Source organism: Ostrinia nubilalis, chromosome 15 (genome assembly GCF_963855985.1).
Source record: "Ostrinia nubilalis chromosome 15, ilOstNubi1.1, whole genome shotgun sequence".
Classification (NCBI taxonomy): domain Eukaryota; kingdom Metazoa; phylum Arthropoda; class Insecta; order Lepidoptera; family Crambidae; genus Ostrinia; species Ostrinia nubilalis.
Genome location: NC_087102.1, coordinates 12096150 through 12218045, shown reverse-complemented (window position 1 = coordinate 12218045; position 121896 = coordinate 12096150). Strand labels below are relative to the sequence as shown.

Sequence of the window (121896 nt, the reverse complement as noted above, 5' to 3'; positions counted from 1 at the left end):
CGTAGCAATGCAACGTGACTTCTTTATGCGTCCACTACACATAAAATAAAATTCGAACTATCGCACATTTTTTCTTTTTAATTCTAATTCAGTAAAAAATGTTTTTGAAACCTTCATTCAAAATTCAAAAGTTATTATCATATGACAGAACTTATGACCAGACTATGTACATTGAATAAAATATTTTTCTTTTTATCATCAAGCTTAGCAGTCTAATAAGTTACTATGACACTCGAGTTAATCCACATTCAGCACCATAGCCTCCCCTTCTACAAGACCCTCTACAAATGTCAAAACGCCACTTAACCCTTTTAGCACCAGTTCTTTTGTTTTTGAGAAGATGTGCCCAAATTTTTATATCAATTTAATTATAGTCCAGTCGTTTGGTACAAATTAACGTGGTTACCTGGAAAGTGTTCCGTGAGTTTTGAAAATTGGTGATTAAAATAGATTTCGCTATGCTCTCTGTTAGTCTGTTAGTTAAGTGTGATTGCCGCGCTCGTTGCGAAATTGGAAAAATGCTGCCTTAGAGAAGATTTTTGATAGTTACATTCTTTCCTATTTCGTCGTTCCAAATGACGTTCACTGCTGGACAAAGGCGAGAGGCCTTTGGGTTTTCCATAGGTTTTTCATAATGAACAGTCCTGCGTTGCCCGCATTCAGGTTCTTCCCGCGACCTTTACCAGATCGTCGGTCCACCTAGTAGGAGGCCTGCCCACGCTACGTCTTCCAGCCCGTGGTCGCCACTCAAGAAATGTTCTGCCCCAATGGCCATCGTCTCTACGAGCTATGTGTCCCGCCCACTGCCACTTGATTTTAGCAATTCTGCGTGCTATGTCGGTCACTTTGGTTCTCCTGTGGATCTCCTCATTTCTGATTCGATCACGCAGGGAAACCCCGAGCATAGCCCGCTCCATTACCCTTTGGGTGACCTTGAGCCTTCTTATGAGGCCCATAGTAAGCGACCACGTTTCAGAACCTTAAACTTTCCTATTTATTTCACGACTAGCTTTTGCCTGCGGCTTCACCCGCGTGAAATTTAGTGTCACAGATCGGCATAAATTATAGCCTATATGTTAATCTGGGTTACAAACAATAATATTGTACAGTTTCAACAAAATCCGTTGAGTACTTTTTGCGTGAAAGAGTAACAAACCTGAGACACAGGAATCTTCCTAGTTCAGGTATCAACCCACCAACATTCTTACTTTTTGTTTTTCCTGATTGTTTGTTATCATAATATTATCTGTTATGTTGGTGAGAAATAAACATTACTTTACTTTTTTTTAAACTTCCAGACATCCAAACTTTCGCATTTATAATAATAGTAGGATACAATTATGTAATGTAGAAACAAACAAGTCAAAAAAAGTGTATACTTCAGCAACGCGAATTTTTTTATACTTCAGCATATTTAGGACTCCCGGCAGCGTGTCCTGCCATGATCAAAGAAAAAAGAACTCGCAATTTAGCAGGTACATTAATTTGACTGTTTCACAACTCTAAATCTATTTAACTTACATTACATGAAATTTATCACATTTATCAAAGCTTCTTAGCTTGTCTATGTCCCAAAAATTATAAAATAAAAAAGGAGTTGTCAAAAACCTTTTTTAAGGCGGATTTTTTTCAATAAGGCGGGCGCGCGCGCGGCTATAAACGAGGTCACAAAATTCGGAAAGAACATAGCGAAATCTATTTATTCACCAATTTTCAAAAATTCCGGAAAACTTTTCAAGTAAAATTAACAAATAACTGGACTATTTACTCGTTATTGCACACTCGTTATTGACACAAACTTGGTTATTTTTCCAGAAAATTTATATTTAAGTGCATAAATGTAAAAATGGCTTCATAGTGCACAAAATTGGCAATAGGTGGCATAATAATGGTTACTTTTATAGCGCCTAGTTTGAAATGTGATTGAACGATGACAACTAACAACAGTTGTCAGTTAGGTAAAATTTTATTTTAGTTGGAAAAAGACAAAAAGTGGTAAATGGGTTAACGTGCGGGGGCTACAAAATCATGTTGTGACGTCACGCGCGAAAATTGGAAATTTTTGAAAATTTTAAAAAGTCCGTAAACTTCTCGAGGCTCTATCTTCGGTAATACTGGATGGATTGAGGTGAAATAAAAACTAGTGTAATGTGTGTGATCTAAACTTTAAATTAAGTCATAATTTAACTTAATATTACAACTTATGCGTGTTGTCCATTGTTTTAATAACATAACCTTAGCGAACCTAACAATATTAATAAACGAAATCAACGAAATGCAAATTACACAACATTCGACTTAATCGACGGGGGGCTCTAGAAAGGAAAAAAATGATCTTCGATTTTCCTAGTTTTTATAGTTTTCCCTTTATGTGGCTATTAAACCCTAACTCTGTACCAAATTTCAGCTTTCCGAGTTTATGGGAAGTACTAGTTCTATTTTGATGATCATCAGTGAGTGAGTGAGTGTCGTAAATGCGAAACTTTGCTTTCGCTTAACTTCAGAACTAAATGACCTACAGACTTGAAATTTTTGATTTTAAGTATGTGATTATAGCTTACTAGATGATAAAAATTTCTGCGTTCTGGTCTTATCCAGAGGTTCTCAAATAGGGGCCTGAAAATGCGGCGAAATGATTCCAGTAAAGGATGGTACGGCAGTGTTTGCTTCGCGCTCGACTTGGCGGGGGCACTGCCGTGCCCCCAGATTATTGTGACGACTGTCGTATCGTTTTGAAGAAGAGAATCGTGAGACCGGAAATAAACTCAATTAATAAACTTCAAATCAGAATAATAACGTTTTGAAATGTTGAAAATTAATCCGAGCTGGTTTCAGAATTAGTTTAGAATCCTCAATTAAGTTATGAAAGCGTGAATAATAGTGAAAGACGGATGTGTTCAAGCTGTTTCCGACTGTACCTACCTATCTAAAGATGTAATCATTTTTAACCGACTTCAAAAAAAGAGAAGGTAGGCGCATAGGCCAGCTTTCATACGTTTCATAATCTTGGCAGACTCCAAAATTATCAATCATGATATACTTATATTAATTCGTTCTAACAAATAAGTAAGTACTTAATTACTTACATAGGTAATGAGTTATTCTTTTTCTACTTTCTAGTGCATATTTATTGGAGTCGGTTTTATTTTTTTGTTAAAATTAATTTACCTATCTACCTACTTAAAGAGCCAACGCAAAATACTTTATTTCACTCAATATTAACTTTTATTACAGTCTCGTTAACAATGTTATTAATTTGCTGTTTTACTAAATGTTTTAAAAGCTTTTAAACGTACACGCTAAATTAATACACCACTTACTCTGGGATTTCAAACAGTTTCACGGTCAGCGAATTTCGTAGAAAGTTTGCTAAAAATTTAATTTTCGGGCTTTTCAAAAGATTTGCAACACAACTAATAACATTATGTGGGTAGGTATAGCCTTTAGTCTAACTCAACGTGACCGAAGTTTATGTTTACATTCTCGACTTGGAGGTTCTGGGGTTCAATTCCCATGTGGTGTTGCAATTTCTTACAAAACTTGCGCGCAGAAAGCAAATCTAGTATGTAAAATCATCAAACTTTTAATGCACGTAACTCAGTTCAGACTGAGTTTAGAGGTATACATGTCATAGTAAGTTTGGTTTATTACACTATTTTGTAATCAAAAAACAAGGTTTGGTCGATGGCCGCGCGAAAATAAAAAGACGCCACCTTCCATACAAAATCTGGCATTGCCATTTCATCAAAATCGGTTCAGTCATGAAAGCTGTCCGTCCGTCTTGACAGACAGAGTTACTTTCGCATTTATTAGAAGTAGATATAGATAGTATAGATTGAATGTTGTTCTAGGTACGCACTTAAATCTGAAAGGGTACTATAGACTCATTTTATCAGTTACCTACTCAATCAAAACCTCCTCCATGACAAAACGAAGTTAGGTATCTATCCGTGATGTGGTTATTTACTAAGCTTTGTAACTTGTGGTTGTTTAGGTAAATAAAGGCCCGTATTAGGAAACGACGTCCAAAACTCTACCCTAGTTTCTAGTGTGCAAGTCGTTTCCCTGTCGGATAAGTCGCTGACATATCGTTTCACATTGCGGATTTTTGACGAAAGACAATGATCCATGCGGCGAATCTCAGTTCTCTTTCTATGATCTGAGCGGCGAATGCACTGACATGTACTACAAGGTTTTCCGCTCTACGGTGTAAGCAATCGGTGTAAAGTACTAAGGTTATGTCGTTTATTGATTTGAAACTGGGAACAAACTGATGCAAAGTGATGATCAGCAGTCCGAGAGAAACCAAGCTTCACCCGGAATTCTCAGTCACAGAGGAACTTTATCTTACCTTTAACTGCCGAAACAGGACAATGCTGTTCGTAGGTCAGCAAATGATAATCTAGAGCTAAGTAAACTTGAGTTTTTTAATTAAAGCTTTTGGTTTTCGGTTAATTAAGAGCTTCGTTTCGTAATACCTACGGAACTTGTCGATTATAGCTCTTAAATCTCTTCTTGAGTTTAGATCCCTAATGGAGTATCGTTTGATAATACGGGTGCTAGATCTATTTTGTGGTAAGGTAGCTATTTACACAAAGCCGCCGGAGCTGATTGTGCCGGATATAACCCAAGAGCGATAAGTGAGGAAATTGCTCTGTTGCTAACATATTACTACAAATGCTGCGGGTAGGTACACACGACAGCACATTAGGCTACCCATTTTTGTTGCAAACTCTCCCCTATTACAATTGCACAAGAACCACAGTGGTTACGTGGACGTGCCGTCGTATGTACGTAGGAATTTTTTTAACTTTTTCAACAATTGCCTATTTAATCAACACTGGGGCTTAGGTAGGTAATTTAAACATTACGAATGAAAAATGAATTAATTTTTGTGCCTATTCTTTTTTTATATTTAGGTATTAAGCCTACGTATTGATCTTACTCACTCCTAAAGACTGGAAGACCCGTAAAAATAATGTCGGTCTGAATTTTGTCAGTGATTTTCTAGATCTTAAAACTTTATTGTCTTTTTAGTACCTACCCTTGGCTTTACATTTGCGTTTTATAGTTTCGGTAGTAAAATTTCAAAAAGTGCTAACTCTGATATTACTTCTAATACTTAGCAAGTATTTAAGTAGGTAGGTACCTACCTGCCCTATTGCTAAAGGTACCTAATTCATGAAGGCAATTTCAGTAGCTTAATTGGATTATTTTTGGTGCAAAAGTATAACTTACTCAATATTCTATTAAAATTGATTACATTACAGGGTTGGTTGAACATAAAATGCATACCTAAGTATGTAATAAGAATTTATTGCCATAGGTCCAATCCAACCTACGCACCGAACGCCTGATCTTTTTTTAGCGATAGAATTTCTGTGAAATAATTTATTGCTCAAAGTATCGTTCAGGCGATACGTGATCTCCGCCTACTTCCTACCTTTGTAGATGACCTACATCGAAATATTTGATTTTCTAGTCCTTTTTGGGTTTTTGTGTAGGCTCGTCTGTGTATTAAAAGAAACTATCAATTTCGTTACTCATTGAAGTCTTGGGTACCGTCAAGGAACTATGTTTAGCATAAAAAGGTGGAATAAGAAAAGGATAATTCAAAGCACTGTCAACGAAGATTTACGTTAAAAGATTACTAAAAAGATCAAACAAAGAAGACAAACGTTGACTTAAAGTTATCTCAATGTAGACCTACCTACCTACAAATAGCTACACAAATTTATTGATACAAATACGTGATCTCCGCCTACTTCCTACCTTTGTAGATAACCTACATCGAAATGTTTGATTTTCTAGTCCTTTTTGGGTTTTTGTGTAGGCTCGTCTGTGTATTAAAAGAAACTATCAATTTCGTTACTCATTGAAGTCTTGGTAGGTACCGTCAAGGAACTATGTTTAGCATAAAAAGGTGGAATAAGAAAAGGATAATTCAAAGCACTGTCAACGAAGATTTACGTTAAAAGATTACTAAAAAGATCAAACAAAGAAGACAAACGTTGACTTAAAGTTATCTCAATGTAGACCTACCTACCTACAAATAGCTACACAAATTTATTGATACAAATTGTAGTTTATTGATGGTACAGTCGACATCAAAGATACAAATACTCGAATTGAGAACCTCCTCCTTTTTTTGAAGTTGGTTAAAAACTAAGAACCTTTGTTGTTAAGATTTTTGTATTAACTCAAATAATATCTTGCTAAAAATATGATTTAAACAAGTGCAAGCAACTTGTGTGCAGCTCGAAATTTTTCGAGGTCCTACTTAGTCTTTTCTGAGGCAAAATAAAACAAACTATTAAGTGGATCACATTATGGATATTTATTATAGCTTTTTATGTTCGATTATAGTTTATTATGGTGAGTATAGATATAATTTTACTACTGTTACATTTAAATAGGTCTCATGATTATATTATTTATTGCACATTTTATTCAAAACTAGCTGACCCGGCGAACTTTGTTCCGCCTTAATGGCAATAAATAAGCAGACTTTTTTTTATTTCGAACGGGATAAAAAGTATCCTATGTCCTTCTCCTGGCTCTAAAGTACCTCCCTGACAATTTTCAGCTAAATCGGTTCAGCCGTTCTTGAGTTATAAGTGGAGTAACTAACACGACTTTCTTTTATATATATAGATTTCATCAGTTCCAATTTTTACAATTTTATTGACAAATCATAAAAACATTGTAAAAAAATATTTAAATGTATTTTTAGCTAGACAAACTATAACTAATATTAAGTAACACCCATTGGATTTCATAAACATGAAGTTAGACGTCATAATGTTATACATAATATTGATGGCAAACTGCAACTGCAGACAAAATAAAAGAACATAAGCATAAAAATGGAGTGATGTTTTCCAATAAGTACTTGAAAATTCATATTACAGTTTGAAATAAAAATATACATTTTCAAAATCATGGGAAGTAGGTATTTACTATTGCTTTGCCACAACCTTATTTATAAAGAGTATAATGCAGCCATTTTATTTACTAATATTTAATCATCCAATACAGCTAAAGCCATTTCCTTAGATATATTATCGGACAAACTGTTGCTCCGTTCAATTTCCTGTTCGTCGCTTGACCACCAACTCTCATCATCGTCTTGGATGAAACATAAGAACAAATCATCCTCATACGTAGGAAAGTAATATTCAGGCTGGTCCCATTTTTCCTTACTCAAAACATGATGACTAGTTTCCTTGATATGTTTCTCTAAATTTTTCAAATCGTCAAACTTTGTGTCACACGACAAACACTGTTTCAAGTGTATTTGACGACGGATGTAGTTTACTATCTTGACTTTGTGATAAAAATTTTGTCCCGCTGTGACGTTTGTGAAAGAAAACTCGTGTTGCCTTTCCATGTGGTCCAAAATATTTTCGTACTCCATTTCAGTGTGCTTGCATAACAAACATGTGATCTGAGGTCCGTTCTCTTCGGTCCAATCGGACCAATCTGGATCACTGTCAACGTTAGAATCATGTTCATAATCAGCTGAACGATGAGGCTGAGATTTGTAATATTGCTTATAAATGCTTTTGGGTTTTGTTTTGTCATCCAAATAGTTCACTAAGAAGAACTTATCGTATTCCTTGTTGTCTGGATTTATTCGTTTATGGCCTTTCTTACGCATGTGTTCTTTCAGTATAGTTCGGTCTTTGAAGTGTCCTTCGCAGTAAATGCATTGCAAGCTTTCAAGTTTAGACGCAACTAGGTTTACTAAATCGTCTATGAATATTAGATTTTCAGGTTTAGCAATATGAAAATTGTGTTTCTCATACAAATGGTTCAAATAGTGAGTTCTAGTGGTTTTTGAGACATACCTGCAAAATAGGCATTCTCTTTCATAGTTTTTGTCTTCTCGTTCAAACTGGTGTCTTTCTAGTAACTTCTCCAGTTTTGTTTGCTTCAAATTGGCTCGTAACTCCTTGTCTTCAGGCAAAACGTCGCTCAGTAGGAAATACTCTTCGTCCTTTGATTTTGTTCCATCAGGCTTGCTGTCTAGCAACATAGTTGTACAAAAATATTGAAGATTTTGATCTGTAACAAAATGAAAATATGTTATTGACATTTTTCAGTCTTCTTTCTTCACGGATATTTAAACAAAATTAATTTATTACAATAGTTAAATAAGAACCTTCCTTAATTTTTCAGGAATATTAAAATGATGAGAGTAAAAGATTGTCGGTACATCAAAATTCTAACCTTTAAATCGCAACCTCCAGTATTTGATGTAGGCGCCCAAATCCGCTATTTTGTTAACATCAGACACAACTAGGCGATGCTTCATGAACAAATGAGTTAATAACTGCTTCTCAGCAGTGGGCAAACTGTATTTTTCGTCGCACAAAACACATAAACATTCCTCTGGCTCTTCACTCCTAAATAATGTCGGAGTCTCGGTTTTCTCGTGCAAGGTCAACGGACCGAAAAACTCTTTCTCACTGGTCGACATCTCTGCCATGTTTTAGAGTTAAAAACAGGATCTTTTCAATTATTTTTACACAAATAAACTGTTTTTTATAATTCCACAAAAATGTTTTTGGTACACACCGTCTTTTTAAATGACAGTAATGACAGCTCAGACATCAAATTGACGTTGTCAAACTGTACGTTTTTTTTTTTTTTTTTTCGAAAGGCAAAAATCGTGTAGCACTTACTGCATAAATTCGACGTTGTATATTTTTTTATAGTTTAGTCGAGTCTGTGATTAGAGATGGGTTTCCACCCGGGTAAAAACCCACATGAGGGTAAAAACCCAATAAAAACCCGTTTCATTCCAACCGTGGGTGTTTACACCGGGTGAAAACAAATAGTTTTATAATTATTTCAATTGGTATCTTTTCTTTATTTTTATTGAATTTTTCTCATTTAAGTTTATTGATTAACTAGCTTTCCGCCCGCGGCTTCGCCCGCGTGGAATTTTGTCTGTCACAGAAAAACTTTATCGCGCGCGTCCCTGTTTCAAAAACCGGGATAAAAACTATCCTATGTTCTTTCCCGGGACTCAAACTATCTCTATGCCAAATTTCATCAAAATCGGTTGCGAGGTTTAAGCGGGAAAGCGTAACAGACAGACAGACAGACAGACAGACAGACAGACAGAGTTACTTTCGCATTTATAATATTAGTTGGGATAAGTAATGAGTCAAATTTAACACTAATTATGCATTTATATCGTGGCCAAATCGTAAAACTGATCACGTTATGATGATGTAACCAATTATTTTATAAAATGGTGTTATTTCAAGAATCGTTGAACCGATTTAGAAGAAATTTAGTAGGAACACAATAATTTGTGATCATGCCAAGGACATGGAGGGGGGGGGGGGGGGGGGGGAGATGCCAAAGATGCCAAACTCTCTCTTTGATGACATTACGGTATAAAGTTACAAATAACAACACCAACTACAAAGTACTTCTGCTTAAAAACTTGAAATCGAACCGCCCTTCCGCCAATGTAACGCATTGTAACTTTTTGTAACGTTTTTCAAGACCTCCTCTCCCCCCAGATTGCATTACGTAACACTAGAACGCCCCCTTAGCAACAAATACCACTTCTCACTTAAAAAAAACGCTATTTTTGTTTTCACCCACCAGAATGGGTGATAATGGGTAAAAACCGGGTTTTTACCCAAATCACCCAGTTTTAACCCAATCGGGTGAAATGGGTTTTTACCCACTACCCATCTCTATCTGTGATTGAGTTGAGCACTTTTGGCGGGAATAAATGGTCTAATAGGAAAGCGGAGCACTCAGTTGCGTGCGATGACTTACTTTGACTTATGGTCCTATGTCCCCTAGATGGGGCAGAGGGCGTCCACAACAGTCCTCCATCTCGTTCGGTCTTGAGCTTCTCGCTTGATCTCGCTCCAGGTTTTGCCGATCTTCTTCGCCTCGTCCGCTACAGTGCGCCGCCAAGTTTGCCTGGGTCGACCACGTTTGCGTTTTCCTTGGGGATTCCAATCCAGAGCCTGCTTAGGGATGTGATCGGGGTCCCTTCGGAGAGTGTGGCCAATCCAGTTCCACTTGCGGCGCTTGATCTGCTGGGAGTTGCGTGCGATATTTGTCACAAAAGATTTATACTGCTTCTTTCTTTTCAAACCAATAATAATAAATAATCTAAATTACTAAAATAGAAATAGTGGTTTTTGTTGATAATAAGAATTTTTATTATTTAAATACGTCCTATACTATACTATAATATTATAAATACGAAAGTTTGGATGTCAGGATGTCTGGATGTTTGTTACTTTTTCACGCAAAAACTACTGAACGGATTTTGATGAAACTTTACAGTATTATTGTTTATAACCCAGAATAACATATAGGCTATAATTTATGACACACGAAATTTCACGCGGTGAAGCCGCGGGCAAAAGCTAATATAATAATAAATAAAACACCAGCCAAGTATTATTCTTTAAAAAATCGTTATATTTTATTTATCAAAATCTATTTACAGTCATTATTTACAACAAACTGATAGGAACATAGGTACGACAGACAACACAAACTTAATTATTTTTTTGTTACACAATCATTAAAATCAAGGTATTACAATAAAATCTAGTTTTAAATGCCTTTTAAATTAGTAGAAATAATTTATTGTTTAAGTACTAATGCTTCCAATTCTACAACAGGATTACTTATACACATACATGGAAAAATTTAACCTAGCTTCCATCAGGTGAAGTAGTCAATTGTAAATAATCAAATCGAAAAAAATTGGATGAGTCAATTACCTACGGCATTATGACTCTAGATTTGATGTTTTATCCAACAGAAGAAAGGAGGGAAATGTCGTCCGAATTATTTTTGAAAAGTCTAATAAAGTTTACCAGAACTAATCAATAGATATTAATAATGCGCCCATAGTGATAGAGGTACAGTACAGGCCGGACATAAAAGAATACAATTTTATCATTGATTTTGAACATCTTAGAAGTAGCGTAACATTTTCCCACTTTAGAAGAAATAGGTATTTATTTTACAGTGTGCCCGAAAATAACTGGTAGTTACCTACCTACATTCTTTTATGATTTACCTACTGCATGACCTTACACAATGAGGACTATCGTTATAGGTTTTAGCGCTTACGTTGGCGCCACTGTAGAGTAATAAGGTACTGTCACTTGCTAGTGGCTAAGACAGTGGCGCCAATTGGTGAGTGCTAAAGCGATAGCACTATCGCATTGCACTCACTAGGATAGCGCCACTGTAGAGTAAGGTACTGTCACTCGCCAGTGGTGCCTACTGTTACAACCCGCCCCCCTAGACAAGTTGCACTTTTTGATCAAATCGAATCCGTCACAACTCCATACAAAAAACACATTTTTCGACTGGTTTTCGGTGTGAAAGTGAGTGCGAGACTCTCTCTCGCACTCACTTGCACACCTCCCCGCGTTCGCACTTCGCCCTGTCTATACTAGAGCGTCGAAGTGACGTCACACGGCAGCCAGGTGAGCAGTTAACTTGGTCGGGTTGTAAGTATAAACTAACTAGCTTTCCGCCCGCGGCTTCGCCCGCGTGGAATTTTGTCTGTCACAGAAAAACTTTATCGCGCGCGTCCCTGTTTCAAAAACCGGGATAAAAACTATCCTATGTTCTTTCCCGGGACTCAAACTATCTCTATGCCAAATTTCATCAAAATCGGTTGCGAGGTTTAAGCGGGAAAGCGTAACAGACAGACAGACAGACAGACAGACAGAGTTACTTTCGCATTTATAATATTAGTTAGGATAGTCCTCATTGCCTAGCTTCAGGGCAAGACCGTCTCTAGGATCACGCCCGCTAAAAGGCAATTCCAAATAAGACTTCCTACTTAGTTACAATCAAAATTTTCTAATTCTACTAATACTGGGTCTACACGTCGTCCTTGCAAGATATATTTGTGTCGACGTAAAGCATTTTGTAAGGCACAGAGCTGCCTTTAGTTGAGGCGGTGACTTGCAACGCGTACTTCCTCCCTGGCTTGAGACCGCCGATCTTCTGGACTATCACCCTGGTTCTGAAATTAATGAAAACATAACCATTTAGAATTAATTACTTGATCAATAAATAGTTAAGTTGCTAGTCATCATCATCATCATCTCAGTCATAGGACGTCCACTGCTGAACATAGGCCTCCCCCAATGCTTTCCATGTTGCCCGGTTGGTAGCGGCCTGCGTCCAGCGTCTTCCTGCCTGCTACCTTTATGATGACGTCGGTCCACCTTGTGGGTGGACGTCCCACGCTAGTAATAATGTAAAAAAGTTGTTAAGGCTTTTCAAAGCCAAAGAGCCATGCTAGTAAAGGTTAGGTGGTACCATGAGTAATATGTGGTGGGTCTGAATTGCTTCTTTAGTGGGACATGACGTATTTTCTTTCTTGAATCGAATCTCTGAATATTTTTGTCTTTATTTATCTCCTTGGGTAGGTACACCCAGAAAAAGACAGAAGATTAGAGTGCTTGGTTCGTACAACAAACTAGAAAAAAGCTTGTACCTACTAAGACTATACTTAACCTCCCAGAAAGACTTGTGAATTCGCTATCCTACTTTATACTTAGTTCGCGGTGAGGAAACTCCCATTAGATATTTATCATACTTACGGTGGTCTTTGTATGTTGTTGAAGCACTGGTTTCTAGCTGCGTATTTTCTCGTAAAAGAACAAGCATTAAAGTCTCCATTCGGGCTCTCACGGACCATGATGCAATATCTAGAAAAAAGAAAAACTTGTATTAATATCTACGCTACATTTTGACTTACAAATAGGGCATAAAGGACATCATCCATTTTGGTCCAAAATCAAAAGTGCCGGCCAAAAAATAAAAGTGCTGTATTCTGATAGAATACGTCCGCCTTAGCATTTTTTACTATGGCACCAAAGCTGTAGCACCACTGTGCATCGTAGTATTTAAGTTCTAAAAATATATGAAACGACTGACTTTGATCTCAAATACTACGACGCACAGTGGTGATACAGCTTCGGTGTCATAGTAAGAAATGCTAAGGCGGACGTATTCTGTCAGAATACAGCACTTTTTTTTTATTGGCCGACATTTTTGATTTTGAACAAAAAATGTATGAATCGTCGATGAATTTTAGATCTCAAATACTCGACGCACAGTGGTGCTACAGCTTTGGTGCCATAGTAACAAATGCTAAGGCGGACGTATTCTGTCAGAAGACAGCACTTTTTTTTATTGGCCGACACTTTTGATTTTGAACAAAAAATGTATGAATCGTCGATGAATTTTAGATCTCAAATACTCGACGCATAGTGGTGCTACAGCTTTGGTGCCATAGTAACAAATGCTAAGGCGGACGTATTCTGTCAGAATACAGCACTTTTTTTTTATTGGCCGACACTTTTGATTTTGAACAAAAAATGTATGAATAGTCGATGACTTTTAGATCTCAAATACTCGACGCACAGTGGAGCTACGGCTTTGGTGCCATAGTAACAAATGCTAAGGCAGACGTATTCTGTCAGAATACAGCACTTTTTTTTGTTGGCCGGCACTTTTGATTTTGGACCAAAAATATATGAAACGTGGATGATGTCCTTTATAATCATAGGTAGTGACTTAATTATAGTGACAGTCATTAAATAATTTCGTTCGTTTCAGCCAAATGACTTCTACTGCTGGACAAAGGCCTCCCCCAAGGATACATTGCCGATGGCCGTCGGGGCAAAAAAGTACTCGAGTGGCAACCACGGGCTGGAAGTCATAGTGTGGGCAGACCTCTCATTAGATGGACCGACAATCTGGTGAAGGTCGGGCGAAGAGTACCTGGATACGGGCAGCGCAGGACTGGTGGTAAATCATTTATTTTTTTGCAATTGGACCTTCAAAAAAATCTTTTACACAGAGGTTCTTTCTCTTATTCTACGCTAGAGGGTGCAAAGTTCTTTTTCCATTTCCATACTTAATTTACCTATTGTTATGGCTTATTATAAACTTCATAGATACTACCTAATAACATCGGTGGCGTTATGCGTCGCTGGCAAGAAGGCGATGTCGATAGATCTGCAGGACCTCTTCGGTCTAAGCTCGCGGACTATGGCGCCATCTTCAGACAGTTCTGGCGTGTTGACACCCCATCTAGATGTGGAGGCTGCTATCTGCAACATAAAGGGGAACAATTAGCAAGAGTCAAGAGGTTTTTTTTACATTATGAAGTTATGAAGCTGTTGATTTACTATAGTGGGTAGTTAGGAAGCTAGAATGTAAAGAGAAGCGGTTGGGTCTGACGTTTTAGTGGACGATAGACTTTAGGAGTAGCAAATTGGATAATGATGCCATCTTGAGTTAAGTCCTATTTCTTTGGCCTATAACTTCACTTGTTTCCCAACTCAATTGACTAGGTATTTTTTTATTTCAGAGCTAATGTCTAAATGGATTTTTAGGATCTTATGTAGTTTTAAGAAAACGTGTTTTGGAGTGTTCAGTAATCTACTATAGGTACCCAATTTCAGCAGCATGTAAACAACACTAACCCTTAATTCCTCATGCCTTCAGGCTACTTAGAACTGATCTAAAGAAACCCAAGTTTGAATCTTACCTCCACATTGACAGTGCCGTCCCGATCCCACCTGCTGGGCGCGACCTTGATCACGTACCGCATCCTGGCTTCTTCCGAACTGGAGTCGAACTGTACGGAGCCCTCGTCACTAGTCTCCTGAATCGAGGAGTTCGGTATTGGGGTCGGCACGAAGAATTTGGAATGGGAATCTGTAACAAATCCTTAATGCTGTAGCTGCTATAACCTTACAGACAATACCTAAATAATCCTACTAAAACCTTGCCACATTTTGACAAAGCTAAGTTTATAAACTGCCTAAATAAAAAAAGACCTTTAGCGGATCGTAAAATCTAATACAATTCATTAAGGATTTTTTTTCCCATGATAGAAGTATGTAGAAAAAGAAAAGTGAAATTTAAACTACTAGATGTTCCCTTAACTTCGAACTCCTCCTATGTTCTGATTAATTTCGTTGCAGGTCCAATGACAGTATCTTTCCCCCGGGACAAACTTGACCTTCACTGGTTGGGTTTTTATTGGCAGTCAAGCTGTAGATCCTGGCCACAAAGAAGTTGCAGTGGTGGGAACGATAGGTGGAAATAGTCCCGTACTAGATGTTCTCTGGTACGGGACTATTTCCACCTCTTATCGATATTGTATTGTATTGTAGTGCCAAACTATTGTTCTAAAAATTTTACGTAATTTGTAAGCTACACCTTGTTAAAAAAGTCAAACATTTTTACGCTTTGTTCAAAAAAACTTACCAATGTTCTTCGCCATGTAGAGGCGTTTGCCTCTCACTGTCACCTCGATGTCCACAGCTCCTCCGCAGGTAGTGACAGTTAGCCAGAGACCTCCTCCCATTCCCACTGTCGCCTGTCAATTTGAACGCTTTTATTAGAAGCTGCTAACTCATTTCTTACCTATCATCCTACCTAGATATTCAATTTTGAACATGAAATGCTATTGCTATGCGATTGTTACTCTACATTGCTATGAAGAGGAGAGGTGGGAAATAATAATCCTTTTTTGTTTAGAGCTAAAGTTGCCTCCTATGTAGCCCTTCATGTACCAGCGATTCGAGAATCAATTGTTTAGACTCTAAACTTTAGAGTGCCTACACACGATCTATGACTAAATTTAACCGCAAATACGGTACATTATTTTTTTTTAAGATTTAGAGGGCACGTTTTACCTCTTAAAGAAATTCATCATCGTCATTATACACAAATCTGCTTTAATAAGTTTCTCCACTGACATTAGTGTACAAACCTTGAAGTAATACACGACTTTGCTCCTAATGTCAGCTCTGTAGGGCTGGTTTTCGCGCAGCCTTTTCGCTGTGGAAGTGCGCGGGCGCACGCTGCTAGTAGCTAGCAGAGACCCCGCTTGGCGATCAGTGGCTAGACCAAAAACGCTTACGTAGTACATCTGAAACAAATAAGCAACGAAATAAAAACACATACAGTCTTACATTTATCTAATGCAAAAATCTTTTCTAATAAGAAGATGTCATATCATATTATGTAATTTCTTAATAATGTTTAGTGTCAGAGCGAAGAATAGTCGCCCGGCAAGCGAAAAGTAGTGGGTTCGATTTTTTCAAGTTATTTATAATGTTTAGTTCTCTTTAGTAAGTCATTCGATCTATGTATATTACAAGTAGAATCAAACCCACAATCTCTACCGTTTATAGCTCGGCATAAACTACCGGGCCAGGCCTACATATAAAAATTATTTTTAATATGAATATACCTTGCTAGGATCCAAGTTTTCGAAAAGATGATGAGTTCTATCACCAACACACGCTATCACTGGGTCTTCATCGCTTACTTTTGTGCTTCGTCCTGTTACAAAAGATTTATAATTATGAAGTCAAAAACATTCAGAAGAAAGTTAATTAAAATACAATTTTTTTTTACACTAAACTCTATGTCGAATAACAAATTCCTAGCGCTCGGAAATCGAGTCAAATCTTTTAATTTTTTATTCCTTACGAGCGAATGTTCCTCAGCAGAACAATGCTTGTAGCCCTCGGGTTCTCTATTGTTTTTGCTGAATAGGAAGCTAATTAAAAAGCTCAAAAGCCTAGAATGTATTTTTTTCGTGCTAAATTGACGCAATACTTATAAAGATTTGTTTTTGTACTATGGCTATAGTAACAAGGAAGAAATTCATTCATCATTCACTTCAGCCACTTGGCATCTGACTGCACATAGGCTTCCCACAATGTTTTCCAAAATGGCTGGTTAGCAACGGCCTGCATCCAGCGCCATCCTACATTATTACATTCCTTCTTAAAATGTAGGTACAAGGAGAAATACAGGAAACGATTCCCAATTCAAGCATTGTTTTCAAAACTCTAAAACTCACCGAACTTTTTTCTCCTGTAAACGCTTTTGAAGTTACCCTCAAAAATCCCGAAAGGATCCACCTCCACTTTGTTGTCGATTTGAGCGCTCGCGCAATCGATTTGACGGGAATCTTCTCGATTCTCAATCGAGTCCCGATCGTACTGTTCGAATGATTTGTTTTCTAATCGGTTCGCTTTCGAGTCGCATTGCGCTGCGCATAGAGACGTGTAGTTTTTCAAGTGGGACGCCACGACGCAGTAAGTGGTGGCTTGCGGATCTATAGGGCTGGAACAAAAGGGTACAGTTAATTTAATCTATACAAATTAATCATAAAGTCTGTTTATAATATTAAAATAAAAGCTTCATACTGTAAATCATCATCATCATCATCATCTCAGTCATAGGACGTCCACTGCTGAACAATTAAATAGACCTCCCCCAATGTTTTCCATGTTACCCGGTTGGTAGCGGCCTGCGCCCAATGCCTTCCTACTACCTTTATGATGTCGTCGTGTCGTGTCGTCATACTATACAATAAATGCGAAAGCATAAATGATCCCACCAAAACATTTTCATGTAAAATGTTGCTAAGACGAGACCATAATACCTCGCATTGGGAATAGTTGTCAGATTTCATGTAGAGCCAAGTCTCTAACCTTACCTACATGCCCTCCTAACTCTACAAGCCCTGTAAAAAAAACTCTACACCTTAGTACGTGGCACGGCCGTTTTACTGAAACGTTTTTAACTGACTATTTTTACCACATCTTCAAAACGAACTGGATAGATTTTCTCTGTAAATGATTTACTACTTTTCAGTTTGGTTCTGTGAAAAAAATGTACTACACATGAAATTGTGAACAAAATCTGAGATCCTACACAGTTATCCACGCGGGCTAAGCTAGGCAGAAGCATGTATATTTTTGCTGTCAACCCTATAAAAATCCTGTTATATAATGGTAAAGTTATCACTACTAGACCCGTGCTATGCGTTGGAATTCCTATAATTGTTCCACAATAAAAACCTATAAAGCTGCCGCATCTATATTAGTATGCTAGATCCGTCTTTAGTCCCTTTAATCATTACAAAATTAATTTAATACCGACTTTTTAAGCCTCATTGTATTTTAATAAAGGACTTATAGTCGCGAAAAAGTAAATTGCGAAGGCTAGATTATGTAGGCATCTTCTGGGTAAGGGAGAAGTATGTCAATTGAAATCTATATTAAGAAATGCAAAGTGAAGTTGTGATGATTAGTTATTACTATGTTAGGTTGGATGCAAGAAGAAAAGAACAGCCGATGGTTTTTCTAGAAAAACGCTGTGGATATCTTAAAATGTTTGCTTCAAAAGAGCTACGAAACCCGTAGTCAAAAATCTACGTTACAATCAAAACTCACAATCGTTCAAAACTAATTTTGATAGCAAAAATCAGGCAAAAGTGATTTTGACCGACGCCTTTATGAGTTTTGAATAATAACAAAGAATATTCTAAAAGTCATACTACGTACTTAGTTTTAAAGTAGATTAAATTTATACTTTGGAAAATATTAAACCGACTGAAAATACATGAAAAGCTTTAGATAATATTTTATAATCCTTAAATGTTCTATACTGGCATTAAGTCATTAACTTAATCCCTAAGTAAATATTATGCTTGATGGAGATGTAAGTTTATTAGGCGCGTGTTTGAAGTAAATTGACAATGTATTTAAAATCTTGAGTGCCATTTTGTCTAGCAAAAGATACTAAATTATTTAGTATCTTTGAGCAGGTTTGACTGAAATCTTTGCCTGCAGCTTCGTTTGTTTGAATTTAACTTGCTTAAAATTTTAATTGCCTGTCGTAATTTTAGTTTATTTTAGGCTGAAATAGCTAAAGATTATTTTGACGTTAATAGAGAGAGAGTTTATTTTGCTACTTTTGATTGGATAATCTCGTCACTTTTGCGTTTCCGCTCCTTTTATGCTGAGTTTTATTTTTTGTCAGATGTTTTAAAAAAAATGAGTTCATAAACCCGGTGATTATGGACCCGGAGCCCCACATAACATAGTTTACATAGTCTCTTGCGATATAGGTATGGTAATGGGCATCGTGATACTTTCATCTGCGAAAATAAGGATATGTTTGTATTAAAAATCCTACTAGTAACTTAATTTTATTGTATAAGTATGTGTCTATCATGTGAGAATCTATGTATACCACAATTTTAATTTTAATTTAATTGCATTACCAAATTTTTGGTAAGTCCCTACCTAGATTTCTGCCATCGTATCCCTCATACTCCATATTTACGTAGTTTTACTTCAATATTGGCTCTGCGAATGCGCTCCACATTCTTGCAATCCTTTCGTACAAAAAACAAGCGCCACTTCTTTGAAGTATAATTGATAGCCTTATAACCGACCGTTACTCTATGATCTTCTTTTTTACTGAACTAACGGGATTATTATATAGGAATGCGGTGTCCACCATTGATCTCCGTAATGAAAGCATCGGAATGCTCTACTATGTTGCACGTTTCATGGTTATCGCAAATCGCGATGGTGTTTGCTAGATAATTAACTGTAATGGCTTGTGATGGTCATTAAATTATTAATATGTTGGTAGGATTTAATCTATGTCTTTAAGCTGTGCCCACCCCTCTAGATAGAGTTATATTCGTGATCGCAAAACAGAATTTCGTGACAAATGATTTCGCTATAAACGGAGCGAAGTTGGCCTAATTACGATCAAAAAAGTCGGAGTGATCTCGGAAATTTTGATTTTTCTGATTAATTTGGGGCCTTTTTTGGTATTACAGGGTCTGTATTAGCTGGCTACTCGGTCTTTATACAGCTGGTTAGCAGCCTTAAGTTTCGATATTATCTTTAGTCCAGCTCTTGTACTGCTAACCTTTGTTTGTCACCTCTCATCCGCTTTGAGATGGAGGGAAGTCGAACCTTAACTTCGAAGTCCTCCTATGTTCTTCTGATTAATTTCGTTGCGAGTCCAATGACAGTTTAACTTTCCCCCGGGACAAACTTGACCTTCATTGGCTGGGTTTTTATCGGCAGTCAAGCTGTAGATCGTGGCTACACAGGAGTTGTAGCGGTGGGAACAAGAGGTGGGAATAATCCTGTTTTTGTACTGCTGACATCTGTTGCTTTTCTGGGCCGAGCTAGCTACACAGGAGAGTAGTGGCGGGAACAAGAAGTGGGAAATGAGTCGCTATCATAATACTCGTAAAACTTCCCACAAAATAAAGAATACACTTGAGAAATTCATAATACAACAACTAAGAACTAATGAAGTAATAAATATTAAATCGCGCCGAAATTCATCGTTCATTCCTCGAAGGGCAGACTTTACCAACAAACATTATAATCAAACAGATTCATAACTAATAATTTTAGCAGTTGCTAACCACTAATAAGATAAATCGATGTTTAAAGTTTTATATTTTGATACTGAACGAACCGAAACCTTTCAATCGTCCTTTTTTTTTTTAAATGCAAAGCAAGGCAGGTATCATCCATTCACACTTGATGTGAAGTGAGACGCAATCTTAGATGGTACATACCTACCCTGTAAGTGTCTATTCACTCTCGCCTTGAATAGACAACAGCAGCGAATTCCAGTCCCTTTGTTCAGAATTATCCCTGGTAAAATTGGACAGGCACGTGATCGATCTTATAGTGGTGGTTAGATGACCTAGATGTTAAACCTTAACCTACTTTTATCGGTTTAATTATTTGCTCAGAATAGCTTACAAACACCAGTCAGTGTACATTGAAACGGCTGTCAAAAATCACAAGCGTTATTGAAATATTGTGACGGTTATCACCTTACAATGTAATAAGTACTTGTAACATAAATAAAGGGTTGTGCATTAAATCAACTCGTACGCGGATGCTACAAGGCGTTGAGAAATGTAGCCGATATCTGAAAGTTGTCGTGCGACGTATCGCGTGCTCTATCTCTAAGGGGGTAGACACACAAGTTCTTGAACAATATCTTAAATTATTTTCTCCTGGTAGGGTCCAAAATCCGGAGACATGTAATTGTAAAGTGCCCCTTAAGCCTAGGCGCAGACCATCGATTTTTCGTCGTCCGATAGTTTAGTCGGGCAGTTGATCAGTATGAGCATGTATGGAAGTGCGCACATTACGCCGATTTGATTTGGCCATTTCCATAAACAAATTAAAATCAGGCACACAACTATCGGCCAACTAAAAATCGGTGGTCTGCGCCTAGTCTAAGGGCTACCTTTTTTATTTTGGTTTGATGTTCATAGGTGCCAAAATATTGGTGTTAACTGATATTTTATTCAGTTAACACCAATATTGATGGGATTGATAATTTTTTTTAACTGTCCGGCGGCGAAGGGGTCCAATCCCGAGTTCCTCGGATCTCGATTTGGCTAGTCTGACACTGCCACCATTGGGCTATATTTTGTCGCTTATAATTTCGCTGTTACTTCTTATGAGGTGTCAGAACGCGACTTCTACAGGTTCGTGCAATTAGAACCTATTACGCCACAAACTTAAATGACTAAATATTCCCTAATTTTAAAGCTATTAAAATTTGTTTTCTCAGTAAATTGAAAGCTAACTAAAAAAACTAGAATGAAGAGGCGTTTTAAAGAAATGACAGTCTTGGCAAATTATTTTAATATTGACAATGTATACAAGATAAGTAATTTCTAATCTGATTGAAATCCTTTTGAATCTAATTGGTATTTGGTTTTTTTCTCGGAGAATATTCATAAATCCTAAAAGATAATAATTCCAGTTCAATCCGTTTGTTCACGCGAGCGGAACAATAGCGGAGAAATATTCACTTTACGAAATGAAGTTGATTCATTTCAATCCCGGAAAGCGATCCCGGGAAAAATCTTGAAGGCGCAGAGCAGACATGCTACTTTTTCATCAACTATCGGCGACTGTATCGATGCAGCGTCGCGATTTTACGAATTGGTGGTAGGGCTTGTTCTAAGTCCGCCTGGCTAGCTACCACCATCTTACCATAACAACAATGTTAACAGCATTGTTGTGCTCCGTCAGTTAGAGGTAAGAAAGCCAGTTCCTCCGTGGTTGAGGATTCCGGGTGAAGCTCGCTTCCACCTTCGGCCTGATCGTCACTTACCATCAGGTGAGATACGGGCCAAGAGCTTCCTCGTTGTGGATAAAAAAAAACTTCATGCGTTCGGACACGGTATCGGAATCACGCGTTTTAGTGACGCTATCGATGAAGCATCGCGATTTGGCGACTTTATGCTTTTGGATGCTCTGTTTACTGCTGTTGCTGCGTCCAGCTTCCCAAAAGCGACTCAACCGCCACGTTTGGCGTTTTTAAGTGTGCGGTGTGAAATGTCTGGATTCAGCTTCTAAAAATCGCTGATGCTAAAAGAAGCATGTCTGCAGTGGCTCTAAGCCCTGCGATCTGTTAAGTGGTTTTCCACGGCGACCTCGCTATAATCCCAGGATTTTCATTAGAGACGCCGGGTTAATCTTTAGAGCTGGGTTTATTAAACTGAAAACCTGGTTTTCTTTATGGTCATGGCCGGTCTGGTCTCGATATATTATATGATGAAAAAGATGTTCATTGAGAGTACAAAAATAAATACCGAAAAATAACGTCGTAGAGTCGTCGACTGAACAGGACACTAATGGGTAACAAGAGACCCCTTTTCCTTCTAGTATTTTATGCAAACCTGAAGAGAGATTCGCCCAATCCCCAACCACAGGTGAATTGGGTATCTTACCTCTAACTACCGGAATGCAACTATGCTGCTAACATTATTGTTAGGGCAAAAAGTTATGTACTGACGTAGTGGAATTTTATAACCATGATGTCCTAAGTCTGCACTCAACCTTACAGGCAATATCTAGCTTTAGGCACATCATAAATTCATTTATACCTTGTGACGATGTGTGACAGACAGGCTAGATTTATGTGCAGGACGCTATGGATAACTGTGCCGGCTCGACGGGTTTTTATATAGATATCTCTGCTCAATATAACTCGGTTTCTTTAATATCTTGTTTAGAAATTATGACGCAAAAAAGTGTGATGATGTGGTTAGAAAGAAGCTGGTGTGTGGTGATTTTAATTTCATACTGTTGCAGTAAAATTCTAGCTACAGTTATTATAAAATTTCCCTAAGAATGAAAAATAAATGTTGCTACTTCCTACCGCCGTTTGCATAATTGGAGGTCTATCTATCATCATCCTTGCTCATGCTGGCATCTCGCTTTGCATGAGAGTGACAGAAGCATTAGAAACTTTGGATAATGTTGTTGGGAGTAGCCCCTCAGATTCCGAAGACAGAGAAGTGTTTTCCATGTGTGCAATGGAATCGAATTCCTTCTGTTTGAACAATTTTGTGTGGAGTGTTGTAAACAAAATCCCCCATTTGTCTCTGATAAATTAAACAATCGTGTTCATGTGAAGACTAATAATTGACCTGACGATGAACATTATTTTCATATTGAGTTAGTATTAATTGGTCTCTTAATTTTGTAATTTTTATTGGGTTGCATGGCAGCTAACAAATACCTATAATAAATCCAAAAAAGCCAGCTAAATAGATGTAGGAATTGAAATGCAGTTCTAATTCCCACGTATTTATTTGCCCGAGATAGAAAATAATAAAAATAGTAATTCAAAACAATCGTCGTTCGTCTACACGTCGTCGTACGTCACACTCACACACTCTTCCTTCTCTTTCACACATCTTTACGTTCCCCTTCTCATTCATATCCTACATAGATTACAAAGGTCTTACCTAGGATCCCAGTTGGCGACAAGCCTTCTTCGAGACCTGGTCCGTAGGCGTAGTCGCACAAGCCTGGTGGACTCCCCTCGCACGCTGACTGCGCACGCCCCGCCTCTTATTGTAGACAACTGGGAAGTAAATTGACATTGTGGTAAAGGAAAGGTTTAAAAATTTTGCTGCTTTAGCAAATTCTGTTCATTTTGTCTGTCTATCTACGAGTATGAAGTAGAATTACAGTCTATTGAATATACACAAAAAGCCACCGTAAAAGTTAGGCTTACGCTTAACACCATGAAAGCTGATTTTTATGCTATAAAATATTAGGGTAATAAATTAGAAGTAGTTTCCTCATCAGCCAGACAGTTTTGACAGTTCCAACTCCTTGGCAGACAGTTTTTTTAGGATAGCTGCCAAAGCCACGATGACCCAAACTTCATGATTCACGACCATTCTATCCCATATTGGGAGCATACGCTGACAAACTTTCAGCTTTTATAAAATGACGTAGGTCCGGCGTTCACTAGCTCTTAGTCTATCAGGAATTGTATAGAATTTTTTTTATCTCGGTTTTTGAAAGGGGAACCCGTGCACTAATATAACTTTCAGTGAAAAGTAAACTGCCGCTGTAAAAGCTATTACTGGTATATTATAATGGGTAACATCATATTTTAAGTAACTTTACCTGCAAAATATATCTGTCTTGGGGTGCTATAAATATAGAAAACGTCTTCATCTCAACGCCATTATGTTCTTTTAGTAGAGTCAGGGAGCCTGGAACAATAAAACTTAATTAATTCGATGTCACTTTCAGTTGAAGTACTAATTTCTTTGGAGCTCGGATACAATTCGTTCCAGATAATATAGTTTACCCAAGTCTGTAATTTCTTAACCTTTGAAACTACAACCATCTATACATATTTATAAAAGCGAAAGGTTACTGACTGACTCACTCACTCATCACGAAATCTCAGAACTACAATAGGAGTCTCAAATTTTGCATGGGGGTTTCTTTTAGAACGTGGTGCTCACTAAGAACGGATTTTACAAAACTCAACCCCTAAGGGGGTTAAACGGGATCCACGCGTACAAAGCGGGCGGCCGCTAGTAAATAAAAAAGTGATGTTACTCAACGAGTTTCCCAAATTCTTTTATTCTAAAGTCCATCTCTAAACAGTCAGTGAACCATTAGTGTGTAACTGTATAAGATGGTTGTATCAAATTACAATTTGCAACATATTCATATTCCTTTATGGTCAATTCACACCGATAATCATGGACGTATCACTGAAGCTCCGTCAACTGAGTATTGACTTGAATTGAGTCATTGAAGCACTGATACAGAACTGAGCAATCTGAGCATACACGTTGACGTAACTGTAAGTAGCTTCACTGATGTTTGTGAAACGTCTTTTATTCACATGCATCGCAACCACAGTCGCAACTGAGATGTGAACCGCACATGGCATTATGAGCTTTACATGTGTGGTGGCTCGCTACTGTTCGTTTTTCAAAAGTTTTCATAGATTTAGGCTGAGTTGTACCACCTTAATTTGACCGTAACTATGACAATAACCGGTGCTTATTTGTATGAAGTTTGACAAATTTTTGACGATTGTCAAAGTTAAAGTAAGATTGTGCAACTCAGCTTAACTATCGTCATGTGAATGTGCATGTACACGTACACACACAAGTAAAGCTCAGTCGCCTTCGTGAGTTGCAAGAACTACACATACATTGTGTCATCTATAGTTCTTGCAACTCACGAAGAGAGAGACACACACACATGATTATGATTACATTGTGGTGTTACTGAAACAAAATAAATGGATGATTCGTACTTACCTTGACTATGAGTCTTGCCGTGATACAAGGCCCAGTGGAAGTCCCTCGAGCACGGGCTTATGTTGATGAACACCGGAGTTTCAGGGATCGACGTGATATTCAGCTCCAAGCTGTAAGAAAACAAAATAAAAACATTTTGTTAAAATTACCAATTATTCATCATCAGCGTACAAGAGGTTTCACGGTATGGGTTTTTGTAGTTAGATAGTTCTGAAAAATAACGAGCTCAGTGCTCTACCATGATGTAGTCTCACTTATGTTGAAAAAAAGATTTAGCTAAATCGCGATATTGTATTATTTGATTGATAGTTTTTTTCTGTTTGGGTAAGACAGGCAATAAGTGATTGTGGATAGGAAAACTTTTCATACTTTGCAGTAAAGATATTTTCTTCCTCGTTCTGTAAGTTACTACACTAATAATTATGAGTATAATATACGTAGATTAATAATATTCGATCTGTTGAATTGAAATGTTATTATCACCCACTCCTTTTACCATAATAGAAAGAAATAGAGGTGTAATCTCTACTCATAAGTAAGTCTTTATTGTGATTATTTCCCTTATCTATTTAAAAAATCCAGCTCACAACAAATCATCACAAAAATAACGACTTTTAGAAAAGATGGACGCACAACCCACTTCTATTGTTAAACTTTACGTCACGCAGATCTAGATTTATGATATCAAATGAAAGAACCGGGCCACTGGCATCGGCGATAGACAATAAATCGCGCTGACAGAAGAGTGAGTATCGCAAGTGCTATTCCTTCCTTGATCTGGGCAATTGGCACAAGGACCCGAATATGAAATGGATTGAATCAAACATTAACCCAGATACTCCTGAAACATTTTACTATCTCCAAACTTAATGATCTTTGTATATGAGGCTTAAAAACTGACAAATAACATGGGAAAAATAAGAAAAAAAATATTTCCCTCGTGGAAATTCGGAAAAGCGGTGTCGTTTATAAACAACAGTAGTAAAATGCACTACTATGAGTTATGCATTGCATAAAGAAAACCATCCTTTATTTTATTTGGCTTTTGTGACAAAACTGAGTAATATTACTTTTGGTATTATCTTTTGTTTCTTTAATTGTAAAAATGCATAACTGAAGATAGGTACCACGGTAATTCCCTGCATTTCACGCACCCTTTTGAGGGATAGCAAACTCGAGTCGATGTCTCTTCGACAGGATGTGCGATGCCAAAAGCAAGAGCGTCCGAGGAAGACCAGCTTCTCGACATGCCCTTACGAGAATGTCAGGATAAATGCTGAGCGGGGAGCCTATTGGGGGGTCATTCCACTTTGTTCACCTGGGTGAAGAAAGTGAAATAGAAATAGAAATATTTATTTGTCTTTTTAATGTCCTCATCTCACCTCGGAACCATTCATTTCACCTAGCTTCATTTTACAGGTGGATTGCGTCGACTAAAACGATCACCTAGAACCTTTTGTTCACCTAGAAATTAATTCACCCTGGTAAACAAATGCGAAAACCTGGGTGAATTCATCCCTAAAATAGATGAACAAAAGCGACTGCTTTAGTCAAATAAAGTCATATGGATAATATCATCTGGGTGAAATGGTTCTGATGTGAAATGAGGACACGAAAAATAACACTTTCTTCACCCAGGTGATATCACCGAGGTGAGCATAGTGGAATAATCCTATTGGGGCCACTGGACCACTGAGCCACTGCTCAGTAATTGTTTTTATTCTAGTTGTGTTGTTATTGTTTATAGGCATAGCTGGGCATTAACTCGTTAATCCGTTAATCGTTAATTAACGAAGTTAACATTTCTATTAACGGATTAACTTTTAAGTTAACTTTTAAAAATGTTAACGGACTCGTTAACTTCCGTTAAATTATCCTAAGTCCGTTAATCGTTAATCCGGTACCTACTATTTACCAAAAAGATACAGCAGGCACGCTGAAAAACACTAGAAAAACGTGTTCTGACAAGTACGTTCGGGCTTCCAGAACCCAAAACAACAGTTTTTGTAACCAGAACGAAACGATATAAAATATGCTATTTTATTTATTTACAAGCTTTATATAGGGTGTTAGGTAAATGGGTATATGAGCCGACACTAGACCATGTTAACATGGGCATATAAATGGTATGGTGAGGTCAGAAATTTCATATCATCATTTTTTTTTTTATTTACATAAAAAATAAATTTTATAAAGTCCGATTTGTATAAAAAATAAATGACTTCACTTGTTAGTATGTGTGGGACAAATCTTGCAACTGAATTTAAGAACAGTTCTCAACCGATTGAGCTGAAATTTGGTATACTTATGTAAGTACGGTGAAAATGCAATGTTACGGTACCATTAAGCTGGTCTGATGATGGAGTCAGGAGGTGGTCATAGGAACTCCTAAATGAAACGGCGGCATCGCATCGAATTTGGGTTCGTTGGATTTGTCTTTTCGAGCACTTTAGTACTAGATGATGTCCAGGGTCCTGATGATGGAGTCAGGAGGTGGCCATAGGAATTCCTAAACGAAACGGTGGAATCTTATCGAGTTTGGGTTTGTTGGATTTGTCTTTTCGAGCACTTTGGTGCTAAATTGTATTGTAATTGAACTAAGGCTCTGAGATTGACATACTATAGACTAAGAGCTGGTGAACGCCAGACCTACGTCATTTAAGCCGAAAGTTTGTCAGCGTATGCTCCCAATATAGGTTAGAATGTTGGTGGATTATGAAGTTTGGGTCATCGTTGCTTTGGCAGCTATCCTAAAAAAACTGTCTGGCAAGGAGTTGGAACTGTCAAAACTGTTTGGCTGATCTCAAAACAACTTCTAATCATTGCCCAAATATTAACATAAAAATCTGATTTTATGGTATAAGTATAACGTAAGTAGAATTACAGTCTATTGAATATACAGAAAAAGCCACCGTAAAAGTTAGGCTTACGTTATTCTACCATAAAAGCAGATTTTTATATAAAATATTAGGGCAATAATTACAAGTAGTTTCCTCATCAGCCAGACAATTTTGACAGTTCTAACTCCTTGCCAGACAGTTTTTTTAGGATAGCCACGATGACCCAAACTTCATGATTCACCAACATTCTATCCTATATTGGGAGCATACGCTGACAAAGTTTCAGCTTTTATAAAATGACGTACCTAGGTCTGGCGTTCACTAGCTCTTAGTCTACTACTAAAAAGTGTAAAATAAAATTATAATAATAAAATACTTTTTTAAAAACAAGCTTTTATTCTAATTTTGAAAACTTGTAGCTCAAACATAAAAGAGGAATAAATTCCGTGCGCGATACAAGCTTTTGAAATTATTTGAACCTTGCATACCTACAATTACTTTTTTCGTTTTATTATCGTGTGTTAACGGATTAACGATTAACGTTAACTTGCGTTAAATCTTGCTAAATGTAACGTTTTAACGTTTAACGAAGTTAATTTTTTTATTAACGGTTTAACGATTAACGAAGTTAACTATTTGATTAACGGTGCCCAGCTATGTTTATAGGTATCTATGTATTAACTACTGTATCAATAATCATCAGACAATCTAGTACTGGAAAATTATCGTCATTTTCTAGCTCCTCGACGAAATCATGAAGCTCCAGAGCCTGATAATGTGTCCTACAGTAAAAAATAAAATAATAATGTCTTGATAGATAAAGTAGTACATTTTACTGCTGGCGTTTATAAACAACACCAGTTATTTTTCGTTATAACTTCTTACCAAAGGTTCTGAATCAGTGTGATTTGATGTTTATATGTAGTTTATGATACTAACATCACGTTTTATATAAACTATCTCAATAAAGTGTGCAACTTATTATTATTACTTATCTTGAAAACTCATCGTTGAAAATGGCTAAATAAACTTGTAAATATTATGGAAAACCTAATGAATTATTAAGATTTGCCACATAGACTATGTCGACAAAGCCTTCACCTGTCAAGTAACATAAATAAATAAAAACAAAAGTACCTACATATTCTCCAAAATTTTTTGTTTCTATGTGTTGTTTTAAAACGACGGTAGTATAAAGTGGGTTAATGATAGATAAGAAATGGGAAAATATTCTTTTGTTTTCCTGTCTCATGGAAAATTAAATCAGTAGTTGAGTCCCTAATATTGCCCTACCTAAACCTGCTTTTAAAGAAAATTTTCATTGTTCTGCATGAATTGTAAGACCTAAATGCTAATGTGGTGAAACAATAAAGTATTGAGTATTGAAGATATTGATAGTTTTTTTTTAGTTTCTTTCGTGAAAAATTGGGTCTTTACACTTGCATCTTGTTTTTCAATTATTCAATCAAGAGCCTAGTCGTCGAATTGTTTATTATTTCTTGGTTTTAATACTTGTCAGGATTTACGTCCGCAAATAGGCCAAGAAATGAATAATTGGTAGCGCGTAGCGGTATTTCATTAACTCCATTATCTCGGCTGTCCTATTATGAGGCCCTTGTTCGCAATAATTTCGAGCCCGTGTAAATGTAAACTAAAATAAGACAAAATAAAGGCCATCATTTGTATTCAAACGGACTCTATTACTAAATCATACACACAAAACTCTACTCACTAAATCCTCGTCTCAAATGTTTGAGTTCCAATATTCAGAACCATAAAAATCCCTACACTTCTTTTATATCTGATTTTACGAAGTTTTCAGTAATCTCACCTCCTGGTCAGAACTGACGGCCAACGGGGCAGCAAGGTTCTTCAGAGGAGGCCACGTACCGGAAAACGCACCGTATTTTCACTCGCAAAGTAGACCAACGATCTCTTGAAGGTAGCAGGAAGGCGCTGGACGCAGGCCACTACCAACCGGGCGATATGGAAATCATTGTGGGAGGCCTATGTTCAGCAGTGGACGTCCTGTGGCTGAAATGATGATGATGAAGAATCTCACCTTCTGGTCTCTTCCTCCCTCAGCTTGTACACGGTCTGGTTGTCGGTCGGCAGCCAGTCCAGCTGCACCCTGGCCGGCGGGCGGGAGACCAGCACAGTGGGCGACGCCAGGCCGGCGCCGGCGGCGTGCAGCACCAGCAACGAGGCCAGTCTTGCCGTGAAGATGCTCAGGTTAAGTGAGATGCAGTCTAGGATGGTACGTACCTGTCCTGTGTCTTTTCACACTCTCTTTGAGAGGCCCCGATTATAATGTTCAGGAAAAACAGTAGCAGGCAGTGAATGCTTAGGGCGGGCTGGTGGAATATCAACAATGTAGGGATGGTACGCTAACCTGCTTTTAGTATCTCGGCGATGGAAGGGGGCTGGTGCCATTAGACAGTGTAATTCCTTCGCACATTCTCCGAAGGGTAGGTAACCTGTAGAAAACCTATAGAGATTCTACAGCTACCTTCGGTGGTCAAGTTCCTGGAGCGAAGCTTCAAGGAGGCTGGGACTGTCGATGAGCCTTCTGGCAATTCTTTGCTCAGGTTACTGCGTAAGACCTTTACTAATCTCACCTCCTCGTCTCTCCCTCCCTCAGCTTGTACACGGTCTGGTTGTCGGTCGGCAGCCAGTCCACCTGCACCCTGGCCGGCGGGCGGGAGACCAGCACAGTGGGCGACGCCAGGCCGGCGCCGGCGGCGTGCAGCACCAGCAACGAGGCTAGTCTTGCCGTGAAGATGCTCAGGTTACTGCAACAAAGAGGTACGGCGTTAAATGATTATGAGGTATAGTTCTTGCAACTCAAAATCGAGTGAGTTTTACTTGTGTGTGTACGTGTACATGCACATAACAAGTTTAATGTCTATCAAAACTTTTGAAAAACGAACAGTAGCGAGCCACTACACAAGCACGACACAAGTAAAGCTTACTCGCCTTCTTGGAACAACTATACTATACTGCATTAAAAGATTACTGCGTTATTAGATTATAAGGAACTGCTTTAAAAGATCTTGAGATGATACTGCGACATAAAATAATATCATGAGTATACTGTACAGCATTGAAAGATAATTCAAGGCGCATTTAAACTCTTTAATTTAATTAATATTCCGAATGCTTTTTTTTAACAAAAAGCACCACTTAAATAGGTAGGTACCTATCTACTAAAAACATAATTCGATTTACGTTTTTTTGTATTTTTTAATAACTCATTATGCGTTGTTTTTCACTCAAAAACCAAACCTGATAATTATTTTCAAAACAAACCCTAATTAGCCGTAAACGCCATTGATCCCAAACGAAAACAATAACATTTATTTTTGGAGTTTTCCGCGTAATTAAAAAATTAAAATGCGGCTCGGAAAAATTTAGGGAAAATTTTCCGCACAAACCGTAACGTCCGCAAGTAAAATGTGACTTTAATTCCAAATCTTTCTAATTTCCTTTTGTTTGAGTTATAACTGAGAATAAAATTACAGGATTTTTAAAAAGATTTCTTTATTTTGGAACAATCCGTCACAGCACTTCAAGCTTACACGTGGCATCTTATCAGATGAGGTTTTTATGGTGGTAAGAAGTTGGCCGGTTCAGTGTAATTAGTTTAGGTAGTGATTATTGGTCAATAAGTCTAGCCATGTAGATTCAAGCAGAGTAGTTGCTGCAAGTGGTGAAATAATTATCCTACTAATATTATAAATGCGAAAATTTGTGTGGATGTTTGTTACTCTTTCACGCAAAAACTACTGAACGAACTTTGATGAAACTTTACAGTATTATTATTTATAACCCAGAATAACATATAGGCTGTAATTTATGACGATATGTGACAAAATAAATTTCACGCGGGTGAAGCAGCAGGCAAAAGCTAGTGCGAATATAAAATTAAGTGATGACTAGGAAGAAAGTATAGGTCGTTTCATCCACGAAGACGCACCCCACCATTTTTCCGCTAATGTTTGAGTGCTATTAGTACACGCTAAGTTATCCATGAGTGCATAAAAAAACAAATACTCTGATAAGTGTGCACACACACTACAATAATGACACTCGGATTGCTCGGATCAAACTTCCCGCACCCCGCGCTTCTAAAATCGCGCCCCACCAGTGCGTTTTCGTGAATGAATCGATCTATATGCGAATAATAAGTATAAGAGTAATAACTAATGACCTGATGATGTTGAATCTAATAATTTATAACAACAACTAGGTGCAAATTACAAATATATATATCACTAGTGTGAACATAGCCTTAACCAAGTAATCAAGTTCACGCACCACGACCTGCCATATTTCTCTTACCGCCAGTTAGGTCATATTTTACCGTATTTAATGTAAAAACCACCTCGGAGGTTCAATAAGCTCGGTAACCACGATTGGTCATTGTTCTTAACCTCTTGGCGACACTCAATAAATCTTTGTGCTTTGTAAAGTACAAAAAAATTTACCCTTGCTTAGGGCAAGTACTAACGACGACTAACGAAGGCGACTAACAAATAGTTTTTTGCACGTAGGTGTTAGGGCTTGTTCCCACGGAAACATCCTGCTCTCTTTGCAGGAACTGTTTTTAGGAGGATAACGTGTTTTAATATTAACGTTCACATGAACAACCCGTTTGCAGTGTCCCGCAAAAACCGATCCGTAATTCTAATTTCAAACACATAAATATGTGTTCATGACAGTCCAGTTTTGCGGGATACTGCATTACTGGATTCCATAAAACCAGATTGTCGTGGAAACGAGGCTTTAGTGTTTTTGAAGAATTAGATGTGTTCTGAACGTATTAGCGTTTTTAGCATTTCATGAACAGAAAACCGTTTTTCTCATCCATTTTCAGACAAAATGTTTATACAGTTTGTACAGTTTTTCTAGAATCTTGATGTACCCCATAAGCTGATTATACGATAGGCAACCAACAAATTTAGAGTTTGACGTATTAAGTGGACGTAGGTATGTTTTTTTTTTCACCAGCCGGGCTAGAATGAGCGCCATGATAAAATCTTATAATTTTTTTTGCACGATAACCCCATAGGGTTATCGTGCAAAATCGATTAAAATGCATCGACAAAAGTTTGTCGTTGCGCTCATCATAATCCTACTGATCTTGATTATTATTCTACTAGCTTTCCGCCCGCGGCTTCGCCCGCGTGGAATTTTGTTTTTCACAGAATCACGCGCGTTCCTGTTTCAAAAACCGGGATAAAATCTATCCTATGTCCTTACCCGGGACTCAAGCTATCTCTATGCCAAATTTTATCAAAATCCGTTCTGTGGTTTTGGCGTGAAAGAGAGACAGACAGAGTTACTTTCGCATTTATAATATTATTATAGATAGATTGTTCACTCTGGAACTCTATCACTTTCTTACTTTTTTGACATAACTCTGCTAACACAAGCGCAACCACGGGCAAATGCTAGTGAAAAATAAGTACCTCTAAGTAGATTTCCAGTGGCGGTCAATCAAATCGCTCTCACGTAAAGGTAACATAAACAACTGGACGTAAATCAAGTGTAAGAACAAAGGTTCTGGGGTCCATAGCCACCGGAAAATACTGCCGATAATTTTGTTTTTTAACGAGCGAGCAGTAATGGGGTTAAGACGTGGCTACACTGGTGCTTCGTAGAAGAAAGACCAACTTATTAATTTTTTTCCAATTTTTTAATAGACTATTCTAAAGTTTCTATCAATTCACTTTGGCTTGATTATCAAATTAAATAAAAATGAATGACTCCTCAAACCCACCTAATCCTTCCCAAAATATGACATCTAACTAACGTTTGCTTCGTCTAGGACACATTATAATGTGCGTTTATATTTTGCCGTAATTATGCCGATATTGCGACCAACATTTTAGTTTTTATTATAATTAAAAAATCGCATCTATATTCTCAATGTGACGTGATCCTTACAACAAAATCGCTTTTTTCCTGGAAATCTTTGTTTGCACCATTCGTTTTGCCATTAAAAGTTAACGTAATAACATAGCTAATAGGAGAACTTTCACCATAAATTATAACTAAATAAGGGATTTTGAATACTAACTACGAAATAAATAAAGGAAAAGAGTCTAAACAAAAAAAATACAGATTTATACCGACTGAATTCTTAGAGAGCCATCCAGAGATAACGGGCAGTGAATGGTTAAAGGAAATTTGTATGACCAAGCCGCTGTCAATTTATTAACAAACCACCTTAAACCATTTCAATTACAATGTAAATTCATTTACGTCTGGTGCTAAAATGTGTGTGAAATACAAATGTCACTGTCACTCGGTGATAAATCTTGGAAGGGTGGCCGCGTGTCAAACGGTTGATAAACGCTCCTGTATCATTGTGCTAAAAGTATAAAAACAAAGAGGGACAAAAATACTTGTTGCATGGTGCATTTGGAACGAAAATTGCAATGTCTACACTGGATATCCCAATTTTCAGACTTTTCAGTTTAGTATTTAGACGTTAATTAAATAAATAGATTATTTCAAAGATAAAAATGACAAAACCGTAAGTTAAAAAACTTTACAGTAAGTGACGACAATCGTTTAAATATCGACCTCATTTTTTACTCGACTTTGCCAGAAGAAGGGTTTTTCTCTATCTTTATCAACCAGTAGGTACCTATACTATTTTCCTGAAATTATAATTCCTACCTATTGAAAAATTATTTAGGTATCTACCTATTAATTTTTTAAACTGTCCTTATCTTTTAATTAACATGTACAATCAGCATCAAAAGTTTTCAAAGCCTTGGATACCTTGAAAAGTTACTAATAAAAGTACATAACTTTGAAACATAAAATCGCAACATTATACTTTAAGAGGTTAATGAATTACAAAAGTACACTTTGAACCCTAAAATCATCAGCGTGTACACGAGACTTGCCTTTGTCAGTAGACGGTCGCCATTCAGAGAAACGATCCTTGGGTTATTAATACATGCGCACGCGTCTAAAACGCGCGCATAAAGTAAAATACATCAAATCAACAGACAGAAACAAAACAGTGCAGACGGCCCGCCAGACTGTCGTATTATTAGAGGAATTTTGCTGGCCCTACACGGACAATTGCGTTTTTGTTTTATTCGGGTAAGGGCGATGTTACACCTGTGAGTTCAGACAATGTGACGCTCGCTATAGATTCGAACTCGATGTTATCGACTTTTATGCCCTACTCGGAAAAATTGGTTTTTGTCTTTTTCGGGAGTAAGTTTGATTTTACGCCTGGATTGTTTAGTGTGACAATGTGACATTCGTTACAGATTAGACTATCGAAAATTATCGAATATCTTCATTACTTATCTTATTTTGTTCCTCCTTCGTTCCTTATAAAACCTTAGCAGCACTATACCATAAGTACTATAATGTTTAGCGAGTTTAGACAATGTGACATTATTCATATTCGGTTTTTTTTTTCGGAAAAAATAAAAACAGTTCAAGTTTAATTCAACTTAAAATATTTTAAGAGTAAAAAAAAATCGTTTTCGCTTCAGCTAATTAAATCCCATAAACTAATAAACTCTTACAGTGTTTTTTCATCTGAAACATACAATTAAAAATCCGGCCCGAGCAGGCTTACTTTAATCCTCAAAGTCTAAAATACAAGACTTTTAAAGCTTAATTTTGTCCCTAGATTTATGGTAGGGTTGGATTCACGTGTGCTAAAAAAAACTAACAGGTCTTGCACGCTAGGCTTCCTCATGTAATTTACTTAATATTTTAATTTAAGGGATAGGTATTGTTTTAATAAAGATTAATAATAAGCTTAAATGTAAATTCATAACTCTTGAGTTAACATTTAGGTTTGGACCTAATGCTAAAGTCTGAATTGAGTCATTTGAGAATAAAACATTATTTTGAACTTAAACGCACATGAGCCTTAATTAAAATAAAATATTTTATTGACGTACCGCTATTTGTATAAGTTACAATTTTAAAAAAAACCCCTTTAAAAGGAACAAAATGTAAAAAACGCGGCAAGACGTGTCAAACGTATACGGTGTCAAAGTATATCGATATTTTTTTGTTAATATGACAAAAGCGGCTATTTTAAGCCCAAACTAATTGTTTACAGTGAAACCCTGCTTTGTTTTAGGTAGCGAGCTTGGGACGTGCTCGGAGCACTTTGTCCGACCTCCCGTTAACGTTTGTTACTAATTTTGTGTGTTACGGAATATTAACATGTACTGATTTTAGGCCACATGGTAGGTAAGTGTTGCGAAAGACGCTAAAAAATTCACGTAATTAATTACCTATAATTTTTGATATATATTTAGATAAATGAACGATAAGAGGCAAATTATTACATAGGAAAACTATTTCGAGTGCAAAAATTTTTAATTTTAATTTCTGGCCTACCGGTATTTTTATTCGTAACACCATACTAGACTTAGTAATTAAGGTTAACCCTAGAGTTACATTAATAAGCACCAATTTAGATTTTATGATATCGCTGTCAACTTCTTTTTTTACCATCTTTTAGTAATCTTGCAGTTTTAGGTGTAAAAATCACGCGTTCTTTTTTAATGCGTTGTTTTCTTGAGATGGGATTCATTATGAAAGCTCCGCGTCATAATATAAGTCGATTCACAAGTCATAGTCAAAAATGAAAATTGTTTAAAATAGATTAGTCACTAATCTTGGCTTGTCACGCTACCATGCCCACAGGTGTCAATATCATGACACGAATATGACAATAAACGTAGGGCTTCCATCATCATGTTACCAGGGATAAGTGTTGCATGTCAATTGATTATGTTATCCTTTAGCTATTACTGAAGCATAAACTTACTGCCTAGAAACTAAGGAAAAAGGAAAGCTCTAGCTTTCTAGCTTTAAAAAAAGAGCATTGTTGAGGCTAGAATTATGTTATTATTTCAATTGAAAATAGATTTAATTGAATTGGTATTAAGACATAAAACATTAAGAAATAATATTGAGAATCCATGATAGAGAAGACTTAAAGCATTTAGGTCTCATAAGAGTGTAAATGTTTACAGATACGTAAATTAAAAGCATCAAGAGATTGTAACTGGCCAGAATATTAATCATTAATAATACCAATTTGAGTTTAAGAAAAAAAACTCCGTATTCACAAACATTTACAAGGATACCTTCACGGTGCGCGTGGAACACACAGGGTCCCAAAAACCTATTCATAGACAATTTGAGTGGTAGAGCGACACACACGAACTATTCACATAGCTTTATTCAACGCTGTGCGTTAGACTTCGCATAGCGTATAAGCAAGCATCGTATGGTGTTAGTTTCTATAATTCACAGATTCAAAAATGTTTTTCAATAATTCTAGGAAACTTGGATGACGTCATGTTACCCACCTGCGCTCTACCGTTACGTGATATCAATATTTCTGTGATTGACCTATCACGCGGACCTGCATTTAGTGCGTCTACCCTACTCGTATAGATCATCACTATCACTACATAAAAAAGTCTCTTTGCTGTCTGTCTGTCCCTATGTATCTTTAAAACTACGCAATGGATTTTGATGCGGTTTTTTTTAATAGATAGTTTTTCAAGAGGAAGGTACGAGTATTTAAGTACTAATATGAATGCGAAGTCATTCTGTTTTTGTCACGTTTTCACACCTGCACCAATGTTGATGAACTTTGATTGGACCTCGTAGAAGGCTAGATATTGGTCTAAAAAGGTGTGAACTAGAGAAATAAATTAGTTTTTTTGTAAGATATTTTTTTTTCGGAAAACTTACAAACTACTTTCTGTGACAGAATAAAATCAACGCGAGCAAAGCCGCGGCGAAAAGCCAGTTTAAGAAGCCCAAGCTCAGCTTAAATCACTTAAAACAATCGATATAAACAAATTAATATGATTAATAATAGTCCTAAAGCAGTAAGATAAAACTTTCCTACACTAAAACCAGTTTAAAATAATGGAAGAGTTCCCAGAATCCTGTAGAATCTTGGATACTTGAAATCATTAAAAAGCTATGTAAAAGTATATTCAAGTGGCCATTACCATAACCATATACAATGCGACTACATTACAAGGTCCTTTTATAATAATGTGCCTACTTTAAATAATTCGAAGGCGCTGTATATTTAATTTATCTATGCACTATGGTGTAGTGTTTTCTTTTTATTTTGCAGGATGCCAGCATTTACTTAAAATTATGAATTGAACACTTTTTCAGTTTTTAATTTTCACTTCTATTCTGCAATTTGATACGCTTATTTTTTTATTACTATGTAGCAACTTGATACTGGCTAGAAAGAAATAGTGGTGTCGTTCTAAATTTCAAAATGTAAAAAAATATAGAGCACGAAATAGAAATTAAAAAATATGTGAAAAAAATATTGTACAAAAAAATTATGCCCAAAAATTAGGAAAATAATGTATTTAATTTTAATTAGCTTACTGTAAACTTATGTTATGATAAAGCGAGGGACAAGAATAACATTTCGGGATACCATAAAATTTTACTTTTAGCTCTACATTTCTCAGCTACTAAGAAATGTCTAAAATTTATTTTATAAAGAATCTAATTAATCGAAAAACGTTGCTTGACGACCAGAACTTAATGATAGGCGTCTATTAAAAGCTTCGACGCAAACTTTTATATTGATAAACTGGACATTGGGAATTTTTATACCTTTGCAAAAAAATATAAAGTTCGAGAAAAAAACTTTAAAAATCCTTACCCCATAGTAATCCTCTGGTCTCTTAGCGACAACAGAACACACAAAGCACCTCCTCCGGCACCCACCAGGAAATAGTCATAAAAATACAAACATCAACGCTTTTAAACCCATATTTGAAATTCAATGTGATTGTGAAAAATGGGATCGAATTTGAAACCGAAATCGGGAACGTGTAGAATTATTCACTCGGGCAAGTGGAAGGCATTATTGAATAGAAAAATCGCTTTTCAAATCGAACGCCAATGCTCGTGCGTTAAACTCTACGTCATTGTCTTGAAATATTACGCAATATGTCTATCACATTTTAGTTGCAGCGAAATATCTTTTCGCGGTGTGAAAGTAAAGCTTAGTTCAGACCGTCCGCGCTCGGACCGAAGCCGAAATTGAGCGATTCGCCCGCTTTTACCCGTTGCAATGTGCGTGTCGCACGCGCCACGAGGCGACTGGATCATGCGTGTGCAGTGGGATTCTAGCGATGCACCGCCGCTATCAAATAAACAAAAACCGCGCGAGGGTGTGCTCAAGCTTCGGTGCGGATGAACGCACGAAATGTTAATTTTATTGCCGATTTCGCGAGCGATAGCCGGCCGAACGGTCACCGCCGCGGATCCGGAAATGCGATTGTTACTTTTACGTCATTTTTAATTGCGTCCACGATTTATGCAGCTCGCCTCGCTTTTTATTAAAGGTTATCGCTTTATTGAGCGGATCAGTTAAGAGTAATATATTATGCTGCATTTTGAGATAGCGATATTCTTTAATAGGGACGGATGGCTGCGTTTACAGACGTCGGTATCTGAAATATTTATTGCTAGATGTTACAGCCCTAGCTACTTAGTGTTATCAGTTTTGGAATCGTCCTCTTTATGTGCCATTTAATTAATCGAGCCTTACGAGAGAAAATAAAATGTTGTGCGCACACGCACAATCCGCGCAGCGCGTTCTGTTTTAAATATAACCACGTGACAATGGACAAGTCCGTCACTGCGATCTAAATCAAGGATAGTATCTTTGACTTATGCATTATGCCTACAAGTGTATAGGGCTATATAATAGGCGATTACTTGAAACAAATATTAGCTTTAAAGCGTATATGGTATTATATTGCCGCCATAAGTAAGTGCGCCATTAAAAGTGCGTGAATCAGTTTACGATAATAGCATCTCTCATACGATGCCATGTTAGTGTTTCTATAAATAAGGGATTCATATTTTAGGACCACTCTTAGTCTTAGGACTATAAGATTCGGAGTTAAACTATGAGAAATTAAATAAAAGTTTTATGGGTGTTAATGTTTCCTTGTTATTTCGTTAGTACTTATGAAACAAAAGTTTCTTTCTTTCTCTTGTAAAGAAAACGAAGTTCTATACTTAAAACTAATAGATATAAAAATCTGGATTTAAATGCATCCAAAATCTAAATTAATACCCAGTTTTTAAAAACCAGAAATAGGAAAATGTGTCACGTCCAGTCTACAACACATACTTTTAAATCCTGAAAAATAATCTTGACAATAAAAGCATTGTCATAATACGAATAGCGATATTTTTTACAAGCTTTATAGGCCACTCTAATACATTGTAACAATGATCACAAGCCTTTAAAAAGTTTATTTTTAATTAAGTAGGAAGTTATCAATTTAGTCTTCAGTCAATTCCAAAAAAAGTGTTTTTTTATTCATTCTCGAAATTGTAAGACTTAAGAAGATCTAAGAAACGAATTAGCTATGATAAAACAAGAGAAAGGAGACCTATTTATTAAAGTCCTAGTAATAATATTATGAATGCGAAAATGGATGGAATATTTCTTACTATTTCGCACAAAAAATACTGAACGGATTTTGATGAAACTTAACAGTATATTGTTTATACATCAGAATAACATATTATAGGTAGGCTATAATTTATAACGACATGTGACACACTGAAGCCGCGGGCTAGTAGAAACTAGTTTTTGATAATACGCATTCCTTTGGCATTTAAAACTAGCATAAAAATCAGTTCAAGACGTTTAATTAATGTAATATGAGAGACCGTGGCAGCTCACTGACAATAAATTCCAGGACGGACGTTAATTCCTTCCTATTTTATTCTTCATTATTTATTGTTATGCCTATTTAACTACCTTTGGTTAGGCGTGGTCCACATTGGTGACGTACAAAAAAATATTTCTTTATCGTTTTTAATTAAATTCTGTACCTACTGTCGTTTTTTGATTAAATGACTATTGTGAGATGGTGTTTACTTTCGATGTTTTAGAACAATTAAGTACAATGTAACGAAATAAGTCAGTCATTCAATTGTTGTCGTCTGAAAAAGTAAAATTTCTGGCATTACTGCAGAGATAATGAATGTTACCCTGGCACAAATAATATATCAGTCACTGAAAATAACATTTAAAAAAATCATTTATTTATGCAAGTAGGCTTTTCAAAAGCACTTCTACACGTCTCAGTATTAACCCTACCACTGATTCAGGATAATAAATGGGCTAGTGCTGAGAAGAAGCTGCGCAAGAAACTCAGTAAGTAATCACAGGCAGTAAAAATCAAAAGCTAACAATCTTCGCATGGAAGCGCCTCAAAAATCCAGAAGCTCCAAAACGGCACTAAAGATATCGGAATCAATAATGCACCGAGCCCAACCATAATTTATTTCACGGTTCAAACAAAACAACTCAACGATCCGTTTACCTCACCGCGGTCACTTATCGTCTTCCAAAGAAACGATTAATTTATTATTTCAAACCCCTTTTCGCGCATCCAATTTAAATTTTGACGTCTTAAACAGTCTTAAATTACATATGAAATTATTTTATTAGCTGAAGCACCCGTTGTGGCGTTGATACCATCGGCCCAAGATTCGGGCTTCAAAGATGTAATCAACACGTCAGTGTGGCCACGCCCTAACCTTTTCGCGTTAATAGGTAGATCCCGATATCGGCTCATTCTGCAAATCGTCCGTGTGCACTCTGCCTTATGCAGTGCAGCCTTCGCTTGATTTTAGACTTTTATTCCTTTGGAATAAAGTCTATTATTTTCTAAAATTCTGGACTATAAGTTGGTCAGAAGTTTAAAAGTAAGTATTTATGTGTTGTTTACGTTTTGTTTGTATACATTGCGGTTTAGCTACGGAATGCGTAATGCTTTATGTGGTAAACATTAATATCTCCATTACTGAATTGCTTATATCTTTTTTATTTGTAGGTAGCAGCTTCAGATGAATGTTCAAGCGAGGATGCTGTGGATCCAAGGGAGATGGAACATGTTACATGGGTCTAGCTATGATAAATGATAAAGCAAAACTACTAGTAGGTATTTAATAGATAATCTTAGCTTTTTCTTGAATTTAAATGGAAAATGACCCTTTCAACTCTACTAATATTATAAATGCGAATTTCACGCTTAAACCACTGAACCGATTTTGATGAAATTTGGGATAGAGACAGTTTGAGTCTTAGTAAAGGACATAGGATAGATTGTGAAACAGGGACACGCGCAATAAAGTTTTTCTGTAACAGACAAAATTTCAAGAGGGCGAAGCCGCGGGCAAAAGCTAGTACCTAGTCGATTAGTCTCGGTTTACTACTGGATAAGTAAAGGAGAGAAAATAATAAGCTGATGATGATCGATTAAATTTGGATCAATGACATAAGATCTAAATAGAACTGAGATAAAATTTATAGGTATCACCCTTATCATCATGAAAAAATCTAAGGCTGAGTTTGCACCACCAAACTTTGAGCGTTACTTTAACGATAACCAGTGGTTTTTGTATGGAGTTTGACAGAGTTTTGACGTTTGTTACAGTCGACCCAGCCTAAGAGTGAAAGTTACTAGTTATTCTCTATTAAAATTCTTTGGTTAGAAGGATAAAAACCTCTCGATCTTAAACATAAGAATAAACTATGCTTCGACTAAAGGTTATATCCGTATGACTGACACAAGTTAGTAATATTATAAAGCCAGCACTCCACTGTATCATCGTAACATTAGAACGAACCTTCTTTCGGCTAACAAGGTTTGTAGCAAATTTTTTACGTAAAAGGACTTCATTGGCTTATTTTATTAAAGATCAGCGACCTCTTCTCGAAGATTAAATCAATTAAGGTCTTTAAAAGGCACTTTTCTAAAGGTTATCCAAAATCCTTTTATGCAAAAAATATAATAATAGTAGGAAATGATAAAATAATTTTGCAGTGAGGGCACTGCGGCGCAGATTTTTTTTTTATTTGTTACATAATAATTAGATTTTTCTCGCGGCTTCGCCTGCATGAAGTTCGATTTGTAACAGAAAGAATTTTTTTTTAAAAAACCGGGATATAAAAAACTGTTCTACCTACCTGTATTTTTTTCAATTTCATCTATCTATCCGTCCTCATAAACTGTTACATTTATATTTAAAAAGGAATAGTAGGATTAAAGTGTTCCATATTTTGCAGATTGTACAGCGCCCCTAGCAGCTACTTTCAAGAACCAAAATCTTCATAGATTTCTTTGACGCATTCGCTAGCGAGCACACCTAACGTAAACTTAAAATATAAGCACTAGAGCGAAGTCAAAACCAATGGTACCAGTGGCTGGGTTGGCACCCGGGGCGATAGCACAGCACAGCACACAGCAAAATATCCGTAACTGTAACCGTAACCGATTCAAATGTTTCGGATAGTTTCGGATATAGGCAGTTTAAATTGTTTTTTGAATAGCATTATTCTAAAGGCATTGTTGGCGCTTCTCGGGTCCTCGGGCTTCTTCGACATCGATCGGCCATCATCGTCTCCGCGCGAGGCGCCGGCACACTCCGTACGTGCCCGACGCCCACTCAGCCTCACGACCGCCACCGGTGTCAGACGCGGCCCTCCCACGTAGGCGCGAACTAGCGATATATTTAATCATTATACCTATGAAATACAGTCCGCTTTTAATTTATATATCTTAAGTCTAGTCAGACCCTAACATTGGTCCTTATCTCGCCGTCTACTCGTCTGGTTCCTGAGTGATCGCTGTACAACTGCGTGTCACCGTTCGTCGTGGACTTTGACCGGAACAACGTGGAACCGTCGTCACCTTAGCCGCGTGGAAGAGGATCCTGGAGCTGATGTCACCTATTGTTGGGGAGTATACAGTTCATGCGTGAGTCGTTCCAATTAGTCGCTTCCCTAATTGTCTATTTTTTTTCAACTTTGCCGAAAATCGTTCCTATTTGCCAACTTAATTCATATTTTCTCATTCATCGTCTTGCTTCTCACTTTATCAGCCCGCAAACCTACCATCTGTCTCTTTCTTTGCGTATTTTTTTGCAAGCTCGTGTTTACGTACACGCGGTCAATAACCCTAACGGGACCCGCCTTCCTTACGTAATCGCACTAAACTGCATTGACTGCATCAATCAGCTGTTTGCGCGCTATTCATTCATTTTATTACGCATAATTTCCCTTTCTTTCATTAAACTTTACACGTGCTTGCTCAAATCAAAATGGCTGACATAAAATCTTTACTTAAAAAACGAAGCACGTATAAATGTAAGCTTACAATCTTTACCAATTATTTAAATTTATTAAACACTGGATCCACAATTTCAGAATTGCAACGTTTAGACCTCGAGGAACGCTTTAGTAGATTCAATGTTATGTACACTGAATTCGATGCATTGCAGAGCGAGATCGAGATGCTCGAGGAGGACCCCGAGGACCTGCTCGAGGAGCGCGAGGACTTCGAGCGCCAGTACTTCAGCCAGGTGGCCCTCGCACGCTCTCTGCTTGGGGTTTCTTCCAAAGGTTCCGTATCAGACTCCAAACATGATAACACTAATGCACAATTCAATAACAACTTTGTTCGATTACCCAAAATCAATCTACCTAGCTTCGATGGGAACTATCAATACTGGCTCGAGTTTAGAGACACATTTATTTCATTAATTCATGATAATAGTAGCATAGACAGTATTAACAAATTTCATTATTTGCGAGCTTCACTCCAAGGAAATGCAGCCTTAATTATAAAAAATATTGATTTTACCGGCGATAACTACAATGTGGCATGGGACTTATTATGCGAACGTTTTAATAACAATCGCCTTCTGATAGATAATCATTTGCAGGCAATATTTGATGTTGAGCCCGTATTGAGGGAGTCCAGTACTTCTCTTAGAAACTTAGTTGATGTAATCAATAAAAACATTAGAGCTCTTACAACATTAAAACAACCTACTGAACATTGGCATACTCTTCTTATTTTTATATTGGCTAAAAAGTTGGACATAACAACAAGTCGCCACTGGGAAGAGTATCGCAATGAGTTGTCTCTTGAACCCACTTTACATCAATTTTGTACTTTTATAGGAAGGAAAGCGGACTTATTGGAATCAATTGAAACAAATCATAACTCGTCTAATAATAATATATTGGTTGCCTTAAATAATAATCATACAAACTTAAATAAACAAACACAACAAAATAAAAAATCAAATAATAATAACAGTTATAATAATAGTAAACAAAACTTTTTAACTTGTCCGCTTTGCTCCCAACGCCATTTACTATTTTCGTGTGAATCTTTTAGAGCTTTGTCTATTGAGAACCGTATACAAAAAGCAAAGGATTTTAAAGTTTGTCTTAACTGCTTACGCCCTGGTCATTTTGCTAAGCAATGCAAGCTCACTCATTGCAAATATTGTAAAACTAAACACAACACTCTTTTACATTTGGAATCACAAAATTCAGTACCTTTTATTAATCCTTTGCCTTCTGCTATTGACAATGTTACCTCCGCAGCTACTTCCTTGCAGATTGCTACTTCTTCCCATGTTTTACTGTCCACAGCATTGGTGAACGTCTTGAACACTTCGGGCGAGAAGTACACTGCCCGGCTACTACTGGACAACGGTAGTACAGCCAACTTCGTAACGCAACGCTTGTGTGACAAGTTGGGTTTGTCACGATGCGGCACGAGAACAAAGGTCACAGGTATTAACAACCATATCTCTTCAAGTACACAGTCTTGTAACCTCACAATCGAGTCTTTATGCTGTGCCTACAATCTAGATATAGTGTGTCATGTCTTGCCTGAGATCTCTAATGTTCTGCCCTCTTCTTTCGTGAACATAAATCACGTACCTATTCCCCCAGGTCTTCAGTTAGCTGACCCGAATTTCAATATTCCGTCGGTCATCGACATCCTGGTAGGCGCGGAAGTCTTTTGGAATGTCTTAGGTTCCAATTTCATTGATTTAGGTAAAAATCTCCCCAAATTGTGTGAAACAAAGTTTGGCTGGTTGGTTTCAGGAAGCGTATCATGCCAAAAGAATAGCACTATTTTTCAGTCCTGTAACCACACAAGTTTAGCCCCTACTCCTGACCTATCTCAATTTTGGGAACTTGATTATGTCTCACCTAATCACTCACAATCCTTAGAGGAAAGAGCATGTGAGAAACATTTTTTTGAGACAACCTTCCGCAAGGACGACGGTCGTTTTGTCGTCTCTATGCCACTGAAACAAGATCCAAGTTTACTGGGACTCTCTTACGAAAACGCTAAATGTAGGTTCTTGTCGTTAGAACGACGTTTTCACCGCGATCCCATCTTCAAAGATCGATATTTTGATTTCATGCACGAGTATGAATCACTAGGTCACATGACATTAGACAATGATTGCGCCTCTATGCCTAACAGCTCTAAGGGAAATTATTTTATTCCACATCACGGCGTTATTAGGGAGTCTAGTTCCACTACTAAGCTTCGCGTAGTTTTCGACGCTTCAGCTCCCACTTCTTCAGGAGTGTCTCTTAATGACCTCCAAATGGTAGGGCCTGTCGTTCAGGATGATCTATTCTCCATTTTAATACGCTTTCGCCAACATAGGTACGTGATTTCGGGCGACGTAGAGAAAATGTACAGAGCGATAGAATTAAATCCCATCCAACGACCCTTACAAAAAATCATATTTCGGTTCGATACAAAAGAACCTCTTAAAACCTACACTTTAAATACAGTAACTTATGGTACTGCTTCTGCGCCATATTTGGCCACCAAATGTCTAGTGAGCCTCGCGGACTATTTAGAAGACAGTCACGTTAAATCCGCTATACAACGTGATTTTTACGTAGATGACTTCCTCCATTCTGCTAGTTCAATTCCAGAAACTATCGATGTTGCTAAACAAGTAGCATCGGTACTGTCTTCAGCCCAACTTCATCTACGTAAATGGAAATCAAATTCTCCCGAAATTTTGTCTCAAATTAGTGGCGCGCATTCTGGTGAGCCAAATAATTCTATTGACTTTTCAGAGCAGGGCCAAGGCAACTGTCAGTCTAAAACTTTAGGTCTTCATTGGATTTGTAATACAGACAACTTAACCTTTTCAATTCATATAGAACATTCTAAAATTATAACAAAACGTCACATTCTTTCGGTAATAAGCCAAATTTTTGATCCCCTGGGACTTGTGGGACCATGTGTCGTCGAAGCAAAAATCATTATGCAACGTTTGTGGCTAGAAAAGTACGATTGGGATGACACGGTTTCACTTGAAATTAGTGACTTATGGTTTTTGTTTGAAAGTACTTTATCTTTTCTTAATAAACTTAACATCCCACGCTGGATTTCCAGTGAGGAATCGTCTATTTACGAGGTCCATGTTTTCACAGATGCATCCGAGAAGGCCTATGGAGCTTGCCTGTACATTCGATCTTACAACCCTGGCTCAAACTCGGTGCATGTTCAACTTGTGGCGTCTAGAAACCGCATAGCTCCCATAAAACCCACCACCATACCTAGACTTGAACTCTGTGGTGCGTTGTTAGGTGCAAGACTGTGTACAAAAGTAGTTAACTCGCTTACTTTGCACATAGATAAATGTAGATTTTGGTGTGACTCCACAATAGTTTTAGGTTGGCTGTCAACTCCATCTACTCAATTAAAACCCTTTGTGCGAAATAGAGTCAACGAAATTCAAGAGAGTACTTGTGGTCATACCTGGAGCTACGTGCCGTCAAAGGACAACCCGGCAGATCTCGTTTCACGGGGCCTAAGAGCTGACGTCATTGGCGACACCCATCTATGGTGGTCTGGACCTTCATTTTTAACACAGAGTGAAAATGAATGGCCCGTCATGCCTAATGTCGTGAAGCGTGATCTACCTGAAGTAGCTTCTCACATCATTAGTAGTAGTGATGCTGTAGATAATGCTTGTAGTCGTAGTAGCGCTTTCTTAACCAATAACATTGACTTAACAATTATTCAATCTTTAATATCGCAATACTCAAGCTTTACTAAGTTACAGCGAGTTGTAGCCTATTTGTGTAGATTTGTTCATAACCTAAAAAATATAAATAATAAAAGGTGTGGCAATCTCTCTTTATTTGAATTAAAGGGTTCTCATGACTTAATTTTACATTGTGCTCAACTTCAAATGTTTCCTAACGAATACAAATTATTACAGTCCAAGAAGACATTGCCACACAAAAATAAATTAATTCCATTATCACCATTTTTAGATAACAATGGTCTTATTCGCGTAGGCGGGAGGCTTGATAATTCCCCCTACGACTATAATTTAAAACATCCAATCTTATTATGTGGCTCTCATTACATCACTAAACTTATCTTTCAAATGCAACATATAAAACTTTTACATGCCGGCCCTCAATTACTTTTGGCTAGCGTTCGCCAAACCTATTGGCCTCTTAAAGGCAGAAATCTTTCAAAGCATGTTGTTAACAAATGTGTAATTTGTTACAGACATAGAGCTCAAAATGTACAACCTGTAATGGGACAGCTACCTCTTAATAGAACACAATTAGATTTTCCATTTCAAAACTGTAATGTTGACTATGCTGGCCCAGTTTTGATAGCCGATCGAAAGGGACGTGGTTGTAAGTTGTTGAAATCTTATCTGTGCATTTTTGTTTGTTCTGCAGTGAAGGCTGTACATTTGGAGCTTGTTACGGACCTCACCACCGAAGCTTACATGGCTGCTCTGAATCGGTTCGTGGCGCGGCGAGGCAAGCCTCAAAGCATCACGTCCGATAATGGCACTAACTTTGTCGGTGCATCGAATGATCTTCAAAGGTTCCTTTCGAGTAATAATCTTGCATCTCATATAGCCCAGGAAGGCATTGAATTTATTTTTACTCCTCCCTACACACCCCATTTTAATTCATTGGCCGAAGCTGCAGTCAAATCATGTAAGCATCATTTAAAAAGATTATTGCATCTCACTCATTTCACATTCGAGGAAATGACAACTTGCCTTTGTAAAATCGAGGCCGTCCTCAATTCACGACCTCTTACCTCTCTTTCTTCTGACCCTAACGATTTTTCGGCTCTTACACCTTCCCATTTCCTAATTGGGCGACCATTGCTGACTGTACCTCACCCTCATGTGGCTGACGTCACTATCACCCGTCTGGATCGATGGAAACGCATCCAACACGTTCAGCAACACTTCTGGCGACGGTTTCATAACGAGTATGTCTCTCTGCTACAGACCAAGACGAAATGGTTGGCATCCACAGGCGAGGTCAAGCCTGGACAGCTGGTGCTCATCAAGGAGAAGACCCCGCCACTGCTCTGGTCACTAGGGCGGGTCGTGAAGACCTATCCAGGCGTGGATGGCATCACCAGGGTGGCCGAATTGAAGACCAAGAGGGAGACCATACGTCGAGCCTTCAACTGCATCTGCCCGCTTCCACTTCATTGAAGAAGATGACTCTTCAACCCGGGGAGTATGTTGGCGCTTCTCGGGTCCTCGGGCTTCTTCGACATCGATCGGCCATCATCGTCTCCGCGCGAGGCGCCGGCACACTCCGTACGTGCCCGACGCCCACTCAGCCTCACGACCGCCACCGGTGTCAGACGCGGCCCTCCCACGTAGGCGCGAACTAGCGATATATTTAATCATTATACCTATGAAATACAGTCCGCTTTTAATTTATATATCTTAAGTCTAGTCAGACCCTAACAGGCATAACATCCGGATTTATATTTATAATGCCATTTAGTATCAATTTTTATTCTTTTATTACTTTCTATTCGATGTAAAGTGTTCGGCCATGAATGAACCGTGTTGGACAACTATTGCAAATTGCATTCTAAAGCACAGATATCTGTAACCGTAACCGAAACTTTCGGATATCCGAAATAAAAAATATCCGTAACCGTAACCGGAACCGAAACTACATATCCATAACATCCCTAGTACTAAGTACTACGAAAGCACAGCTTGGCTTGACCTTCGACAGATTGCATTATGTACTTGAATTTTACGAGCCCATAAACTACCGTTTATAGGGAAACTTAACGTGAATGTAAATTACTTACTCTATAAAAGTGAGAACTTAAGTCCTAAGTAGGGATAATCGGTATCAAGTTACATTTTAGCTGAACTTGTATTATGTAAAGCAGTATAATTTAAGATTATTAATTATATATTTACCTACCTATTCCATAGTATCTCACAATGCATAAAATTTGCTATGCCTGACCTATTGCCTGAAGAAACTCCCTTGATTTTTTCCGTTTAAAAAGTTTGGAATCTGAAGCAGAATGTAGATAGGTACTAAGGCTGAGTTGCACCACCTAAATTTGACCGTAACTATAAAGATAACCGGTGTTTTTGGTATGGAGTTTGACAGATTTTTGACGTTTATCAAAGTTAAAGTAATATGGTGCAACCCAGCCTTAGAAAAAAAACTAGTGGAGAAACATTGACCAAAGTAAAATTGAAGAATAAAACGGATTTTACGCAAACGGTCCTAAGTATTCGCATTTCGTCACGAATTCAAAAATGGTCATTCATTTGTTCCATTCGCAAAATGGTCACACTCAAATAAAAGTGGTATCTGGGGGCACGGCAGTGCCCCCACCAAGTCGAGTAAAAAAGCGGCACGGCCGTACCATCCTTTTCTCGAAGCAATTCAGGCCATTTTCGACCGCCTGTAACTTCGTTGTGGATAAAACTAGAAGGCTGAATTTTCATTAGCTATGCAGGCATTGTAAAGACACGGTATATTTAAAATTTCATTCAATTTGAACCAGTAGTTTAAGAATTATAACGGGTCAAATTTACTTAATTTTGTCACTCACTGACTGACTCACCGATCATCAAAATTCTAAGGCACTTCTAGCAGACCTAGAAGCTTCAAATTTGGAATATAAGTAGTGTTTGGTGTATGAATCAAGGAAAAACTAAAATATTTGGGGGCACGGTAGTGCAACCGCCAAGTCGAGTAAAATTTTTCAATTTCGGTCCAGTTTTCTAGATACATAACTGCTGTCTACAAAATACAAAAAGAAATGAGATTTGGGGGCACGGTAGTGCAACCGCCAAGTCGAGTAAAATTTTTAAATTTCGGTCCAGTTTTCTAGATACATAACTGCTGTCTACAAAATACAAAAAGAAATGAGATCCCATCAAAAACAATACTTGTCAAAAAAAACAAGTCTCGCAACTCAGTTGTTCTACGGTAAAAAGTTGTGAGATCCATGTAATACCAAGTCCAGGCCAGGAAATCTTTAACGTTTTACATAAATTATTGACTTGGCCATCGCACTAAATAATTTAATTTACACGTGTTTTCATGCGATGGCCAAGTCAATATATTTATGTAAAACGTTAAAGATTTCCTGGCCTGGACTTGGTATTACATGGATCTCACAACTTTTTACCGTAGAACAACTGAGTTGCGAGACTTGTTTTTTTTGACAAGTATTGTTTTTGATGGGATAACATTTTCAACATACAAATTGAACTATTTTTATAAAAGTTAGCATAACATTACATTTTTAACCTACTGATTGAACTATTGTAAAAAAATGGTAGGCTATTTGAGTGTGACCATTTTGCGAATGGGACGGTCTGCGTCAACTAAATAAAACTTTAAACACTACCTCTCCGATTGAACAGGGACTTTAGACTTTCTTAACTGTAGAAATACCTACTAAGTGATTACTTCGGCAATTTCCGTCAACTTTCTCGCCGTCACATTGCTCTATGACAACAGTGCGCGATTCCTCACCATGCGTAAGCGCACTTCAATTTGCCGCTTTTGCTCAACGCCGCCTCTCATTACCTCACCACCATAACCTGACCCCTTAAACCACCAAAACCAACCTTACCTTCCAGAAATAAGGTTGTAAATAAAGACCATCCAAAAAAGGCCGATCCACAATAATTGGCAGTAAACTTGGAGTAACTACACGTCTCAAATTAGGTTTTTAACTTTTGTGTACATGTAAACGCACCTTGGGATTAGTGGTTAAGTTTACACCACTGCTGGGACGTGGGTAATCGTATTGAGATGGCCACAGAGGCGTCGTTAAATGAAATGTTAAGCCTAGTATATGAAGCAGAAAGGAATAAATAATGAACTAGTTTTGTTTAATTAAGATATTTTAAGGCAAATGCCAAGTGATAGGCTAAACGATACATCGGATCATGGTCCCATTTTGTATGATGAAGCATATAACAAGGCATTTTGTATGATAGTTGAAGGTTCAGACTAAAATATACGTATTGTAGAGACGTACTTTATAGTCAACGTTCTTTTCTTTACAGACGATCTTTATTTAGGATTTTTAATAGGTCCTTTATGATACAAAATAATGTTAATTTCTTAGATTCCAACGTTGCAACGATATAAACTATAATTTTAGTGTATAAAATATCTGTGATCATATAAACTGACTAAGCATCTACCTAAATATCACCGTAGGACATGACGATGAAAAATTATCAAAATCACAAGAACACTAAAATGATCAAAAAACCAACGCATCTAAATTAAACAAGTAAAAATCTGCAAGTCTACCGATTATATTCAAATTAAAGAATACATTAAAATATTTCAAACGAGAAATTCCTAAAGATTATAAAAATGTGTTCATAGCTCAAAAATACGGCGTCCATATTTCTTGTTAAGTGGGTGTTTAAATAAAGTTCATTTTTGAAAAACAACTAAATTCTTTCATTACTAATAAGGCTATTATGTAAAACATAAAAAAGGGGATCGCCACTTAAGGTGGTACACGACAAATTATGAAAATTGTGCGATTATTGGCTGATAAGCAAGCGGCGTGCGTACGCGCCGATAGGTGTTCGTAAATCAAGCAATTTGTATGCAATGAAATTCCATGAACACACCAGGTGATGAAAAAAAACATATCAATCTATTCATTATAAAAAAGTTACCGTAAAATCTTACACCTTCCGTAAGTAAAGCACTATTATTTTATAATTCGACTTTTCATAACGATAAATATGCATCCGCTGTTTCGCCTTAAATATTAAGTTAAAACGTTTAAAATAATTACAGGATAATTTAGTTAAGGGCCGGTCGCGTTGGTGCGACTAATTAAATGAGTTTAGAAGTTGCATGATTCCTAGACAAATATTTTCAAAGAAATCTTGAAGTCATTTTAAAACTGGTAGGCAAGTAGTTTTTAAGTCCGGAACTTAGTGGCTCTGACAGTAGGTATACCTAAAATTATTTGAGATCAATTTTATTTATACTCTATCGTTTGTTTCACTACCTGCATATTTTTTGTGAACTTTGGGCCGTCTGGCCAAAGAGTCTATACTATACCCTCCATTTGTCTCTGGTAATTTTGAGATGGTCATCCTTCTGCTGTGGAGACTCTACTTCATATCTGGTGATTATGATAATATTCTGCCTGCTTGTCAGTTCTTCTGCATACCAAGTTGCTAATTTGATTTCATTCAAGACATATTGTGCTACACGCCTCAACGGAACCACCCCTTAAAAATTATAAAGCGGTGTATGAGCGGATCGCAAAAATTGCGTTTCTTACAAGGCAAGCGATCGACGGTATGTCATTAAATTTTATGACCTATTTGAGTGGTTGAACGGGAGCCACGCATGCGCCACGGTAAGTACCGGCTGCTTTTTCTAATAACCACGTCGTATGTACCACTTACGAGATGTGCCAGTGGCCGAGCAATTTGGATCACCAGTGTAGTCACCCCAGAAAGGTATGTTGCTATGCGAGATGGTGCGTGGCAGGTCACCAATGCGCTGGACCGACCAAGACTTAGTGAAATCGGCAGTGGGAGACGCGTATGTGACTGCACCAGACAGTCTTCCAACAGAGAGAGATGGCGGGAGATCGTGCGGAGAGTTGTATCCGCCTCTACAACCGATGTGAATAACGTCTCAACGTGACCACGACCGCTATGCCAAGAGCGTTACGAATAAGAAGTGAAGAATGCAAGATGGTGTGAGTGTTTTTAGACTTACTAATATTCCATGGTAAGTGCTGCTTTTTAACATACTTCAAAAAAGGAGGAGATTATATGTTCAGCTATAATGTTTTCTTTTTTTTTTTTTTCAAATAACCACTTGTCGTATGTACCTACTACTTACGAGATGTGCCAGTAGCCGAGCAATTTGGATCAACAGTGTAGTCACCCTAGAAAACATTGCTGTTGCTAGGCGAGATGGTAAAAGAAGTTTTTTATCCACAACGAACAAGCTCTTTGCCTGCATCTGATGAAGGTTATGATTAAAAGCCGAATGTGGAAGTGAACTTAACCCAAAATCTTCTACCACAGAGGAACTAACTCTAACTGCGAGAAATATTATTAACATTGTTGTTAACACTTTTGTTATGGCGACAGACTCAGACGAGATTGTGGTAGCTAGAAAGGGGGACTAAGAACAAGCCCTACCACCAACCAAAGGTACAAGAAGTTCCATTATGTCAGCTAACATTCTACGCAAGTCTTCGGCACTTAATACTTCATCCTGAAGCATATTATCCTATCTCTAGTAGTCTATTTTGGCCACCTGAATAATCTAATGAAGAGACAGCAGACAAACTCACATGAGCCCTGCTATAATAGATTTAGAGGTAACTTCTAATTTTGACACCCGCTTCAGTTTCTTATTCCCTCCAGTTGAAAGTCCCAGAGTCAATTAATGGTTTTCGAAAGAATGTCCTTCGTACACGATATTAATAAACTTTATAACGATGTATTAACTACATACATAACTCCGACGTTTATGTTATTACGCTTAAGCACACACCTTCCATTACTTACAAAGTTGATGCATGTCATTTGCACTCTATGTTTAAAAGGCAATCACATACCAGCAAATAATTAAGTGTACTTAAGTAAATAAATATTATGACTGTAAAACTACAGTTATGGTTAAAGACTGGTCAATATTGCGACCTTAATAGAGTCCAGTAGATTTCATCCGGAAGACGCAGCGTGGGCAGGCCTCCCACTAGGTGGACCGACGATCTGGTGAAGGTCGCGGGAGGTGCCTGGATGCGAGCGGCGCAGGACCGGTCTTTGTGGAAATCCTTGGGGGACGTCTTTCGGCTGAAACGAACGACGAACGAACGAGATTTCATCCATATCTCATCATACATTTTGTTAAATGTATTGATCAAAAAGTAAAGAGGAAATTTTATCTTAAATCAAAACTTTCTTAAGTATATTTTGTATTCATACTCGTAAATCCAATAAAGAATGGAAAATCGAGAAATTTTTTTTGTCCCGATTTTCAATTTGCCTGATAAGTATACTCGTTCGTACAATAGAGAGTGATTGGCTATTGGGCCGATCTACGTATAGACAGACTTGATAGCATTTATTTGGGACATCCTGTACCTAGAGCCTGTACACAGAGAACCTAGCTATATCCTAATGAAGAATGTTCACTAATTTTGTTCTTTAGCTTTCTGTATTCTCTATTAAAAATAAAAAATACACGTGAAAGAATTATTTCGATACGTCAATTAGTTTCCAAGATATTGAATGTTAAAAGTGCGGGCGGCGGCCGGCCTGCCATTTTATGCGCGTGACGTCATATTACAGTGACTGGCTCATATTTGTATGGGTGGAATCTTGCAAGCTGAATTAAGACCCACTTCCAGGCAACCGATTAAGCTGAAATTTCGCAAACACATGTGATTTGGATGACCATGCAATATTATGATGACATGGAGCTGATCTGATGATGGAGCTGGAAGGTGGCCATAGGAACTCCATAATAAAACTACTTAAATCCATCGAGTTTGGGCTCGTTCGTTTTGTATTGATGAGTACTTCAATTCTATATAGTAATCAGGGTCTGATGATGGAGCTGGAAGGTAATTCGCAATAAAACGACATAATCGCATCAAGTTTGGGTTTGGTTCAATTTTAATTTCTGTGATGGGTCTGGGTGTTAATATGTATAATAAGTTTGTATTTACAAAAAAAAAAAAATTTAAGTATGTTTATATCCGTTTTCTAGTGAGCGGACACTGTGAATGTACGTCACGCGGGGTCACGTGAGCGTCGGCGGGACTCAATATTTAAGCGAACTTTGAATGCCTATAAAATCATAACTACTGGGTATTTTTGAATGAAATAAAAACTAATGTATTTGTAACTGTAAAAGCCTAACTGTAACATAGGTTTCAAGTGATTTTGCATACCTAGTAACATTCTCAATTCTTAAAAAGTAAATATAAATCTAATATCAACTCACAAATCAAAATCTTTTCCACAGTAGGTCTCAAACACACACAATTACGGGATATAAATGTAAGACAAACGCACACAAAAACATTGCCCCCATTCTGTAGTAGCGCAAAACTTACACGTTTCTCTCTACTCCCAAATAATGGTAATCAAATCTTCCGTTCCCCTTAGATCTGGGTATCTAGGCATTATTTTTGACTCTCCTGACAAATGCCAGTTTATTTAACGGGACCCGGAATGTATGAATTACTCTTACATACAGGGTGTCCCAAAAATAGTGTCAAGCCAAAGCCTAGAGATAGAACATCACTAGGGCTACCCGAATGACCCCCAATGTAGGTGACGCGATTGTTGATAGTTTTCGAGTTATGACTTTTGAAAATTTCTGTGCTTAGGCACTTTTTTGGTCACTGTGGCGCCTGATTATTTTGTAATTATACGATAAATACTAGGCCTAGCTGATTCAGAAATATTTCCATTCCTGTATTGTAAAAAAAAACTCGAAAAGTAACAAAAGTCTCGGTGATTCGAGTAGCCCTAGTGATGCTACCTCCTGGTCTTCGGCTTGACACAAATTTTTGGGACACCCTGTATATTCTTACGCATTTCCCGGGCCTATGACATCAATCGCATCGATAAATGTAAATGTGGAATACATTTACACAATTTTGGGGGTTTATGCTGCATGTAGGGTCGTGTCCACATGGTTACTTACGAGGAAGATTTTTTTTTATTCATAACAAGGCAGGTATTTGACCACAATCGCACCTGATGTGCAGTCTAGGATGGTACATATCTGCCCTGTAAGTGCTTATATTCACTCTCGCATAGAACAGGCCCGGATTATAGTCTTCGGGAAAGACAGCAGCAGGCAGCGAATTCCAGTCCCTAGCGATGAAACTATAGACATTTCTATAAGAGAATTACTTCTTCTTTTATTTTAAAACTAGGGACCCGCCTCTGCTTCGCACAGGTATGTATTATCTTAAAAACCTTCCTCTTGAATCACTCTATTATTAAAAAAACCGCATCAAAATCCGTTGCGTAGTTTTAATCTAAGCATACTTAGGGACAGACAGACAGGAAAGCGACTCCGATGATGGCACTCACACTAATATCACCTCCGTTTAGGGTTAACCCTAAGTTAAATACCCTATAATAAATCACACGGAGTGTACTTTGTGTGTTTGTTCCTAGTTCTTTTGGGAATTGTAAAAGAAATATATTTCAGAGTTAAGATTATTGTTTTTGTTATCCAATATTAGAATCGGTCTTGCAGCAAAACATTCTACATAATGCACTTCTACTCAATTCTCTGAATTAATCTGAATAATGCCTATTGTCTGAAACTGATTTGTTATAGCCTTCAAGATAAGAGAACTTGATTGATCATGTTCCAGAACTGTATTAGAGGTATACTTTTTCATGATAATGATATCTCTACTAGACCAAGCTCAAAGTGAGCCTTTTAAGTCTAAAACCCATATTTATTTTCCGCCAGTTAGAACGCATCTTTACCTATAAATTATTCCAATAGTATTCACGAGGACACGACTACTTTAAAATGAACCCGAAATCGTTGGCTAATATAAAATACAGGATTCACCTGCCAATAAAGTTTCTTTGTCCAGTAGTCGCTTCTGAAGAATTCAGTCCGTTTTACATTGTTTCATCGAATTGAAGCCAACTTAAATTTACAACTCAAACAAAAGCTGTTGAAGAAAAGTGAACTTTAAAACTTAAGACAGAAGATGACCCTGATTCTGATCAGATTGTACTACATTGTCCAACGATAACGTTGATGAATCTCTGTCCGGTTTAGGAACAACCGAAATTGACATAAACATGTAACCGAATTAAAATTTCAAATAGCCCCGAAAGAGTTTTGTTGTCAACCGCCGACAAAAAATGTGTTCGGCAAAAATCAACCTGTTCTTAAAGGCACCATTAAGAATTCTGTAAAAACAAAATCTGTTATTCCGTATTTTATGAATACAACGATATCGTGTGTTCGTCAAGGGAATATTCTAGATGCATTTTCTCTTATTTTCGGATTGGAAAGATGTATCTGAATTCAATACATTTCTAATTAACGTTCCGGACCTATCATACACCCTTGAGGTACGCCAACCTAGTAATTTGTAGGAAATTGTTAGGTATACATTCTTATTTAAATGTATTTATAATAAAACTTAAAGTGCTAAAATGTTAAAATATTATAAATTAAAATATGGGTGTCGTCGTTATCAAACGCTTCTCTCGGGACAAGATGCAAAAGAAGAAAAAAATAATGTTATGTTCGTGTTCATGGCAGTAAACTAATGTAATAAAATAAGTGTAGTTTATCTCCACTTACGGCAATTATTATTATCGGGCTATTATTTTTATTATTGGTGCGTATACGAATAATTTTACATGTGATAACATAAAAGCTAAATACTTAATACGAGGTTTTCAAGGAATGTCTGTAAATGAAGTTTTTAATATCTTTTTATCACGGCTATGAATAATGGAATACAACAAAAATTTTACTGTGACTTGTCGACGACATTTATTATTATCGCGTAATTGGCGTCACATTCTTTACTTTTGGCTTATTTTTACTCAGCGTATAAGTATTATCGGTAAATTGCAGTATTATACTAGCTTTTGTCCGCGTCTTCGACTGATTTTCTATCTGTCAGGGACTCTTTATCGCGCGTGTTTCCCCCTTCAAAAAACTGGATTAAAATTATCTACTTATCCTTTAGTTTTTTCTAGGTCTCAAACTTTTTTTATAAACAAGGCAGGCAGGTATTTAACCGCAATCTTTTTTCCAAATTTTATCAAGCATGAAAGAGTAATAAACGTCTGTCAATAAACACATTTATAATATTAGTAGGATATAACGAACAGGATTTAGGTTTACAACCCAAGTCCTTTAATAATCTGTGTTAATGTACAAATCGGATGCGCACGCGACCGTGTCACGATGCACGGCTGACATTGTCCTAAAATTTCCGTCCTTAGCCCTGACAGTGTAACACAAACTTGCGTGGTTTGTATTCGACTCATGCGCCGCCTTGGGTCGGTGTTATTGTTATGAGCTCCTTATGTAATTTGAGATGATTTGCCGCAGGCTTGGCCATTTTATTGTTAAGTGGACCTCAAATTGTGAAGTATAGTTTGGTAAAGTATTGGTCATCGAACTGTAATTGCTAATACATCATGAATATTACAAGATTTTTCTTTAAAATTGACTTTTTTCTTTCATGTAGATAATAATATCTACCAACGTGGATAAATACTTAACATTGCTGAAGTAGGTAGTAAATGAAGAATTTCTTATTTACAACACTGTTAAGTACGTACACGTGTACATGTGTAGCTAATGATGATACTATTTTAAAAGTAGTGAATTATATGCATGTATGTGTACCTAACCTGAAGCTGAGTAAACAATTTGTCTTATCTCTTCGCCATCATGCAAAATACACAACTCTTTGAATTTGGACAGACTTGACCCTTTATTTAGCAATATGAAAATAACCATGCCACGATAGCCCAAGCTCGAGAGGCTAACGGGACTATTAGTAATTTGTGCAATAAACATGCTTATCTTTGGCTTTAATAATATCAGCGTTCTTTCAACTTATTGTTAGTTCAAACATCCATCATTAAAAGGATCAAAGCGACAAGATAAGCCCAGTACCTCCTAACCTTTAGCGTAAATCCTCGATATGCTCGTGAATCAACGATTAGTAGTTTTCCATTTTCCGCCATAGATGCGGGCGGGACCAGACTCGGTAGCAGACGAAGGCCCCAACTCGACCTTATACGGAATCAGTATACAAATAGATGATGTTTCCGTGAGTGCAGTTCCGGCTTTATTTTTAGCTGAAGGCCTATGATAAGGCGTGTGAGTCAACTGAAATATAGGAAAATTAAATATCTTTGAACCTTCTAAATTAACGCCTCTACCTTTAGAAGGAAATTGAAAAACTTGCGTATCTTATTAAGAATATAGTTCTATTTTGCAATCAAGTAATCTAATTTTCACGCAGTTTATACCATTTATTGAAAAATTGAAGATAAACATAGAGTTTCTGAAAATAAAGTTAAGGATAAAGATTTTTAATTAGTAGGTACCTTTATTTGACAATGAACGTGTATAATCCTAAATTCTTGACTGTTGCCATTGAACTTTGTTGGGAAATTTTTAATTTGCATTGCTGATCACTGAACCATCTTTTAAATCTTTCGAAATTCTAGAAAAATTCTCAAAAGACAATGCTGGGAATACTGACCGTAGTATTTACTACATTACAGATTCTTTTCTTATTATACATTCTCTTACTACAAAACATAGATTCTGCTGGACCTACAAGCCTCCCCCCCCAAGGCATGCCAAATTTTTTTGCGCAAGTAACACATCGCTTCCTTTGCTAACATACAAAACTCAGTCATTTCATAAGATCATCGAACATCCACCATTGGTATTAGGTATATTTACTTTAGTTATAATTGACGTCTAATGATCGCAATGGTCATAAACAAGTGTTTGAGGTACTTCAAATGAATACTCGGTCCCAAAAACACTCCAATTTAAGTCCTTCGTCGTTATCAAAGCTTAAATCACTACAAATCGTCGCCGATGTAGGGCAAGATGCGTGCGACCTACTTACCGATGCACTTGACCAAGTAAAGTGCAATGAAACGTTTCACTCATTACTGTAGGGTAGCCAAAAATAATTGACGTGTTGGGACTTGCATTCATACTTCCCAAAATTACGTAATGAAAAAAATATTAATCACACAACTAATATTATTTAAATAAAAGACCAAATAAAAAAATTAATCCAAAATAAATAATATAAAACAATATAAATTAAAATAGTCTCAATAAAATTGTCACGGACACTGCAGTTGTTTTTGTGTCGAAATAGAATACTGACTAGATTTGTTTATCAACGACAACAACAAAGTTCGTTCGTTCGTTTCAGCCAAATGACGTCCACTGCTGGACAAAGGCCTCCTCCAAGGTTGTGAAAGTTACTGTAAGTAATTTTGAGAGCATCAAAAATCAATTCCTGGATAATTAATACCCGTTTTATTTTTCCAATCTATCCAGTATCCGTCCCTCGTATCTAATAGCGAAAGTAACAGCAAAAAATAGTCCTAAAATAGGAAAACTAGATTTCAAAGCGTGTAAGTAGAGCTGAATTATTAAACCGATATAATCGCGCATTTTTAATTTATTTTATCTACAGATCAAATAAGGGCCAAAGCATCTTAGATGAGATACAATTTTTTCACATGCCTGTTAGGGCCTCCACTGGTTGCCCGTAATAATCACTATAATAAAATGATAGTGAGGATTTAATTAAGTAACATGATGAATTATGTTCCTCGGATGTAAATGTAATTTAGCGGCCCCAACGTGGTACCCGTTAATGGAACATCGAGGAAATCTCTCAGGGCAGATAAGGAGCTTACGAAGCTGAACGGGCCTTGTAAAACCGCCGACTACGCATGCAATATTAATATTCGATTAGCGTAGAAATCAGAAGAAGCGTAGTGCAAAATTTATATTTTAATTTTTATTATTATTTTAAAGATACTGGCGTTATAATTGGAGAATTATCTAATGGAGCTGGTATGATTTTTTTATTAAAAGGATTATTACATTGGCGTATTAAAATATGTGTCTTTGCTAAAGTGTGAAGCGTCTCCAGACAAGTCGAACTATGCAATTAACCGAAAATGCCAAAAATGTTAGTTAGCAGTGTTTGGTTCTTAACCGTCGATTTATTGCTATGAACATTTCAATACTATTTCAATGTAGAGCTCTTGATGTACTTGAAAATAGAGCGCTTTTACTATACGCATATAAAATAACTTCAGATAATTAAATTAGAATAACACATGTCACATTAGCTAGTACACGATCTGTATCATGTTCCATATCAGTAACAACCCCTATATTTCCATATCAACTTGCTAAGCAGGTCAATTTGAACTTTCTTACATACAATATACAGTGAAAAAAATATTTTAAAAATTGGTTCGACTACGTTGGAATGCAGATAATTACGATGGGTTAGAGGTAAAATCAAGTAGTAGGTAGTTTTTCTTTTTAATAGTTAACCATCAGTCAGTATTTGATTTTTTGTCTCGTGATGATAAAACCAACCAAACAACTTTTTGACGAAACAATCGGTTTTGGCTCTAGCCCGGTGACTTTTAACTCTCTTCAATCAAAAAACATGATGTTCCAAAATATACAAAAAAATTGGTCTGAAATTTTCCAAATGTGTGGTTACCCTGATTCCCCACGTGACATTGCATAGGCATATTTCGATAATACCCATGTGTTTATGGGTAATGACAGTCAGTTCCGCGACTCTTATCGCTGTTATCGACCGAGGCCGCGTGCCGAACCTGACAATGAATTCAGAGTAGTGTTGTACGAGGGTTTGTTTACATCGATAGAATTCTTGGTGTTGTGAAATTAGTTTAAATTAATAAGTAAATGTATATAATATTTTTTTTAGTTTATGTGGTTTTGTAGTTCTAGACTGTAAACATATTATAATCACAAGAGTAACGTGTCTTCATTCATAAAAGAGCGATTTTTATTGTTTGTAGCTTTCGTCTTTTTTTAGTTTTCCATTAGTCTATTAGTTGAGTATAGAAAAATTTCGTTGCAAAGTTTGGTTTTCACAGCTGATTTCTAATAAAAGCCAAAACTAGATTTATCAATTACCTAACACTAAAAACATTATGAAGTTACTATACTTTTTTAAATTACAGAGTGTAATGGATAAATTCGGAAATCACTACGGCCCTAACAAGGCATTTATGTAAGGATATTTAGACAGCATTTAATTTATGCAAACCTCAAGACAACAACACAACTGCATCTGCACTTATCGACAATCAGTATGCGTGCGCGCATCTCTAGCAAGATATAGGGGTCAGGCCTTCAAGCAAGCGAAGGAGAGTCGTTTATTTACAAAATACAACTTTAAATATCCTTATGAAAATCAATCACATCGTAGTTAGTGCACGGCAGAGCGTGCACTGACACCTTTTTAAATTTTTCATTTGTTTATTTTATTTTTTTATTTTTTTCTTTTTGAATCGGCGTAGTGAGGTGATAAAAGCACGTCGATTAAAGTGACATCTTCAGATCATAATTGGAATCAGTGAAAATGTGTCGCTCTATTGTGTTTGTTTTCTTTTTGACAATACATTTGGGATACTGTTTTGTAAATTGTAAGTTGCAATGATTTTATTAAATTAAGTTCAATTAATCATATTCTTCTTAAAGACGAATATTAAATTAAAACTAAAGCAGACTTATTTTATAGAAATTTGGCTAAGTAATTAATTAAATTTAACATCAAAAATTAAGAAGCGATTATTTAACCCTAATCTACAACATTTGAATACTCTTGAGCTTTCACTATTTTAATTTTACTGTCAATCCGCTTAAGAGCTTTTCTGAAACTCCCTAAGGACTGACTTTAAAAACATAGTCTTGCCTACCCTTTAATAAATGTCCATCAAGCTGAATTTAAATAGAAATAAATATTAAATTCTGTTCGTGTTCAATTAAGAAATTTTTGCAAGATTTTGTTGTGAAAAAACTTAAAAATTGAATTTAAACGCTCAGTATTGATTATGAACCGTTTGGTCACCCTACAAGTCAATTTAAGTTGCACACGAAGTGATTTATTCATTATATTTTATAAAACTACCTAATATTTTTTGTGTGACAGATAACATGACACCTAAAATGTCAAATCTATCACAACTTGATGACCGATAAAACCGAAGGTCCGAAGTTTGATTACCAAGTGCGGTATAGAAAAAAAAAAGAAAAGTTTTTAAGGGTTCCTACTTTGTTGATGTTTCGAGACGTACAATATGTGTTTTATAGTGTACCAAATTTTTTTGAACCAAATTAAAAAAAATGTCTAAAATATGATCTCAGAAGGTACGATCACAACAACAATGTCAGATATCTAATAGGTATTGTTTTTACTAGCTTTCCGCCCGCGACTTCGCCCGCGTGGAATTTTGTCTGTCACAGGAAAACCATATCACGCGCGTCCCTGTTTCAAAAACCGGGATAAAAACTATCCTATGTCATTTCCCGGGACTCAGATTGTCTCTATGCCTTTCACCAAAATCGGTTCAGTGGTTTAGGCGTGAAAGCAAGACAGACAGACAGAGTTACTTTCGCATTTATAATATTAGTATAGAGTATAGAAGAAAAAAATAAATAATTATGTCCGTTCCGATAGAATCTTCTGGCGCTCAAAACTTTTTGTATGAAAGCAACATCGAATCTTTTTAAGAATCACTTCTTCACATTGAGGCGTTATTTCGATGTACCAAACAAAAAATTATACCACCAGCACCCGCTTTCGGATCCGTCTGGATTTTGTACATCCTGTATACGCTCATTACACCCCTCCATTTCAGTGGCCGACGTAGAATGTGGCCTGGACATCGCTCGCCGCGGCCGCATCGTGGGGGGCGAAGACAGCCTCCCTGCGGAATTCCCCTGGGCTGCCAGTTTATGGAGACAAGGGACTCATCAGTGCGGAGCCACGGTACTGAGTGACAGGTGGCTGCTAACCGCTGGGCATTGCATTTGTAGGTAAGTGAATAGAAATGAGGAGATCCGTAAACGAACTAAACGCTGACATAGCCCGACGGATTAGCAAGCTGAAGTGGCAATGGGCAGGGCACATAGTACGCAGAACCACGCAGAACTGACGGCCGATGCGGCAGGACCGTTCTGGAGTGGAGGCCACGTACCGGAAAACGCAGCGTGGGACGTCCACCCACGAGGTGGACCGACAACATCGTAAAGGTAGCAGGAAGGCGTAGGATGCAAGCCGCTGCCAACCGGGCAACATGGAAAGCATTGGGGTGGCCTATGTTCAGCAGTGGACGTCCTATGGTTGAGATGATGATGAAGAGTGATACCTAGCATATAAATTTTAGAAGCGGCCGCATCATGGGGGGCGAAGACAGCCTCCCTGCGGAATTCCCCTGTACTGCCCTGCCAGCCTGTGGAGACAGGGGACTGACCAGTGCGGGATATAGAAAAAGTACTCACCCTTAAATATACATTTTATCATTTCAGTGTCTTCGATGAGTTTTACAAGTCAAAACAATTGACTGTCGTCGTTGGGTATACCGATATAACCTCAAGCAAAGACGGGACTGAAGCCCTTTCGCAAATCATCCCCCACCCTGAATACAGGTAAGTATTGTACACAGCTACCGATTGAAAACAGGTTTTCACTTCAGAAACTGTTACAATACTCACATTTTTAAATAGTATGTAAAATACCCTGGCTGCCACCAACCGGTCAATGTGGAAAACATTGGGGGGGAGGAGGTCTATATTCAGCAGTTGACGTCCTATGGCTGAAATGATGATGATGATAAAAATACCATAGTGAGAATAATGACGATGAATTTAATACCTACTCAGTAATATTTTTGAAAAGTGCGATGAAATCTATGAATCAATTAGTCCAAATAAAAACTTTTTCTCGAAAATCCTCAAAAGCAGTGAGCCCACTTGGGGTTACCTAATCTATTCAAATTATGTTAAAATTATAATAAGACATATAAATATCTATTCTTCAAGATAATGATTACCTATTTTCCTTTGACAAAAAAGTTTTATCAATGATAGCTTTCCGCCCGCGGTTTCGCCCGCGTGGAGTTTTTCGGGTGTATAATAAGTATAACCTGTGACAGTCAGCAATAATGTGGCTTTTTATTGATGAAATAATTTTTAAAATCGGTTCAGTAGAACCCGAGATTACCCCTTACAATTTAACAAATATACAAACACACAAACTTTACCTCTTTATAATATTAGTGTCGATATCTACACTACACTGAAGGCTGAAGCTGAACATTTGTATCTAATAATGGTTATTATCAACCGACTTCAAAAAAGGAGGAGGTTCTCAATTCGACCCGTATGTTTTTTTTTTTCAAAGACATTCGTAAAAAATATTGATAAAACAAAAAACGTTCACTCATTGGGTTACGTTTAGAAGTTTAGACGTTCCTTATTAAAATAAACGACGATCAATCATCAAAAATATCGACTAACCATTCAAATTCTCTAAATTCATGACGTCATTATTTAGAACACACTCCTCTTTTGTTTTGTACCAAAATACTAATTTCAGATGCAACAGAAAAGCCAACGATGTCGCTCTCCTAAAGACTGTACGACAGCTCAAGTGGACCGAAGACTTGAGACCTGCTTGCCTCCCTCAACCCAAAGCTGACGACTTCAGTGGGACCACTGCCACTGTGGCTGGATGGGGCTTCACTAATGAAGATAGAGCTATAGGTAACGACTTTTATATACTAGCTGACCCGGCGAACTTTGTACTGCCCAGTCAATCTACACTAAGTGACATGAGGTGAGGCGGAATGTCAGAGTAAATACCTACCTAATGAAGTTTTCATACGGCCGATGGGGCAGAAAGGTTCTGGAATGGAGGCCGCGTACCGGAAAACGCAGCGTGGGACGTCCACCTACAAGGTGGACCGACGACATCGTTAAGGTAGCAGGGAAGCGCTGGACGCAGGCCGTTACCAATCGATCAACATGGAAAGCATTGGGGGAGGCCTATGTTCAGCAGTGGACGTCCTATGGTGAAATGATGAAGTTTTCATACAGATCATTTTTGATAATACTCTATCACCTATGTTCATTGTTCATCAGGGATAAAGTAATGGTAAAAGATTTTTCACATCGGTCCAGTAGTTTCGAAACATGTCATAATGACGCTCATGTTTTGTTTGTCTTTATAATTAGTGCAGAAAAAATATTATGGATACCAATTTCTAGATATTTTCTGTTAATAAAATGTGAAAAGTAAAAAGAAAAAACTTAAAGGCGCAATAACAACGTCCACTATATTTCGATACTACTTTTATTTAATTTTACTGTCAAAAACAAGTAAAAGACATTTCAATTGAATTTTTTGTGAAATTATGAATTTTCATTATAATAGGAAAATATTTTAGCATTTAATTTTACTATCAAACTTCTCACTATATTTTTCTTCAATTCCATAATGAATTATGATCGCTTTTATAATTATAATTAAAATTTACAATATCAAAGACTTAATCAAAAGGTTGAATAAATGGATCAATGTACATAGGTTAACGACAGCACATAAGTAGTTAGTAAACACTATTCTCCATCTTATCCACAGGTTTTGTTTTGCCAAATAAGCCTTATATGCTTACTAGCTTTCCGACCGCGGCTTCGCCTACGCGCGTCCCTGTTTCAAAAACCGGCATAAAAACTATCCTACGTCCTTTCCCGGGACTCGAACTATCTCTATGCCAACTTTACTCTTCAGGATCCAGGCCCAACGTCCTCCAGAAGACGAGTGTGGTGGTGGTAACAAACGACGAGTGCAACCAATGGTACCAGTCCCAAGGGAGCAAGGTCAAGATCATACCCACGCAGATGTGCGCTGGACACGAGCAGGGAGGCAGGGACTCTTGCTGGGTAAGATTTAGACTCTAAAGTAGAAGAATTACAGTGCAAAATAGTGTGTAACCTGTTGTTGAAGACGAGTGAGATAGATGGTCACAATATGTCCTTGGAACAGTTAAAATTCTAAAAAAAATACTAAGGGTAGGTACCACAACGAATTACAAATATTTGTACTTACAGTGCAAGGATCAAACCTATGACTACTGGATAGTAACTTGTTCAGTATCTGAACAAACAAAAGCTTGAAAACTCTGAAACCATAGCATACAGAGTGGAAACGATAAGTGATCGCACTCGATTATTTCTAAACTATACAAGATGTCGAAAAGCAACGCTGAACTGCTCTTAAAAGTGGTTACAGAATAAACTGGATCTATCCAAAAATTCCTCCAAGGTTTTCCACAATGCACGGTCCTGCGCTGCCCGCATCCAGGCTCTTCCCGCGACCTTTACCAGATCGTCGGTCCACCTAGTAGGAGGCCTGCCCACGCTACGTCTTCCAGCCCGTGGTCGCCACTCGAGAACTTTTCTGTCCCAACGAAGGAAGAGGCGTCTCTGGCTCTGGCTCTGCCTCTTGGAGGAGGCCTTTGTCCAGCAGTGGACGTCATTTGGCTGAAGCTGAAGCGATCCAAAAATTCAGTATTTCCAGCTTCCATACATTTAGTACTCAGTAAAATTAATAGAAATTATTTATTTCAGGCTGACAGCGGCGGTCCCCTCATGATCCGCGAAGACAAACGCCACGCGATGGTAGTGGGTGTGGTATCGACAGGCAGTGGCTGCGCGCGCGCAAAGATGCCAGGAGTGTACACCAGGGTATCCAGGTATACGGAGTGGATAGTCCAGAGCATTGGCCAGGACAACGCGAGAGGACTGAGGTGGTATCCCAGGAGTAGGGTGTAATCATTGAAAATCAAAATGGAAGTTGTCCACCTACGTCATGATAGCTAACATAACTAACATCACTTACTAGTGAAAATGAAAATAAAGATACAACAAAGCAAAAAGATGCCGGGACTCGGTATGCACGCAGCTATCCAGGTATACGGAATGGATATTCCAGAGCATTGGCGAGGACAACGCTAGAGGGCTGAGGTGGCATCTAAGGAGGGCATGATCTAGCGAAAATGAAAATAAAGATAAAGATGCAACAAAGCGAAAAGATGCCGGGTCTCGGGAGCTTACACGCAGCTATCCAGGTATAAGGAATGGATATTCCAGAGCATTGGCGAAGACAACGCTAGAGGACTGAGGTGGTATTCCAGGATTGCATGATGAGAAGAGGATCATCGATAAAATCTAAATAAAATTGGGTATTAAAGAGATCCTGCATGAAGTCATGACTAGTGAAATAAAAAGAAAGCCAAACCGCGAAATTAACTTATTTTCCATAACATTACTAAGTTTGCATGTAACGCAGCATTTTTGTTTGATCGAAAATCTAATAGAACTGCATGCTGTTGTGTAGACAGTTTACAAATTGGTATATTGCTAGAAATACCAGATTATTTAGGTATAGTTTCGGGTTATATAAAAAGCTATGCATGTTTGGGTATATTTAAATTAACAAACCAAATCTCGCATAGATTTGGTTTGTTAATTTACTTTATTACTTTTTTTCGTATTTGTCATATTTATCATCACCATCAGTATAATACTTCACTGATGGTGCAAGCCTCTAATGAAAAGACCTAATAGATTTTTATTTCTCTGCAAAATAAAAAGCTGTATGGTTTTACAAATAAATTATCCAAAGATCGAAACCCTGAACCAAATTACCATCAATTTACTGTTACGTTGTTTTAATGATAAGTTACCCTAATTTTAATGATTTATTAGCATAAAGTCAATGAAGAATGAAATGTTGTAATTAAGTAGGTATCAACTGTAAGCATGAGTGGCATGTTCTTAATTATACAGATTGTTAATAAGTGATACACGAAATCAAAACAAGTTTATATTGAGGAGAACTGTAACAAAGAATTCCCTGTGATATTACTTTAAGTATTATTTAATATTTATTTGTAAAAACATAAAAAAAACTCTAAAATAAAACCAAATTTTGACACTGATTACTTCTTTTCTTGACAAAGCCTGTCAAATTCCTTCTTACTCTTTTGGATAACTTCAAGGAGTTGGTTTCCTGATGTCTCTTCTAAATCATCTTTTAGGGAAACAATTGCATCTTCAATAGTATCCTTCGCTTCCACTAGCAGTTGTTTTACTTCTTCATCAGTTCTAGGAGTACCATCATTCTTTGGATTTTTAGCAGATAATACCAAAGCTGTATGTAACTCATACTGTAATACAGCATTGTATAAGCTTAGCCTAGCATTTCCTGGATCTAAAGTTTTTGTTATTTTGATTAGATCTCTACACATCATAATTTTCTTATCCAGCATATTTTGGGACATTTGATCTGTAAGTCTACCATAAAGCTGAATCAAAGAATGCTTAATTGCATACAAATGGTAATGATTAGGATGGAGAAAAGTTGACAGTCTACACAATAGATTCTCCAGCATCATCGGAGACCCACCCATCATCTGCACATTCTCCACTTCTTCTCCCATCTGTGAAATTATCATGTTCACTTGAGAATTGTTTATTTTGACTGAACATTTGTTACAAGCCCATTCCGTTTCATCATCTAACGGATCTTCGGGTAGATGGATACCGTCACATGGATTCCCATCATCTCCTAGGCATTTCATAGCACTCAAATAAGTCCCTAATTCAGTTGGATCACTGCACCTTTGACATTTGCAGGCGAAGTATTTGGTATCTTTCAAATGCTGCCTTCTAGCTTGAGTTCCCCATAAAGCATGACTGTACATCGTAGTTATATGATTCCCCTTTTGTACTGGCACTACAACTTTGACTGTTATCCTGAACAACTCGTTTTTATCTTTGACTGATTGGGCAAATGTGTGTTTAGTGTTGGGAATGCAGCTGTGCTCCATTATGCAAGTATTCGTGAACAGGGCAAGCAACTCTGAGCCTTCTGGGTGGCGGATTTCTAGGGCATTGGTGTCGATAATGCCACACATCTTGTGGATGAGGTCGGGGGAAATGTTTGGTAAGTGTTTCTTCTTGGTGGCCTCGTCTAGCTTGCTTATGAAGTTGTTCATGAGGTACTCCACGATGAACTCGTTGGCATCACTGGAAAATAAAGGAGATTTAATTAAAGGAAACATAATCATGGTGTATGTTCGAGCTTAGCCCGAGTTAGAATTTTTTTAAAACTAAGTCATCATTATTTCAGTCATAGGACTATCCCCTGCTTAAAATAGGCATCCACTAATGATTGCCACATGGCCTGCATCCAGCGCCTTCTTGGAAACTTTGTAAGGTCATCACATCAGTCCACATTGTGAGTGGATGGTCCACCAAAAGTACTTACTCATAGGCCTCGGTGCCAGGAGTGCGGCACTCCATGTGAGACTGCATCTCGGTCAGCTTGCTCCACTTGTCAGGGTCCACCGATTGAAGTAGCACGCAGCGCAGCGGCAGAAGCGCGTCATGCCTGTACCCAGAACGTTATGTTTACGGAAAGTACGGAGTACGGAAACGGTAAAGCTTTTCGTAGATTATTGACATAGAAATATCGTCAGTGTTTCTTTTACACATATGATTATCATAATTTATCTATCTTAATTCAGTAACAAATACTACAGAAGGGACATTTTTTGAAAAAAAAACAGTTGAAGGTGAGTTCGTATTTTATTCTTCTAAATAAGTACACTCGCGAGCAAAACTATGGAATCACTTACATGAAGTTGTTTCCACGCCATCTTGTGTACTAACGAATTTGTTAGTAACAAAAAAAGTGACACCATTTTAAAGACTAAACTTTTAACTTTAAAATAATACCAAATTCATTTAAATCACACCAGTATTTAAAAAGATATCCCGGCTGATGTGAAGAAGTAAGGAAAAAGACATGTATCAACTGTTTGATACGTCGCGAGGCGCGGCCTATTTACCCCCTATAAAAGCACGTGTTTTCGGATTTTTGCTTTCACACGTTGATCCATACACATCTCCGCTTCTTTTGACACTTTACCTGGGAATCTACACCTTCAGAAGCAGCACAAATCGTTGCACTATTGCAAGAAGGGCTCAGCCAGCGGGCTGTCGCACGTCAGCTCCACATAAGCCAGTCCTGGGTTTCGAAAGTTTTAAGACGCTTTCGGGAGACTGGTGGCTTTGTCCCGAGACCAAGTTCTGAACAGCGCCGGTGCACATCGCAGAGGGATGACCGTTTTTTCATGTCAACCTCTCTATGAAATCGTCATTTGACTGGTATCAACGTCCAGCAAGAGCTCAGAAATGTTCGTAGGATAGCTGTTAGCGAGTGGACAGTTTGTCTAAGATATAAGCAATAGAATTTGATTCCAAAAAGGCCTGCCACAGGCTCGAAACTGACGGCAGGTCACCGATAAGCACGCTTTCAATTTGCTCGTACACATCTCGATGGGAAGTCGAGCAAGCCACCCTCATTAGCCACTGTTTCAGCGAACCAGCACTGCACAAATCGCTCCCCAGGCCGCCTATAGACCCGACCTCTTCGTCTGCTGCACTGCAAACACAGTCTGCATTCATTGGAGAACAAAACTCGCCTCCATTACTCGCCTTCCCATCAAAATAAGTGCGAGCTAATTGAAAGTGTGCTAGTCGGTGACTTGCCGTCAGTTTCGAGCCCGTGGCAGACCTTTTTGGAGTCAAATTCTATTGCTCATATCTTAGACGAACTGTCCACTCGCTAACAACTATCATACGAACATTTCTGAGCTCTTGCTGGACGTCGATATCAGTCAAATAACGATTTCATAGAGAGTTTGACATGAAAAAACGGTCATCCTTCTGCGATGTGCACCGGCGCTGTTCAGAACTTGGTCTCGGAATAAAGCCACCAGTCTCCTGAAAGCGTCTTAAAACTTTAGAAACCCAAGACTGGCTTATGTGGAGCTGACGTGCGACAGCCCGCTGGCTGAGCCCTTCTTGCAATAGTGCAACGATTTGTGCTGCTTCTGAAGATGTAGAGTCCCAGGTAAAGTGTCAAAAGAAGCCGAGATGTGTATGGATCAACGTGTGAAAGCAATAATCCGAATACACGTGCTTTCAGAGGGGTAAATAGGCCGCAACTCGCGACGTATCAAACAGTTGATTCATGTCCTTTTCCTTACTTCTTTACATCAGCATGGATATCTTTTTAAATACTGGTGTGATTTAAATGAATTTGGTATCAATTTAAAGTTAAAAGTTTAGTCTTTAAAATGGTGTCACTTTTTTTGTTACTAACAAATTCGTTAGTACACAAGATCGCGTGGAAACAACTTCATGTAAGTGATTCCATACTTTTGCTCGCGAGTGTAGTTGCTGTAAGAATCAGGTTGACAAAAACTTGAACTGTTTGTTGATTTTTCTGAAATGAAATTACTTGTGAACTATCAAACAAGGATAACTTCTTCCGTAATAGACGCAAAAATGTCGCTTTTGAGAAAGAAAAATGAGCTATGAATAAAACGATCATTTTCCTCTCGACAAATAAAAAAAAATCGTGAATGTTTAAGTAAGTTTTTGCCAACCTTTTTACTACCCAACACAGTACGTTATCTTATTTATTTACCTAACCTGTAATAGTTGAACATGTCCTTCAGCTCGCAGTCAGGTCTGGCGCTAAGGATGAGGCACTCGGCACCGTGGTGTCGGGGGTCCGTCAGGCCCGGACAGTTGCCGGAGCAGACTGGCCAGCCGCACCTGTGGAGATGCCAACACTGGTGATATGCTATTTTTGTTACCTTAAAACTAACTAAGATGGGGCAGTGACCCAATTTTTTTTGTAAGAGCAACAGAACACATGCTACCAATAGCATCGGCAATTAGCTACTTTTTAGAATCTGAATGCTGCGCCACATTCCAAACCGCACACTTATAAACGCTAAACGAGGCGATTGTCGCATTTAGGAAGCTCGACGGAGCTACAGCAGTCGCTAAAACGTGCGATTCCGATATATGCGAAAGTTTGTAAGTACGAAACATTATGTTTAAAATTATTTCACGCAAAAACTACCGAACGGATTTTGATTAAACTTTTCACTATTATTGTTTACACTTCAGTTAACAACCTGAATTTCACGCGGGAGAAGTTGCGGGCAAAAGGTACTCGTAGTGTAGGTATACTAACTTCGAACACCGTTCTCCGGCTTCTGTAGATACAGGCTTATAGCAGCCGACGCAGGGCATGACCGCCTCCGGGTCAGGCATACCCTTGGGCCCGAAGACCAGAGGTCGCTCCGTAAGCACCAAGTCGCCAGGGGACAGGTCTCTGGCGGCCACCAAGTAGCGCCCGAGCTCGTCCGACGATCTCACCTGGAAGTTACAGGTTTATACTTGTATTTTGGTTAGTGCATTTTTAAGGGTTAATATATTTGGATCGGTATAGTTATTATGGTTCTTTTCTATAGGTTATACTGTTGTTTCTAATCTCTTTTGTGCTTCTAAAAGTAGGCGCACACCGTTGATTTTTAGTTGGCCGATAGTTGTGCCCGATTTTAATTTGTATGAAGAATCTGCCAAATCGAATCGGCGTAGTGTGCTCACTCCCATACATGCCCATATATATACAAGTTACTCTATGATACTGATCAACTGCCCGACTAAACTATCGGCCGACGAAAAATCAACGGTGTGCGCCTACTCTAAGGCTAAATTCTATCTAATCTGTAAAGATAGCTCGTCAGAAATTCTGGCTTTATTATATTTTTGCTGAATATCTTAATAAATTACAAACTTTACCACGTCATATTATAAGTACATTAACAGAGTTAATTTAAATGCAACGGCGCTTAATAACTATTTCAAACTTTACTAAGTACCTATACTGAGACAGTTAAATTAATGATAAATTAATTTACGTACATGTTCAAAACTGACGTTCTTCTCTTCGATATACCGCATGTTGACTACAATGGATCTATAATCTACTACAAAAAGTTCGACAACTTAAATAAAGTTGCACTTTGAATTGTTATTTTTAGTTTCATCAAGAATACCAGACAGTCACTGCCCTCTATTGTTGCAGGAAAAGTTCGTTTATTTTATTTTTGGTATTTAGCGCCATCTCTTAGGAAAATTTTAAACTAACTTACTCATCAGAGCCATCTATTGAGGAGAGGAGAAAAGGGTGTTACAGGTTGTTAGTGGATCTGCTTATTTCAGCAACCTAAAGAAAGCGGCTAACATAGAAATGCTTGTCTATTTTCATAGATGTCATTATTTTTGTTATGGTTTTACATACCTCGTAAGGAATATCAGCATTTTCTTTCGCCATCTAGAAAATGAAAATAGATTTCTTATAATTATTTATGACCAGATAATAAATAATTTCGTGAACATTATCAACAAATTAATAATTCGGTATTTTTTTCATCCGTGGTTTTAATCTCCATTAATTATTGGAAAGTTGAGCATTTACCTACGTAGGGTACCTAAATGCAAAGATACCTACATGTCACTACATGTTAACTTTCTTTACTCATGTGATAGGTATTATCATGAGGACTCAATAGCATCCTAATACCCAGTTTAACATTTTATTTATATACCTTTAAAATAGATAGAGGTAAACATCAGGTGGGTAGGGTAAGTGCACATAAACTATTCTATTTTGGTCCAGAAATGATTTATACAGCTGCCCGAAGACGCTCATGTTATTTTGGCATCTCTCTTAAGATGTCAAGGTCCCCTTGCAGTGATCTTGGATTCGAGGTAAATGCAGTTGCAGAAAATAAACGAATTTGTGTTCCAGCGAAATTAATTATTAGAGAAACAAAAATTTGATTATTAAGGTAAACGGCTACTAGTTCGTGATAGTACGTAAGTTCGTAAGTTTTTTTTCTAGCTCAAATAATAAGCAAATGGAATATTATTTATAAAAAATCTTCATTACTACAAAAACTCTATTATTTAAGCTATCTAAAAAACCAAGTACCAACATTGTGGCGCCAAAAATGAGAGCAATACGAAGCTTCAAACTCTCAGAGAGCCAAAAACAGCCGTGCGGCTTGCAAAGGTTGCTCTCACCGTAAGGTTAGCGCTCCAACTTCTTAAGCTTATAAAAAGGCGAAGGAACGTCCATTTAAATAAAACTTGTAATAGTGGTTTCATGTGTTCCTTGACAATTGATTTGGCTTAGAAAAAAGTTATATGAAAACGTAGAATTCCTTTAAAATTGCGATTAATTGACTCACGAAATAGCGTACATATTATTTTTCGGGTGTCCCCTATTTCGTGACACTACCGATTCAAGGATATTATGGATAACATTTTGATGCTTGGTTTGTAAGTAATTATTTATAATAATTTAAATGTAAGTTATGAAACAAATAATGCATTTATTTAAGTTTCTCATGACCTAAATTCGGTATATGTTTCGTTCACTAGAATTTATATGACACGAGTTTGAAGTTCACATATATGACCAATTTTAAGATAAATTAGCATAAGTAGTACCAGCATAATTTTGGTTTTATATCGATTTGTTTTATTTATCTTTGTTTATTTGTATTGTATATGGGATAGATAATAGTTGATTGACACATTTTGACAATAATCCATGAATTTTACTTGGGGAATTTGGAATAATCAGTATCACGAAACAAGGAACCGTATTATTGTTACTTTTTTCCAAGTTCGTGATATATAAATGTATGGTGTTAGGTACTTTTATGACACACACCATCAAAGAAATCGACATATTTTTTCGTTTTTAATACTTACCTACCTAAGAAATTAATTAATTACTTACTTTTTATTATGAGTCATTGGCGTATCTGGGGTTATTTTCAGGGGGGGGGGGGCTACCCTCACTTGAAACAGCTCCAGGGGTGGGTTTATGGGGAGAAGGGGGGGGGGGTACAAATCAAATCAAAATTTTATGAGTACGAAGGGGGGGGGGGGGGGTAAGCCCCCCCCCCACATTTCTAATGGTTAATAGAAATATTTTCACATATCGCTAGACATAATAAATCTAAATGTTATGGGTACGATGGGGGGGGGGGGGGGTAAGTTTACCTACATTTCTAATGGTTATATAAATATTTTCACATATTGTTAGAATTAACAAATCAAAATATTATACTAGACTCACATTATTTCTTATGAATATTTCAGGTAAGTAATATCGTCAATTTCACATAATTATTTTATTCTAAATTTTTATTATCGTTTTTTAATTTATTAAACCCTTAATCATTATAAAAATATCCTAACTGTATGCATAAAACCTTATCCCGAAATAGGGGACATGAGTTCACGAACTTAGAAACAGAGCAAAATTTTGTCACGAAACAGGATCCAAACAAGAGGTCCGCAGAACAATTAATATAAAAAAAAGTTCAAACTATATAACTATAAATTATGTATTAACTTACTGTCAAAAGACCAAAGTTTAGCATACAAAAGCTTTCATACTGATATCATGTTTGGTTATTTTTAAATAAAATGTTAAAGTCGTAAGAGCCTTAATATACCGAAGTAGGGGGCACTTACCTTAGTCATGTTAGTTCTAAACCATGACGAGATAAATCTGTTATAAGGGTCGTCATTTCAACCTAATGCTGTCCACTGCTGGACAAAAACCTCCCCATAGATTTCCACAAAGACCGCTGCAGAGCTTCATAAAGATTCGTTCAGCCAAATGACGTCCACAATTGGACAAAGGTCTCTTCCAAAGATTTCTTGCTGCCAGATTTTTCGAAATCGAATTTTCAAAAAAATACAGTGTGAGTCACGTTAAAGAGTACATATGAAAATAGATGAAACTAGACCTATTTTTATCGACAAAAAAGAGGTCAAAAATTTTTTGAGATTTTTTTTTTAATTTTTTATAGAATTTTTTTTCTTCCAATTACTTATTGTAAAGAAAACGTAATAACTTTTAAACTAAGCGGATTATCCTGATAAAATAAAAACAGTAATAATGCTAAATAACAGGCGATACTAAAAACATACATAAAATACACAAAAAAGGCCAACAAATAACAAAAAATGATACTTTTTGAAAAAAATCTGCTTTTAAATTCGTGTTTTTTTTGGTTATTTGATAAATTTCTCCAAAAAATGCCCCTATAACCGGTGGTTTTTATTACTTTGTATTATTCTCTATCGTATTGCCTTCGTAAAACCAAAAATCTTATGTCTCTATTCCTATCACAACGTTTGCAATGATCGTTTGAACTAAGCCTCTCCGGGCGCGCCATTCAACGCTTCATTAACAACGAAACTGAAAATGGCTCTAGATTTGTAATTTTGATACAGACATGTTAGATTTCAAATAAAAACAAAAGATTTCGAAGTAAAATAAGCATTTTAGTTAAAATTAAAATTGTCTCTAACTGTAGCGGAGAATAATGTTGTGGCAGGCCTTTGTTCAAACGATCATAGCAAATGTTGTGATAGGGTTAGAGACATGCGATTTTTGGTTTTACAAAGATAATACGATAGAGAATAATACAAAGTAATAAAAACTACCTGTTATAGGGGCATTTTTTGGAGAAATTTATCAAATAACCAAAAAAACACGAATTTTAAAGCAGATTTTTTTCAAAAAGTATCATTTTTTATTATTTGTTGGCCTTTTTTGTGTATTTTATGTATTTTTTTAGTATTGCCTGTTATTTAGCATAATTACTGTTTTTATTTTATCAGGATATACCGCTTAGTTTAAAAGTTATTACGTTTTCTTTACAATAAGTAATTGGAAGAAAAAAAATTCTATAAAAAATTTAAAAAAATCTCAAAAAGTTTTTGACCTCTTTTTTGTCGATAAAAATAGGTCTAGTTTCATCTGTTTTCATATGTACACTTTAACGTGACTCCACTGTATAAATCATGATTACTGTACTGGTGACAATTTGTATGAAAAGGTATTTTTTCCAATGGTCCGTGAGTCCGTGACCCTCACTCGGCATGGGGCACACTGAAAACCAGCGCCGTGGCCTTCGTCACCGTGGGCCACGGCATGCTGAGTGGGGTCCCGTTGCAGTGGGCATCTTGTGAATGGGTGGCCGTGGCACTGCTCAGTTTACTCTTGTTTTTTTTTTCATCTCCCATTATTACGTGCCACTGTCATGTCTATGCAATTGCCTGTATTTGTGTGATGTCCATTGTAATAAATGTATCTTTCTTTCTTATTTAAACTTCGTTCTCTAGGGGAAAGTTGTTGCATTAATGTGGAGTAGTTCAATCATTATTTTATGAAGCTACACTACAGGCCACAGTTAGTTAGTATGGCTGCTTCACAATATATTTTCAGACTTGACATTATGCTCCATTTACTAGACTCAAATTCGCTTGCAAATATTCAATGGTAATAAAACTGACTTGTACTCGGCATTCCATTCTGTGAAGTCATAATATACACTAGGGTTGCTAACTGCAATTTATATTCAAAACATTAAATTGTATGTTACAACATTACAACAGTGTCACCCGACAAAAGGAAGTTCATAGGTTCAATCAAGTAGTTACGACGCGACGTAAAAATCAGGTCCAAGTGCCAAATAACGTCCATCGGTCTTTGACCTCACGGTTTTTACCAGACTGCGCCAGAAGGAGGGTTATGTTTTTTACCATCTTTTTCCTTGAGAAGATGGCCTTTTTGAGAATGCCAGTTGGTCTTTTATGTTGCTATATAAAGCGAAAAGATAAAAGAAACATGTAATTTCTATGGGAAAAGTGTGGTCAACCCTGGATCAACTCAGGGTGTGACGTAAAGTGGGTTACGCGGGCTATTTCCGTAGCAATCGTTACACTGCCTCAAATTAGAGCAGTTCGACGGTCCCTACGTATAGTTCAGTATCTACCAGTTCCGTGATTTGCCGTTTTTGTTTGCAAAACCTTCAGAGCACCCAAGAGTTTCGGCTCAGTTAAAAAAACATACAGTTTTTATTCAAATTGAACCTTAAAACGTCAAAAAACAAATCCCGCAACTACAAAATTAGAACGATTTCCGCAGTAAAATTTCATTAGTGGGAGTTAAGAAATTTTACGTTGGACCGCACGCCTTAATCCGCGCGCCCAGCCCCGCAACTGCCACTTTCATCCGCGCAGATCGAGTAAATTGATACGTAATTTATGAAGGAAATAGGTATTATTATGATTTCTGACTTAATTTATTTCAGTCAACATTAAACCAACGGTAAATTAATCAGTTAACTGTAGGCATAACGTAGTTGCGTTGTTTTACTCGGGAAAATTAAAGTTACTATTATAAGTAGGTGGCACTTACTTATTTTTACGTCGGAAAATTCAAGAATCTTCTAGCCGTAACTTCTACTATAAATGTTTTACTTTGGAAAAGTTTGTTTTGTGTCTATAAGTTAGTGCCAGTAACGGTGTTTTACGCTGAGAAATTGTATTTTAGCAATATTTGGTGGACACAAAAGTGAAGACAAAACAATATAAAATATGATATACAACACGACTGAAGTATCTAGGGTCATTTATTAGACTCAACGCAACCAAGTTCTTCTCCTATGCTACTTTATAATACATGATATAAGTAAAAAATCGTAAAATTTATTTTATTTATTTATTAAGCATATTAAGGCATTCAGAAATAAAGATAAGCAGGTAACACTTACAAACAAAAGTTTAAATTAACTGCATTTAGAATCTACTATTACATGATAATGCTTACATGATATTGCAAACATATACCCGTCAGAAGGATGAGGTATACCCACTAAAAATACCCTGGTGCCCCGTCACTCTCTATAAGTGCTAACTTTGAGATTCCGGACAAAGATCTCCCACCTACACGGCGACAGTTGGGACGAGAGCAACTGGAAGTACACAGCTTTTCCGTACACACACTCACCGTCAGCAGACGGTGGTGGTGGCCTATCTATGCAATGCCTTCCGTGCGGCCTCACGCCCCCGTTACGCTGGCCATTACCGAGGAAGGAAGATAGGAGGCAATCATACTGTCACCTTCCCTGGAGCGAATTAAAATGCACCCGCACTTGGTTCGTAGTTGCGCTATCGTACTGCAGCTTCTTGCGGCACCTTGTCTTCTCAGATAGATGTGCTTCATTACCACCCAACTTTTGTTACCGTCCACATAGCTTTGACTATGCTATCCCGCAAGAATATGGTGTGTCGTATGCTCCTAGCCACCGCAATACAGGTAGGGCTCGAAGGATCCGTGCCCAGTCATGGTGCGATCGCTAGAGCAACCTTAAACTTCAGCACGAGTGCGAATAAGGTTCGGCGACCCAACTTAGCCACGGCCCACGGCGAGGTGGTTTATCAACTATTAGACTACAGCACAGTCTAGCGAGTCTCACGTCAAACGGCCTCTCTGTCCTCCTATGGCGGAGCTTTCACCTCGTTCTTTACGCTGCGTTAAAGACGACGATGTAGCCCTGTAGACTTTCTGGGCCTGTTAAGGTCTTAGAAGATGGGCAGCGTTACCCTTTCCTATGAGGGTGATGCCTTAGATGGGACAGAATCATGCTTTTGAGGGTACCAGTATAGATAGCGTATCTCCATAGCCTTCCGACATGAGAGTTTTCGCACCTCCAAATTAGGGAAGCAGCCATGAAAAATCAAGCTGTCTTCCATTCGCACGGCGACGGATTGGAAAAAGTGCGAGCTGCCACTGGTTATAATACATAAGGTCACCGTATTTACGCTCACTACTTGGCGCCACTGGTGATTAACAGGATAACTCTTAGATATTTTATCTGGGCCTTAGTTTTGACAGTGGTGTGGGCGTCAAGTGAAGGTGTCAGGGATGCCTTTAAATATATGTGGTCTATGGCCTAGGGCGACCATAATGCCGTCTGTGGCGACCAGGCAAGCCGCCTCGCTGTGAAAGTTATTTATTTATTTATGAGGATATTCTTGTAATGATGAAACTATCTGCATGACAGATACCTCGAAATATCCATGCCTTGAAAAGGGTTCCATTTAGTACCCAGTTGTATTCAATGTTCCACAAGATCGAACTCAAAAAAGAGCCATGTGGATCTTCGTACTCGATGCCATGCTGTCAAACTTGGCCGGCACTATTGATAAAGAAAATTTACCGGTTCTACAAGTATTCTTCAGTCAAAAGACCCCTTAGATAAGGAAGAATCTTAAGGTATTGAGTGCCTCCAAAATGCAACTATCTGGGAAACGAGGCGGGACGCTGTTATGCCTCGTCGAGCAGGACTATTGGCCTAGAGTCAGACAACTACGCCGTATCAACCGCTGATGGGATTTATTGAAAGACGTGTATTAGCTGCCGAATGCTTTATTGCACTGATTATAAAAATGTTAGAACTACCAAAGTCCCAAATGTAGGTCAGGCGTAGCTGGCCAAAGTGCATGAATAAAATGCAAGTTAACAATAAATTAATTAGTAATAAAAATGTGCGAGTTGACTCGTACAGAGAGTTACTGTCAATAGTAGCTGAACTTTGTTCCCGTGTACAACTACTTATGTGGCAGTTAATAATTTAAACAAATGTATTACTCCGACGTAAAAGTTAGTAAGTACCACTTACGTAATTTGTAATTAGAAACTTTCCGTTGTATAAGTGAGTAAATGACAAATAATACACTTATTGTGATTATTTTTTGATAATTCTTCATGTTTTATAAAATATACCTCATATAAAACTATCATACCAAATTTCATCGATGTATGATAAATAGAACGCGAGCTACACATGTTTAAACCTTCAAACCGCTCTCCTGTAAAATTGACCGTTTTCAGATACGTTTTTATACGTAGGGACCGTCGATTTCTTTTTAGAAAATTCACTTTTATACCAGACGACTAAGATAATAATTTAGAGACGTAGGGCCTATGACAAGTTTTACAAAATGTACAAAGTAAGACATTAATTTTGACTTATTTACCATCTGGGAATCAAACCCGCAGGACCAACGGTCAAGAGAAGGGAAGTGACGTTTTTTTTTATTTAAATTACCATTCTTACAAGCTCTGTTCATATACTTCAGTATTTAGACTTTGAATTTGACTCATTTCCCTGCATTCGCCCATGACATCGCATATTTTTATCGATATTAGGTGAAATTAACGAAAAGTAGGTTAAAAGACGAGTGCGCGTTGACAGAAAATTGGCAGTAGCGGTAGGTACACTGTCGCACATATTTACCTAGTAAGCTGTCATGCAAACATCCCGCTACTTGACTGATTGCCAGTTGCATTTGGCAGGTGTTGAGATTCCAGCATTTAACCCTCAAGTGCAAATTAAGGACTTTCAAAACACTATAGGCAAACAGCTTGTTGTCAACTGTGACAACTTGTTGAAAACTGGCACCTGTTACAACGGCATAAGACCCACAGTGTTTAGATTAAGATGCTGTTATCTGTTACATATTGCAAAAACCTTATTACTTGTCAATAAAGTTTAATAAATAATTAATATCGCAATCTAGGTATGGTTTGATTAAAGAAAGATATCTTTTAAACGTGTCACAATGTTATAAATAATAGGCATTTTATTTTCACTGTCGTTCGTTCGTTCGTTCGTTCGTTTCAGCCAAATGACGTCCACTGCTGGACAAAGGCCTCCTCCAAGGTTTTCCACAATGCACGGTCCTGCGCTGCCCGCATCCAGGCTCTTCCCACGACCTTTACCAGATCGTCGGTCCACCTAGTAGGAGGCCTGCCCACGCTACGTCTTCCAGCCCGTGGTCGCCACTCGAGAACTTTTCTGCCCCAACGGCCATCGTCTCTACGAGCTTTCAGTAAATCAATATTGTCACTATCGACTTTTTGACTATGTTTTTGATCGCGAATCGAATTAAGACTGCTTCTGCCCAGAAGTTACCTACCATATAAATGGCAATGCCAGATTTTGTATGGAAGGTGGAGTCTTTTTTTTTCGCGCGGCCATCGACCAAACCATGTTTTTTGGTTACAAAATACTGTAATAAACCAAACTTACTATGACATGTATACCTCTAAACTCAGTCTGAACTGAGTTACGAGCATTAGAAGTTTGATGATTTTACATACTAGATTTGCTTTCTGCGTGCAAGCTTTGTAAGAAATTGCAACAAAATAGTGACATTGTATGTGTAAACAAACAATAACATCAATCATAGGCTGCAGTCATCAGTATGGAGCAGAATCAGCGCATTAAAAAAAGATGTCACTATTTTGTTGCAATTTCTTACAAAACTTGCGCGCAAAAAGCAAATCTTAGTATGTAATATTTAAAAAATCCAGATGGTATATTATGGGAGTTTCTTATTAACTTTTAATACGAGTAGGTCATGACTGGCCAATTTTTTTAATGTAAAATATTTATTTATTTATTTTTAATGTTAATAGTTCAATTCCATGTATTTTTATTGGCGAACATTTCATGGGTCAATTGTCATTTGGGCAAAAAGTTAGATATCAAAAGATTCTGTTGGTCAAACGTTCATTGGCGTGCCGTTCTTTTGGCGAACGCTTCATGGGTAAAGTGTTCTTTGGGCAAAAAGTTAATGGGTTAAAGATCCTGTTGGTGAGCAGTTCATTGATCAATCGTTTGTTGGTGAACGGTTTCACAATCCATTTTTGGATGCATGAGAAATTTTACACAAAAAACTCCATGCCTAAATTATATTTCGGTCAGTAATCTTACGACATGAACATTATTTCTGGATTCTAGCTACTAGTTAAGTAATATTAGTAGTAATCACACTATAAAATCTTGGAATGATAATGAAGTGTTCTTAATTCAATTTTATTTCCATAGAAAAAAACCTACAAGACGTCCTATAAGTTTGCCAACTTTTTAGTACCTACATTAGTAATCTTGTGACTTTTTGATACTAGGCCTACTAGGAAAAAATACCATCCACATAAATTCACGTAGGTATTTTTTTATTAACGAAAAAAAATGTTAAAAATTCATCGCTATTCTTTATGACTTTTTATTCACTTTTTTTAAAATACATATTGCACCACGTACCTTGATTTATTTATAACGTTAAATCCAAAACAAAAAAATCACTGGCCACAAAAAAGAAAAAAAAACACTGGAAAATCCCTCAGGGCATGGTGTGCGCGCGCGCCGGTTTCACACTAACGCGCGTCCAGAGGAAACTGTACTATGTATCGTTGTATTACGTAAGATATTGTATGAATAGCCTGAAAAAATTAATGGTCATCCGGAAAAGTTCGGGAGACGACTGCTGTGTTCGGTGAGGTTTTTGTTACGCACAGCCAGTGGTGTGGTACAGTCTATGATAGTTTTTTTGATTTAATAATATTGAATTGGTTTAATTTTCACACTAATTATGTAGCGGCATTAGAAATTTTGGATTCTTACACCGAATAGCTAACTTTTAAGCTGAGCTTGTACGGTAAGGTAAGTGTGAGTATTTTAAGGTAGATCTATAATTATGATGATGAGGTGATAGCGGATGATTGAATTAAAATATTGATTAAAATACGTTAAAATTAAATTATCGTTGTGGACATACATAAGCTTGAAACACCGTTTTGTAACTATAAAGAAGTTAATGCAAGTAATATTTTTCCTTTTTTTTTCAATAATTATAACTATTTTACAACAGTGGTCTGTTTCAGCCACAATTTAACGTCCACCGGTGAACATAGACCTCCCCCAGTGATTTCTAAATGGCTGATTGGCAGCGGCCTGCATCCAGGGCCTTCCTTCAATCTTTATAATTAATGAGGGAGTTTTTAAATTAATTTGTAACTTCTGTGGGTAGTATGTAGGTAGGTATAAGAAATTGTTTGAAAACTTTATAATGAACCGTTATGGCTCGAATAACTACTCGATTATCAGTTCGAATGATAAAGTGAAATAAAATATTTAGGGACATTAAAGTTTCATAAAAACAACTTGAAAATGCTTAATTAATATAATTTATGATGTTGTGTACATTAGTTACTTAATACAAAATATATACATTAAAAAAGCAGAACCGAGCAGCGCCCCTAACGGAGATTCGCAAAACTTTCTTTATACAATAATAATAACAAGCTCGTGGATGAACCACAGAATCACATGAACCATGCAGCGCCTCTATCGGTGAATCTCATTTTTGCATAAAGTTTACACACTATTTTTAACGAAAAGACTAATCCATCTACTACCACAGTAAATTCTAAACCAAACCTAAACTGGTAAAGTATACTGAAATAGTCTTGTATATTGATATGCCTTAAAGAAATGTAAACAACAATAACTGCTTTGATGGTCGATCATTACATTATTCAATTGTTTTTATCCAATCTGAATCACCTATGAGTTAAACTGTACATTGACAGGCATAAACCATCCACTCCGCTAACAAAAGCGTAACATCTATAATGTCAACCGGTGCAATACCATTTGTATTGTTACAAAAGAACATTCGCTAACAATATTCATACTTCATTTCGTTGGCACGTCTCCCATCCACCGCGTGTTAATTATGTCTATCTATTTAAAACGAGTATTGTGTTGGGAGCGGACCGGGACGGGCGCGATCCCGCTCAGTGTTCGGTTACGAAATAACCATGAATTCCACGAAGAAGGAAATCCCAACCTGCGAAGTGTGTCTACAACCCGCCAACCAAACTTGCGGAGGCTGCAAACTCGTGTACTACTGCTCCAAAGCCCACCAGAAACTAGGTTGGAGGGAAGGCCACAAATTCAAATGCTGCGCCTTCAAAATACAGTACTCCGACACTTATGGACGACACATGGTTGCCACCAGAGACATCAAGCAAGGTGAAATGATTCTGAAAGAGAAACCAGCAGCGCTAGGTCCCAAAATGACGTGCCCGGCTCAGTGTTTGACCTGTGGAAGAAAACTAGAACCAATAAAGGTCAAGGACACGTACGATTTCTATAAATGCACATCATGCAACTGGCCTATGTGCGGACCGGAGTGTGAAAAAGCCGATGTGCATAAAGCAGAATGCAAAATTATGACAGATAGGAAATACAAGTGCAACATTAAATTCGAGCACCAAGATAAAGCAGAAGCAGCTTATTGTGTTATTGCTCCACTTAGAGTGTTGTTAATGAATACCACAAACCCTTTACAGTACGAAAATGTTATGGCATTAGAGTCTCATTTGGAGGATCGGATGAATACGCCATTGTACACAGTTCTAAAAGCTAATCTGGTAACTTTTGTTATACAAGTCCTCGGACTACCCTTTGATGAGGAAACGATATTGAAAGTGGCCTCGATATACGACACCAACTCCTTTGATGTTAGGTCCCCAGATGGATCTAAGAAGTTAAGGGCTATTTATGTCACTGCATCCATGATGAACCACAGTTGTACGCCTAACACCCGCCATATTATTATTGGTGATGATTATCATGTGGCATTTATAGCAACAGTGCCAATTTCTAAAGGTGATTTGATAACGGCTACATACACCCAATCTCTATGGGGTACTCTGGATAGAAGAAAACATTTGAGAAGCGCAAAATGTTTTGACTGTGAATGTAACAGATGTAAGGACCCAACTGAACTTGGATCTTATTTAGGTAGTATTTACTGTTCAATTTGCAATGGACCTGGAGTGTTTGGTTCAGAGAAACCACCTATGATGGTATCCTCAAACCCATTGGACGAAGCAGCACCTTGGAAGTGTGAGAAATGTGACCACTTTATACTGAGCCGGCAAATGTTTTGGGGAAATAACGCACTGTCCGAGGAATTGAAGAAATTGAAGAAGGATGGCCCAAAAGGATTTGAAGAGTTCATTCAGAAATACAGTCAAACCCTACATCCGAATAATCATTTAGTGGTTCAAGCCAAGTTGGCTTTGGTGAAAATATATGGAAACTTCAAAGGATACATGCTATCAGGTAATTTCATTTTTATTTTACGTGTTTGCTTTACGTACTGTATATTTGTTTTCAGATACAATATATTTTAACCTAGTTTTAGACCTCCGAGAAAACCTGTCTTTGCCTTCGGAAATTTGGCTCCTCTTTATTTCAAGGGTCAATGAAACTAGTTCTCGACATTGGTACCGCGAATCAATGGTAGTAGCTATAATTAAAATCCATGCCAAAGCGGCCAAGGTTCATATAAACAGTTATTGACGTGCTATCGAGAAATCATTTCGGTTGATTTTGGCACAAGTCATGTTCAATGATGCCTATGGTCTAAAAAAGAAAAGTATCATTCACGCTTTCATTCATCAATCATGGCTTATTTTTCTTACATTTTTACTATTAATATTTACATTTCTACAGTTATAAGTATAAAATATTCAAAATATAATTACGTATTAATAATGTACCTATCATTCCACAGCCTGAAGATCCTCCAAAGCACGATGTCTCGGTTTTCCATTTTTTTTCGTATTAAACTTAGGTAATATAAATAATGTATGATTTTTCAACTTCCAGAACTCTCTGACAACGTACTTCAGCGCAAGATAGAGCTATGCCATGATCTTCTGGAGCTAGCAGACAAGCTGGAGCCAGGCTGGACCAAATTCCGTGGGACACTTCTGCTGGATTTACAGGCAGCCCTAACAGTCCAGACTAAACGAGAGTTTGAAGCAGAAAAAATCACCAAGGCTGGTGCTCAGGTAGGCTTAAATGATGAAATGGCCATTGACTTATTTACATAGAATCGAAAATGTGGTGGCGCACAAGGTGGACCGACGACATCATAAAAGTAGGAGGAAGGCGCTGAACGCTGGTTGGTACCAATCTATCAACTTGGAAATCATTGGGGGAGGCCTATGTTCAGCAGTGGACGTCCTATGGCTGAAATGATAAATGATGATGAATCGAAAATGGATAATTTTTAACCCTTGAAACTGTTATCACAATGTAGAAGAGACACAAAATAGTGGATCGATAATCAGGATTTAGGAATGGATTAAGCTAAAGTGCACTACATTTAATTTTATCGGTCATTCGTGGTCATTCACCTTTTGATATTTCCATCATAACAAGTTGTTTTGTTTTCTCAGGACCAGCTCATGGAAAGTATGGTGTTGCTGCAAGAAGCTGCCAACATCCTACGAGTGGAACCTGACATGAAAGAAATCATAGAAGCCAAAATACAAGAAGTAGCTCAACAATTAGATACAACGGATTGCAACGGCGATTCGGCCACATCAGATGCATAAGAAAAGTCATGAATTTTGTGAAAATACTTATTTATTGTTATTAGAGAAATATTATCAAAAATATCCCTGACAGTGACACAGGTATTATTTATTTTATAGTCTTGATTATTGTATAAAACCAGCAATAAAAATGGTCAATACAAAACGTCAATTCCATAGAGCTTTTTTTCTGAAATACCCGTATTATTAGTAGGTACTATTTTATTTACATCACGTACTTCAAACAACTAAAGACACCTAAAGATGAATTAGTCGGAAAAAATTAAAGTCCCCGAAGATAAGAAAGTTGGATTTAAAGGTGGGCTAAATGGTTTTATTATTGCTATAATTATTGTCATACGTACTACCTAGGTCCAATTGTTCAATAGTTGTACTTTTAAATTATTTGCGTGGATCTAATGTCAAGTAGGTATCTGACTAAAATTAAACTATAATTACACAGTTTTTATTCTAAAAATGGAAACTGACATAGCAACACCACTTAAGCTATAGATCGTTTTATCCATGAAGACGCGCCCCACCAATTTTTGGTCGAGGGAAGCGCGAGGAAGCGATTCTGAGCAATCCGAGCGTCATTATTGTAGTGTACGTGTGCACTCATGGATGATTTAGCGTGTACCGATAACACTCGAACATTAGCGGGAGACTGGTGGGCGCGTCTTCGTGGATGAAACGATCTATATGTCGGTCTTCACAGGCGTGATCCTGGTTGGTTTCGGAGTATCCTCATTCTTCACGCTGAAGTCCAGCGTCTCCTTGTTGATGTGGAAGATGTTCTTGATGACGTGTGCAAACTTCTTGTTCTGTCGAGGGCTGCCCTCTATCACAAATACTTTCTCCGTGGTTCTGTCCGATGGTATCGTTTGTTTCTTTCTGAACTGGAAAAGAATAACATCAAATACAATTTCCCCAAAATTATCATCCCAATCAACAGCACGTACTTTCTGTTCCTAGTAGGTATTTACTTATTGCTACTACATAAAATGCCACAGACTTTAGCTTGATTTGCCTTAATCCGTACTTATTTAAAAATAAATATCATCGTAGTCGTGGTAAAGTATTTATTTTATTGTTGTTACTTGTTAACAACCATTTTTGTTTAAATTAGCACATTAAAAGTGTTCCTTGATCCCTGACAGTTGATTATTTAAGAGCAACTTCTACATTTTTTTTAATACCATCTAGATTTGCCTTGACTAATGATAACCTAAGCTTAATGCTTACCATCGTACAAACGCAGCACCAAGATCCGAACTTGAAGAACCTTACTCCCGGGGTGATGTCCATGGCCTTTCTGAACCTGACGTTGGTGAAGCCATAAATGAGAGGGTTGATGGCACTATTCGTGTACATCAAGTAGTTAGCTGCGAACCACATCGCGTCGTAGCTGCCTTCTACCTATGTAAATACAAGAACGATCATTTTAAATAACATCATCACGGGTCATTTAGTTTGCATTATTAGGAGCCCTTTTTACCACTTAATTTACGAGAGTCACAATCAAAGTACCTAGTTCCTACTTTGAAATAGGAAAACGTCGCAAAAAGTTGGTCAGAAAGAGAATACCTACTGAGATAGAACTCTTAAATTAACTTTTAATCAGTTTCAGATTTTAGATGGTCCTAAATTCGGCAAAAACTGTTTCAGAGCAAACTATTGTTATGAAGAGAGATGGTATTTTTACCCATTAACGAAGTGTATCTTTATCATTAAAAATTACAATTTCTTACCGAATTCACTTCATTAGGCAGCCGGTTTCTCCAATAGATGAGCACGGTGTACGGGATCCTGCATATGACTGCCGTCATCAGAACACACGCTGTGATCCTCATAGCCCTCTTCTTAGCTCTGGTCACTGATTGACCTCCACCCCTTGCTTTTAGCTTACGGGCACTACATTCTAGACGCCACATTATTGCACCATACTGGAAACAATAATTTATTTTAACGATTCCACTGTATCAAGAGATTCTTGAACTGATAATTATGTTGTTGTATTGGTAGTATTGGTACTTACAGTAATAACCATCAAGCCGAGCGGAATCCATACAAGGAAAGATAAGGTAAAATGCCAGTAAATTCCCAATACTTTTACATCTTCGACACAGTATTTTTCGAGAAAATTCTTCCATTGTCTCTCCTGCAAAATTTTCAAAGGTTAATGTCTCATTATAATTTATTTTTACTTTACCCTCGCCTTTATATCCCTATCTATCCAGTAAATGGATGCTGAAATACAGTATCTGTTTTATTCTATTCATCTATAATATCGACTACTTATTCAAGTATTTTATTATTTTTCTTACTAAGTACAATAAAATTGGTCTTAAATTATGCTGATGATACTGACCGTGTACTCCCTATTGATGATCCATGGAAGTGAGAGGAGTATAGAAACGAACCAAGTGATGAAGATCAGCTTCGGTGCGAAGGACCTGGTGACCCTCGCATCAGAGGTCAATGCTGCTGCCGCCATTCGGTCGTAGGAGACCAGCATCACCGCACCTACGCCCGCTAGAAGTAAGGACGCTGGAAAGATCCGTCAGGAGTTAGATGATGATTACCAGAATATGAAAGTTAAAAGGAATGAGAAAATGGAAGGTAAGGATAGTCATGGTAGTATTTGAAAATGTATTGTCAGTGAATATAAAGATCAATAATATTGTGAAACCAAAACCAAATTGCAAATTGACATAGAAACTTAGCAATCACTGCTTTAGATAAGTAGAAGAATTTAATATGATATGTAAATGTATCCATAGCTGGGCACCGTTAATCAAATAGTTAACTTCGTTAATCGTTAAACTAGTGATGACAACAGAGGGCGCATCGGCGGGGGAGCGCGGGGTCCCCGCGCCTACACATAAATACGCTGCCGCAACCGCGGCCGCCGCTCACTCACTCCGTACGACCATCGCGCGCGCATCTTAATTTAATCTTGTAATATAACCAGTTCAAAAATACAGTTTTTCATTATAAATCTCCTGTAGGGTTCGAAGTTAGGCTCAACTTAGACCTACGGGGAACAAAACCGTTAATAAAAAAATTAACTTCGTTAAACGTTAAAACGTTACATTTAGCAAGATTTAACGCAAGTTAACGTTAATCGTTAATCCGTTAACACATTATAATAAAACGAAAAAAATAATTGTATGCAAGGTTCAAATAATTTCGAAAGCTTGTATCGCGCATGGAATTTATTCCTCTTTTTAGCCAGACAGTTTTGACAGTTCCAACTCCTTGCCAGACAGTTTTTTTAGGATAGCTGCCAAACCCACGATGACCCAAACTTCAGAATCCACCAACATTCTAATTTATATTGGGAGCATACGCTGACAAACTTTCAGCTTTTATAAAATGACGTTGGTCTGGCGTTCACCAGCTCTTAGTCTATAGTATCTCAATCTCAGAGCCTTGGTTCAATTACAATACAATTTAGCACCAATGTGCTCGAAAAGACAAATCCAACAAACCCAAACTCGATAAGTTTCCACCGTTTCATTTAGGAATTCCTATGGCCACCTCCTGACTCCATCATCAGGACCCTGGACATCATCTAGTACTAAAGTGCTCGAAAAGACAAATCCAACGAACCCAAATTCGATGCGATTCCGCCGTTTCATTTAGGATTTCCTATGGCCGCCTCCTGACTACATCATCAGACCAGCTCAATGGTACCACAACACAACATTGCATTTTCATCGTACTTACATAAGTATACCAAATTGCAGCTCAATCGGTTGAAATTCAGTTGCAAGATTTGTCCCACACATACTAACAAGTGAAGTCAATTATAAGCTTGTAAATTTATATAAAAAAAATGCATTTTTTATATCGTTCCTTTCTGGTTACAAAAACTGTTGTTTTGGGTTCTGGAAGTTCTGGAATCCCGAACGTACTTGTCAGAACGCGTTTTTCTAGTGTTTTTTTTAAATAAATAAATAAATAAATAAATAAATAAATAAATAAATAAATAAATAAATAAATAAATAAATAAATAAATAAATCTTTTTGGTAAATAATAGGTACTGGATTAACAATTAACGGACTTAGGATAATTTAACGGAAGTTAACGAGTCCGTTAACATTTTTTAAAGTTAACTTAAAAGTTAATCCGTTAATAGAAATGTTAACTTCGTTAATTAACGAGTTTATGCCCAGCTATGAATGTATCTTACAACAATGTAATCTAAAAGCTGGAGAGAGTCTTAAATCAGTAGTGGCCGTCCTGTGACTGAAACGATGATAAAGAATATGAATCTGAAATGTTCATCAACCTTTTTTGATACACACCTTGCATAAAGCCCTCAAACTGGCAGCCGAAAGTCTTCAACACGTAGTTCTGGTAGAAGTCCCTGACCAGCATGAACCACGGGCAGAAGAGCAGAGTCACCAGGTCCACCAGCGCCAGGTTGCCGATGAGCATGTTGCTGGCACACCAGAGCCATCTATGGGTTATGTTTTAGTTTATGATAACCAAAATAACTTTTACGAACTCAAAATCACTGCTTATTTTCAAAAATCCATCAGTGTATTTTGCATCCAATATTTTATATAAGTAGGTAGGTACAGGTTATTGACATTAGTCTAGTAAAGATAATAATGAAAAATCCAAAAATAAGTTAAGGCAGAATGGTTAAATTATCAAATATTTTTTGGCCATTGTACGTTGTGTAATGATAGGTCTGTTTCAATAAATAAAATCACTGCCTCCTGATAAAAAAAACTAACTTGTTACGAATAAGAATAATAAGGATGATGGAGTTGAAAAATATCCCAGAGATTCCGATGACCAGCATGGCGATGGTCTTGACGGCGATCTCTTGGGGGGGCTTGATGATCCACAGCACGTTGGGGAAGTCATGCTGCGTTGTGTCCCACTGAAAAGAAAATTGGCGGCCTTTTTGTTAATTTGAAAAAAAAAAAAACTTTCTAAACTTTCGCCTCTCCTTCCTAAAAAAAGTGGATGGATGCTGAGTAAAACATAATATACCTTTTGTGTACAGCTTATCAGACTATGGTTATACTTTTTGAATTCAAGCGTAGATAGAAATAACGACTAAGTTTGTATACGTACAGAAGTTAGGTACATCCACCCTACTCGAATGTTGTTTCATTACATTCATGTCAATAATAAGTTTTAAGAGTACCTTAATCTTGTGTTAACTTTGGCTTAAGCTTAAACTTAACTTTAAATCGTAATTTTAAAGATAGAGCTTTTTCGAGTTATTTTAATCATCAGACAATGATAAAAATTATCAGTAAGTAAAGTACCTACCTACCTACTTAACGTTAACGTTGGTTTATTATTACCAAAAAATAACTCGGTACTTTACAAACTTCACCAGTTAGGTACTTATATTTCTTTAAAGAAATGGCATTCACGTAGTAAAATAAATCAGAACTTACGTTGAGCAAGTCGTCTTCATCCAAATCCATGGTCCAATGCTCCCAAAAAGACGGACGCCACATTCAAAAACCATGACGGAATGGCAAGTGCTATCTGCCACTCGAGATAATATGCAGTAGTCCATTACCATGAAAGCTTTTTTATCTTTATGATTGATTGTGTCAAAATATTCGACCGATTCGCTTTGGGAAGGTCGAAGCTTTAGCGTAGTAATAATACTCGTATAGCTGGAAAAACCTAACAATTCGTTTGAAAGTAACTGTTTACTTAATCTTTTACAGTAAAAGTTCACAATAAAAATTGTTTACTTACTTACATTGTATTTCCAATTAAGAATACATTTTTCTGCAGTCGGATAAGAGAGGTAGTACTTTTTTTGCCAAATAGTGACATCTAGTAGTTGTATACGAAACTTTTTCACTAGCTTTTATTTAAGTTTTGATGCTAGGAATCTTGTTCACTGTGAAGTTGGTTCAGCTATTCGACACTAGATGGCAATGTTAGCTATCCTAGTGCAGTACCTTACCGCTAGATGACGCTGTCAAGGGATGCTGTTATTATTACTGCGTAGTGTCTTTACTAAGCGATAGATGGCGTGAATAAATATTTTGATTTAATTCATAATTTTTTCTCAGTGAAAAAAAGAATTTCTCAATCTTTGCGAATACCTACCAGTATTTTTAAAATCTTGTTAAAATCCTAGGAAATATTTTTTTTCCCAGACTAGAACAAAATAATTATTTTTGTATTGAAAACATTTTTTTATGGAGAATGGACAAACAATTAATGTTGAAAGATGATAAAAATACTGTGGATTATCATCATCACTATATCTGCCTAACCTACATCTTTAGTGATGTGATGTGAGTAAAAATAATAGAGGGGTCAAAGAAATCGCAGGTTTACCTATTTTTCTAACATGTTCAAGCGCCGATTCTACACAAATGACCATAATTTACTACAATTTGACATTGAGCTTATCCAGTAATCTTAATGCCACACATCTAAACGACATTTTTATGAGTGTCATGTGAAAACCAAGACAATAAAATAAACTTCATTATAATGCAGTTAACTTGAATGTTTGGGAGTCACTTATGTGTAGATAAGACGCTTGAATGTATTTATAAACTGTGCTCATGTTTGCATACACAATCAAATATAATGGCTGGCGATCATGAACTTTAAGAAAGCTACCTGACGACCTGTTTTCATCAAACTTACCTTTTTCAGTTTTATTTTTTAATAATTATCTGTGTTGCACAAATTACTAATGGCCACGTTAACCTCTCGTAAGTAAAATAGAAATATTGCCTATTACCAATAGGTTTACCACAAATAGTCAAGCGGCGACGGGGTTCGAACCTGTGTTTCGTAGGAACGCGAGTCGGTCAGTCAGACACCTTTACCGTTCGGCTACATAAAAGTACCAGATAACACTCACTGAAAGCCATCGTAAGCAGGTACCTATAGATTTAATTAGCTAAATGGCTCCTAATAACAGTAAACAAAAACCAGTTAAAAGATATCTGGAAGTACATAATTAGTCTAACTTATTCGACTCCATTAAAACAATGAGAAACACCCACAGTCTTCCATTTTTCATACTCTTACTCCATGCATTTCATACAGATTCGCCGCAACTTTTTCCACGACACTCGCAAGCCACTGTCGGCTTTAATTTCTTCGAATTAGGTTACTTACACATCTCAAATCCCTTGCAGTCAAATGTGCCATTATGGTCTAACCCCATAATAAAACTCGGCATAATTGCGAAGTTAAATTTGCTAGTGTGTAATAGAAAACGTGACATGTAGCAGTCTGTAAAACAGGGACGGACTTGGGGCAACTTTCGAAATAAAAACAAAAATAACTTTAAATTAAATTGGAACTCTGTCTGGGCTAATTAAATTGGAACTTTCATCGTCAATTTTATTGTTCTTAAAGAGCCTATAGGTCTATCGATTTCAAAGGAAAATCAAACAATAATTCACTTTTTTTTTTAAGAAAACTGGTTTGCATACATCATTAAGGCCCAGTTTTTTTTATTCGTAGTTAAAATAACCAATAGTCAAATTTAACAGATGTCAAATGACGAGTGGTTAAATATCAGAAAATATTTTTTTCGAACAATGGTTAGCTTGACTTTTAGTACATTTTTTAACTATTAGTTTCCATTTTGTTAATATTTAACCATTAGTAGCAAAATTTAACAATTGGTTATAACTATGAATCAAAAAACTTCGCCTTAGACCATGTGAATCAAATCAAGACGACGTCCGATACCGTGTTATGGTGGCGGCGCCGTGCCGTGTTGATGGATCGATGATTGAGGCCCTAAATCGGTAACTAGAGCCATGAAGTATGAGTCCAGATAATCGGATATCTGGATAATCGAGATTCTACTGTACTGTATATTTAGTTCGTGATGAACTAAAAATACACATAGCTCGTAGAGTTGATGGCTGCTGGGGCAGAAAAGTTATCGAGTGGCGACCACGAGCCGGAAGACGTAGTGTGGGCAGGCCTCCCACTAGTTGGACCGACAGGTGAAGGTCGCGGGAGGTGCCTGGATGCGGGCGGCGCAAGACCAGTCTTTGTGGAAAACCTTGGGGGAGGCCTTTGTCCAGCAGTGGACGTCTTTCGGCTGAAACGAACGAACGAACTAAAAACAAAGTATGCCCTGACTCCGTCCCTGATTTTGATTCTTTGCGACACGTCTGATTGTTCTGCGTTGCGGCGAGCAATTACCCTAAGTACTGTCTTTGCCGTCCTCGCCTCGTTTTGCGAAAGATAAAGCGAAATAACGTCACTCCATGTTCTTATTAAGTCTGCAATTTGCAGATAATGCAGGTGCAGGTTTGTTTTGAGGCTTTGTTATTAAAAAGGATTTTTTTTGTTTACCAGATTACTTTGACTGCCTGGTGGGGTGGGCTTCAAGGTCATCGGGATTCATTGCCACCCACATAGATCGGAAGCCATGTAAGTACTTATCCTTATTTATTATTTTAGTCAAAAATACTCTGATTTTTGTGTTACTGTCCTGATAATTATGATAAGTATTATTAATCCGACCGATTTTGGCAATAGCGACCACTTCGACTCCTAACTATCTTGGCGGTGCTGGTGCGCCCAAAGATGGCTGTAGTATTGAAGAAAGAAACGGGGGACAGTACAGTCAGTCATACAGTTCATGATACCCAAAGTGTTCAAAAAGCTGACAACACAACCATTCCAATTGTAACAAAGACGTGTTGCGAACTTTTCGGCTAGTTTGAGTGTTACGAACTATTGGACGCTGACTGGACCAGACTATGAATATTTTTGTTCCAAAATACCATCTAAAACTACTTACCTAAGTTAAATGAGTAACAGTGTTTAATAAGTTTAGCCCTTGCTAACCTGGACTTCCAGGTCGCAAACTTTAATGAGTAATATCTAAAAAAATCTCAGTTAAAACCCAACAATTCCTTACAGTCCTTTAACCAACTCACCCTACCTTCCACTCGAAGCGCGTCATTCATTTCATTACGTACGATTCCACCGCATGTCTCCACAGACGGATTTTATTAGATTTTATTCAGTCTGTGGGGACATGATTTCGCATTGACTGCTTTAAAATTTCCACTCGATTTATCGTGTTTCACTGGCTTTAGTCAATATGCGGTTTTAATGTACCTACCTACGGTTAAATAGACGACGATTGTATTTTTCAAGGTGGTTGACCAAGAATGTGAAACTAAGTTTTTGTAACTAATGAATAAATAAAAACCGCGAACTGGTTATCCTAAAAATATTTAAGATCCTTTGCCTCCATATTAAGAAGTCCCTGTAATGACTTTGTTCAAATTGTAAGATACCAGATAAATTATATTATCCAAATTAGTATTTGGATAGATGGTAGAGCCTAGTGGCTCTACCCTCTTAAACTTAAAACTTACTTACATACGAGTAGGTCGGAAAATATCTAAGGCCCGGTACTGGCAGGCGCATCGTGAGATGTCCACCCACAAGGTTTACAAATTCCTTTAAAGGTTGCAGAAAAGCGCTGGATGCAGGCCTCTAAAAAGCAGCCAATCTATAAATCTTTGAGGCATAGGTTCAGCAGTTGACATCTATTGGCTGAAATGATGATGATGATGATGACATAAGTACACATAATGTTAATGTCCATGAAAGTTCAGTAAATAAGTATGCCATTGCTTCAAAAACAGAACCCTTTTTCCACATTTAACAAAGCCTTTCAAAGGAACCTCCTTGAAAAGCTTATAGAATACAAAACCCTCTAATAATGGGAAGAAAAAGAGCAAAACCCTCAGACGTATGATAAAGCGCATTGAACATTAATGCCTTCTAGTTACCGTATGAATATTTCAAATGGACCGATGCTGCGATAATGCAAGAATATTTGCTTAGACTACGGTCGGTAAAACAGATTGAATAAAATTGGAAATGTAGAAAGGAATTCTGTATTTTGGTGGAATATTTTTTTTTGTCGGGACTATTATTCCCACCTCTCGTCCCCCACCGCTACAACTCCTGTGTTGCCAGGATGTACAGCTTGACTGCCAATAAAAACCTAACCAGTGAAGGTCAAGTTTGTCCCGGGGAAACCTAATGTGTAATTGGACCCGCAACGAAATTAATCAGAAGAACATAATAGGAGGAGTTCGAAGATAAAGTTCTACTTGGGATTCAGTGCAAAGTTATGTGTACTTATTTATGAGATTGGATTTTGGATCTTGGATTTTGGTCTCTTGCAAAGCATTTAAAGAATTATTTAAACCCTTAACACAATACTAACTACGTGTTTCAGGAGTCGGGGAAAGTAATCGATAGATAATACATTTGAAACTCACAGATTCACTCCTGTTCTGTTCCAACTCCGTAGTATACCATGCAAGTACATAACTAAGCTGGAAATAGAAAAAGCGTAGGTCGGTATACTTAGTTGTAGGAGTATCCGACAGAATACTTTTTATCAAATTGTTTATTTTGGTGGGGTTAACAAAGAATCTATTCCCACACTGCTTAGCAACTACTAAATGTTAAATCCCCGATAAATATGGATTTTCCTAGGGGCCTTGAACTTATCAGCGTAGGTGTAATGTTTCAGATAATCGCCGCCTACGCATTAATTTGGGGGTAATTTTATTTCGGTGTAGAGTTGATGTTATGCATATCAATCTAATATCAAAGTGACTCTGTCTGTTACGCTTTCAAGCCTAAACCACTGAACCGATTTTGATGAAGTATTTGAGTCCCGGAAAAATACTTGGGATTTTTTTCAATTTTAGGTCATGCTTGTTTGTCACGCTTAAAGCTCGCTTTAAAGAAAAGCTTAAATCCTGCCCTGTGTTTGGTCTAAATATTTAAATTAAATCAATCAAGGTCTATGCTTGAGAATTAATCGACTTTTGGGCGTTGCATGAAAACATGGCATTATGAAAGTTAGCCCTAGATCAAAGTATCACCATTATTATCATCATCAGCAGGTCATTTGTCTCCACTGCAAGAACACGACCCTCTCTAACTTACTAGAGCATTGGCTCCCAAACTTATTTGAGACGCGCCCCCTTTCGACCATACAAAAAATTCCGCGCCTCCCCTCCTCCAGTCAAGATTATTTATTGGTCGTATCGAGCAGTCTGGAATGCATTCTCTCAGCGGTCGCAGGTTTTTAATACCTAAGTACACAGATGGCCCGCGCTCCCTTTTAAAGGTCTTTGCGCCCGCCCTGGGGTCGCGCCTCCCACTTTGGGAACCAATGTACTAGAGCAAATAGAGGATTTTGATCTACACAGCCCACGCTCTGCCACATTTAATTATGATCATCATCATCTTTTCGGCAAACATCAACTGCTGAACATAGGCCTTCCTCAATTAACCAATTGGGGAAGAAACTGATCAATCTGGTAACCACCAGATTGATCAATTGGCAGACACTTAATGTTAACAGCATTGTTGTGTTCCGGCAGTTAGAGGTAAGATAGCCAGTTCCTCCGTAGTTGAGGATTCCGGGTGAAGCTCGCTTCCACCTTCGGCCTGATCGTCACTTACCATCAGGTGAGATACAGGCCAAGAGCTTCCCCGTTTTGGATACAAAAAAAGTGACCAAATAGAAAATGTAAGACTAAATCAATTTACGGTTTTCATTCTGTCTGTACCCCAAGCAGACTGTATGTCCCTCGCGATAAGGGCCTCATATACGACTGTACGAGTATACCTACGTAGGTGCAAGTCTGCGATCTTGACTTAGCAAAGGGCAGGGTTCGTGAACAAATGTTTGAAGTGGGGACTGGAGATTTTTGAAAAGAGTTTCTTAGGGCTAAGTATTGATGACGTGAAGTCTGGACTCTGGCTACATTAACGCCCGTATTCACAAACATTACTATGAGGTCTCACAGTGTGCGTGGACGCACAGGGTGACACATGAACCAATCGCAGAGCTCTATTCAACGCTGTGCGTTCGATTTACTGCTTTACTCAAGCAAGCATCATTTGTGAATTTCTCACTACTTAAGTCGCTTGAAAGAGACAGCTTTATAAATAAGTCGTTATAGATAAGTCCGTCTAAATCATGTCATGTCGTAACTTTTGTAATTTCTTTCTTTTTATTTCCTTAGCTTGTGTGGTAAACAACAACAAAGTGTATCTATCGACAAAGTGCATTTTGCCTTAGGTATTGCAATTAATTCGATATGCCATTCATTTTATCATACATCATGGGGTGTAATCGTAAACAAATGTTGGACCATTCAACATTTTAGCAGGCGAGCCACTGCTATCATCTATCTATACTTCTATACTAGTATTATAAATGCGAAAGTAACTCTGTCTATCTCTGTCTTGCTTTCACGCCTAAACCACTGAACCGATTTTGATGAAGTTTGGCATAGAGATAGTTTGAGTCCCGGGAAAGAACATAAGATTTTTATCCCGGTTTTAGAAACATGGACGTGCGCGATAAAGTTTTTCTATGACAGATAAAATTACACGCGGGCGAAGCCGCGGCGGAAAGCTAGTAATATATTATAAAGATTCTACGGATAAATCAGCCACATCTTTTTTCAATATACCAATACTTTTAAGAGGTGACTGAAGTCGATAAAAAATTTCTTGGAATTCCATTACGTTTCTCTTGAAGAGAAGTTCGAGACGAAATATTATTAAGACGCTACATTGTTCCATTCCTGGAAATCTCAAAATAATTCCATTACCATACGTTACAATGAACAATTCCAGCGAGTTTCCTTTCTATCGCTTTTCGCTCCATTTCTACTAATCCCGAGAACAAACACGTAATTTTCAAAGATCTCATGAATCCGCAACACAATAAAATTATTCACACATACATTTAGGGCTGTCAATTATTTAAAGCTTCTATTAAATAAAATAACTGTAAGATGTGGTAGGTATTTTATACGAAGTTTGTGAGTTACTAATAGATAATATATTTCCGAACAAAATTCTTACATCATCTGAATAAAGATCTGCCGCGCGCTCTTGTGCCCTCAACCTTCCCCTGCACGACAAGTCGTTCAACAGAAGCGACGTCTCCACGTGTTATATGGCCAAAGAAAGTGAGAATACGACTTTGGACGATGGAAGAAAGACGCTGTGTGACATCAAGCTCTTGAATGCTAGAGGCGTTGGTTCGGAACTGTGTCCAGGTTATGCCAAGCATCCTTCTTCAGCACCACATCAATAGAGCGTCTATCTTCTTCTTCTCACTTTCTCTTAGTGTCCACGTCTCTGCACTGTATACTATTTATGAGTTATTAGCCTCGCCAGCCCTGCACGAATACCGTTCGTTCACAAAGCCTTCGTTATAAATAAATTAACGAAATAAGCTTAGTCATTCGTTCGTATTCATTAATTAAGATCACATGCGGAGGCTTAAACCAATCTTCAGAACAATTGGCTTCCAACTCCAGATTAGAGTGACCACACGTCAGAGAAAAAGTGGGATATTTGCAAAGTATCTTGGCCGAAAATAATCATGTGTTTTTATTTCAATTATAAATTACTTAAAAAAAATTAAACCTAGATAAAAACTAGTCTGACATTGTGCAGTTGACGAAAAGTAATTTAATAAAGTTTTTTTCAAAATTTCCAATTACAAATGGATTAGACGTCGTTCTACGTAGTTTTGCCATGCTTTTAAACGACTTACGGGACTAAATTATTGTGATCATCAGACAGATATTTGCCTCTAACCAGTCACTGAGTTTGTAGTCCGGTAACGCGAATTAATCAGACTGTGGAACCTCTTTGTTTTTTATATTTTATATTTTTTATTTTATTTTTTTGAATGCTGTTTTGACTGCTGTCTTGTAAAAAACAACGTTACGAAATAAACGCGAAGTTTACTTGGATATTTTCTGATATTTTTCACTCTTTTGCACGGCCAAACCTCTGATCCCTCACTGTCCTCAACACAGACTGAATTAGTTGATAAATATGAGTATAACTGTGTTTAAAACACAGTCCACAGTTCACTTTTTTGCAAAGAATTGTTAATGAAAACTTTCTTAGTCAGGTGGATAGACGAAAATAGCATATCCTATTTACTTCAGAATTTTTGGTCCCCCCAATCCCAAGACAACAAGACGTGTATTACTCTTACTCAAACTTTTGTATAGAATCGGGGAAAGAAAGGAGAGGGTGTCGGGCGGGGGGTGATTTGCCGTTATTATGTGTACGTGATTGCGATTGCTCATCGGTTTTAGCAACTTTGATAGCCACTGATTCTTATATGAAGCAACAATACTTACCAAACGCTGTCGATGTACATAAGTACGGATGTCAGCACATCTAGCTAAACACAGTGGTGTCTTATCTCGTTGTAATAAATACGGGATATTATCACAGAATAAGTAATATGATATTATGCAATAAAAATGTACCTACACTCTAAAGTGCTGCAAGAGCTGTCGAATGTAAGAGTACATTTTGTTCTTGATTGTGGTCAATTAATACAGTGGTCGATCCCAATCGACCACTGGATTAATTGTGGTGAACCTAACAACATGAGCATTTCCTTAGGGAGAGGTTAATAATTTGAACACTACAAATTATACTAATATTCGTTATAAGTAGGTAGTAGGTACTTAAGTTAAACTGATTCCCAACAATATAAAGCTTAAAAGCTTCCATCCAAACGTTTAGAAACACACAATTAAAAAAAAAAGTGTGCCATCGAATACAGGATCTAAAGAGCGGTTCTTTAAGAGCCAGTCTCATACGAATAAGCATACTTAGAATTGGAAATTTAATTTTAGCAATGCTTTGCACAAGTCTTCTGTATATTCACAGAAGACTAAAGAGTATAATCGGCCATTTTGCAGGCATTTTGTAGACTATGAGAAAGCCTTCAATTTGATCGAGACCTGGACAGTGCTGTCTCTTTGCACTTTGGACTAACAAAATTATTTTCCCAGCCTATAGCGACTACTTCTCTTCCCTTTACCTAACACAGCCGCGTCACAATGATAACACGTTGGTGAAATTTCTTATGTTTTTGTTTGCAGACGCTGTTTTGGCTAAAAGATTGTTTTGCGGCGGGTAAGTGAATGTGATGTTTGGGCTGGAGGAAAGCAGGAGTATCTGTAATACAATATGGAGGAGGTTTGCTGATCGATGGACTTGGTGAGTTTTATTTTTTTTTATCATCCGCTATGGATTTAGGCTCAATTGTGAAATAGGACGAATGTATTCGAATATTCGCGTGAAGCATTGAACAAGCCTTTGATTAAATCACTTCACTTTACCAGCTGATATAGGTACAGACTTTATAACATTTTGGAGTTAATTCGTTCGTTCGTTACATCCCAGTGACCTCCCCCAAACAATTTGCGGTACATAATAATAATCATAATCTATCACAGACAGACGTTCCACAGCCATTTCGTGTTAATTTAATTGATTTGTTAAATAAATCAATTAATCAAGTAAGATATTTGCTTAGCTACTTAATTAGTTGGGTTAGTAGGTAAAACCATTATAATAAATGCGACCTATTTGGTTTATGTAAATAAATAATAAACGATTTAGTAACATGTCATAGGTATATAAATTAGAGTTTAAAATGAGCATTCAGCCAACTATATTTCCATAGCAATCAGCGCCCCTAGCGGCTAGTAGCGGCACCAAAAGCTCCCACCACTAAACAAAACAAAATAAAACCAAAAGTCTACGTTACAGCCAATTTTCGCTTACAGCAGAATCTGAAAAAAGTCAATATTGAAATGGTGAATGCGAAAAATCCGCCAGCTGGGAATTAAGCCGTCTGGAGCATACACGAGCTCATTGTTCACTAAATAGTGGGGCGACAAAAATGTGCCTCCCGAAATGATAATGCAAAAATGGACAAGTTACAGCTTGCTGGGGTTAAGGAGAGGGTTCTTTATGGTGTTAGGAATAAGTAGATGGCTTCTAATTAGCTAAGCGGAGAACTGACTTAAACAGGTGATATTAGAAAGGGCTCATTAAAGCGAATATTTCTCGAAGCGCACCCATTTTGAACATTGACTGTTTAACATAGTGTATACTTCTCTGTACCTACTTTGTCCTTTGTTTGGATAGCGTCTTAGGATAAAAAACCTTAATTTTATAAAATGTAGTAAAATTCAATATGCCATTAGTATGTTTTAATTGAATAAGTTGTGTTGTGAATAACTGTCTTAAGTTAATAAGTATATTGTCATTTTTGAGAAAGTATTTATTTTGAAGTTAGTCTATTTTACGAAGTCTTTTCAGTAAATATCTCTACTTTCCGGTACTTACCGACAGCTGTAGCTAAATAAATAAATAAATATTCTTGGACATTATACACTCTGTCATCCAGTCCCAAACTAAGGCTCTGATGGTACCAGACAACGAATTATAAATACTTGTATACTATTTTAGATTAAATAAAAACACTTTTCAGCATTCCAATTGGAAAATTCCAGCCTCCCATTTCACTCCATACCCCTAAAACCCGCGATCCCACGAGACGCAGCCGGTAACAATGCTTAATAACGGTTTTGCGAATTTAGCGATACATTCATTAAGCGCCTTTTGTTTTGCAAATATATTTGGGGAAGCAAAAATTATGACATACAGTGGTATTGTGCCGCACGCGCCTGGGAGTAAGTGGCGGAGTGTACGCTAGGGGTGGCAGGCAATGTTGCTTATTTTTCTTTAATAGATGCAATTGAGTTAGTTAAAGACAAAAATAAATCTATATTTGAATCGTCAATACTCGTCAAATATTTAGGCTTGATTTCCTCCTACGCTGACGTCGGTCGCGTACATCGGTCGAGCGTACGAATAAACACAATGTTCTATGAAGCACCGCACTGCAACGCCGTCGTCAGCGGCAGATGATTACATAGAACTAGTGTGTAATCGTGCGCGCCGCTTCAGCCTAAAAGGAAATCAAGCCTTAAAGTGGAAAAAAAGGAACTTTTATCATCATTTCAGGGTAACCTATCTTACTTCCGAAACTCTTCTGTTCTGTTCGAATTTCAGCCATAGGACGTCCACTGCTGAACATTGGCCTCCCCCAAGAGCAAGCATAATCCTGAAAAATTCTAATATGAAAACTTTAAATGTGGGTTACGAATCCTAGTTACAATAAAAGCACCGTACGGAACTCTTCGAGCATTTTCTATTTTTAAACCGGCAGATAGTGGTGACTAACGCCCGTACGATGCTTGCTTAAGTGAAGCAGCAAATCGAATGCACAGCGTAGAATAGAGCTCTGTGATTTGTTCGTGTGTCACCCTGTGCGTCCACACGCACTGTGAGACCTCATAGTAATGTTTGTGAATACGGGCGTAAGTTTGTTGCGGCACTTCTTCCGAAATCTTTGTCTCGAAGAGCTGGTAGAGCAAAAAAATAATTACACATTTATAGGCTCCCAATTTTTAAGAATTAATTTCATTAGTCTAAACAAATAAAGACATTTTTGATTTTGATTTTGAATTATTCAAGGTGTTAGTGGCAACCCTGGCATGCATAGTCGCAGATTTAAAGCGGGCTCGTAAGGAGGTGCTCCGGGGGCGCTCTAAATTCATTCCGCGCCGGATAAACAAAATTGCGGCTCCTTCATACGTCCTGCTTACAGTTCCTGTAAAATGTGGGTTACGAATCCGACTGTGGTTTATTTTTTGAGGTTTTCTCTTGTGTGGACTTTGAAAAAGCTTTGACGATTTTTTTGTTTGCTATAGTTTTTAATAAATTGTCGTCTTGAAGACGTTTCTCTACATAATGTTGTCATAATTAAACAAACTTGAACTGTTATTAACTTCCTCATTAAACTAAACACAAATCCATAAGTTTACTCGTATTCGTATTTAATTATCAACTTATTCATTTTCGATAATGACATACTTAGAAAATTAAAGTATTATTATTAGAATTGCATTGAATTTTAGAATAACGCAATAAGAAAGTTTACCTGCTTTAGTTCGTCCGCTCAGCAATAGATGGCGTTAGTATGCAGTATTTAGACTACGTAGAGCCTAGTTTAAGTGTATTTTTTTTTAAATTTAATAACAACATTTACATGAAATTACAACTTTACGATTTATTTCCCCATCAAACTAAACCAAAAATTTCCTCTTTCTCGTAGGCATATAAAAGGGTAGAGTGTAAGGAAGTTTCTAAAAGTAATCCAAAAATTGCCCCATTCTTGTAGGTGGCTAATTCCCACAACAGCAGTTTTCATTGAATGTGCAAATGCAGTTAAACCAAACCGTGGCCAATCCGTCCGATCACTGTATTTCTTAATGCAGCAGTACTGCACGACTCGACTGACGGATGATTAGTGTTAGGAGCTAGTTCGGAAAACAAACTACTATAGGTACTTACTAGCCTAGCGTATTTAAATAATTAGCTCTATTAACAGGTTTAAAGTGACTTACGAAAATATCTCAGCCGAATTATTTATTTTTTGTAAAATATATACATTTACGCTTTTTAATCTGAGGTGAGACAAACAACTTTGTGTAATTTATTCACAGTTTGGTTAAGGAAAAAGAAATAAATTAATAGAATGAATACAATTGATCATAAAAGCACTGATTTGCTCGTGTTCGTTCGTTTCAGCCGAAAGACGTCCACTGCTGGACAAAGGCCTCCCCCAAGGATTTCCACAAAGACCGGTCCTGCGCCGCTTGCATCCAGGTACCTCCCGCGACCTTCACCAGATCGTCGGTCCATCTAGTGGGAAGTCTGCCCACGCTACGTCTTCCAGCTCATGGTCGCCACTCAAGAACTTTCCTGCCCCAGCGGCCAAAATTATAATTGCTCGTGTAAATAATGCTTATCAATTACATTTTTTATCAATGTTGTTCTACATTATTATTATGTGGTTCTACTTAGAACAAATGTTTAGCTGTAATTAGGTTCTTTAGTGATTATGAGCATTACGTTGAATATAAACGTTAGCAAAATTCGAGGTTCCTACACAATATAACTGTATGTATAACACTCAATAATCTACCCCAATAACAGGCTTATAAAACCGCGATGCAAATAAAAAACGAATCCGCGAACGCCTACAACCGATCGCGCTTCTGCTAATTGGCAAAAGGAAAACAAGCGAACATTTGTTCTTTCACGAGCATATCCATACGTCTGTCCGACCGATTAGAAACCGGTTTTTTCACAATAGCGGCTGGAACAAGCAGATAACACGGGGTAGGGTTGCTAGTTAAGAAAACTTATGCCCGTTTTCGGCATCAATCCCTAATTTTTAAGTGACTCCTATGGTAACACATAACAGGAATTTTGTTTTCATATTCACGTTAGGGATTGATGGTGAAAACGGGAGTCCCATAGACAAAAGGAAGTATATAAATTCTCCTCAAAAAACCGTGAAAGAGTTTCTAGCGCTGATTTTTCTCAGCACTGGCATATTTATTGTCCTGAAGCAGTGGTAGGGCTAAATACTGGGACGTGTAAAAGCGCTTTAAAGAAGCCTCTCGCACTGGCTTCCCTCTAGACAAAAGAGAGCTTCTTACGCTGCTTCTTTGATTTATTATTTCCCGAAGCAGTAGTAGGGTTAAAAAGAAGCCTATATGCAGAAAAAAAACTTTTATCTATGACTTAGATCAGTTTCGCGATCACTTCAAGCAGCAGATGGTTACGCAGAATGTTGCGTATTGAGGGCCTATCCTATGTCCAGCAGTGAACTGCTGTTAAAACAATAGCGGAATGAAAACTGCCACGAGTTTAGCTTTGTCTAGAAGATTATTGCAATTTCTTAACGATGGAACTATCGCTAGAATCTCTAAAATTAAATATACTTCGTATCTATCACATCAATTTCCTAAGCCTAATACAATGCGGAATTAGTTGAAGTAGCAGAAGTATCATTGTAGCCATTTCTAAGCAGAAGCGTACCTTTTTAATGCTGATCAGTTCTTGAGGGTCAAAGGTCCAGTTTCTGAACTAAGATTTTTGGCTTCAACGTGCTCATCTTCTACTCGGGGATGATTTAATATGAGAAGTTCATACTGGACATTTCAATTCAGGAACCGGGCCAAAATGTTATTGTACACAGGTACACATTATACCTATAGTAGGTTGCTCTGATACTTTCATACATTCTGTCTTTAGCTTCATCCTACATCTCTACTAGTTTTAAAACCCGCCAACCCTACCATAGACAATCAAGCCAAACGCACCCAATTACAGAAACAAAGAGGCTCGTCTCAAGACAATGGTCAGATAATCTCCATCCTGAATGGCTTGATAACGATATTTTGACATATTGACATCTTATTAAACGCCGCTCAGATTGGCCGATACGGTGTTACTTAATTGACATGATATGGGAAGCTGTAAACAACAGTTATGACGCGGTAAGGAGGTATGATTAGCATGTTCTTTTTTTTTTGTCTAGGTAGGTAGGTTTAACCCTTAACCACCTAGCACCTATTTCTGTCCTTTAACCACCTACGTGCGGTCACAGAGACCGCTAATAAATTATTGCGATTATTTTGGGATCTGTGATAAGAAATTAAAGTTCGATGAAATAAAATGCATGTCTATACCTATTTGCTTTATTTAAGCGTCACAAATTAGCAAAAGTAATATAAAAGTTTTATAAAAATGGAATAATATCTATGAAATAAGGAATATGGCACCAAAAATAACTGTACTAAGAAAATGAGATCTTTATTCTACAATACTTAAATTTTTCACTTCTTTTTCTTATTTCTAATAATTTAAATAAACTAAAAATAAAATCAAATAAAAAAACTAAACAAAAAATAAAAAAAATAACAAAATTGCAAAGCCTCAACTTATGCATTTTTTCGCGGCAGTAACAACTCATTTTTTGCGAACACTCCAAACAAATAGGTACTTTACACACGAAACATAGGTAAGCCGTGTTGCGTTTCTTTTTTGGATGATACATAAAGCATGTTTTACGAACTTCAAGTCATCATCATCATCATTTTCGTCTTCGTCACCCTCAATTTCAGATTTAGATCCACTCTCTTCAGCCTGCACTTGATCAACGCTTACATCAGGTTTGACGTGGATGCAATCGTCGCCAGAAAGGTCATCTTCGTCCGAGATTTCTTGCTGAAGCCATCTTATAATATTTTCGTCATTTTTACTCATTTTGATTCTAAAACAGTAATAATAAAAAGTCACACAACCACCTACGTGCGGTCACGGAGACCGCTGGCAAATTTATTTTACTTACCCTGGCCAAACGCGTGCACGTATACACTCGCCGAGCACTAGCGCGACACCGAATGGTGTGTAGAAAAGGTACATGAACGCGCTTTGTCGCACGCCACTCACACGCGGAAATATTTGAATTTGAAAAATCGTTGCGGTCTCTGAGACCGCAGGTAGGTGGTTAAGGGTTAAATTTTGAAAATGGAATTATTTGTTTTTCTAAGGCATTTGCGAGCGTGCGTGGCCAGTATCAATCAAGTTGTAAGGAGTTAAGTAATTGTGATTTTTATAAACAATTGACAACTAATTATTCGTCATCTGAAATGACATCCCCAGCACACAAATGTAAAAAAATTGAAAAATAAACTGAGTCCATTAATTCCTTTTACCTTGGGTAACTGAATTTCAGAAATGCAAGGCACATCAAATAAAACGTTGTGGCATCGCATTTGGTTAGGACAGTGTGATTTTGGAGCAAATATCAATAAACGAAAACATAAACTAGCTCCACACACTAGTGCGTCTTCGAAAAAAATCGAATCTCGATTTATCGAACGGACAGGATGTGGTCGTCGCGTACGATTGCCTTTACCAACTTATCCCTTAAAATCTTCAACCAACCTTACCTCAACGACTGAAGGTTTCAAATCGAGTGACGAATCGTTAATATTAGGGTTCAGTTAAGTTGGTAAGGTCGCGTGCGTGCAAATCGATTATCAAAAGGATTGACGATTCATGCGATTGGAGATCGTGGGACGAGTTCGAAGATAATCATGGAATAAAAATGTATCTTATTTAAATTATGACGCACTTAAGTAACGCTTTTAAAAAATAATGCTGCATCAGAAAGATCATACAAGATTGTGTGAGTAAGTAACTACCTACATTGTTTTGTAATAAAATTATTTATGCTATTTTTACAACTTACTACTCGTGCAATCCACTGTAGTCGTACGTCAGTATGATTTTTTGACGATTTCATTCAATTATTTTGAAGAATTAGGTCTTAATAAAAAGGACGAAATTATCACCAGGGTGATATATTCCGGTACTCTTGAACCAGTTATATGACTAAACTTAACATTATTTACGATCTACAAATCCTTTTCTCTATAAATAGGGTTGTTACTAAAAATATCCTCTAACGTAGAGTTCAAAACCCCACGCAATTTGTGTAAAAAACAAAACGCGCGCGAAACCACACGCTCGTAGCTACAACGAAAATGATTGAACGCGCTCTCCTAAGATAGACCCAATACAAAAGACGTACCATCCTAGCGCAATCTCTAGGTCCTGTTATTTATTACGTCGTAATAAAGTAAACACGGTACAATTTCTACATATCTCCGGACCCATCGGTGGTTCACGCTCTCGTTGTACACAATTTCCCAAACCGATCGTTCCCACGGCATCACATCAGAACTGAACCATCATTCTTCTTCAACTATTGCCTTCGAAGCTCATCACTCAAAAAACAACTCTAAAATTACGACACCAAACCAAAATTTAGTTCACAAGGCTATGTTATAAAGATGCGTTCAGCACACTGCACAACTGACGTTCGAATTTTAAAATTCGTAGTCCTGATTAGGGGCATAGGAATTGCGACTTTATTGGCTGCGGATTGAGTTGTAATCGTGTTGGGTAAGAACTGGCAGCTGAGTCCGTTTAGCGTGGCGAATGTATTCAAATATTTCGTGAATCATGCGCAATCGTGTGTATAATTACGTTTTTACCCGGTATATTGGACAGGGATGTCGAGAGAAGATACATTTTTGATTAAACACACGTTATTGATTCAGGCGAACGATTTTGCGAAACTAAAACACGTTAGATTTTCAGAGTAGTAGCTATGTTACAGTCAAAACTCAGAATCGGTCAAAACCACTTTTATTGACTGTTATTTTGCTGTCAAAAGTGACATTGACCAAAAGAGTATCATCATGATTATGAGTTTTGACTGTAACAGCTATATTATAATTTGTTTTTGTATCTCTATCTATATTAATTTATTTAAAAATATTTTTTCAACCAGAAAAATAAATAGGCACCTTGAGTCCTTGAAGGATTATTAGGAAACTTTTATGCAGTCTCGGATGTAATGTGAAAGTTCTGAAGCTAATAGTTTTATTTCATTTAGAAGCTAAGTTAAATCTTTCAAAAAACAAAATGTTGAAACTTGTTTTACGATTTTTTTCATTTTTTTTTCATTGACAGCCCTGAATAATAACGGGCTTTGCGTAGTGCGGTAGTCGGTAGCGGATTTGCATTCGGCCAGTATCACGGCGCGACTGATCTGTGACCTTTTTATTGACCATCGAGATTTTTAAATTTGGAATCGCGTTTCGAATGAGATGTTTAGAATTTTGAAATCGGCGTGTTCCGATGAGTGCAGTGGGTCTAGACAAAGTGCAAATTATAATCGCAAACCAGTCGAAAAGTGATCGAAAAGCCCCTTTTTTGTATGGAGTTTTGACGGATTCGATTTTCGATTCGATCAAAAAGTGCGTTTTGTCTAGGGGGGCAGTTTGCTTCATTCAATTTGAGAACCAGACACAAATAAAAAAGTTTCATTAAAAAGATTCATGGCTATTTTCTGAGTAGGTAGTTAATTTGAGTTTAGAAAGCTTGTATTATGTATACGAGTTTAAAGAGTGCCATGTAATCTGGAAATTGCAACAAAAAACATGTTCATATCATCGCTCAACTTGATTTTTGATAATAATTAATTATTTTTCTAAGTTCTAAGACATGATTTTTACACTTAATTTTTTTAGATTTTCCTATAATATTCCCGCCACAGACTGTTCTACTCCTTACCTATACAATACAGTAATACTTTTGATACATCTAAGTATTCAATTTAAAGACCCATTCAATCCCGCCCATTCAACACTTATTACAGTTATGTGAAATAGTTCTGACACTATCAATTTCAATAAACTTCGAGTCTCTACTTTCAACCGAACCTATTCAAACATTATAACAATCGATTCCGAAACTAATCGAGAATCCTTCAAACTCTAAGCCTACCGATAATCCTAATCGATACATCGTCTGGCGAATTATCGAATAGAATATTTAATACGTGAGTGCTCGAGTTAGTTTGGAGATGTCTGCTGTTCTAAATCAGTGCAACAATGCGGTTCTAGCGCGCTCTGATTTGCTGGAGGTGCTCGTAATAATTATGTGGATAAGACTCTACAAATATTATCAAATACTTTTTTTCAGTGTAATAATGAACAATGACAAAAATGTGTCGCACCACGAACGTGCTACATAAAATGTCTTCCCACCAAAAAATCTAATTACAGAAAAAATCAAATAAAGAATTTCACGATCAAATTTCACTAAATCGCGCATACACTCTCCTTCTTTTCAGAGGACCAGAAATTTTATTCATTTCGCTTATTGAGAAGCGCGGACTACGGTCCGCGATTCATCACAAGTCCGTTTGAATCTAGCGGGGATGAGAATTGCGCCATGTAGCACCATAGATCATTGTAGGGGTCTAAAAATCAGTTCTCATAGAGAAAGCAGGTCCACTATTGTCCCTTCACGCATAGAAAAGCACGGACAGTTAGGCATTGAATGTACGTAAAGATTATGGAACGCTGTGGCTGTTGGCCAGTTAGATCATTCTTTGGTTTCCATGATTTTGGTACCTAGGAATGTAGGTAACAGAAACATAGATAGGGAATGCTCTATGATTGCCCAATTATTGGGTAAAACTGGCCCTCATAGACAGAATATTGTCTAGGGGAGCAGGTCCACACTAGTCCTTTCTCACACGGAGAAGCGCGGACAGTAGACATCACAAAGTCCGCTCGGATCGGCTTATCGCTCACTGCGCGTTTCCCGCCCGGCCGCGCCAAGTATGCGTCATTCCACACTGCAACGCTGCACAATGATATATTATATCGCATCTTCGTATCTAACGGGGAAGAGAATGGCGACGTGTAGCACCATAGATCATTCTGGAGGTCTATGGACGGAGTTTCAGAGACAGTTCATTATTGGGTTAGGAACGGGAACGTGAGTTTATGTGTAGGTGAGTACAGGGTTTGATGCCTAGTTGGGTCAATTTATACACTAAGTGCTGTGTAATTTTAGAGTTTATTAATACTAAAGAATGGCTAGGGAATCATTAATAAATAGATAGGTAGCTCGTTAAACTAAAATACCCTCCACTTCTGGACAAAAGAGAGCTCTCTCCAATATGTTAACAAATCACAACCACGAATCCTGTGTGAATACATTAATTAGATAGGTATTTAATCATAAAAAACTGATTACGAACCACATTTGATACATAGGCGAGTTTCCTTTGATGCAATGCTTTATTAATTGACTTCAAGTTACAAAAGAATTAAACTTTCTTTTGAGCTGCCTTTCGCATCATTCAACTGGAGAAAAGATCAGCCCTTGGACTATTTAAAGACGGCAGACAACTTCTGCATGTTATAAATATGCTTCTACCTACTTCTATAGTGTCTTCTATGTGTTTTGTGTTCAAGGCATGCGTGGTCGATGTTGTGGCTAATGAAGCTCATTAATTAACAATACTAAGGAATTAACGTTAGAGCTTCGAAAGGGCAGGCAATTGGAGCATCGAAACCGTTCTAAATGAACGGTTGGTGGTAGAGCATGCTATATTATTTGGTACGTGTACCTATAAGTACATAAGTGTACTGAATTTGAATTTAACGTAAGTGCGCCTATTAACGACCCCCCAAAATTTGTATTCTATTACCGCCCTATTTTTCTTTCTTTCATAAAAGACATAATAACAGGTTCCCGAAAACACGTTACCTAAAAACTATCTAGATATGTTTATTGACTATCAAAACGATTAAACTTTGTGTTCGTAAATAACCAGTAAACGGAGTTATTTGACATTAAATGGGACGTGCCCGCAACGGATGCACTTTTCATACTGACGCGCTCCCAGCTACTTAAGGTGCACCTTGTTATTAATTAGCGATTTTAACACATTTAAAATAAGTATACCAACATGTTTTTGCATAACAATATTAATTAGTACTTTAGTTTCCTTAATAAACCCTCAATATAGCCCTCTCGCTGTATTTTTGTGGCTTAAATACAATTTTAAATAAGGGCGGTAATAGAAACACTTTTCATAATTTGGTTTCTAATAACGACCCATGGCGTTGTTAGAATTTTGATAAAGTATTTTATTTTAGTGTTTATATGTTTAATTACGCATTTAACCTCCATTTTGTTGTCTTAATCGATTCATAAGAATATTTCACATAAGTAAATCAATTAACGCCATACGTTAATTGTCATAGGTTTGGCATAAAACTGCAATGAACATTAAAGAATATCTCTAATAATGTATGACAATAGATTTTGTAAAAACCTGTTATATTCTAATTAGTACCTATTTGATATAAAATATAACCTAATAAAAATGATACTTCACTGATCACGTCTTCATTAAAGTAAATATTTTAGCTGGTTACTGTTTTTTTTTACGGTCGGTAATAGAATAAAGTAATATTCATAGTTAATTCTATTACCGCCTCATAACTATAACGCCACCTGCAATGACTTTTATGCCTGTATATAACTAACATTTATGACATGATACCAAACCAATCATGCGTTATCACAACTACTATGTAACTTTTTAAGATCTTTTGAATAATAAATAAATAATTTAAAATAATTATACAGACAGTGTCCAATTGTCCATAGTTTAAATTAAAATACACAATTACACACAATTAAAATCAAAAACTAATTAAAAATTATAGTCAAATTAAAAATAAAATATTAAATGAAAATTAATTTTTATTAAAACTCAAATATAGTTTAAATTATAATGACACCCACTACTCACTAGAACACCGGGTACCGTGTAATCAAGTATAATAGAGGAATTTATTATTCTACTATTTCTTCTTGATTATTTATTTATTTTCGAGAAGGGTGCCTTTTCTCTTTTAATAATAAAAAAATAAATATAAAAAAAGTAACTTGAAAAAAAAAACAAATGTAACTAAAACTAAAAGCAAAACAAATTTAACTTGAAAAAATCAAGTGGTTCCCGAGCCTCTGAGCGGGAATCGAACCCGTGCCTCTTGGAATATACCCAATTGAAGAGCAATATTCTTAGCGGTCGGTAATAGAAACAGAAAAAACGTTAATAGAAACACACCTCGTCTATAGGTCGGTAATAGAAACAACTGCTTTTTCAGATTAAATTGCTATTTATTAATTATTGTGTGATTGAATACTCATTGTTACTACTTGAATTCAAAGATTATTTCATCATTGTTATAAATAAATTAAAGTGTCTTTTATATCACCACGTCTTATATCTAATTTTGTAACGTTTATCCGAAGTCAGCTTAAACTGGCGGTAATAGGCGCATTTACGTTACTTTCCTTAATTTCAGTAGGAAGTTCCATAACCTAGGCAGATTCGATACGGGTATTTTTTTATGTAAGCTAGTAAAAAGTAAGTAAGATTAGTCTGGTTGTCAGAAAAATATCATACTTATGTTTTCATGCTTCGACAGGCTCGCTAAGATTGAGCCATTTCAGTCGCCTGTGGCGGCTCATGAACTCTCAGGATTATGACCCCAGATACCACTATTGTCAAAGTTCTCTATTTTCAAAATAACATACATCCCAATTAGTATTAAGGAATCCGTTATTTTCGATTCTCTCATACCATATTCTCATAACCGAGGCACATACGAACAAAAATACCTTCCTGTACCACAACGACAATCACCGGACAATATTGAGCAATATGTTAGCCCTGTCTTTGTCCCAGATACCGTCTTTTGGCATAAATCAATAGAACACAAGGTTCTATTTGTTGAATCGACATTTTCTGCATGAAGTGCGTTTTGCATACAGCCAGCACATTATCTTGCTCAAAAACATACAACACAACAACATAGCATTTGCCATCCCAACTAATATTATAAATGCGAAAGTAACTCTGTCTGTCTGTCTGTCTGTCTGTCTGTCTGTCTGTCTGTCTGTCTGTTACGCTTTCCCGCTTAAACCTCGCAACCGATTTTGATGAAATTTGGCATAGAGATAGTTTGAGTCCCGGGAAAGAACATAGGATAGTTTTTATCCCGGTTTTTGAAACAGGGACGCGCGCGATAAAGTTTTTCTGTGACAGACAAAATTCCACGCGGGCGAAGCCGCGGGCGGAAAGCTAGTTTAGGAAATAAAGCTGAGTTTTGATTGCGGATATTTCGCCGATGGCAAGATAATCTTTGCAGATGGCATTTTATCTAAATCGGTCAGGCATCGTGTGGGGGCTGCCTTGGTAGTAAATCAGAACATGTATTTGTCGCGGACAAATCTTGAATTATGACTTTTCGGACAATCGCCAGAAAATTAGATTCGCTACCGCCTTGATGAGTTGGGACTTGCAATATACTTGAATCGTAATTTATACGATTGTGGTAGCGACGATGTATTTTATTAAGGAAATTATGAAGTTAGTTGTAGAACCTTCGCTGCATGGGAACGTGTTTAACATAAATTACTGACATGTATTTTAAGTTATCGGCACCTTGTTTGTGTCGGTTGATAATTTGTGTTATGTTTTCTGAATTATTACATTATATTTATTTATAATATTATCTTCGAATTCTGAAGTCAGATCAGACAGTCTTTCTGATTAAAGCATCAGCTACAAAACTGTCAGGTCAGGTGAAAGGACCTACGATTCGGCTATGACAATGGATTCATATTGATGATTGATTAGTTATCAATTTAACTCTGAATCTAGCCCAATAGGTACCTACGAGTACATACGAGAGTCAAAGTCTACAGTAAAAGTTTTTCAATATTGCAATCCTGGATTTCACGCCAGAATCTTTGAAATTCGCAGTAAACATAACTAAGATCTCCTGGTGAAAATCAAAGTTGAAGGCTGGTTTTAGTGTCACGCGGACTGTCAGTGCGGATCTTCCTCTTCTTCGCTATCCAACAACTTCTTCGCCATCTCCAGACACTCCCCAAAATACCTAAAACCCTGAACTAACCCTCACAAAAGCAGCTCGATCATAAAGAGCTAATCTCAGATACTCGGCCGGACCACGCCCCCTAAATGACAACAATTATCACACACATGCACCGCATACTAAGTCGCAGCGAGCGCACACATGCATGCCAATGAGAAACTATCTTGTTTCTGAAGTTTCTAAAGATTAAATACTAAAAGCTTGTTTGGTTGAGTGAAGGAGAAAGATAAATTGACAGTTTTAATTCCAAAAATCGCTTCGCTCTAGCTTTTTTGTACAGTTATAGGAGTAACTACAAGTAACTTTACGAAAAAGCGATTTCGAAATTGAATTTACCAAGCATGTTACTTTATTTGTGCAGAGATTTCGCCCTTAGCGTCTTCGTTCTGCATTCTGTGTTATGATGCTAAATTCTAGTTGAATAATAAAAGATGAACAAATAAAGGGAGTAGAGAACATTAGATCTCCTTATTATGAGCAAAACTTGTCTATTAACTTGTGAATTGATTAAGATAGTTTTTAAACATTAAGATAGGCTTTGACATACTCCCTGGACTCCCTGCATTCTACTCTTGAATATCCCTTATAACTTTTATTAAATAAAACATAACATACACTTTTATATGGCGCCATCTAGTTCTAAATCTAAAACTAAGCAAAACGGGCATGCACATAAAATAATCAAAGAGCCCTAAATTATTCCAATGACATAATCACATATCACTTAAGCCAACGCTAGATTTATTGTCTATCGCACTGGATCTATATTAGACACCTTAATACAGCAATGGCGGCCAGATCTAGCTGATATGGACACCACTAAGTTGGCGAATGGTTGTTGTTTAAAAGGAATGCAGTTTGGGATCGGCCGGCATACGTTATGAGACTGCGTACCTACTGGTGATAAAATTATCGAGGTAGATTAGCTATGCTTAGTTAATGCTGTATTTAAATGTATGGTTAGCAGACTTCTGCCTGTGACTGTGCTTGCGTGTATTTTAATTGAAGCTATGGATCCAAAACAATTTAATTTGATGACACGTAGGTTGGAATCTACAGAACAACAAATTCTTCTGGTTGCAGGTTACTTGTTTCAAAATCTTCTGGGGACCAAAATACATTGGCTGTACAGTACATATCTACGTTAGACAGAAAATTAAAATGTTTGGATTACTATAGTCAAAAACATTACTGAAGGACTTTTCTGGAGGAGGTCACAATCAACATTTTGCTACGTTACTAAGGCTGGATTGCACCATCTTACTTTAACTTAAACAAACGTCAAAAGTCTCTCAAACTCCATACAAAAATACAGGTCATGGTGATAGTCACGGTTAAAAGGTGGTGCAACTCAGCCTAAGTGTATTGTAGATTAAAAGTTGTGCATAAAATTAAAAATCCCGTCTGCACCGAGGTGTGACCTATCAATCAACCCTTCAAAACTCCTCACACGCCAATACAAAAAGCCCATGCTCAAACAAAGCTATCGTCACGATATCTAACCCGTGCACGACCTCATGTCACACACACCGTAATTTAATACTAACAAAGCGTTAATCCCGATCGCTATCCCGAACCAATTCGCCCGTCCCGCGGGAGGCTGCGCGTCCGCTCTCCCGGTCGTGACTTTTACCGACATTTTATTACCATAATTTAAAACAAATATCTGATTGTGTGTAGCGCGCATTAAAGTGTTAAACCGAGCGGCAAGTAGGGATGTGTCTATCTCAGGGCTGATGCTGTTCGCGGATTCTTCGCATCGAGAATTTTTAGACTGAAGTCTTCTATCGAACCAAAAGACGTCTACTACTGGACAAAAGCCCTCCCCAAAGACCGGTTCTGCGTGCCCACAACCATGTGCTTGAGATCTTCTCCAGATCGTTGGTCCGGTCCCGAAGTCTTCAAAATCTTCTTCTATCTTGTAATTAAATAAATAAATAAGTAGGATGCAGGAAATGAGTCGATTGATTCCTATAGCAGATTTTCTTGTGGATTACACTTGGTAAGTCCAGCCTCCTCATATTATGTGACTTGCCGCTCAGTCTGTTCCCTCCTCTTTTTCCAGTACGAGGAGCCGCCTTAGTGGGCTATTACCTCGCCTAGAGACATTTGAATTCCAAAATTCAAATTGTTTAGAAACAATCTTGTGGTCTCGTAACTACTCAGTCCTTTGCGTTGATTATCATGCGCTTTGCATGTCTCTACATGTGCAAAGTATTTATTTATATCAAGTGTAAAAACTCTTTTTAATCCGATCCAGGATTACCGATTAGGATTGATTATTATTATTGTTTTAAACTTTCATGGTCACTAACATAATTATTATTACTTACGGGATTGCTACCATGTACTTTAATTTTGAGTTTCCGATATTTAGGCACTGTTACAAGCGCCATGGTCACGGAGTAACTGAAGAAACTTGCAAAAAAATGAGTGATGCACACCTAGTGTGAGCGTTGCGTTGGTTGTTATCACGCTTCCGCTTGCCTGTTGCAATCATGTCTAAAGTATTAAATAACTTTAATCGAGTGTTTTTAATCCGATCCAGGTGTACTCCAGGTTTTGCAAACCCTGGCTCGTCCAATAAACATTCCCGGCGCGAGTCACGGCGCGGCGTCACGCGGTACACACACGCGCGCGCGCACGTCCACGTGTGCAGCTACTAATGCAATTTGGAATGTTCTGACGCGAAAGCCTATCAAGGTGTAGTGACGTTTGCTTTCTTTGTTATCTGGATGATGGAACAAAAAGTTAGCTTTTTTTGAACAAATAAAATTGATGATAACAAAAAAAAAATCGAGTGACACAGACTGTTCAGCAGGAAAGCCGCTGCCAACTTGTCAATCTGGAAATCATTCGGGGAGGCCCATATTTAAGAGTACGATGATGATGATGAGACTGTTTGTGGCTCCGTCAAATCCATCATTCGGGTTTTAAGCATGTAAGTAAAATAATACATTATTGCTTTGTGATGGCAACTGTTCCTATTCGTTAAGCGTAAAAAAAATATTGAAAGGTAAGAAAGATTGCGTCACTTTTTGAAGTTTTCAAAGTGATCTGTTCTTACTACAAAGGTGTTGAAACATTACGCTAAGGGCAAAATTTTCTTCCTGTTTCAGTTTCCCAATAATTGAAATGCCTATAAAATATGGATGCCTTTCTGACCAAGCGTGCTCTACCACTATCCTAGACCTCATCTTCAAACTTTCGAAGACTGTGAAGCAAAAAACTGGTCAAGTATGAGTGAGTCTCACACATTGAGGGTTATCTTCATTCACAATAAATTATATTCTTCTCTACCACTCCCTTGCCTTCCATAGTTCAGACAACATCATCTTCACTTTTTGAGTCCATTAGAAATTTTCTATCGATCTACGTATATCTGAAAAACAAACTTATAGTGTCAGTCAAATTACACTTTTCTCAAAAATATGTTTGCTTTTCTTTCTTTTACTGTAAGATCTTCCTTCTTGCTAACTTTTATTATTACACTTCAACGAGAACTACCGTAAGTTTAGGTCTCTTCATGGACAGTCAGAATCAGATG

At 37.3% G+C, this 121896-nt stretch overlaps 7 protein-coding genes across 13 annotated transcripts; 3 read left to right on the top strand and 4 right to left on the bottom strand.

Annotated features, from left to right (window-relative positions):
• Window positions 1–6313: 6313 nt before the first annotated feature.
• LOC135078521 (zinc finger protein 277) lies at window positions 6314–8586 on the bottom strand. The gene is made up of 2 exons (XM_063973060.1): window positions 8233–8586; window positions 6314–8067 (listed from the first exon to the last, which is right to left on the bottom strand). Exons 1-2 carry the CDS (start codon window positions 8489–8491, stop codon window positions 7022–7024), a joined length of 1305 nt encoding a protein of 434 aa, XP_063829130.1. The 5' UTR covers window positions 8492–8586; the 3' UTR covers window positions 6314–7021.
• A 1880-nt stretch (window positions 8587–10466) lies between these two features.
• LOC135078520 (protein NDNF-like) lies at window positions 10467–39484 on the bottom strand. Its single transcript, XM_063973059.1, has 13 exons — window positions 39047–39484; window positions 30954–31127; window positions 25496–25605; window positions 24336–24424; window positions 23663–23781; window positions 16913–17178; window positions 16295–16386; window positions 15812–15970; window positions 15304–15415; window positions 14579–14748; window positions 13990–14138; window positions 12621–12728; window positions 10467–12037 (listed from the first exon to the last, which is right to left on the bottom strand). Exons 1-13 carry the CDS (start codon window positions 39049–39051, stop codon window positions 11893–11895), a joined length of 1698 nt encoding a protein of 565 aa, XP_063829129.1. The 5' UTR covers window positions 39052–39484; the 3' UTR covers window positions 10467–11892.
• A 4495-nt stretch (window positions 39485–43979) lies between these two features.
• Window positions 43980–49897, top strand: LOC135078966 (uncharacterized). Of its 6 annotated transcripts, none has more exons than XM_063973567.1 (3): window positions 43980–44821; window positions 45866–45928; window positions 48962–49897. In XM_063973567.1, exons 1-3 carry the CDS (start codon window positions 44521–44523, stop codon window positions 49741–49743), a joined length of 1146 nt encoding a protein of 381 aa, XP_063829637.1. In that variant the 5' UTR covers window positions 43980–44520; the 3' UTR covers window positions 49744–49897. The 6 variants fall into 6 exon arrangements, 4 of the variants coding, with proteins under 4 accessions (XP_063829637.1, XP_063829636.1, XP_063829638.1 ...); XM_063973566.1 differs by having other exon boundaries at window positions 45866–46009; window positions 48962–49896; XR_010258698.1 differs by lacking the exon at window positions 43980–44821 and having other exon boundaries at window positions 44828–46009; window positions 48783–49112; window positions 49531–49897.
• Window positions 49898–63638: 13741 nt separating this feature from the next.
• Window positions 63639–69180, top strand: LOC135078567 (transmembrane protease serine 9-like). Its single transcript, XM_063973098.1, has 6 exons — window positions 63639–63795; window positions 65011–65188; window positions 65681–65800; window positions 66750–66916; window positions 67944–68095; window positions 68783–69180. The coding sequence occupies exons 1-6, from the start codon at window positions 63732–63734 to the stop codon at window positions 68984–68986; spliced, it is 885 nt and encodes a 294-aa protein (XP_063829168.1). The 5' UTR covers window positions 63639–63731; the 3' UTR covers window positions 68987–69180.
• Window positions 69181–69766: 586 nt separating this feature from the next.
• LOC135078518 (SET domain-containing protein SmydA-8-like) lies at window positions 69767–85245 on the bottom strand. 2 transcript variants are annotated; one of them, XM_063973058.1, is made up of 6 exons: window positions 85075–85245; window positions 75387–75419; window positions 74274–74458; window positions 73721–73846; window positions 71487–71609; window positions 69767–71245 (listed from the first exon to the last, which is right to left on the bottom strand). In XM_063973058.1, exons 2-6 carry the CDS (start codon window positions 75417–75419, stop codon window positions 70156–70158), a joined length of 1557 nt encoding a protein of 518 aa, XP_063829128.1. In that variant the 5' UTR covers window positions 85075–85245; the 3' UTR covers window positions 69767–70155. The 2 variants fall into 2 exon arrangements, with proteins under 2 accessions (XP_063829128.1, XP_063829127.1); XM_063973057.1 differs by lacking the exons at window positions 75387–75419; window positions 85075–85245 and adding an exon at window positions 75008–75112.
• Window positions 85246–86549: 1304 nt separating this feature from the next.
• Window positions 86550–89384, top strand: LOC135078964 (SET domain-containing protein SmydA-8). The gene is made up of 3 exons (XM_063973563.1): window positions 86550–87945; window positions 88495–88679; window positions 89070–89384. Exons 1-3 carry the CDS (start codon window positions 86634–86636, stop codon window positions 89226–89228), a joined length of 1656 nt encoding a protein of 551 aa, XP_063829633.1. The 5' UTR covers window positions 86550–86633; the 3' UTR covers window positions 89229–89384.
• Window positions 89385–89473: 89 nt separating this feature from the next.
• On the bottom strand, window positions 89474–94709 carry LOC135078965 (neuropeptide receptor 22). The gene is made up of 8 exons (XM_063973564.1): window positions 94638–94709; window positions 93960–94108; window positions 93522–93676; window positions 91579–91757; window positions 91246–91368; window positions 90959–91153; window positions 90453–90626; window positions 89474–90106 (listed from the first exon to the last, which is right to left on the bottom strand). The coding sequence occupies exons 1-8, from the start codon at window positions 94698–94700 to the stop codon at window positions 89906–89908; spliced, it is 1239 nt and encodes a 412-aa protein (XP_063829634.1). The 5' UTR covers window positions 94701–94709; the 3' UTR covers window positions 89474–89905.
• Window positions 94710–121896: the final 27187 nt, after the last annotated feature.

Excerpts from the sequence above, each read along its gene's own strand:
- LOC135078521 (XM_063973060.1), bottom strand. The coding sequence starts at position 8,491 with ATGGCAGAGATGTCGACCAGTGAGAAAGAGTTTTTCGGTCCGTTGACC. Across the intron at positions 8,068-8,232 it reads CTGGAGGTTGCGATTTAAAG|ATCAAAATCTTCAATATTTT; the intron begins GTTAGAATTTTG and ends ATTTTGTTACAG.
- LOC135078966 (XM_063973566.1), top strand. The coding sequence starts at position 44,521 with ATGGCTGACATAAAATCTTTACTTAAAAAACGAAGCACGTATAAATGT. Across the intron at positions 44,822-45,865 it reads GCTTGGGGTTTCTTCCAAAG|CATTGGTGAACGTCTTGAAC; the intron begins GTTCCGTATCAG and ends TACTGTCCACAG. Across the intron at positions 46,010-48,961 it reads CACGAGAACAAAGGTCACAG|TGAAGGCTGTACATTTGGAG; the intron begins GTATTAACAACC and ends TTTGTTCTGCAG.
- LOC135078964 (XM_063973563.1), top strand. The coding sequence starts at position 86,634 with ATGAATTCCACGAAGAAGGAAATCCCAACCTGCGAAGTGTGTCTACAA. Across the intron at positions 87,946-88,494 it reads CAAAGGATACATGCTATCAG|AACTCTCTGACAACGTACTT; the intron begins GTAATTTCATTT and ends TTCAACTTCCAG. Across the intron at positions 88,680-89,069 it reads TCACCAAGGCTGGTGCTCAG|GACCAGCTCATGGAAAGTAT; the intron begins GTAGGCTTAAAT and ends TTGTTTTCTCAG.
- LOC135078567 (XM_063973098.1), top strand. The coding sequence starts at position 63,732 with ATGTGTCGCTCTATTGTGTTTGTTTTCTTTTTGACAATACATTTGGGA. Across the intron at positions 63,796-65,010 it reads GGGATACTGTTTTGTAAATT|TGGCCGACGTAGAATGTGGC; the intron begins GTAAGTTGCAAT and ends CCTCCATTTCAG. Across the intron at positions 68,096-68,782 it reads GAGGCAGGGACTCTTGCTGG|GCTGACAGCGGCGGTCCCCT; the intron begins GTAAGATTTAGA and ends TATTTATTTCAG.
- LOC135078518 (XM_063973057.1), bottom strand. The coding sequence starts at position 75,046 with ATGCGGTATATCGAAGAGAAGAACGTCAGTTTTGAACAT. Across the intron at positions 74,459-75,007 it reads AGAACGTCAGTTTTGAACAT|GTGAGATCGTCGGACGAGCT; the intron begins GTACGTAAATTA and ends TGTAACTTCCAG. Across the intron at positions 71,610-73,720 it reads GACATGTTCAACTATTACAG|GCATGACGCGCTTCTGCCGC; the intron begins GTTAGGTAAATA and ends TTCTGGGTACAG.
- LOC135078520 (XM_063973059.1), bottom strand. Across the intron at positions 24,425-25,495 it reads CGGCAAGACTCATAGTCAAG|GCTCCCTGACTCTACTAAAA; the intron begins GTAAGTACGAAT and ends TTATTGTTCCAG. Across the intron at positions 15,416-15,811 it reads AAGTCGTGTATTACTTCAAG|GCGACAGTGGGAATGGGAGG; the intron begins GTTTGTACACTA and ends TCAAATTGACAG.
- LOC135078965 (XM_063973564.1), bottom strand. The coding sequence starts at position 94,700 with ATGTGGCGTCCGTCTTTTTGGGAGCATTGGACCATGGATTTGGATGAA. Across the intron at positions 93,677-93,959 it reads ATTATTCTTATTCGTAACAA|ATGGCTCTGGTGTGCCAGCA; the intron begins GTTAGTTTTTTT and ends CATAACCCATAG. Across the intron at positions 90,107-90,452 it reads GGTGCTGCGTTTGTACGATG|TTCAGAAAGAAACAAACGAT; the intron begins GTAAGCATTAAG and ends ATTCTTTTCCAG.